Raw genomic sequence first — 144,179 nt, forward strand, 5'->3', positions numbered from 1 at the left:
AATGGAGCTTAATTGCAGGAGCCCCACAGTACTGGAGGAAAAAGAGGCCCTCCTTCAAGGGTAGATATGAAGGTATCTGTAAGGCCATTAACCTGGCAGACTTGAGTCCCTTCAGAGTTGAATGAATTCATAGAGGATTAGTAGACTGGATACTCAGGTAAAGGAGAATAGAGTAGTAGGAGTCATGTCCGTCTTAACAGTCTTGTTTTAGATACTTCTTGTGTCTTTAATGTTTCCTGGTCTTCTGCAATGAATCATCCAAAAGCCATTTTGGAATTCTGAGGCCTTTTGGAGGCTTCTACATGCCAGTTAAAATAGGTATCCCATTGTGTATGTTTGACTTGGGAACTCTTACTTTCAAGTACACTTCTTAAATGAATGACCTTGTCTAATTGAAGTGTACCCCACAATGACCACTGTGATTCTAGGTGGTCTTAGTAAGATTCTGCCATTTTTGTAGATAGTGATAGCTTCAGAAGGGAGCACTTTACTTAGACACAGAATTAGTAGGTGTGCCAGAAGGTGGTGTGCTTAATTCTTTGAAACTTGAGGATGCCATTTCTTTAGCTAAGTCTTAGGTCTCTCAGAGCCAAATTAATATCTAAGAGGAATGTGCTACTGGGTTGGGGATTTTGTGGTGTTTTACAGCATACCTCTTTGTATAGACCTTCACCTGCCTGCTAATGCAGGAGACATAAGAGATGCAGGTTCGATCCCTGGGTTGGCAAGATCCCCTGGAGGAGGGCATGGCAACTCACTACAGTATTCTTGCCTGGAGAATCCCATGGAGAGGGGAGCCTGGTGGGCTACAGTCCATGGGTAGCAAAAGTTGGACATGACTGAAGCAACTGAGCATGCACATGCTTCTTGAGGTTGGCAGGTAAGGTTAGAGTTAGGTAGCAAGCACTCTTAACAGCTTTTTAAGTGCTTCACCTGTAGTCACCAATTTTGTGGCTATGGTTTCCAAGATTCGCATTAGCAATAGATCTATTTTTCCTTTCACAAGATTTCTTTACCATGGCAGACATCCTAATGGTTTTAAATAGTCCAACATGTGCCTGCTTAGATTCCGATGTACCATTGGTCAAAGCAGTTAGAATTTCTTATCTTAATTTGTTTCCCCAAGTCCTCCTGGGGTTTATGCTGTGGACTTACCTTGAAGATTTGCAAAGCCCCTAACAGTGTCTATCTTGCTTTCTTAGATTGAAGAGTATCCATTATTTTCCCTTGTCGAAATAATCCTCCCTAGTTCAATGAGACTTATTGTTCTGGCTGCCTGTGAGACCTATCAAAACCTGCCTGCTCATGAGACCTATCAAAACCTCCTGAAGCTGGCTTACGTGGTAGGTGAAGTTGGCAACAAACTCAAATGTTGTGGCCCAGTAAGTCTCACCTAGAAAAGTCTGGAGTCTTTCACACCCCAATTTTCCACTCAGAAGGATTAGGACAAACTCCAAAAACTCAGAACACAAAATAAGCAGGGATAAACCTGAGACAAGCTTACCAGAGATCCCAGAGAATGGCTGAAGAGGCAGCAAATCAACAGGGTTTTCTGAGTATCTTCACCCGTGTTTTGGAGCGGTTCATGAAATCTTCATTAGCTCTTTTCAGGACTCAACTCATTGCCAAAACTGTCAGTTGATGAAATAAAACAACTTGGTTACGAGTTCGATGTCCATTATGTAGGGGAAAACCGTCCCTGGATGGGGAAGTACAATGCCTCACAAACAATGAAGCACTCTTCCTGAGGGATTTTGGGAAGAGCAAGTTTTATAGTGTTAGACGAGGCAGTGCCAAAAAATGATTTGCTAGGAGGTCGGGGATTTCCTTCTAAGGCTAGTAAGCCCTGTTTTCTAATGTAAATCACTAAAGCAGAGTTGGTGCATAGTTATCAGTGTGTGAGGATTCCTTGACAGGTGTTTCCTATAAGTGCCTGCTGATTTAGGTTTAGATTTGTGATGTGGGCCTAGCCACTGGGGTGGGCTTCACTTTGTGGGTCCTGATATATAACTCACCTTTATCAATAGGTATAGCAAGGAGTGTTTGCCATAGCGTAAATTCCACTTTGGCTGGTTAAGACATTATCAAGGCCTGCATGATTGTCCATAGCAATCCTGGTGGGTTTAGACTAGTTTGTCTTTCAAAGTTGAAATGGGATTACTTATGATTTATTAGGGTCTAAGGCAAGTTTCTGGCCATGCTTGTCAGTGATATTACCCCTAAGAGGAAATTGCCACTTATAAAGTATGCATTTAAACAGAACTTCTGGAGGGGTTGTTTTTTAATGAGCCTTGGTGCACTGCATTTTGCAGGTTTCTAGGTAGTATTTTTTTTCCACATGAACCACAGGAGCAATGGTACCTTTAAATACATAGAAGTGTCTCATAATTATCCTGCGTACACAGAATAAATCAGTGCGTGGCAGATTGGTGGAAGCCTATCCATGCAAAATGGAGTGCCCTAGTTGGAAGTAAACTATACTGGGAGTGTGAGTATCATTTATCACAAGGGAAGGCCAGCTTGGTATCCTTTTTTTTCTTTCCGGAGTGCATTTTTTATTTGTAGTTGTGGTAGAATATGCGTAACAAAATATACCATCTTAACAATTTTTAAGTGTATAGTGCAATGGTATTAAGTACGGAAGACATATCTTTTGAGTGGAATTAAATAGGTCAGCAAAGCAGGGTGTTTTCTGAAGAGGGTGAACTGACTGTCATGGTCAAGAGGCCTCTACTACTGGTCTTGCTGATGGTATTATAAAAACCTTAGCAGAAGTGTTCTGATAATGTAAGGTCAAGGTACAATTTTATAAGGCTGAAGAGTGGAATTAATGATATGAGGGAAGCTTAAGTGCCAAAAGGGCCTTATAAGAGCATCTTCCTTCCAAGATGTTTAAAGGAATTTATATTAAATTAGTGTTCCCAGGGTCTGGTGGAGGATATTAGATCTAGCAATCAGATAAATTCAGAGCAGCAGCTATGACTGGGAAAAATATATAGGAGAGTTTTGTTTTCCCTAAAGTAGCAGAAGAGGGCAATAAGGGGTTTAAAACTGACTGGATGGTGATAGAGTATCTAACAGGAGATAAAATATAATAGGATGAAATTTAAAAAAAGATTAAAAAAATTTTAAAGGATAAAAATAATTGGATGAAGATAAGCTTTAAAGAAGACTGAGTGCTAAAGAATTGATGCTTTTAAATTGTGATGCTGGAGAAGACTCTTGAGAGTCCTTTTGAGAGCAAGGAGATCAAACCAGTCAAACCTAAAGGAAATCAACGCTGAATACTCATTGGAAGGACTAATGCTGAAGCTGAAGCTCCAATACTCTGGCTACTTGATGCAAAGAGCTGACTCATTGGAAAAGACCCTGATGCTGGGAAAGATTGAGGGCAGGAGAAGAGAGTGACAGAGGATGAGATGGTTGGATGGCATCACCGACTCAGTGGACATGAGTTTGAGCAGTTTGAGCAATCTCCAGGAGATAGCAGAGGATGGGGAAGCCTGGTGTGCTGCAGTCCATGGGGTTGCAAAGAATTGTACTGGCCTCTTGAACAACAATAGAAGGGAGACCACAATAGTGTTCTGGAGGGTGTAAAAGTGTCATGGAGTTTTACTGATATATCAGTTGTTAACAGTACCAACTAGATACTTTTCACTAAGGCTCAATGAAGTTTTATCTCTGTTGCCTATTTCAGAAGACCAAACTTCCAGGTGGCAGATCTCATAGGGGATGTTTAGGTAAGTATTTTGAAGATGTGCCTTATATCCATTAGTCATAAAGTTGGAGATATTCTATAAGTCTCCTGGAGTACCCAGTCACATTAGTCTGTAAATAAAGTAGAATCTGGAATTGGAAGTGAAATTCCCAGATGCACGAGGCAGCTTTTTATGAACATACAAGGATGAAAATTGTGGAACCTTGAGTGGCCTGAGTTTATCATCATAGGGCTAATGGCAATAATTTAGGCCTGGGAAGTCTGAGGGTTTTTGAGAGTTTTAATAACTAAAATTCTAGAATTCTCTTAACTTTATTTTTTGAGATTGAATACGGTATGTAGAGAGGAATTTCTGAGTAAAGTGTTAATACTTTAAAGGATTTAAAAATAACGATATTAGTAAAATGTGTGTCCCTGTTACTAGATACACCTTGGGATTTCTGACATCAGGAGTGGGAAATCATTTCACTTGGCTCTCCAGCAGAGAGGCTTCAACCCACCCCAAGAATATACAGTAACCAGAACCCAGTCACTGCCCACTTGGAGATGTTTAAAAGGGACCTTGAAGCTTTGGTTCCTATTTCCTACATTTACAGACTTTCAGGATTTGTGAAATTGCAGGTAGGACATGCCCTGAAAACACCCTCAGCAATACTTCTGACCATTTCCCTGACTGTTAGTTCAATGTTGTGGTCAAACTAGCTCTGGTACTCAATGTGATACCATGAAGTATTTTTGCTAAAATCTGTTTTTATCAAGGTTATCTTGTCAGATAATGGCCAAGTATCTCAAGGTCTGTTAAGTCACTGTTAATTTTATAGGGGTTCCTGGAGAGGTCAGGAAATCTTTGTTTCTACACCATGTAGACATCATGTAATTAACCTAAAATCACCTGTTTACTATCAATATAAAATATCCTCTTAAACATTTTGTTGGTTAGTCTGAGCACAGACAATTAATTGAGCCATAAGAACTAATTTAATTTCTATGAGAAGTTTTCAACATTTCAAGAGGATATTTAAATCTGTAATAGCAAATAGGAAAAGGAGTATGTCAAGGCTGTATATTGTCACCCTACTTATTTAACTTATATACAGAGTACATCATGAGAAATGCTGGGCTTCACAAGCTGGAATCAAAATTGCCGGGAGAAATATCAATAACCTCAGATATGCAGATGACACCACCCTTATGGCAGAAAGTGAAGAAGAACTAAAGAGCCTCTTGATGAAAGTGAAAGAGGAGAGCGAAAAAGTTGGCTTAAAGCTCAACATTCAGAAAACTAAGATCATGGCATCTGGTCCCATCACTTCATGGGAAATAGATTAGGGAAACAGTGGCAACAGTGGCTGACTTTATTTTTCTGGGCTCCAAAATCACTGCAGATGGTGATTACAGCCATGAAATTAAAAGACGCTTACTCCTTGGAAGGAAAATTACGACAACCTAGATAGCATATTAAAAAGCAGAGACATTACTTTGCCAACAAAGGTCCGTCTAGTCAAGGCTATGGCTTTTCCAGTGGACATGTATGGATGTGAGAGTTGGACTTGTGAAGAAAGCTGAGCGCCGAAGAATTGATGCTTTTGAACTGCGGTGTTTAGAGTCCCTTGGACTGCAAGGAGATCCAACCAGTCCATTCTAAAGGAGATCAGTCCTGGGTGTTCATTGGAAGGACTGATGCTAAAGCTGGAACTCCAATACTTTGGCCACTTGATGTGAAGAGCTGATTCACTGGAAAAGACCCTGATGCTGGGAAGGATTGAGGACAGGAGGAGGAGGGGACGACAGAGGATGAGATGGTTGGATGGCATCACCAAGTCAATGGATATGGGTTTGGGTGGACTCCGGGAGTTGGTGATGGACAGGGAGGCCTGACATGCTGCAGTTCATGGGGTCACGAAGAGTAGGACACAACTGAGTGACTGAACTGAACTGAATAGCATATCTTATGTAGCGATTTTTTGGTTTTACTTTTTCTGTTGACCCATTAACAAATACAACTGCATCACAGTTCTTTGAGTCTCTATGAGGTCTGTCCAGGGCACATAGACAATCTCCTAAAAGCTATAAGCAACCATAGGGGTTTTCCGTTTCAGGTGAAGGAAGGCATGTGACTAGCTCTGAAATATTGCAATATTTCTTAGGTGACTAGCTGAAAGGTGGTGAATGCTTTTCTTTCATGGAAGAGTGTATACAGCACTAGAGCCATTACATTTAGTGAAGACTTTAGAACTAAGTTATTGAAGTTTTCACATATTTTGTTGTTGCTGTTACACCTTGCAAAGTGGGTATATCTTGGTTATTGAATCTAAAAAATAGACTTTTTACAAATCCTATGTAACTGAGTCAGTACCCCCAGTGCCTACCCACAAATATTTTGAACAAAAAAAGAAAAATAATCAGTGAATCCAGAATGCTGCAAAAATAATTGGCAGAGTCAGTGCATCATTCTTGTACTTAAATGTATGTTTCTTTTAACTTGAAATATATTCAATCATTGAAAGACATAACTACCATACTTTATACAAAATTAATATAGGAATATAAACTCTTAATTTGTCAAGTTTATCATCACTATTTTTTTTTTTACGGTTTGGACTTGATTAAATGGTAGAAAAATTTATTCTTATATAGAATTGAGACTCAAATCTTCATATTCTCTAGTGGCCACTTCAGGACAACCAAAGATTTTTTAGGCATAAAAGATGTGTTAGTAATTTTATGATTCTGAATTTGGAGCCTGGACTTGAGAAAGGCAAAATCAAGGCTAGTTGTCAGAGAAGACAAGGTGTAAGTCCTAAGTATCTAAAGACAAGAAAGATTTATAATCAACACCATAAAACCACACTAGATTTTACCAAGGCTAAAGCTGTATTAGAGAAAAGATAGCATCAGTACCTCCGATCAGCGAGGAGAGGATGTTTGTTCATTACTGAGACTTAGAGGACATTCATGTTTTGTCTGTGTTCAGACAAGATTACCCAGTGGTCTTATCTTGGTCTCACTTTGTCACCACCTCAGAGGGGCCTTGTCGGATGTTGGCACTTGAGTTTCTCCATGCTCACGAGAGAACAGACTGAGCCGTGAATGCTAGGCCAGCTCCCATAGGCCAGGGGCTATTTTCCTCTTTCTCATCGGTGACACAGACTCTGAGAGGACTGTCTTATCTGTATTTTAAGTCTCGGCTGTCAAGCCTTACAAGGAGCTCCTTCCATAAAATCCAGCGAGTTGTAGCAGTTTTCAGATTAAGATTTTGAAACCCAAGAATTAAATATAGGTCAAATCTGAACCTCAAGAAGCCTGTAGGATTTCGAAAAACCTATCTGGGACCCTTTATCTCCCATCAAATTTGCAAGAAATAAATCAGCAGCTAAATCAGCACTTTGCTTTGGGGATTTTGCCAAGTACCATGACTCCAAGCCACACACATTGTTTACCCCTGTCCAAATTTACCCTTTTTGACTTTGTGCTCTGGATACAAACTTCCACAGTCACACTTTAACTTAGTGGTAAGTGTTCATATCCCAGATCTGCAACTGTTAAGCTCAAGGAAAAGAACGGGTCTCATTCATCTTATTCAGGCCTTAGACAAAAGCCTGAAATTAAGCAGTTGCTCAGTATTGTTTAACTGACCGTTTATGAAAAATATTTTAACAGAAGACTCAAAGTAAAATGTAACTTGGAGAACTTCTCTAGGCATAGGAAGTATGTTGAATAAAAGGTGACAGAAGAGGAAGACTGAAGTCCTAAGTTCTTCCCTGAGGGACATTTCACAAAGTGGACAAAATCTGATAAATTTCTCATGAGTTGCTGCAAGTTCCTTTACCTAGTGTTTAATGGTTTTACTTAAAAACCTTTTACCAATATTATTTGCTTTCCAGTAAGTGACTGTCATCCCCATCTTGCTGATCCTTGAAATAAACCTTCCCATGCAGTGTTTCTGGGAAAGTATATGAAGGACAGAGGACTACTTCCCATTAATTTAGCAATGATTTGTTTTTATCTTTAGGAACACTTAACATGAGATCTACCATCTTAACAAATTTTTGCTGATGACATGATTTGTCTATGGAGAAAATCCCAAAGAACTTAGCCAAAAACTCCAAATAAAATGAAATACTTAAGTATAAACTTTAAAAAATGTACAGAATCTGTATACTAAAAAATTTTAAATGCTAATTAAATAAAGAATACCTAACTAAATGAAGAGATAAGCTACACTAAATGTCCATTGACAGAGGAATGGATAAAGAAGATATGGTATACGTATACAATGGAATACTACTCAGCCATAAAAAACAATGACTTAATGCCGTTTGTAGCAACATGGATGGACCTAGAGATTATCATACAAGCCAGACAGAGAAAAACAAATATCATATGATATCACTCATATGTGGAATCTAATTTTTAAAAAGATACAAATGAACTTGTTTACAAAATAGAAACAGACTTACAGATATTGAAAACAAACTTATGGTTACCAAAACAGAATCGTGGCAGGGAGGGATAAATCAGAAGCTTGGGATGAACACATACACACTACTATATATAAGATAGATAACCAAGAAGGACATACTTGATAGCAAAGGGAACTCTATTCTTCAATATTCTGTGATAACCTATATGAGCAAAGAATAGAAAAAGAATGAATATATGTATAACTGAATCACTTTGCTGTACACCTGAAACAAATACAACATTGAAAATTGACTATCCACCGAGAAAAACTTTTTAAAAGATACTTTTGGAATCACCTGGAAAGTTTTAATTTAGACTTTGTATTAGACATATCTATGTTATATTTTGGAGATATCATGACAATGTTGTTGTAGCATGTGGGAAAATGTCCTTATTCTCAGATTTATGATGAAATATTTGAGAGTAAAATGTCACAATATCTACAACTTACTTTCAAATGGCTCAGCAAAAAACCACACAGATATAAAACAACTATGTCAAAATGCTAACAACTGAGGAATATAGGTAAAGAATATATACATGTTCACTGTAACACTCTTAACTTCATTGTAAGTTAAAAAAGTTCTGTTACTTGACTGATTATGACAATAGTGTATTTTAATCTTAACCTTCTGATATTATAGAAATATGTAATATAAAAAGTAGAAACCCCTTGGTATCACACTCCATCTCTCCAAGTATAACTATACAAATATATTTATGAAATTTCTAACACTTTTATCTATCTATCTATGTATATATATACACTATCATTTATTTTTCTAAAATGGGATTAACACAGGGCATCTTTCCTTGTCATTATAGAGCCACAGCCATCTTTTTTTTATTTTTTAAATTTTTATTGGAGAATAGTTGACTTACAATATTGTGTTAGTTTCTGCTGTACAGCAAAGTGTATCAGTTATACATATATCCGTTCTTTTTTAGATTCTTTGCCCATACAAGTCAGCACAGAGTATTGAGGAGAGCTCCCTGTGCTACACTGTAGGTTGTCATTAGTTATCTATTTTATACATATAGCAGTGTGTAAATGCCAATTTTATATATAGTAGTATGTATATGTCAATCCCCTCCTTTCCTTCGGGAGTTGGTGATGGACAGGGAGGCCTGGCGTGCTGCGATTCATGGGGTCACAAAGAGTCGGACACGACTGAGTGACTGAACTGAACTAACTGAACTGAACTTCCTTGCAGTAACCAAAAATTTGTTTTCTATATTCATGACTCTACTTCTGGTTTGTAAATATTTGTACCCCGCCTTTTTTTCAGATTCCACATAAAGAACAGACTTTTGGACTAAGTGGGAGAAGGTGAGGCTGGGATGATTTGAGAGAATAGCATTGAATGTATATTACCATATGTAAAATAGATGACCAGTGCAAGTTCTGTGCATGAAGCAGGACACTCAAAGCCGGTTCTCTGAGCCACAGCCATCTTTTTAATAACTACATAAATATTGCGCTGTGTAGATGGACCACATTCATCTCACCAGCCCTTTATTGTATTACAAGATGTATCATGGCACACTGCTGTACTGATGGCTGCAGAGTTGAAGGATATGTTAGTTTTTGGTTTCTCTATAATTACCAAGTTGCCTTCAACAATCTATAAACTGATCACTCTTCCATCTGTGGTGTCAGAGGATGCTTGTATGCTCATACCTTCATCAGCATCAAATACTTTATCAATTACATTTCAAAAAAATCAATGGCAGGCAGTTCATAAAACAGGCAGTTCTATTAAATGCCTATTACTCAGTGAAAGAAAACAATCTCAAAAGGCTATAGTGTATGATTCTGACATTCTGGAAAATGCAAAACTATGGAGATCATAAAAAGATCAGTGGTTTCCAAGGGTTAGGGAATAGGGAGGGATGGCAAGGCAGAGAATAGAAGATTCTAGGGTAGTGAAAATCCTATATATTATACTATAAACGTAGATTTATGTCATTACACATTTGTAAAAATCCATAGAATATAAAAGGGAAGCTATGGACTTTAGGTGATTATGGATGTGTCTATGTAGGTTCATCAACTATAACAAATGTACCACTCTGGTGGGGGATGTTGTTAGTGAGGGAGGCTCATGCATGTGTGTGGGCTGGAGGTATATGGAAAATCTTTGTACATTTTACTCAATTTCACTGTGAACCTAAAATTGATCTAAAAATAAAGTCTACTAAAAAAGGCAGCTCTTTGTTGGTTGAAACTACATAATCTTTGTTACATTTTGAGAATCAGCATTCCCTTTTAATGTCCTTTGTTTAATTATAGGCTTTGAATTGGATATTGATCTCCTTTGCTCATTTTTCTAATGGAACTTTCTCTTTTATAGATTTGTTAGATTTCTTAATATATTAGTGATTTTAGCCCTTTATTTGGAGGAAAGAAGAAACGGTGTGTTCAGGCCAACTGTTTCATGTGAACACTTAAGTAACCAAAGGTGCATTCCTACAGATGGTGGGCTCTGTACAGTGAACTACCCAAGAAACTAGCTCCTGTTTTGAATAAAGGGCAAGATGGAATAAGTCTTTTTATTACTATCTTGATTCAAAGCACTTCAAGGCATTACTTACAGTGAATTTTTGTACCTGGAAGGAAACAAATGTAGATAAGCATAGGAAATACAAAGTAGGAGACAGGTCATAAGATACAACTGTCCTGTCTTATCAGTTACCCTGGTATATATTTGCAGATACTCATCTTTTAGCCTTATATTAAGAAAATCCATCATATGGGTACTATAGACTAAATGTTTCAGGCTCCTCCAAAATTTGTATGTTGAAACATAATCTCCCAGTGTGATGGTATTAGGACGTGGGACATTAAGTTATAAAGGTGAAGTCGTGAGTGGGGTTAGTGCCCTGATTAAAGAGACTCCAGAGCTTCCTTGTCCCTATCACAATGTGAGGTTACAGCTAAAAGACAGCCATCTATGAACTAGGAAGTGTGCTGTCACCAGACAGCAAACCTGCAAATGCCTTGATCTTGGACTTCCAGACTGCCTAAAATAAATAAATTTGGTATTTATAAATCACCCAGTCTATGATACCATGTTACAGAGGCCTGAATGGACTAAGACAATGGGACCAAACTTTTTTTCTTAGTCATCTATATTCTGACTTTGCTTACTCATTTATTGCAAAAGCAGAATTGTCACATTTGTCTTTCTTTTATGTCTCTGGGGTTCATATCATATTAATAAAGGTTTTTCTTATTCCTAGGCTATAAATAAAAAGTATTTTATAGTTATCACCATGTAGTTCCTTAAAGGACTGCATTTCATATTACTCATTCACACAAAATGTTAAAATGTTACCATAAACAACAGTTTGTCAACTAGAGATGATTTTGCCCCCATCTTGGAACATTTGGCTAGTTCTGGAGACATATTTGGTCTACACACTGGGGGTATGCTACTGAAATCTAGTGGATAGAGGCCAGGGACACAGCTAAATGCCCTGCAATAATACACAGGACAGCTCCCTCCCACCTGCAACAAAGAATTATCTAGCCCAAAATGTCAATAGTGATGAGGCTAGGAAAACCGGTCATAAACCACCTCTCCTCCCTGGTTGTTTGGATCTGCATTGTTTTGACCTTCTGTGTATCATAGAACAGGCTTCCCTGGTGGCTCAGCAGTAAAGAATCACCTGCAATGCAGGAGTTGCAGGAGATGCAGGTTCTACACCTGTGTCAGAAAGATCCCCTGGAGATACCCACTCCAGTATTCTTGCCTGGAGAATCCCACGGTCAGAGGAGCCTGGCAGGCTATAGCCTATAGGATCGCAAAGAGTTGGACAAGACTGAAGTGACTTAGCACACACGCAAACACATATCATGTCATTACTGAACACTGAAAAGATTGAGTGACATGAAAAAGAAAGAAAAAGGGAGAAACTGGATAAGGAAATTTTAGTAGGTTGGAGAAAACTATCTTACCTCATTGATGATTATAACCTTAATCTGTCCATCCGTGTAATTCAGCTCCAAAAGCATAAATTTAACAAACATCATTTTATAAAGTACATCAGAAAATGAGTTAGAATATTGGAGGGAAAAACCTGGCAAACATTATAGGCATACTATGAAGGGACAGAGGCGTGAAGAGACTAATTATGTAAATGCCTTTATTTGAACTAATACATTGCTACCAGATTACATCACTTTTCAGAGTTAGAGTAACATTATGATCTTAAAAACTATAGCAAACAGCTTGACAAAGCAGAGTACATTAGAGTACATTAAGTCCTACATACATGTTTATTTTTTAGTGACCGCATCTCCTTATCTTAGGTGTAAAATTAGAAAATTTAATATACACTTAGCATACTTGGCCTACCATATCCTTCCTAAATTCTGAGCCCACTCTCTCCTCAAAAGTGTCATATTCAACAGCATTTTAAATCTAAAGAGAGAGTTTGATGGTATATGTTTTAAAACAAAGAAGCATATATTGAACCAAGTGTTTCAGGACAAAATATGTCAAGTGTTTACAGCTTTAGTGTGGGAGGGAAGATGGAAATTTAAGGTACATTTCCCTCTACCTATAATGTATGTTTTTTACTTACTTGAAGACCCCTTAAAAAAAGTAGCAAAATCAGCAGTCTTATTTAATGTAATCAAAATATTCTTAAATGTACAAAAAAGGATCATGTAGAAAGAATACTGTAAAAAGATACTGATTTTAAGAATAAAAGAATATGAAAAGCTTCTATTACATTCTGCACAGCCAGTTACTTCTGTCAAGTTTCAGTACTAGAAAGATAAGCAAAGGATACTCATATACAAATACCCTCTGACCACAGTTCTTGAATAAGAACTAGCATACTGGATGGAAAGCAAATTATTGTCTAATACCAATAATATTCATATTCAATCATCTAAGCAAGTCCCAGGAGGTGGACATTCTAAGAAAAAAACAGATACATAGAAATAGGTACAGCAATGGGAAACGTCAAGGGCAGCGATCTAGGAGCGAGTAAATGATTTGACTATGGGCACATTTCAGGTGGGCCTGACAAATCCACCTTGACTATGGGAAAGAGGAACTGTTGTTACTAAAACTCTTTCACCTGAGGGCTCCCATGATGAGCTTAGTCTTGTTAAAACTAAAAAGTCCTTTCAATAACCAAAAGTTTCTTAAGCCATGAGCACTTCAGCCAGAAATTGCTGTACTGCTAATCATGCACCTGGGAGCAAGGTTGTTTTTTATTCAAATTGGTTATTTTACACTCTCTTCATACCCCTGCCCATCAAGCATGCAAACACAGTCATGACCATCTTGGGCTTTACTTCCACAAGGTCTTCTGGTAGAGCGTACACCCTGGCTCCAATTCTTCTAGCCATCGACACTGCGTACCTATTTTTCGGAGGAAACAAAAATTGAGGTTCAATTCCCATTAGTCAAGGGCACAACATGAGGCATCTATTTCCTCTCATATACTCAATTGTCTGGGATACAAAACTTCTACAGCAAGAGTTCAAATCAGAATGACTTCATTGTTCATTGTTTTCTCTTTTATTTTGTGAGGTCACTCATAAGTGATACCAGATTTTTAAACTCTACTATTTGGGGCTGATAATATTTATTCACTCCTTTTCTACAATGTAAAATGAGAACAATTTAGGAGCACTGATATGAAAAAAACATTTTTCCAGAATATGTGTGTGTGTGTGTGTGTGTGTATACACACCCAGATGTTGAAAATATGTATATATACTCAGATGTTGATATTCTCATTGAGCATGTAATAAGATAACACTGGCTATCACGAGATCTTAGAGACAGTGGAAAACTGTGCCATATGCAAAATACAATTTCATAGATACAGTGAATACTTCCAAATATTCAAGGGAAGAGACAGAGTCTATCTGGTACATGCCAGAGTGGCTGAAGCAAGGAAGGAAAAGGGTAGAGAAAGGAAAGGAGTTAAGAACTGACATGTCCAGCTGAGGAAATTTGTAGGAGCACTCTTCAATTAATATGCAAGGTATTTCTAGGTGTTCTGTAACAGGAATCTTTAAATATGATCAAGTTTCTGGAAAAATAAGTTTAAAGAGTTCTCTATAAATCTTTATCATCAGATCAGATCAGTTGCTCAGTCGTGTCTGACTCTTTGTGACCCCATGAATCACAGCACGCCAGGCCTCCCTGTCCATCACCAGCTCCTGGAGTTCACTCAAACTCACGTCCATCGAGTCAGCGATGCCATCCAGCCATCTCATCCTCTGTCATCCCCTTCTCCTCCTGCCCCCAATCCTTCCCAGCATCAAAGTCTTTTCCAATGAGTCAACTCTTCGCAAGAGGTGGCCAAAGTGCTGGAGTTTCAGCTTTAGCATCAGTCCTTCCAAAGAAATCCCAGGGCTGATCTCCTTTAGAATGGACTGGTTGGATCTCCTTGCAGTCCAAAGGACTCTCAAGAGTCTTCTCCAACACCACAGTTCAAAAGCATCAATTCTTTGGCACTCAGCTTTCTTCATAGTCCAACTCTCACATCCATACACGACCACTGGAAAAACTATAGCCTTGACTAGACGGACCTTTGTTGGCAAAGTAATGTCTCTGCTTTTGAATATGCTATCTAGGTTGGTCATAACTTTTCTTCCAAGGACTAAGCGTCTTTTAATTTCATGGCTGCAATCACCATCTGCAGTGATTTTGGAGCCCCCCAAAATAAAGTCTGACACTGTTTCCACTGTTTCCCTGTCCATTTCCCATGAAGTGATGGGACCAGATGCCATGATCTTAGTTTTCTGAAAGTTGAGCTTTAAGCGAACATTTTCACTCTCCACTTTTCACTCTCATCAAGAGGCTTTTTAGTTCCTCTTCACTTTCTGCCATAAGGGTGGTGTCATCTTCATATCTGAGGTTATTGATATTTCTCCTGGCAATCTTGATTCTAGCTTGTGCTTCTTCCAGTCCAGCGTTTCTCATGATGTACTCTGCATAGAAGTTAAATAAGCAGGGTGACAATATACAGCCTTGACGCACTCCTTTTCCTATTTGGAACCAGTCTGTTGTTCCATGTCCAGTTCTAACTGTTGCTTCCTGACCTGCATACAGGTTTCTCAAGAGGCAGGTCAGGTGGTCTGGTATTCCCATCTCTTTCAGAATTTTCCACAGTTTATTGTGATCCACACAGTCAAAGGCTTTGGCATAGTCAATAAAGCAGAAATAGATGTTTTTCTGGAACTCTCTTGCTTTTTCCATGATCCAGCAGATGTTGGCAATTTGATCTCTGGTTCCTCTGCCTTTTCTAAAACCAGAACATCTGGAAGTTCACGGTTCATGTACTGCTGAAGCCTGGCTTGGAGAATTTTGAGCATTACTTTACTAGTGTGTGAGATGAGGGCAATTGTACGGTAGTTTGAGCATTCTTTGGCATTGCCTTTCTTTGGGATTGGAATGAAAACTGACCTTTTCCAGTCCTGTGGCCACTGCTGAGTTTTCCAAATTTGCTGGCATATTGAGTGTAGCATTTTCACAGCATCATCTTTCAGGACTTGAAAGAGCTCAACTGGAATTCCATCACCTACACTAGCTTTGTTCATAGTGATGCTTTCTAAGGACCACCTACCTCACATATTATGATGCAAAAAATTTTTTTAAGGAGGGAAGAAATGATTTGACACGTATATGATGCCAAAATGAAGTTTTGCAGTAACGCTTCTTATCTATTTTCTGAAGCCCTGTTGGGAGCTGATTTTCAGTGTATACTAGGATAGCTTTCATGAGTTGCCCATGAAACCAGATCACAGCCTAGGTCTTTAGAGAAGAAGGGAAGAGGCAGGTGGAAAAGATCTTCTCAATATTGTCAAAATGCAGGAAACTTTCAAGGCATGGTTTCAGCTGAGGGTTTAGCATCCTGCCCACTTAAGGGACCAATATAATAAACTCAACATACGTAGTAAGGTGGGCTATGCACAGTAAGTTTTAAAAATGTTTAAAAAGAGTGCGACAAAAGAAAACCCTATCAAAGGCATGCTTATCCTTTGCCCATTTTCCCCTTGTTTTAAGTTTGCAGCTAAGTTGCTTTAACACATACAGTATTTCTATAACCTACAAACCAATGGCTGACTGAGCACCTACCTACTAGGTCAGGTGCAACAATGCTAGGCTCTTACGTATTTTACTCATTTCAAAATCTCCAAGGTAAGTATTATTGCTCCCATTTTGTGGATGAGGAATCTGAGGCTAGAAGACGTTTCCCCCACTGACACCATTCTTAAGTGGCAGAATATGACTGATAATGCAGATCTGCCTGCCTATAATGCCTATGCCCTTATCAGGATATTAGGCAGCATCGCTTACTTGGCATTATTGTGCTTGTCATCTTCTGTCAGAGTGCCACTCTTAACAAGGTCGTAGTTTATGCAGCCTGGCTGGATGGCGTCAATCAAATCCACAACTGCCAAACTGGAGCTGATTGTCTTATCCTAGAGTAAAAGGACCAATACATTTGAGAATTTCCATGTGTACAAATTAATGCATGATCACTTATATAAAGCTGTCAAAAACAAAGTCTAGGGAATTAAAAAAGAATCATGTCATTAACCCCACAACAATCTCATTCACAAAGAAACCAAATGCTAGCCTTCCAAACTATAGATACTTTCTATGGCAAACATAACATTTAATAGTCAAAAATGAAATTCTTACCTTAAAACTCTGAATGGAGGTTGACTTTCCAGCTTCATTCAATGTTCTGTTCACCCAGCTTACAATGATGTCATCATTAGCTTTCTGACCATCACCAAGATCTTCCAGGACATTGAGGGTATATCTAAATGAATCAGCAGAAGAAACAGGTAACTAATGAGAAGCTACTGTATAGCATAGGGAACTCTACTCAATGCTCTGTGGTGATCTAAATCGGAAGGAAATCTGAAAACGATGGGATATATTTAAACATATAGCTGATTCACTTTGCTGTATTGCAGAAACTAACATAACATTGTAAAGCAACTAAACACCAATAAAAATTAATTAAAAAAAAAGAACAGTTTCTGTTCTAGTTTATTAGAAAAAATACAAATATTAGAAAGATGCTTTATCTTTCATTTCTTTTCCTTAGGCTTGAGAGATTAAAGAAAAGATTTCATGATAAGACATTCACACTATATGGAAAAAAAATTTCAAGTAGTAGTGGAAGGAAGATTTTCAGTGCTCTAAAGAGTAAGTCCACCAGTCTACTGCAGGCTCACTGTGTACTAGGCCAACCAATGGTAACAACTTAAAGTAAGCTGTGCTTTGGCTGGTACCCAGTTATAATGAATTGCTTTTCAGCATTACAGTTAAGAGATCTTCTTTCTCAAATGTATACATGTTCATAATTTTTGCTGTTTTTATTCATGAACACTAAATCTGTCACGAACACTAAGTCTATGTCAGGCATATTATGAAAAAAGGGAAATATTCACAGTTCTGCTGCCTCACTTTCAAGAAGGCGTTTCCCATTGACCATCCAACATATATTCATTACTTAAGCTCACTTCATAGTCTGAACACAAAAATTTCAAAGGTAGTCATTGATACGTTTCCTTAGAAATAGTAAAGACTAGATCACAGATGTGTATGATAGTGAAGTTTAAGCAGTTAAAATTGTGTACCATACCTTCTCATCAGCTGCCAGACCAAAGCTAAAGTCAGGGTTTGATTTCCATCATTCAGGTCTTGCCCTCCAATGCCGACCAGGGAGAATTTGGCAGGATGCTTCCCTAATTCAACAGCATAGTTGCAGTTTTCTAGCTGCAAACAAACAAAAGCAAACGTTTAAAGATTTTCACTTGTTTAACCTGTACATGCAGGTGCGCACAAAGTAAGACACAGTTTCTGTCCTCAAGAAGCTCAGAGTCAGAGTTTCCTAAACAAAAACAAATTGAAAATAAAAACAGTCTGTAACAAATATGCGCAGCAACTTAATTTGCTACCTTTTTCATGTTGGCTCCAAGTTTCGGGTATGGAGGTTTATTCACCTTACTCCAGTCAACAGGAACTTTAATTCGTTCATATAGCTGTAAGATTACCAGGGCATCTTGCAGGTCACTGATGATTTAAAAAGAGTTTGATCAGTGTTTTCTGAGAGCAGGACCTGTTTCCTTAAAAACAAGGACACTACACTGTCAAAAGATGCATGCATTTTATTAATCTGTGCTAAAAATAGAGCTAACACCATCCAATTCACTTAAAAGTAGTTATTGAGAGCTTATTGTTTGCAAAGAACTGTTCTAAAGGCTGGGCTCGTAGGAAAAAAAATCCCAGTCCTTTAGAGTCAGAGAAAGAAAGAGAATAAACAAGTATATGGATAAATGGGTTGCTGCTGCTGCTGCTGCTAAGTCGCTTCAGTCGTGTCCGACTCTGTGCGACCCCATAGACAGCGGTCCACCAGGCTCCGCCATCCCTGGGATTCTCCAGGCAAGAACACTGGAGTGGGTTGCCATTTCCTTCTCCAATGCATGAAAGCGAAAAGTGAAAGTGAAGTCACTCAGTCATGTCCGACCCTCAGCGACCCCATGGACTGCAGCCTTCCAGGCTCCTCCGTCCATGGGATTTTCCAGGCAAGAGTACTGGAGTGTGGTGCCATTGCCTTCTCCATAAATGGGTTAGGGGAATGTATTTAATTGCTATGAAAAATAAAAAGAACAAGGTTAGGAGTTAGGGAGTGGTAAGTGGCGGCGGTTAGAATCTGAACCAGCGGCTTGAATGTAGCAAGGGAATAACGCATTTGATGTGGAAAAGAACATTCCAGGCTGAGAGAACAGTGAGCACAAAGACCTCAAGGAATCATGGATGGTCTACTTAATGTACTTTCCGGTCTCCATTTCAAAATATAAAGTCTCTGTTCCCTAGGGTGTTAGAAAGATATTTACACATTCTTTCACTTAATGACCATGTAAAGAAATAATCTGGGCTTTTGGGTATTTGGGAAATGATAATGGAAGTCACCACATTTTCCAATAAAGTAATGACTACAAACTAACATTTAGAAAAGGTTTAGAGCTATAATTATTTATGCAGCATCCATTCATGATGTTCAAAACTTTACAATAGCATTGGAAGGCTTACGCATAGAGATGGTTTACATGGGGATTAACACCAAGAGAGTTCATCCAGTTACGGAAGGTTCTTTCTTCACGAGTTTCTCCTATTAAAAATATTCACAGTGTTTATATAATCATTAAACATCTTGCATATGTGCATATAACATCAACCCACATTAGATTACTTTATTTTTTTCAGATCTAGAGGCTTTCTCAAATATGAATCTCCAAGCAGTCTCTCTGAATACTCTCTCTTGTTTTTTAAATTGGATGACTTTATTTTAAAAGTAAAAATATAACCTTATTATAATCAGCTAAGAGGTATATGAACTTTTTATAATTTCTTCTCCATCTCATCCTTCTCCAGTATCTCCCCAAATCCCCATACTTCTAAAGTAACTGATATTATCAGTTTAGTTTTTATTAGAAAAATCTGCCATGGTCATACAAACCTCTATACTCACATTAATTTACATCTTCTCTCTACCCATTTAAAAATATTGATTCTAAGTTACATATATGTACTTTTTTTACATGCCTATATTAAAGCAACAAATTATTTGAAACTTCAAAAGCATAAAATTTAAAGATTTTATAGTAATCCTAGTATATATACAATGAGCTGCTAATTGAGAGTTCAAAGTATTAGTTGCTAAGTTGTGTCCTGCTCTTTGCGACCCCATGGACTGTAGCCTGCCAGGCTCCTCTGTCCATGGATTTCTCAGGCAAGAATACTGGAGTGGGTAGCCATTTCCTTCTCCAGGGGATCTTCCCAACCCAGGGATTGAACCCAGGTCTCCTGCACTGCAGGCAGATTCTTTACCATCTGATTTCATAATAATGCTAGTGGATATGTAATGAGCTACTAATTACATTTGTTAATTTTTAAGTACTATACTTCATAAATATATAATCTGGCAAAGGTATACTCTGCTTTTCCCAATTTAAATGAATATTTACATGCATTATTATTTTTTTTTTGAGTAGGTTAAAGGTGAAAGGAACTGAGAGCAGTTTCAGTTAGTCTGACTATGGAAGAATGAAACAAATACTGCAGATTTATATAAGTCAAATTTTATGCATATGTGCATTTTTTTGGAGGGAGGTTTAAAAATAAGTGACCTAAATATAAAATATTAAAATAAAACATTGGTTTACTAAGTGGCCTTATACTAAGTGATCCTAGGCTAGCTTACTTTAAAAGTTCCCACACTTCCTTGGTGGTACAATGGATAAAAGTCCTCCTGCCAAAGCAGGGGACACAGGTTCGATTCCTGGTCTGGGAAGATCCCATATGCCATGGGGCAATGAAGCCCAACTCCTCAACAAGAGAAACCACCCCAATGAGAAGGCTGAGCACCACAACAAAGAGTAGCCCTTGGGTGCAGCAACTAGAGAAAGCTGGCATGCAGCAACAAAGACCCAGAGCAGCCAAAAATAAGTAAATTAAAATAAAAGTTCCCTTGTTATTATCCCTTTCTATCAGGTGTCACTTATTTCTCAGCCCTTGGGACTACTTCTAGTAGACAGTTGCTAAATGGATAAGGAAAGTTATTAAATCAAGATTATTAAATCATCGTGGCCTATGTATTTCCACTGTGTAGCCCCAAACATAATTTAAGAAACCTTCAGTTACCTTCTAATAGGGTCCAATCAATATCTTGGTTCTCTGGCTTAGTGAGTGCTGGGTATTTATTAAACAGGTTAGCCACAAAGGCTAAGTTCAGTTTAGGGTTCCCACTGACGACATCAGCTGGGGTAACAAACTGTCTGCAACCTAATTTGTCTGCTTGCTGAAGCATACTCTCAGCTCTCTTCAAATCATCTGTTTCCTGTTGAAGTAAAATAAGAAGAGTTTTTTTTTTAAAAGGTCATACTAAAAATATAGAAACTTTGCCCTACAATGATAGGCTGGGTATACAATTCTATTTTCTCTTAGCCAACACATGGCATTTATGTTACTGTTTTGAATACAAAAAAAAAAAAAAAAAGTTGGCTGTGCTTAATATGCAGTACCTTGAGAATACCCTAGATGGCACCAGATCACGTATCTAAGGACAGAATAGCTTTCACTCAACAGATTACTTCTCTCATGCCAAAATTCATTAAGAAAAAAGTGAAATCTGTTCAGATTTTAAATTTAAGCCCTAAAGAGGGAGTAAGGCTGAAAAAGATGAAGGAATTATGGGAAAATTTTTTTAAAAAATAATAATCAAGGATACCAGGCTCCAATAATTTTGAGGTTTAAATTGCATATTTCAAATTATCATCTTTCTCTTAAACTATTTTTTGTTTTTACTTTTCCATCCAGGAAGCAAAGTTGTCTATTTCAGTGTAAAATACTTACTTTCAACTAATTCCTAGGACTCCTAACTTCTTCGTTTTGTCTTCTCCCCACCCCAACTTCTTTCCTTTTGGAAAGATGCATGCTGATTTCTTGACTAACATACAGTTTGGTGAGGATTACAAATTATAGATCTTATAATTTCAGACAAAATTAAAAATAGTTTCTCAAGTGCTCACCATTCCCACCTCCCAACAATAGAAGTCAAAAACCTGAAGCTGCAGGAGGAACAATTGCTTTTGGATTATTTGTTTCTAGTGACCTGCCCCCTCCAGACTTCTCTCGGCAGCTGCTATAGACATGGCCACCCCAGTATGCCCCAGGGTAAATGTAGCTCTTCTGGAAAACAGTGTCAGGTAAGAAGGGATTTTTATAATAAGGGGGAAATAACAGATAAAGGAAATTTGGGAAATGTTACTTATAAACCAACATAGTTCGGATTCTATAATTTGAGAGTCTTAACTCTGTCTATCTTTACTTTTTTCATCTCCAGTGAGGTGCCTCGATCATCTAGGTCTCCAGAAGAATGGGTATTTACTGTGTTACCCTTCACTGTTACCATTGCAGAGCAATCAGTAACCACCAGCAGATTAGGCAATTGACTGGGATTCAGCCTTTGGGATTCTCCATGAGCCTAGTGAGTTCATCTAATAGAGCTTATTCTATTTCTTTCAATCTGTCACTTGTTACTTTAATGCTTCTGGTTCGTGCTTTTTATTATCTTTATTTTTAAATCCTGTATTTTTTAAATCATCTTGGCATTCTTAAACAAAAAGCACTGATAATATTGGAGTAGAAGGAAACACTGAAATCGCAACAATTTTTAAAAATTAAGATACAGAATAATGAAACAAAAAATAACCAAATGAAAATATATATATGCCCAAAACAACTTCAGCCCATACCTCACATCATATTCAAAATTAACCTTCAATACACACACACATGTAAATGTATGAACTCAAAACTATAAATATAAAGCTAAATATAAAACCCCAACTATAAAACCTCTAAGAGGAGACATAAGAAGAAATGTCTGTGACCTTGTGTTAGGCTAAAATTTCTTAGATACAACATCAAAAGCATGATTTGCCAAAGGAAAAAAAAAAAGACTAAATCTGACTTTGTCCAAATTAAACAATGTCTGTTCTGGGAAAAACACTGGGACTAAATGTCTGCAAATCATATATCTAATCAAGGACTTATATCCAAAATATATAAAACACTCAAAACTTGATAAGAAAGCAAACAATGCAATTAAAATGGGTAAAGTGTTTAAACAAAGATGTATAGACAGCAAATAACTACATGAAAAGATGTTCAACATCATTTGTCATTAGGGAAATGCAAATTAAAATCACAATGAGACACCTCTACCACTGTTAAAATTCTTAATGTTTAAACTAACCACATTAAAGTGTCAGTGAACATGTGGATGAACTGGAACCTTCATGTGCTACTGGTAGCAATGTGCAATGGTATAGCCATTTTGGAAAACAACTTGGCAGCTGCTTAGAAAAGTTAAATGCACAGATACCATTACCCAGCCATTCCACTCTTAGGTATTTACCAAAGATAAATGAATGCCTAAACTCACACAAAAACTTGTATATGAATGTTCAGAGCAGCTATATTTGTAATAGCCCCAAACTGGAAACAATCCAAATGTTCATCGTAGTGAATGGATAACAAATTACAGCATATCCATCCACTGGACTTTTATTCAGCAATAAAAAAGGAATGAATTTCTGATTTATGTAACAACACGGATGAGTTTCAAAATAATAATGCTGAAAGAAGCTTGATTAAAAAAAAAGAGCATCTGTTATACGATCCCATAAAATTCTCAAAAATTCAAACTAAATTGAAAGAAAGCAAATCAGTGGTTGCCTAGGATGGAGGAGTATGGGGGCAGAGAGGGATCACAAAGGATCATGAGGAAACTGGATGTTATGATGGAGATATATATCCCTAAATAAGGTATAAGACTGACAAAGATAAAGGACACTGAAAAACAGGGGAAAAGCATGATGAAAGACTCAACAGTAAAATGAGTGTGTGGACAGAGCAGTAGGAAATTGCCCTGGCTAGAAGAGATGGAGCAAGATGGTGTAGCAGGCCTTCACATGCTCAGCAGAACATTTCAGACTGAACTCTTGAGTCAATGGGGAATCCTTAAAGGATTCTGAGGAGGATAGAGACAATGAAGGGAGTGCTTTAAGATCAACCAGGGAGAAGTGACTGGAGAAGAGGTGTATCATAATCAGAATCAGTACACTGGTGTTATCTACCTAGGCATAAGATCACCTGACTAGCCATCCCAGAGACCTTCCTTCATGCACAGGAGGGTCCCTCATTTGTGCCAAGAGTGACCTGAACTGAAGAATTTCACATTTAAAAACAGACAGAAATATAAGTACTACAAGTCAGTGACAAATTCAGTTCTGGTAAGGGCAGCATAAAAGGTTTAGCAAGTGTAATCCACTCAATCTGAAGTGGATATGAAATATGCTAGAAATGTGCATTTTTTAAAAATCAGTAGAATCCGTTCCATATCTAATGAGTACAAAGAACAACAGGATCCTAGAAAGTTGAGACTCAGTAGTCTAGGCCAACTTGTTACTTCATGTATGAACAAAGGAATTTGTCCAAGGTCATTGAGCAAATAAGTGACATAACAAGGGAACATGGTCCGTGACAGTAATTCACCAAACTGGATTTCAGGGATCAGGAGTTTGTAAACACATTCACATTACTCTCAATATAAGAATATTACAGATGCATATATGAATATGTTTTCATTAAATTTATCATTGTGATTATAATCCAAAAACTCAGAAAAGGTTAGCCTTTCTAGTGCTTATTTCCCCACATTTAATCTGAATATTTTATGCCATCCATAAAAACCAACACCACCATAACTATAGAACTCACTAATAAACTATTAACATAAATCAAAGCTAGTCTTTCTGTCTACAAATTATATCTACAGTAATAAAATTTAAGATCATACTTAAAACTGCCAACATCATAACATGCAATTATAAGCATTCTTGTTATTTATAAGAAATTGACAATTTTGTAAGCTTGTAGAATTCACAAGAACATCTATACTTACATTGAAACCTGACATGTTAATATCTATCCGTGGTTCACCTTCCTTTTGTCCTTTTGGTGCAATTTGATTGAGAAGATGAAAATAGGCTTTGGAATCCTAAAAATGAATTGCAAATATCAGTGAGATCACATTTACAAAGAATGAATGTATCCTATTGTCCCATGTGTGGAAGGATATTTGAATTGGATTTTGTAAGAATGTGACACAAACCTCTATCTTCTAATTAACAGTTCCTTTTCCCAGAAAAGTCCACCTATCTGGCCTTATGTCTGCCTTGAATATGGATGAACTGGATTTTGTCAAGACTTTACAATTTATTGAAATCATCAATACAATAATGCTAGAAAACATATAACTAGTTCTGTACCTTCACTGAGTTACTGAAGTCAATAAGCTTGACAGATAAAACAAGCACGAGAAACAAGTAGGATAGGAGAAATCCAGGAAGCATAGGGAAAGAGAAAATAAACAGGTTATATCATGACAAAGCATAATATGTATATACCATAACCTATGGAGAAGAGATTAGTTAACAATGTATTAAATTATAAATTGAAATGACAAAAATTTTGAAATGAGTTCTACTTGAGGTGGTAAAATAACAGTAAACCCTTAATCATCTGAATATATTTACCCAAATGAGCTTCTCTTTAAGCCCTTGACCACTTTCAACACTTGAACACTTTTACTTGGAATCCCAATACCTAAAACAAATATGGCATTGCTCATATGGGATGTGGGCTGGGTGAATTCAGGCTATGTGGATGCTACACAGAACAAAACCTGAAAACCACTGTATTACTGTAAACATTTAATGAGGGTCTTCAACACACATGTCAAGTACAATTCTGCCTCTCTGGAATACCAGAGGACAGGAACTGGAGTGGAGTTTCTTTATCATGTTGAGGCAGGACATACATGGGCCCCAGGCTGAACAGTTTCTCCCCTGTGGACAGAAACTCCATAATATTAATAGCAGAAACTCCATAAAAGCTGGATGAAGGAGCAGGCTGGGCCCTGCCCAGATAAGAGATAGAAGAGGTAGCATCACGGTGATTTTGGGTAGCCTCAGTCCACAGTGCCTTGAAGCAGGGCTTTGGTTTCCAGCCAGAAATTGAGGCGACCTCCCTTTTGACCTCCATTGAGCCTTTCTGTGCCTGTGTAGTCGGGAACGTCTCCTTGACTTCAAGAATGCGGAATACATGTTCTTTTATCTCTTATCTGGGCAAGGTCCAGCCTCCTCCATCATCCAGCTTTTATGGAGCTTCTGCTATTATAGAATTTCTGTCCACAGGGGAGAAACTCTTCAGCCTGGACCCATGTATCTCCTGTCTCAAGCTCATAGTAAGTGATGTCAACCTACCCATAGGTCTCTTCACTAGAATCCATCCTGGCTAAGAGATATACATGCACACATAGGAGGATCCTGAGATAAACCAAATACGGACTCGGAACCAGACAAAGCAAGATGACTGGCCAAAGGAAACCCAGAAGAAATGCTCCATGAAAGTGATTTAAACCACCATGAGGGTGCAACTGTCTCTCTGAGCCCACCCATGTGAGTCTATTCACATATACATTTTCCTGCTAATAAACACTTGTTTTACTCATCTCAATCTCTATGTGGAAATTCACTTCTACACAGCTGATGGGCCAGGGCCTTGGTCCCACTCGTCCCTGGTGGCCTAGTGGCTAGGATCCAGTTCTCTCACTGCTGTAGCCTGACCTCAGTCTCTGGCTGGGAACAGAATCCCTGCTTCAAGCTGCTATAGGCCAAGGCCACCTGAGATCAATGTTATATCCAAAGATCACCTTCCCATCTTTGGAAGTTTTCTATTACTGGGCCTTGACAGTCCAAACAGATTATAAAGGAATGTTTCTCATGATAACTCCTATGGATTGTGTATATCCTAATCCCCCAGAAGTTGCTTAATATGGAGATGGCCAGATGTAAGCTCTGACCTGCCAAGTACAGATCTCTGGGAGAAGCCTAGAAAGCTGTATCTTCAATGAGCCAACTATGTACATTTGATACACTTGCCAGAAATTATTCTAAGAATGGGGAGAATCAGTTGAGAGTGAAAGCCACTGCAGAGCAATTCATGGAATGCAAACCCAGATCTTACCATTAGTGGCACAGGGGTTATCTCCTAAGGAGTAGTGCATTACAGTTGTGAAAGTGCTTTCACTTACAACTACCTACTAAAGGTACAAAAAGAATTTGTATGTGCCTTCTCCCTATGCACTTGAGAAGACAGGTAAAGAGTAGACCCCAAAGAGCCTGTAACTTACTACCCTGAAAAGGGGCTTTAGGTGAAAATTTGAACTCGAACATAAATTGGAAGTTCCTTTTCACATTACCCATCAATCCTCTGCTTTTTTAAAATATTAAAAGCAGAATATGTTTTAAAAAAAAATATCAAAGGAGAATTTTTAAAATATTCATTTAAAAATAAGATTCCCTTTCCAAAACAGCAGAATACACTTTTTTCTCAAGTGCACACGGAACACTCTCCAGGATCGATCACATCTTCAGTCACAATCATCAGGAAATTTAAGAAAATTGAAATTGTATCAAGCATTTTTTCTGAACTACAATGCTATGAGACTAGATATGAATTACAGGAAAAAAAACTAAAAAATAAAAACACATGGAGGCTAAATGACCTGCTTCTAAATAACCAACAGGTCACTGAAGGCATCAAAAAGGAAATTAACAAATGACAATGAAAACATGACGACCCAAAACCTATGGGACACAGCAAAAGAGGGAAGTTTATAGCAATACAAGCCTACCTCAAGAAATGAGAAAAACATCATAAACAACCAGACTTTACACCTAAAGCAAATAGAAAAAGAAGAACAAAACAAACAAAAACAAAAAACCCACAAAGTTAGTAGGACAAAAATAGTAAAGATATAAATGAAAAATACATGAAGGAAACAATAGCAAAGATCAATAAAACTAAAAGCTCGTTCTTTGAGAAGATAAAATTGACAACCCACTAGCCAGACTCATCAAGAAGAAAAGGGAGAAGACTCAAATCAATAAAATTAGAAACAAAAAAGGAGAAGTTACTACAGAATACAGAAATACAAAGGATCATAGAAGACTACTGTGAGCAACCATATGCCAATAAAATGAACAACCTGAAAGAAATGGATAAGTTCTTAGAAAAGTACAACCTTCCAAAACTGAACCAGGAAGAATTAGAAATCACAAACAGACCTATCACAAGCACCAACATTGAAACTGTGATTTAAAAATCTTTCAGCAAACAAAGGCCCATGGCCAGATGGCTTCACAGGTGAATTCTACCAAAAGTTTAGAGAAGAGCTAACACCTATTGTGCTCAAACTCTTCCAGAAAATTTCAGAGGAAGGAGAACTCCCAAACTCGTTCTACAAGGCCACCATCACCTTGAGAGCAAAACCAAACAAAGATACCACCAAAAAAGAAAATTACAGGCTAATATCATCAATGAATATAGATGCAAAAATCCTCAACAAAATTTTAGCAAACAGAATCCAACAACACATTAAAGGATCATACATCATAAACAAGTGTGATTTATCCCAGGGATGCAAAGATTTTTCAACATATGCAGATCAATCAGTGTGATTAACCATATCAATAAACTGAAAGATAAAAGTCATACGATCATATAAATAGATGCAGAGAAAGCTTTTGACAAAATACAACACCCATTCATGATAAAAAAAAGCTCCAAAAAGTAGGCACAGAAGGAACCTACCTCAACATAATAAAGGCCATATACGACAAACCCACAACAAACATTATTCTAAATAGTGAAAAACTGAAAGCATTTCTTCTAAAATTAGGAACAAGACAAGGGTGCCCACTCTTGCCACTATTATTCAATCTAGATTTGGAAGTCCTAGCCATGGCAATCAGAGAAGAAAGAAAAAGAAATAAAAGGAATCCGGATTGGAAAAGAAGAAGTAAAACTCTATTTGCAGATGACATGATAACATAGAAAATCCTAAAGATTCCACCAGAAAATTACTAGAATTAATCAATGAATATGGTATAGTTGTAGGATACAAAACTAATACACAGAAATCCCTTGCATTCCTATACACTAACAATGAAAAATTAGAAAGAGAAGTTAAGGGAACAATTCCATTCACCATTGCAAAAAAAGAGAATAAAATACCTAGGAATAAACTTACCTAAAGGGACAAAAGACCTGTATGCAGAAAATTATAAGACACTGATGAAACAAATCAAAGATGACACAGATGGAGAGATATACCATGTTCTTGGATTGGGAGAAATATTGTGAAAATGACTATACTACTCAAAGCAATCTACAGATTCATTGTAATCCCTATCAAACTACCAATGATATTTTTCACAGAAATAGAACCAAAAAAAGTTACAACTTTTATGGAAACGCAAAATACCCTGAAAAGCCAAAGCAATCTTGACAAAGAAAATCAGAGCTGAAGGAATCAACATTCCTGACTTCAGACTATACTACAAATTTACAGTCATCAAGACAGTATGGCACTGGCACAAACACAGAAATACAGACCAATGGAACAAGATAGAAAGTCCAGAGATAAACTTACACACACCTACAGGGACCTTATCTTTGACAAAAGAAGCAACAATATACAATGGAGAAAAGACAGCCTCTTCAAAGAGGTGGTGCTGGGAAAACAGGACAGCCACAAAAGAATGAAACTAGAACACTTCCTAACACCATAGACAAAAATAAACTCAAAATGGATTAAAGACTTAAATATCAGGTCAGAAACTATAAAGCTTAGAGGAAAATATAGGTAGCCTGCTCCTTGACATAAATCACAGCAAGATCCTCTGTGACCCACCTCCTAGAGTAATGGAAATAAAAATGAAAATAAACAAATGAGACCTAATTAAACTTAAAAGCTTTTGCACAGCAAAGGAAACAATAAACAAGATTAAAAGATAACCCTCAGAAAGGGAGAAAATAATTGCAAATGAAACAACTGACAAAGGATTAATCTCCAGATTATGTAAGTAGCTCATATAGCTCAATATTAGGAAAACAAACAGCCCAATCAAAAAATGGGCAAAAGACCTAAACAGACATTTCTCCAAAGAAGACATACAGATGGCCAAGCAACACATGAAAAGATGATCAACATCATTAATCCTTAGAGAAATGCAAATCAAAACTACAATGAGCTATCACCTCATACCATTCAGAATAGCCATCATCAAAAATTCTACAAACAATAAATGCTGGAAAGAATGTAAAGAAACGCAAACCCTCCTATACTGTTGATGGGAATGTAAACTGATACAGCCATTATGGAAAACAGTATGGAGATTGCTTTAAAAACCAGGAATAAATCTACCATATGACCCAGCAACTTCACTACTGGGCATATACCCTGAGAAAATAATAACTGAAAAAGACCCATGTACCCCAATATTCACATGTGTTTAGTCACTCAGCCGTGTCTGACTCTTTTGACCCCATAGAATGTAGCCAGCCAGGCTCCTCTGTCCATGGGATTCTCCAGACAAGAATATTGGAGTGGGTTGCCATTTCCTTCTCCAGGGGATCTTCCCAACCCAGGGATTGAACCCAAGTTTCCTGCACTGCAGTCAAGACTCTACTGACTGAGCTACGTGGGAAGCTGAATATTCATAGCAGCAATGTTTACAACAGCCATGACATGGGAGCAACCTACATGTTCATCAACAGATGAATGGAAAAAGAAGATGTGATACATATACACCATGGAATATTACTCAGCCATTAAAAAGAATGAATTTGAGTCAGTTCTAGTGAGGTGGATGATCCTAGAGCCTGTTATACAGACTGAAGTCAGTCAGAGAGAAACAAATATAGTAGATTAATACATATATATGGAATCTAGAAAAATGACACTGATGAACCTAGGAATGGAGACACAGATGTAAAGAATGGACTTATGGACACAGTGGGGGAGGGAAAGAGTGGGACGAATGGAGAGAGTAGCATCTACATATATACACTATCAAGTGTAAGATGGATAGCTGGTGAGAAGGTGCAGTATAGCACAGGGAGCCCAGTCTGGTGCTCTGTGACGATCTGGAGGGATGGGATGGGGAGAGGGGTAGGAGGCTAGAGAGGGAGGGGAATGCATGGCTGATTTGTGTTGTAGTATGGCAGAAACAAATACAACATTGTAAAATTATTTTAAATATATTTAAATTTTTAAAATAGGGGCAGGGCTGAGGTGGGAGATACAGACATACATAAGAGTATATAACCACCTCCAAGAACTGAATGCCTGAAGGAGGCAGCACATGACAGAAGCATTGCCAAATAAGAAAGGGGATGGGGAATCCTGAGGCCCTTTCTCTTCTAGGCCTTTACTAACACAGGTACACTGAGGCCTGGGAAAGGCGTTAGGAACAGAAGTCATGACTGCCTATCTTTTTGTACAGTATGTTGAATGGTAGGCAGAATAGAAAATGCTAGCACTATAATACTTAAACCCCTTTCCACAAAATGAAAGCTGGACTTAGTGCTGGTGCTCTTACTTGGCTCAGTCTCTCTACTGAAATCTTTCCATCAGGGGCTAGAGGCAACAAGGCTGGGTGATAAACTCTTAGGATATTCCTTCCTTTAAGCTGGCCTGAAGTCTCCATGTTACTATGTCCCCCTGAAGTAAGGCTGTATATTGTCACCCTGCTTATTTAACTTCTATGCAGAGTACACAATGAGAAATGCTGGGCTGGAGGAAGCACAAGCTGGAATCAAGATTGTGGGGATAAATATCAAGAATCTCAGATATGCATATTACATGACACTTATGGCAGAAAGTGAAGAGGAACTAAAAAGCCTCTTGATGAGAGTGAAAGTGGAGAGTGAAAATGTTGGCTTAAAACTCAACTTTCAGAAAACTAAGATCATGGCATCTGGTCCCATCACTTCATGGCAAATAGATGGGGAAACAGTGGAAACAGTAATTGACTTTATTTTGGGGGGCTCCAAAATCACCGCAGATGGTAATTGCAGCCATGAAATTAAAAGACACTTACTCCTTGGAAGGAAAGTTATGACCAACCTAGATAGCATATTGGAAAGCAGAGACATTACTTTGTCAACAAAGGTCCGTCTAGTCAAGGCTATGGTTTTTCCAGTGGTCATGTATGGATGTGAGTGTTGAACTATAAAGAAAGCTGAGCACTGAGGAATTGATGCTTTTGAACTGTGGTGTTGAAGAAGACTCTTAAGAGTCCCTTGGACTGCAAGGAGATCCAACTAGCCCATCCTAAAGGAAATCAGTCCTCGGTTATCTTTGGAAGGGCTGATGTTGAAGCTGAAACTCCAATACTTTGGCTACCTGATGCAAAGAGCTGACTCAGTTCAAAAGACCCTGATGCTGGGAAAGATTGAGGGCAGGAGGAGAAGGGGACAACAGAGGATGAGATGGTTGGATGGCATCACTGACTCAATGGACATGGGTTTGGGTAGACTCCGGGAGTTGGTGATAGACAGGGAGGCCTGGCATGCTGCGGTTCATGCGGTCACAAAGAGTCGGACATGACTGAGTGACTGAGCTGAACTGAACTGAATTGAACTGAAGTATTTAACTAAACAGTTACCTTGATGTCAGCACTAAAATTGTTGATTTTCTGCCAGCCTGAGTTTTCCAAATGAAAGTTTGCCCATCTAAGCAGAAGCTCCTCTGGAGATAATTTCATAAGCTCCTCCAAAGTCTCACCATCTCGAAGTAAAGCAGCCAAGGCTATAAAGGTTAAAAAGAAAAACCCAACCGATATATTACATGGTAACAGTCATTACATGTTTATTGAGTCTTTTGACACTCTGTTAAGTAAGTAACAGAGGTACAAAAAGTACTGTGACCTAGTTCTTGGTTTTCAGGTACTCATAGTCTAATAATAAAGATAAATAAAAGTATATAATTAGTTATAAGATTATACTGATAGAAACACTTAATTACGAGAATACACAGCATTACATATTTTAACATCCTGATTATTCTTCACATTCCAAATACCAAGTAAGTTCTAGCTTTTAAGTTGAACATTGTCACATTATGTCATATATTTACATAAACTGTTCTTAAATAATATTAAAATCAGAGGCTTGGGGGAGTATGTTTAAAACTTTGGAGCCTTTTGATTAAAAGGGTATTCAAACCCTCTGGTATTTATATTTAAGCATAACTAACTCTTGAAGTGTTAAACCTGTTTTTTTAAATTAATTAACTTATTTTAATTGGAGGTTAATTACTTTACAATATTGTAGTGGTTTTTGCCATACCTGTTTTTAAAGAAAAATAATTCAACATTACATTTCCTATAGCACCTAACATGTAAAGGCTCTTTTACAATTTTTTGTTGTTGAATTGAATATACAGAAGAATCCAAGGGTTTTTGGGTAAATACCTCCAGAGGTAAGAGGTAGAAGCTTGAGCATCTGTACAGAGAACTATATAAATTTAGGCACTGTTTTCATGGAGAAGTCGTATAGTCCTTATGCAATAATTACCTCCCATAAGATAAAAGGAGATTTACACTGAACAAGAAGACTAAAACTGCCTGACTTCCAAAGAGGTCTAAGTAATATCTCTAATGGGCAAGTTTCATCTTTCATAGACTCCACTTCACACCATGTCATGCTGGCACTGAGGGATTTAAGTTAGGGCAGAGGCAACATTGTCACTTGTACAGAAACCTTCACATGCTCTCCATCTCCAAGTCAAAAGGCTGGAAAGGATTAAACAGCCTGACCTCTCTGCACCTGAGACCTTGTCAGAGATAAATCATTTGACTTATTACATGAGCCAATGTAGTTTAATTTCGTTGTCTTCCTTTCCTTGTTCAATGGACTTTAACTCTAACAAGATAAATACTGCTCTGAAGAGACCAGCAACTAGAAAATTTTTATTTGTTCAAATACAGGCCACTTTGAGTGGACTTAAAATTGTAAGTGTCATAAAGTCTTGGATAAATGTGCAGAATAGAACTGCTGACAGGTATTGTGAGACCCAGAAATACTGAGAACTCCCAATTTATATTCTTCCCCCAAAGTAACTGAAGATTGATATGGTGATTTCTGGAAGAAAATGTGAATATTTGGAGTGATGCTTAATATTTTAAACTTCAAAAGGAGAGGACAATGTAGCACTTCCTAGGACCTTAGGACAATTGTATCACATATGCTTATACATTCTACAAGTCTATGATGTGATATCAAAACCTATGCTATAAAAACGGTGCTTCTGCTATTTCAGGAAATATGAGATCATCAAGGAGCAGGTTAGAATATTTTTGAAGAGCCCTAAATCTATAATAGAATAGAAAAGGTATTAAAATTAATAGGAGATGGTGTGCCTGAGGGTGGTAATGGGGTGGGGGCTATGTGAGTAGAGCAGAAAAGAACGTTGCACAAATTCCTTAAACTCTCTGGGTTTTCGTGTCTTTATTGTGAAATGAATTCTAAAGAGCCAGACAAATGTTAATTACTACTAAAGAAAGTTATGATTAGGCTGTTTTCCTGAATAACACTATAACATTACCTTCTGTTAATTCTAGTTATCATCTAATCACCTCAATTAGGTGAAAGCATGACAGTCTGCATGACTAGAAAAAAATAACCAATAAACAATTTTCAAGATCATGACTGTGTTTCATTACCTTCATTCCTGCTTAATTCAATGTCAGCAAACAAACCGATCTTAATGATCTGCCACAGCAGTCCCAAAACCAGGTGAGGTTTCCCAGCCCTCAAATCCTCTGCACCAATGTTCACAACATGACATCCAATGGCAGAAGCCGAGTTCAGTGCCAAGTTCAAGTTTTCCTGCAAGACAGCCAATTTATAATGCTTGCTTCTTGACCTTTCTGTTTTTTTAGTCTTTTTCTCCCTTCACTGAAATAACAGTAATGAAATTATGTATTAAGTTTACCCATACATGATCCACAGAAAGCAATATCCAAGCTTTGGTGTTAAAAGCATAGCTAAAACAAATCTAGGCTCATTTTTATAGTCTTTTTCAGATTCCCAAGGCAAGTTAAAAGCATTTTTAGTTAGTCCCTATTAAAAGATACCGACCCTAAAGGAAAAGGCTGAGTTACTAGAGTAAGTATATCCATGTGGGTTATGTGTTAAATTTCTTAAAATGCCTAAATGAGAGGTCTACTGAACACACATGAGAGTTCTATCAGTTCTGAATCTCCTCATCCCAAGAGATTGTCTTGCATAAGGAAATACTGCTATATAACACCCTAATACTAGATGGAAAATAAAAGCTGTCTATTCTTTAAGCATGATAATTAACTTAAGAGCTTAAACGTGCTTGCTTATTTCTGTATGTTTGAACGCAAAATGTAATGAAAAGAATATAGGGCTTTGCAGTTAGACCTGGATTTGGACTTTAGTTCCAGCATTATTAACCTTGGTATAGCTCTGAAATCTTTCTGCATCTCAGCTTCTATGAAATCTGGAAAATAATCCTCTACTCAGAGCTGTTGTAAGAATTAAATGAGAAGATGCAAACTGCAGAGCCTTCAGTCTGTAAAACAGGTCCTCAAATAATAGTTTCATGGAAGGAGAGGAGAAGAGTGCATACCTGAATGATGAATGGTGTAAGTTTCTTCTTGTTGATTGCTCTCTCATCAATTGTATCAGGAACTGAAAGGTTGATCATTTTACTGAAACAGAAATTTTAAAATATTGACTTATTTTTTAAATAATCCATAAATATTCACAAATATTTTAAGGCTTATTATAACACATATCTCATGTAATCTGAAAAAAAAAAAAGCAATGTATGACTTTAGTCAGGTTGGTCAAAAAAACACATGCATATAAAAATGCAAATAAAGGAAAGACCAAAGTGTTTATAGTAGTTGAATATTTCTGAGTTGGGGATTAGGGCATATTTTCTTATTTAATGTTTGTACTTTTCACATTCTTTTACAAGAACAAATTACTTAGATATTAAAAACTTTGTTGAGTAAGTGTTAAAAACTGCTAACATCCCACATTGAAGCTGAATATCTCTGTTAGATTATATAATGTATAATTAAAATGATTTCATCTACAAAGAGTGAAAATTAGTTAAGCATGAGATTCTTTCATTCACCAAATATTTATTGAGTAACTAGATGACACACAGGTACTATATTTGGTGCTAGAAATACAGAGATAATATCAATAGAAAGAAAAGTATTAATTAGGGCAGGATCTGACTTAGAACAACCTCATTTGATAAAATTTGGAGTTAGACTCTAACATTTTAGATGTTTATACTACTGCCCTAAAACAAGTTATTTTTAGAGAAAACCATACTTATTTCCATGCAAAATTTAAATATTAAATAAATAGTATCATATGAGTCTCTCTATTAAAATATGTGGGCAATTATTTCTTTACAGCCTATAAGTGGCAAGTAAAAGCATATCTCACATTTTTAGAAATCATCTTTTTAAACAACCAAAATGACCGTATTGGAAAAAAAATGAATTTTATATATTGTACACTGTCATCAGAAATATACCCACTGCACTGTTCTAAGTGTTCCAACATGTACTTACTTAATGCTCACAACAACTTTCTGAGCAAGCACAATAATATGGGGATCATAATGGATGGATCCTGAAATGCAAAGCAGTCAAGTACCTTTTTTTTTTTTTTAATAATTCTTCCCTGCTATGGTTTATTACTAGAGAAGGAAATGGCAACCCACTCCAGTATTCTTGCCTGGAGAATTTCATGGACAGAGGAACCTGGTAGGCTACAGTCCACGGGGTCACAGAGTCAGATGCAAATGAACACACACACATGGTTTATTACAGGATATTAAATATGGTTCCCTATGATATACAACCTAGATAGTATATTCAAAAGCAGAGACATTACTTTGCCAACTAAGGTCCGTCTAGTCAAGGCTATGGTTTTTCCAGTAGTCATGTATGGATGTGAGAGTTGGACTGTGAAGAAGGCTGAGCGCCGAAGAATTGATGCTTTTGAACTGTGGTGTTGGAGAAGACTCTTGAGAGTCCCTTGGACTGCAAGGAGATCCAACCAGTCCATTCTGAAGGAGATCAACCCTGGGATTTCTTTGGAAGGAATGATGCTAAAGCTGAAACTCCAGTACTTTGGCCACCTCATGCGAAGAGTTGACTCACTGGAAAAGACTCTGATGCTGGGAGGGATTGGGGGCAGGAGGAGAAGGGGATGACCGAGGATGAGATGGCTGGATGGCATCACGGACTTGATGAACGTGAGTCTGAGTGAACTCTGGGAGATGGTGATGGACAGGGAGGCCTGGTGTGCTGCGATTCATGGGGTCGCAAAGAGTCGGACACGACTAAGCGACTGAACTAAACTGAACTGGTGATATATACTAGGACCTTGTTTATTTTATATATAGTGTATGTCTATATACACTATAAAACACTATAGTGTTTTACATATAGTGTATAGTGTACTTTATATATAGTGTGTGTCTGCTAATGCAAAACTCCTAATTTACCATCCCCCTTTTCCCCTTTGGTAATCATAAGCTTGTTTTCTATGTCCTTGAGTCTGTTAGTTTTATGAAAAAGTTCATTTTTTAAAATTTCACATATAAATGATATCATGTAGTACTTGACTTTCTCTGACTTCACTTAGTATGATAATCTCTAGGTCCATTCATGTTGCTGCAAATGGCATAATTTCATTCTTTTTATGGCTGAGTAGTGCTCCATTCATCTTCTTTATCCATTCCCCGTAGACTGACATTTAGGTCATTTCTGTGTCTTGGCTATTGTAAAACAGTGCTGCTATGAACACTGGGGTGCATGTATCTCTTTTAGTTTTCTCCAGACATATGCCCGAGAGTGGGATTGCTGGATCATATGGTAACTCTATTTGTAGTTTTTTAAGGAACTTCCATACTTTTTCCTATAGTGGCTGCACCAATTTACATTCCCACCAATAGTGTAGGAGAGTTCAAAGGGGTCAGTGTCTTGATTACAGTTATACAGATACTGAGAGGCAGAGCCTGAAAAGGAACCAGGCAGACTGACTGTAGAGCATGCTGTTAACCACTGTGCTCCACTACCTCAAAAAAGAGGTAAATCTACTGACAAGCTGTTGATAATCTTTTACCTTTTTGGCTGAGACACTGTTGGGTCTAAGGCGGCAGCAGTGACAAACATATTTTTCAGAAATAAGTAATTGGAGATTGAAAAGTGACAAGTGGCCTGTTTTTCTCTTTTGGAATTTTTGGTACTTGAGAATAAAGAGATACTGACATAAAAGGCTTAACAAAGTTGAAATGCTTAGCTTGCTCAGTGATGAGAAGAAACTGGAAGCTGAAAGCTCCTCTAGAAAGAGGTGTCCAATCTGAATGACTGAGTTTTAGATTCACCTTTGGTGGCACTTTCACAGACCGACCTGAAGATGAAATGGACAGAACCTAGACAACTTTCAATTCTAGTTTTTCCCCAAGAAGAATCTGTCAGGCATCCAGAAACGACTGTATCAATTACATGGAAGACTACTCTTGGAAATCTTACCAAAGCACAATTCCATCACCAACAGCTTTGAACAGGTCATCGGTATTTGGGTTCATTGGTATGACATGCCGGCAATCTGGATCATTTTCCAAAGCTTTGTTTATCCAGTTAACAAAAGCATATTTTTCTTCCTCTAAAATTATGTGGAATAAGAAGACATTAGTTTATACTTTAGGTTAAATATTTGACTTCTAAAGCCTGAAATAGCTGTTCATGAGCACAGCAGTTAGTGTGTCATAAGCCTGTGTTATCCTCTTTGGAAACCCAAACAATTGAATGCAACACAATAGCTCTTAGGAGCTATAAAATTAACAAAGAACTAGAGCAAGGTTAACTGATCTTTACAGAAATTACAAAATTCTTAGAAGTTAGTTACAAAATTCTTTAAAAATTCTATTTATATTACCACAGGTGGTGCTAGTGATAAAGAACCCACCTGCTGATGCAGGAGACAAAAGAGACATGGGTTCCATCCCTGGGTCAGGAAGACCCCCTGGAGGAGGGCATGGCAACCCACTCCAGCATTCTTGCCTGGAGAATCCCATGGCTAGGGGAGCTACAGTCTATATGGTCATAAAAGAGTTGGACACGACTAAAGCGACTTAGCACACAGTGCTATAATAAAGCCTATTATTGTATCATGTGTTGTATCATATCAGTATTGTGCACATATTGTATCATGGCTCTTACAAGCTAACAAAGCTATATAATAAATACCTGTAATGCTTTTATGGCAAGTATTAGCCCCAGTCCAAATACAGACCACAACAACTTCAACTGTATTCTTACCTAGGAGGCAGGGTTTTTCTAGAGCCTCTCCTTGACAGTGTTGCAGGCACCTTATGTAGTTCACTGTGTTAACCATTACCTGAGTAAGAATGCTGCGTTCCTTCACTGGACAGCTCTGAAGTTCCTCCCAGAGCACAAATCCCTTCTTTCCTGTTGATGGCTTTGCGGAAGGTTTTGGCTATATCACTGCTTTTTACCTCTTGGAAAATCTATTAATGAAAACATGTTGCTGATTCATAATTTTCAATCTGGCACAACCATAAGCATATTGATCTTCTTTTATATGCTGGTAACTTACATTCCCCCCACAGGTGATGAGTGTTAAAAGATAAGGCAAAACTAAGCTTGAATTTTTAAAATGCTAAACAAATACTTCAATACTGCTACCAAAAATGAAGTACCAGAAATCAACTGTACACACTTGTCAAAAACATTAAATGCCACATGCATTGGAATCTGCTTTAAGCCAAAAACTAGCATAGGTCAAAGGCATAGGTAAAATCTATAAATTTCCTAGAACAAGAAAGACTCTGTTCTTTTCCTGCAAAGACTGAAGGATTTCCCCCTTCTTTAAGCACGATACACAGTGCAAAGAAATATGGAAATTTTATAGTTCAACCAAAAAAAACCTATTTCTTATCCTGGAGTAGCTTGGTAACAGCTAGAACAGAATAATAAGGGGGAAAATATGCTTAGTTGGCTGCAGGCGATGAATAAACCCAGAAAAGAGGCTTTTCAGTGATTTTCTCTTCACAAGAAGGCACAATACCAGGATGGAACAAAGCAAATTTCACACCCTACTCTAACCGATTGACTGAATGACTGGACATTTCAAAGGTCTGCCTATCTAAGTCTGAAATACTGGAATTACCTAACCTCCAGTGTGTTCCTGAGCTATCAATGTGCGTGGCTAAATTAGCCACCACCAGAAAAACAAGAGCAAGATGTAGTATTTTGATAAAAACTCTTTTAAAAGTTGTTTGGAACACACCAGGCTTATTGAAGGAAACTTAGAACCCTAATGGAAAAGTCACTAAGCAAATAGAAGATAACTCAAAGGCCTTTAGCATTATTGACAAGTACATACTCATACACACACCTCAGGAGGGGTAGCCTATATGTGAAGGTCACAAAACAGAGTCGTGGTATTTAGCAGTTCAGGCTCTGTCTGTGACAGCAGGCATGAGCAGGCATGAAATACAGCCCACACTTCCCTAAGCAGGCCTGGGGTCTTGTGCAAGACTGTGGCAGGCAGAAACACGAGTGCCTTTTCACATTTAGTCTTTCCAGGAGGACACCTTTTTGTAATTAATTGACCAAGAGAGTGACTTTTGTAACCAGTAGGAAAGTTGCTGTAACCCTGTCACAAAGTCATCTTTTCCTGTTACCATCCTTAAATCCTGGTCTTCCTTGGACTTATAAACACAATTATTTTATTTAGGAAAATGGTAAGCACGAAGTTTTACAAAATCAAGCTTATTTACTTTCTATAGCTGTGATTTTATGCTATGCCTATAATTTCAGAGGTGGACTTTAAGAATGGGTGTGTGTGTTTGTGTGTGTGCACGCCTCCATCTATTATGTATAATATATAGACACACATAAACTGACTACCAATGAAATCACTCTTCCTTCTTTCTGGCCATTATACTGACTGCTATTAAATATCAATAGTGTGGAGCTGATTCATGTACTCTGGGTAATTTTCAAATTATTAAAATCATTTTTACTCACACTCTGATTTCAACTGGAATTTCATTTATTTCCCTGTACCCATCCAAGCCAAGGTTATACAACAAAATGGTTGCTTGGGAATATAGCAGTTTTCATTGTGATACATTTTGTTCAAACAGGTCTCTTTTTGGTAACTATCCATATGCTCAGTGAAAAAGCAATATTCACTATCCCACCTCGTTCTGAACTTTACTTCATTTAGTAGAACAGTGTCTAGTAAACTAAAATCCAAAATCTAAGTCTTTTCCTCAAGACTGAGATACTATAAATCACTGGAATGACAAAAAAAAGCTCCCAATGTGACTGCCTTGGAGTTACTGCCTCAGAATAACATATGAAAAGTTAATTTTCTTATTACAATTATTTTTGTCTTAAGGATCATTACCTTCTAAAATTAGGTTGCTTCCGTGATCACAATTTCAGCTGAAAAAATCCAAATTTGCATATATCATGCAAAAGAGGAGTAACAAACAATAATCATTAAAAAAAAGAATCTCTACAATATTCTAATACAATTACATAGCTCTACATAAACCCCTGATGCTTGAGAATGACATGTTGAATGCAAAGATGCAATTAAATTAGTTACATTTTCAATTGTCTTACAAAATATACATGACCTTGCTTTGCTAAATATCTTTAAACAAATTCTTCCAGCCAAGTGCAAATTTGCAGTTTCATAGTATTTTCATCTGTTCTTTGTATTTTAAACAAATGTTAAAAGATAGGAGATGACTGAAGATTTATGTATTTGTTCAATGGATTCACCATGTGAGAATGAACACTTTATTTTCTACTTTAGTAAAGAAATCTCTCCAGTGGATGATAAGACAATTTCAGTATAAGCCTTGGCTTAACAAAAATCTCTGAAATCAGAGAAAACACCAGGCCAGCTACTGTGCTGGAGAGTTGTCAATGAATCTATTCAAAGCTGCCTGTTGTGATACTAATGAGCTCACTGTTCCACGCTGTTTTCCCTCCAGGAGGAGGGACTTGCTTTATCATGTATGAACAAACTCCTGGTGCACACTGCTCTCTCTGGTTCTATACATCTTTTCCAGTCTCTTTTATGAAACATATATGTCCTATACTCCTTTTGAAAGTGTCATCACCTTCCTAGATGAACACTAGTGGTCAAACCAAAGCAATGCAGAGACATAAGAGTTTAAGAAAGAAAGATTTCAGAAAAAATTGCAAAAAAATATGACTGGCTTCCAGTGTTTGAGGTTTGTTTCCAATATAGTAGGTTTGAAGTTTTACTTTTCGGAAATCTGTTGTAGGCCTAAACTTAGTAATAATAGGAAGAGGACATTGCCTGTTTAATAAATAGAAATAACTACCAACAACTAATACTTCTATAGTATTTGCTATATACCAGGCACAGTTCTAAGCACTTTGCTTATATGAAGTTATTATCTCTATGATATACTGGTCTTTTTATAGATGTAGGAAAATACCGTACTACAATCTAAGAAGTATAAAAATCTAGTAACTTAGTTTTGAAATACTCAAGAGAAACAAGATCAGCTAATATATATTTAATTTTAATGTGTGAAGTTTACATATAATTTGGGGACTCTTTTCTGCCATATATATATATATATATATATATATATATACATCCTTCTCCAAAATTAATATAGACATTTTGTTGGTAGCCTGGTTTGCAATTAATACCTTTTAAGCAGCAATTTAAATAAAAACCAAAAATCTAACATGCAAGAACATGTTTATTTCTATTTCCTTATGTTAATCCCTGATAGGAATAATGTGCTTCTGTTAGGGGAAGCACACTGACTGAAACCGCCCACCCTGGCCAGGCACCATAATAACCATTTGCATGAGTTGTTTTATGATAGGAGGTCCTGGTAAGGAACAGGGAACTAATAAGCCACCACCAACCGGAAGAGTTCAGAAAAGGTCGAAAGGAGATAGCACATGTCCGACCACCTCGCAGAATCCTTCTCTCTGGCATCCATCTTGGCTGAACAAGGTGTGCACCACCAGGAGGGACTCTGAGTCAGAATGATTGGCTAAAGACAACCTGGAAACTAATCCCATCACCATAAAACCCAAGACTTCGAGCCAGGTGGCAGAGCTGTCCTCCTGGGTTCCCTTACCCTACTGCTCTCCACCCAGGTGCCCTTTCCCAATAAAATCTCTTGCTTTGTCAGCACATGGGTCTCCTCGGACAATTCATTTCTGAGTATTAGACAAGAGCCCAGTTTCGGGGCCTGGAAGGGGTCCCCCTTCCTGCAACACTTCCTTTTTCTCAGATAACTAGGATCTACCATATTTTGCCTAATGATTTGTAAGAGGTTTCATTGATGACAAGGCAGATGGGAATGGGCAGATGTCTGCTTGGTTAATCATACACCCATCTTTCTTTCAGTACAGTCATGGTGGTGTCATTCTGAAACTTCAGGTGAGTTATTTTACTGTCTTCCTTTCCAAATTTTTGAACAAAGAGGGGTAACTGACAAAGCCATTAGTTCCCTGTGTAATGTTGGGCAATTCACTTCCTTTTTGAGAAACTCAGGCTTTTTTTTTTTAATTTGAGAAATGAAGTAGTATAAACATATTGATTTCTTCCAATTCTAAAACATCTATGTTTTAACCAACAAGGTTCTCATTAGTATTTTATTTTTTAAAAAGTCCCGGGTGATGCCAAAATTATGAAGCTTATTATTCACTTTTAAAGAAAATATGAGGTTAGTCACAGCCACAAACAGCTGTGTGGAATCAGCAACATTTCAAAATATACAAAATTAGATATTTCCCTAAGATGATTTTTTTCAAAGACAGTTTCATAACCGTCTCCTTAAAAATACGGGCACACTGCACATCTTAAAATTCTGAGCAGCAAACTATATCAAAAGTAAGCAATCGTAGTTCACCACCACTCTAAGCTGCTTTAAATTCACAATTAAACATGCAGTTACAAGAGGGGCAAGTTATACATCAGAGGACATGCAAGTGCTCACATTGCAAGTCAATTGCAACTTACTATTGAACACAGGATTTAAAACAAAAGGCTTTGGCAATAACTGGAGGCAAAAAAATGGTGGGGAGGAAATCAGTATTGCAAAAGAAGATAGCAAGAACTATAATAACATTATAATTCTGGCCCTTGTGCATTTTAAAACAGTAATGCTCCCTTCCTCCCTGCCCCACCCCCAGGCAAATGCTATCTATCAGAAGAGCAGACATCATTACTTAGTCAAATTTGCTTCTGGAACTCTCTAGGTGTTCTAAAGGGGCTAATTCTAATAGGAGAAAATATATCAGAATTTCACTTGCTATATTGAGCTGTGGTTACTGATGGGAGTATATGTTATCATTTCAGGTGTCTTGGGGCAAAAACAAACCTTAGAAAAGATAGGAGTGCTAGGAAGTTTGTGATAATATTAGGCACTAATTACTATCTCTAATACACATAAGGAATGCCAAATAAGATCTAGTCAAACTCAGTCTTAAATCAATAATAAAATGATGAAATCTTAAGAGTGTTCTTATTTGAGGAAACAGCTATTCTTTAATATCTATCTCAAATACTTTGTCAATGAATATGGATGGAAAATGTCCTATGTCCAGAAAAATTTTGACCCCACTAGCTAGCAGCTAAAAGCATTAAATTTCAATAATGAGTACCACACACACACTCTGCTAAGCGCGGAGTATGGAACACTAGGTGCTTGGGAGTAGAATTAAGAAATCAGCCCCTAACCTTGAAGAGTATTTGATGATACTAGAAAAGAAAACAAGAATTTTAACTGCTTCTTCCAATGGATTAAAAAGATATGTTTCTAACTTTTAATTATCAAAATCATCATCCTCGGGAAAATGGTACAGTTAACTACTACTGCCACAAGATTAGCAAACATGTTTTTAATCAGAAAGTTGAACTCAGGAAGCTTCCAAGACTGTGAGCCAGGGTGTATCATTAACGTTTGGGACCACGCTGTTCACCTATAGAAAGAGCACTTAAAGGATGTGATTTCACACCTTGAAAAATGTTCTTTAATTACGCCTCCCCCTAAGGAGACTGTTCACCTTACACAGCAAGCAGAGTGTTATATCTTTTATTCTGTCAGTGTTTTTTTATCAGTTTTTTTGTTAAGATATTCTAATGGCTAAAGGAATGAGCTAAATATAGTGGGTGAGATGAGAGAAATTTTATTAGTTATAACAATACTACTATGATATATTTAGGAACTTAATAGGACTTATTACTAAAAAAACCCACAAGACAAAGAAGCAATCACTACTTCTAATAAATGGTAGGTTTTCACATACTTACATAAACAAATTCGTCAAAACTTATCTTCCCATCTTTATTCCTGTCGCCATCCAGCATGAGTTTTTGAATAATTTCTCTCACTTTATATCCAGGTAATGGCATATTAGCTTCCTTGAAAAGCTCATGAAGTTCATAGTCACAAATGAATCCATTGCTGTTGAGGTCTTTTTGATAAGGGAAAACAAGCAAAAAAGGAAATAAATTAACCTACAGAATATTTTTCTTCATTTTAGACTCATTTCTTAAAGCTTAAAGTTTATTAGCTCGCCTAAATACAATATTATCCTTTCTTATTGTTTGCTACCTAAAGAGGTCTGAAAGGGAAATGCAAATTTTAACTGAAAGGGCATGGCTTGTATCATGTTTCTTGTATTTTGAACTGTATAAGTAGCTTTGCTTAAAAATAGCATCCCTCATATTAGGAAAGCACAGTTATCTAATAAAATTATCATTAAATCATAAAGCTGACAGACTTCAGAATAGATTATACACCAATAAAACACTGCCATGCTATAAAACAATTCTTACTGTAGCTATTTAGGAGTTTTATGCCCCTTATTCTCCCCTTTGTCAAAGATAACAGTTTGTGATTAATGCTAATTATATTATATAGAACACCTGAAATATGCTATCCTCTTGAGTGCCAATTGTTTCAAGAGTTAATGTAAATAAATGTTAATACAAAACAAATACAGAGTTCATAAAAATAAATGCAGTCATAAGTAATGCAAATGTTTAAATGAAGTCTACAAATAATTTTAAAATTTTTGTGCTTTCATAATTTTAACAGGGTATCTAAGTGCTGATAATGCTTATTCTGAAACAATTAAAAATGGAAAAAAAATGATCAATGACTAAAAGTTAATTTATTGGAAAAGAGGGCTAATTTCCTAAGGTGTAATTTTTTAGTAAAGACTGTTGGACTTTGACCAGCTATTTCATAAACTTAAATGTTCAGAAATGCTTTTGATTCCTTAGCTCCTACACTGATTTTCATATATAAATTTAATTATAATAGAGGGAAACAATCTGAATAGAGAAATGACTCAAGATGATGCCAACACCATTTAAGAAGATATACTATGAAGTTAATCTATTTGATATATTACTTAAAAACTGTACCAAAACAAAAAATAAAACAAAATTGCACCAAATACTGTTCCTAAGATTGGAGATACTGCAACCAATGAAATAAAGTCTTGCTAGACAAAAGCTCACCTTCTCATGACAATAAGCAAGTAACATATAGCATAAATGCTATGAAGAAAAATAAAAGAGGGGTAAGGGGTTAGAATGGGGGCTATTTTGCCCTCCAGGGAACATTCAGTGCATAAAGGCCAAGAATGCTACTAAAAATCCTCCAGTGCATATGACCCCCACTCCCACTCCTATCCTGCAACACAGAATTGTGCAGCTCAACATTTCAGTAACGCTGAAGTTGAAGAACCCTGGGTTATAGTGACAGGTGGGGATATGGGTGATGGTGGGAGTGCTATTTAGAGAGAATCATCAAGGATGGCCACTTTGACGAGGTAATATTTGAATGAAGACTTAACCTGAGGTAAGAAAGTGAATCATGTGGCTATTTGTGGGGGGCAGATTTTAGGTAAAGGAAAGAGCAAATGCAGTCTGTGATGTGGAAATGTGCCTGACGTGTTTTGGGGACAGCAAAGATCCAGTATGACTTGAGCAGAGTGAGCAAAGGACAAAATGAGAGATGAGGTCAGGGAACTGATCATGGAAGCTCTTATAGGGCATGGTACACACTCTGGATTTTCTTCTAAGTGTGATTGTGAAGCAAAATTGATATTAGCCAATGTAGGCCAAATATTAAAATATTAAATCCCCTGTGTGAAACCATTTCCCTAATAAACTGAAAGCTGATGAAATTGTTATGTTTAGTTTTAATGAAGTATATGATTCTAGAGTCAAATATTCTTAAGCATAGATTACCATATTTTAAATCTATCAATTAAAATATTCATACTTTTAAAGCATCATCACCAAAGTACCCAACACTTCTGAAAATAGTTCACTAATAGTTCCTTCAAGGTAAAGTACTTGATTCCTCTTAGGGCACATCTTCACTGTTTTTGCTTTGAACGTATAAAAGGCCATACATCAAACACTTTATTAGTGTTTATATGCAGAAATCAATCCAGCGACGACATCTGCATTTGCTAAAAAGAACAAAGTAATCCACATGGCACTGTGGTAGGATTTTAGCAACTTCTGATGAATGAAATTCTTGGGTTTAAATACACCTTTCCCCATGCATATACCAATCTGTTTCTCCCATTTTCTTTAAAAAGCAAAAAGACCACTCAGTTCTAGGGAGTGTGACAAAGCGAAAGATACACAGCATACACAAGAGGGAGTAATGTGACACAAGCTCTAACTACATTTAATTTGCCTAAGTCATCTCTCCAGATCCTAGTTTTCTCATCTGTAAAAGGGGGGCTTCATTTGATCTTAGGGAAGATCCCCTTTTAGCTCTAAAAAACTGGAGATAAAAAACCATCATACATATGAAAAACAAATATAGAGTAATAACATTCTGATCATTATTAAACCTCAGTATCCAACCACCATATTCCTTCATTTTATTATATCTATAGAGAAGGAGACGGCATATTCCTTTTGACTATTGAAACTTTGTCCACACAAGCAGTTTCTGATAGAAAGATATTTTAAAACATACTCTATTTTCCTCTGACTTCTGAAATGACATATCAGAACATAATTTAATTGTGTTACTTACTCCACCTTGGACCTAGCATGTTGTTCTTTTTGTATTCTCAGTGATATAATAGAAGTGGAAGGCAGAGATGTTTATTTTTTATCTATTATGCTGGAGAACTATAATGAATTCAAAACTACATGAAACTGACAGAGGAACTGAGTCTAGTCTATCCGGCAGTTTCTTTGCTTTAGGTAGAAGAGAGGTGCAGGCAATGGGGGAACTACCACTTGTGTGCACCCTCTCTGAAATAACCTCTCTTGAGCATTAATTAGAAGCTCACTGATGTGATTAAAAGATGCCAGGAAATAGCCACCCTAAAATATAACTAGCATAAAATAACCACATGTGGAAATACCATTTTGAAGTAAGAGAAGTAATAACAGATGCTTTTAGCAATGGACAGAAATGTTTTAAAGGGGGTCTGGAGGAATATGAATTTGTCATTACCTGACAATCTTATGAGATTGTAAAAATCTCTTGATAAAGATTCTCCTAAATCTTTCTCCAACCCCAGTATGTAGCACAGTTTCTTGCACAGAATAAGCCGAGGGAAAAATTATTTTTGTTGAACCAGTGATCCTGAAGTATTTTTAAATTAATTTTTATTGGAGTATACTTGATTTACAATGTTGTTGGTTTCTGCTGTACAGCAAAGTGAATCAATCAGTTATACATATACATATACCTACTCTTTTTTAGATTCTATTCCCATGTAAGTCATTACAGAATATTGAGCGTTCTCTGTGCTATACAGTAGGTTCTTATTAGGATCCTCAAGTATTAAACCAGGAAAATAATGCTCTAATCTAATGAGCATTTTAAAAACATAAATAAGCCAACAACAATGAGCAAAAAATGAAGAAATAGCACTGATAGACTGAATGGCACTCCATCAGGAAACCCTGAGGACAAAAATATCCCTTAAATAACATTCAATCTCATTCCCTTTGTTCTAATTCTGTCCCCACCCAGCAGCCTTCAGATCTGTAATTTGGTTTTCTAAGTGAACACACCCACCAAGGAGTATCCAAGTAGACTACCAGTGATGGCTGGCAGGTCAGGACCTCTCTCTCATTCTAAATGTAGAAACGTGCTTTGACTTTATTAAGAAAAACTGTGCACTTGCATAGCATGAATCAACCTCCAGAGCAAATCAAGTACCTATTCTGTGGCAGGCACAGGGCTAGACACCAAAGATACAGAATTAACCAGACAGAACGTCTGGTTCTTACTTGAAACTGTGGCTTCAAAATCCTTATAAAGTCTGGAGTTACTTGGAATCTCTCTCCTGTATCTTTCCTGGTATGGCAAAAGAATAGTTGACCATGTGTCATCTTCTTCTACATATTTGTAAAGTTTTACCTTTTACCTACTCTGTTTCTCCATATTTTAAAAGCAGAGCAAGCGTGTACTACCTCCTGAGATCAAAGGCATTTTAGTGTTAGTACTAGTAAATTACTGCAAGGCTTTCTGTCTCTAAATCATACCTTTTGAAGAAAACAATTTTAATTTCAATAAGAAGGCAGAGGGAGCCTTAAAAGGCAGCTTGAGATTAATTTTAGAAAATCTCCCAGCTGCTAAAGTACTTGAAAGACAAAATAGGGTGCAATTACTTTAAAAGAGTTTTAGGCTAATTTTATTCCCAATCTCCAGCCAAAACACACACAAAACAGTTTTAACAACTGGAAATCACAACCTCCTGGCATAATGGTAGTCCCTTATTTTCTCATTAAAGCTGTCAATATTCTGGAGGCCCTTTCTGGCTCATTTGCCCCTTCTTCATTAACTACTCATTGGCATGGGGTGGAACAAGTTTTGCATTTCGAACACTCTTCTGTTCCAGCATTGTATTTTTGACCACCTGATAACATAGACATTATCATACAGCCTATATTATCTAGAGCATTTTCAATGTTTCTGTAAGCATGGGTCTCAACTTTTTGGTTCAGAAAATATGGTCAGTGTGGGTAGACACTGACGGGCTAGAGAGAGGAGGGGAGAAGAAACTCCACCTACCTATTGAACAAAGTTCCCACATAGAGTCCAGAGCTAAATTTCAAGAAATGAATCAAGTGTTCTATTTTTAAAGAAAAATTGCTATACTTAAACACACACACACACACACACACACACACACACAGACAAAGATGCTCCCAAGGGTGTACCAGAGAGGCCTCTGTCTTTTATACTGGCTGCTAAATTCATCAGAAAGGAATCAAATGTTTTTATCAACAGATTCTGTCTGTCTGTCTGTCTATGATGACACGTGTAGATTCACATCTGCACTTAAAAAAACAAACAAAAAAAAAACACAAAACCTTACTATGCTCTTAAGAAGTATTATTTTAGATGTCAGTTAACTCGCCCCAAACCCTCCCCCCAAGTAACCTTAAAGTAAATAAACTTATTATACAGCCATGTTCCTGCAGAAGTTTGAATCACACCAAGAATGCATATCCTTAAAAGGAAATGTTTTCCCTCCCCTTGCATCCTGTTATTTAAGCTATTTTAAGTACTTGTCTGGAGAAAGCTGAGCCAGAATTCAAGTGGTTTTGATTTTAGCTGCTGTTTTACACTGCCCATGTCCAGGTGGAATGTGGTGCAATCTATCACTTCAAATGCATCTTTTGGGGTGCTACTTTGTCTTATAAATCTGACAGTGAGAAAAACCGGGATTTCCCTTGACTCTTAGGTTTTGTGTGTGTGTGTGTGTGTGTGTGTGTGTGTGTGTGTGTGTGTCTGTATGTCTGTGTGTTGCTTTATCCAGCCTTGATCCTGTCTAAATGTAGTGTCTTTCTTTATAAACAGGTCACATGTCTGTGTCCTCATCTGCGATACATATGCAACTTCTTTACTAACCCACTGTGGACAGTGCTCATTAGGACTTAAAGAAGAAAACCAATCAAGTGCAGATGCACATCCTTTACAAAATGCTGTGTTTAAAAGTTCCATTTAGTTTAACCAATAAACTCCACAATTTTTTGCACTAAAAAATGACAAAAGGAATCGATGTATCTAGCAATAATGGATTTACACACACACATGATCCTGACCTCCTGTGAAAGCACACAAAATATTAATTTAAGACTCAGCCAAGAAATTTGTGCAGAAGAATTTAGATTATATTCCATCCTCAGATCTAAGCAATAAAGTTGAGCTTTCATTTGCCATTAAAACTTTAGAAAAGGGAGATGCTAAACATCTCCAGATGCTTAGATAAACACGGGTTTTGTCTTTCCCAACTTATACCTTTTGAGGTAGCTCATTCCAGCAAATACATAAAAGAGGCCGTTTAATGAGTCCCAGCTAACAGTAGAATAGAGGTTGCTACCAAAGATTTCATCCTAATAATGGATCCCCAAAGGTGGAGGTCAAGTACAGCTGAAGGCTGGACAAGATTAGAGGGCTAGAGACCAGGCAATCAAGAATGTTGTCTATCAACTGTTTCCCAACTCAAAATTTCCAACTCAAAATTGGCCATGATTTCCCACCTGCTGCCACTGGGAACACTTTTAACATGTTTAAGTGGGAACACTTAAAATATATATACACACACACACACAAGAACACACACACACATATGTATGCTCCTGCTCTTACCCAACACACCTATAATCTGTACACCTATCTTCTACACAGTCAAAACATGGCTATCAGACTATCCTGAGAACTTAATTTCCAATCAGTTCAGTTTACTTCAGTCACTCAGTCATGTCTGACTCTTTGCGACCCCATGAATTGCAGCACACCAGGCCCCCCTGTCCATCACCAACTCCTGGAGTTGACTCAGACTCACGTCCATCAAATCAGTGATGCCATCCAGCCATCTCATCCTCTGTCGTCCCCTTCTCCTCCTGCCCACAATCCCTCCCAGCAGGAGTCTTTTCCAATGAGTCAACTCTTCGCATGAGGTGGCCAAAGTACTGGAGTTTCAGCTTCAGCATCATTCCCTCCAAAGAAATCCCAGGGCTGATCTCCTTCAGAATGGACTGGTTGGATCTCCTTGCAGTCCAAGGGACTCTCTAGAGTCTTCTCCAACACCACACTTCAAAAGCATCAATTCTTTGGCACTCAGCTTTCTTCACAGTCCAACTCTCACATCCATACATGACCACTGGAAAAACCATAGCCTTGACTAGATGGAACGTTGTTGGCAAAATAATGTCTCTGCTTTTAAATATGCTATCGAGGTTGGTCATAACTTTCCTTCCAAGGAGTAAGCGTCTTTTAATTTCATGGCTGCAGTCACCATCTGCAGTGATTTTGGATAATTAACCAGACAGCACAGTGAAAGAGCACTGGTCTGTTTATTTATTTATTTATTTGGTTGGGCTGTAGTTTTTAATTTTTCAATATAAATTTATTTATTTTAATTCGAGGCTAATTACTTTACAATATTGTAGTGGTTTTGCCATACACTGACATGGATCCATCACAGGTGTACGTGTGTTCCCCATCCTGAACACACCTCCCACCTCCCTCCTCATCCCATTCCTCTAGATCATCCCAGTGCACCAGCCCCGAGCACCTTGTCTCATTCATCGAACCTGGACTGGTGATCCATTTCACATATGATAATATACATGTTTCAGTGCCATTTTCCCAAATCATCCCACCCTAGCCCTCTCCACCAGAGTCCAAAAGACTGTTCTATACATCTGTGTCTCTTAGCTGTTACACATATAGGGTTATCATTACCATCTTTCTAGATTCCATATAAACGTATTAGTATACTGTATTGGTGTTTTTCTTTCTGGCTTACTTCACTCTATAATAGGCTCCAGTTTCATCCACCTCATTAGAACTGATTCAAATGTATTCTTTCTAATGGCTGAGTAATACTCCATTGTGTATATGTACCACTGCTTTCTAATCCATTCCTCTGCCAATGGACATCTAGGTTGCTTCCATGTCCTGGCTATTATAAACAGTGCTGTGATGTACATTGGGGTACACGTGTCTCTTTCAATTCTGGTTTCCTCGGTGTCTATGCCCAGCAGTGGGATTGCTGGGTCATATGGCAGTTCTATTTCCAGTTTGTTAAGGAATCTCCACACTGTTCTCCATAGTGGCTGTACTAGTTTGCATTCCCACCAACAGTATAAGAGGGTTCCCCTTGCTCCAAACCCTCTCCAGCATTTATTGCTTGTAAACTTTTAGATAGTAGCCATTCTGACTGGCGTGAAATGGTACCTCATTGTGGTTTTGATTTGCATTTCTCTGATAAAGAGTGATGTTGAACATCTTTTCATGTATTTATTAGCCATCTGTATGTGTTCTTTGGAGAAAAGTCTGTTTAGGTCTTTGGCCCATTTTTTGATTGGGTTGTTTATTTTTCTGAAATTGAGCTGCAAGAGTTGCTTGAATATCTTTGACATTAATTCTTTGTCAGTTGCTTCAGACATGACTGAGTGACTGAACTGAACACCTATCCTACTCAAACTCTTCCAGAAAATTGCAGAGGAAGGTAAACTTCCAAACTCATTTTATGAGGCCACCATCACCCTAATACCCAAAGCAGGCAAATATGCCAAAACAAAACAAAACTATAAGCCAGTATCACTGATGAACATAGATGCAAAAATCCTTAACAAAATTTTAGCAATCAGAATCCAACAACATATTAAAAAGATCATACATCATGACCAAGTGGGCTTTATCCCAGGGATGCAAGGATTCCTTAATATCCCCAAATCAATCAATGTAATTCACCACATTAACAAATTGACAGATTAAAAACCATATGATTATCTCAATAGATGCAGAGAAAGCCTTTGACAAAATTCAATATCCATTGATGATAAAAACCGTCTAAAGAGCAGGAATAGAAGGAACATACCTCAACATAATAAACGCTATATATGACAAACCCACAGCAAACATTATCCTCAATGGGGAGAAATTGAAAGCATTTCCCCTACAGTCAGGAACAAGACAAGGGTGCCCACTCTCACCACTACTATTCAACACAGTTTTGGAAGTTTGGGCCACAGTGATCAGAGCAGAAAAAGAAATAATAGGAATCCAGATTGGAAAAGAAGAAGTAAAGCTCTCACTGTTTGCAGATGACATGATTCTCTACATAGAAAACCCTAAAGACTCCACCAGAAAATTACTAGAGCTAATCAATGAATATAGTAAATTTGCAGGATATAAAATTAACACACAGAAATCCCTTGCATTCCTATATACTAACAATGAGGAAACAGAAAGAGAAATTAAGGAAACAATTCCATTCACCATTGCAACAGAAAGAATAAAATACTTAGGAATATATCTACCTAAAGAAACTAAAGACCTATATATAGAAAACTATAAAACACTGGTGAAAGAAATCAAAGAGGACACAAATAGATGGAGAAATATACCATGTTAATGGATTGAAAGAATCAATGTAGTGAAAATGAATATACTACCCAAAGCAATCTATAGATTCAGTGCAATCCCTATCAAGCTACCAAGGGTATTTTCCACAGAACTAGAACAAATAATTTGTATGGGAAATACAAAAAACCTTGAATAGCCAAAGAAATCTTGAGAAAGAGGAATGGAACTGGAGGAATCAACCTGCCTAACTTCAGGCTCTACTACAAAGCTACAGTCATCAAGACAGTATGGTACTGGCATAAAGACAGAAATATAGATCAATGAAACAAAGTAGAAAGCCCAGAGATAAATCCATGCATCTATGGACACCTTATCCTCAACAAAAGAGGCAAGAATATACAATGGAGAAAAGACAATCTCTTTAACAAGTGGTGCTGAGAAAACTGGTCAATCACTTGTAAAAGAATAAAACTAGAATGCTTTCTAACGCCATACAAAAAATAAACTCAAAATAGATTAAAGATCTAAATGTAAGACCAGAAACTATAAAACTCCTAGAGGAAAACATAGGCAAAACCCTCTCTGACATAAATCACAGCAGTATCCTCTATGACCCACCTCCAGAGTAATGGAAATAAAGGCAAAAATAAACAAATGGGGCCTAATTAAACTTAAAAGCTTTTGCACAACAAAGGACACTCTAAGCAAGGGGAAAAGACAGCCTTGAGTGTCTTTTATTAAAACCAATACAGTATTGTAAAGTAAAATAAAGTAAAAAAAAAAAAAGACAGCCTAAGTGTCTTTTAATTTCATAGCTCTTCTCTAAATTTTTGGTAGAATTCAACTGTGAAGCCATCTGGTACTGGACTTTTGTTTGCTGTAAGATTTCTGATTACAGATTCAATTTCCATGCTTGTGATGGGGTCTGTCCAGATGTCCATCAGCAGATGAATGGATAAGAAACCTGTGGTACATATACACAATGGAGTATTATTCAGCCATCAAAAAGAATACATTTGAATCAGTTCTAATGAGGTGGATGAAACTGGAGCCTATTACACAGAATGAAGTAAGCCAGAAAGAAAAACACCAATACAATATACTAACACATATATATGGAATTTAGAAAGATGGTAACGATAACCCTGTATGCGAGACAGCAAAAGAGATGCAGATGTACAGAACACACTTTTTGACTCTGTGGGAGAGAGAGAGGGTGGGATGATTTGGGAGAATGGCATTGAAACATGTATAATATCATATAAGAAACGAATCACCAGTCTAGGTTTGATGTAGGATACAGGATGCTTGGGGTTGGTGCACTGGGATAACCCAGAGGGCTGGTATGGGGAGGGAGGTGGGAGGGGGGTTCAGGAGTGGGAATTTATGTACACCCGTGGCGGATTCATGTTTATGTATGGGAAAACCAATACAGTATTGTAAAGTAAAAAAATAAAAATAAAAAAAATAAAGATCAAACAAATAACATGCAAAAAAAAAAAAAAAGATTTTCTGTTTCTTCCTGGCTTAGTTTCGGAAAGTTGTAGTTTTCTAAGAATTTGTCCATTTCTCCCAAGTTGTCCATTTTATTGGCATATAGTTGCTGATAGTAGTCTCTTATGATCCTTTGTATTTCTGTGTTGTCTGTTGTGATTTCTCCATTTTCCTTTCTAATTTTGTTGATATGATTCTCCTTCCTTTGTTTCTTGATGAGTCTGGCTAATGGCTTTTCATTTTTTTTTTTTTTATTTTCTCAAAGAACCAGCTTTTAGGTTTCTTGATTTTTGCTATGTTCTCTTTTGTTTCTTTTGCATTTATTTCTACCCTAATTTTTAAGATTTCTTTCCTTCTACTAACCCTGGGGTTCTTCATTTCTTCCTTCTAGTTGCTTTACGTGTAGAGTTAGGTTATTTAGTTGACTTTTTTCTTGTTTCTTGAGGTAAGCCTGTATTGCTATGAACCTTCCCCTTAGCACTGCTTTTACAGTGTCCCATAGGTTTGGGGTTGTTGTGTTTTCATTTTCATTCATTTCTATGCAGATTTTGATTTCTTTTCTGATTCATTCTGTGATTTTTTGGTTATTAAGCAGCATGTTATTCAGCCTCCATACTGTGGAATTTTTAATATTTTTTCTCATGTAATTGACATCTAATCTTACTGTATTGTGGTCAGAAAAGATGGTTGGAGTGATTTCAATTTTTTTGAATTTGCCAAGGCTATATTTATGGCCCAGAATGTGATCTATCCTGGAGAAGGTTCCATGTGCACTTGAGTAAAAGGTGAAATTCCTTGTTTTAGGGTGAAATGTCCTATAGATATCAATTAGGTCTAACTGGTCTGTTGTATCATTTAAAGTTTGTGTTTCCTAGTTAGTTTTCTGTTTAGTTGATCTATCCATAGGTGTGAGTGCAGTATTAAGGTCTCCCACTATTACTGTGTTATTGTTAAATTCCCCTTTCATACTTGTTATCATTTGCCTTACATATTACAGTGCTCCTATGTTGAGTGCATATATATATTTATAACTGTTATATCTTCTTCTTGGATTGATTCTTTGATTATTATGTAGTGTCCTTCTTTGTCTCTTTTCACAGCCTTTGTTTTAAAGTCTATTTTATGTAATATGAGTATTGTTATTCCTGCTTTCTTTTGGTCTCTTTGTGTTGAATATCTTTTTTCCAGCCCTTCACTTTTAGTCTATATGTGTCCCTTATTTTGAGGTGGGTCTCTTGTAGACAACATATATAGGGGTCTTGGTTTTGTATCCATTCAGCCAGTCTTTGTCTTTCGGTTGGGGCATTCAACCCATTTACATTTAAGGCAATTATTGATAAGTATGATTCCGTTTCCATTTAGTTTGTTGTTTTGGGTTCAAGTTTATACTCCCTTTCTGTGTTTCCTGTCGAGAGAAGATCCTTTAGAATTTGTTGAAGAGCTGGTTTGGTGGTGCTGAAATCTCTCAGCTTTTGCTTGTCTGTAAAGCTTTTGATTTCTCCTTCATATTTCAATGTGATCCTTGCTGGGTACAGTAATCTGAGTTGTAGGCTTTTCTCTTTCATCACTTTAAGTATGTCCTGCCATTCCCTTCTGGCCAGTTTTTATGTTTGAAGCCATAATTAAACAAATATGCACTGGTGTCATTTTATTGAATACTAAAAGTAAATGAAACCACTGTAGTTTTTGTCACATCATCTGGATGTGATTTTTATATACTAGAGAATATCAAGTAATTTGAAATCACTTAACTTCCTTAGATGAGAAAATCTGGTACAGCTACAATCACCATAAACAAAAAATTTTGGCTTAGTTTGGTGGGCAGCCTCAAAGGAATATACCCACAGTATTCCTAGTCACTTATGAAGCCCCATTATTCTTTAACTTCAAAAGTGTAGAATTCCTATTTTGTTTTGTTTTGTAAAGCAGAGTGGCTACTGCTTAGGAGAGAAAAAAGTCAGATGTAAGTGTTTGCAGGACTAAAGCCAATCTGAGAATTTCTACATTACATGAATTTACCTTTATGACAAGGAATCTTTCAAATGACCTCTAGCTTCCCTAACAAAATTAAAGTTTCATAATGTAAAAGACATTTTATACTTGGTAAAATATTTACTTCCTAAGTGTTCTGAAAATCTTGATATATTCTTCTTTAGAATGAATTTATGTAGCCTTACAGCATTTAAATTAAAACAGAAACATCATGATGTAAGACAAAAATGAGAGCCAAGGCTTCTGTTATCCCATTGAGAAATACTGGAAACAAATATTGAGAAAATGAAAATAATTAGATGAAAATATACTGCTTGGAACTTAACATTAAGCAGGTGCAGAAAGTGAGTGAAAGGAGAACTTTAAGTCTTAGTACTCGATTTTTATTGCTAATAAAGGGAATTTTAAAGCACTATTAATTGATTGAACAAAACCCATGATTAGTGGTAATTACAGAGATTTTCTCCATACACTATGATTTTGCTGAATTTCTAAAGAGATAATCAAGGCTATTATTGTTAATAGATGGGAAAAATCATATAATGATTTCCATATTTTGTCACAATTGAATGGAGATAAAGTAGTCTTCCCTTCCTTCCCCATAAAAAAGAATTGTCCTTGTCAGGAAAATAAGTTATGGAGCTTGTTTTTAAAAACAAGTTTCCCTGAAGGAAGAAAAAAAAGGGATTTCCATAATACCTTTGATAATTGCCTAAGGGCTCTGTAAATAAGAATAACTAAAAACTACAAAGATTTTAAAAGAAAATCTAGATTCAGTTGGGTCTTTAAACACTTTTCTGAAAGACTATACACAGCTTCTAATATGCTGAAAAATACAAATTTTATGTTTTACACTGTAATGGCCAAATCCTTCGGCAATAAATTCTACCATGATGAAAATCTTCATAACAAAGACCCTTTGTGATAAAGTCCTAGGACATGAAAAGACTATGTATAATTCCTTAGAATGCAATTATTTATGTATTGAAAACTAAACATGTACAACAGTGAGCTAGATACTGAGGGGAAATACAAAGAATACTATGTGGATCAGGTAGAAATTTTGGACTCCAGAATTCCTGTTTATAGAATACAGAGTGATAAGAGTCTACATATCACAGGAATATATGCCTGGTAGGGCTTCAGTAACACACATGGTCCAGTCTTTCAGCTTTGAGAAGGTCTTTGCCTACTCTAAACCCTCCAAAATATATGATTTAAAGTAAGACAGTAGTTCCACAATGACCCTTTCTTGCAGTCCAAGTTCTAGTTGATTTCTCATTAGCCCAATTTAGCCTCATTTCTTCCTTGGAGATAATTGGTCAACCCTTTTTTATATCATTAAGCTTTAAAAGAGCAATTAAGCTCTTTTACTGACAAAACTATTCCAGTTCCATCAGGTAAATAATATATGAATTAACTTTAATTTTTTAAAATATTTCACACAAATATTTCTAAGATGCTGCACGTAAGAACAAAACCTGTATTCAACAGTAAACATAGATTTGAGGAGGTGAGGCCTTGAAGATTAAGTAATAGCAATAATAAGGTATCCACACCAAAATTCTAACAATAAAAAAGCAAATTAGGCAGAAACCAATACAACATTGTAAAGCAATTATCCTCCAATTAAAAATAAATTCAAAAAATAAAATGGATAACCAAAAAAAAAAAAATTAGGCTGTCTCCAACACTAAGATGAATAAAAATAAAACAGAAAGTTCAAAGGAAACAATGATTAAAAAAAAACAATTTCTACAGAATAATGTGATTTAAACAGTCTTGCAGCCAAGAATCCACCTGCTGTTTTCCATAATCAATCTAATATTAAACTGAGTAGTACATTGAGTAGTCCAGTAAGTGGTATCTATGGCAAGTTAACTGTCTTTTTTTTCATACAGACACATAGTCATGTTAACAATTCAGGACTATTTTTTCCTAGTTAGAATTCTGATGGGATTATGAATAGTCACTCTGGCTGTTGGAGTAGGGGGCTGTCATCACCTTTCCCAAGGCATGTTGTTATTACCAAATGCCTTCATAAACATACTCACAAATATATTGGAATATAGCAAGGAGATCAAACCAGTCAGCCCTAAAGGAAATCAACCCTGAATAGTCATTGGAAGGACTGATGCTGAAGTTGAAGCTGCAATACTTTGGCCACCTGATGCAAAGAGCTGACTCATTGGAAAAGGCCATGATGCTGGGAAAGATTGAAGGCAAGAGGAGAAGGGGGTGACAGAGGACGAGATGGTTGGATGGCATCACCGATTCAATGGACGTGAGTTTGAGCACATTCCAGGAGATAGTGAAGGACAAGGAAGCCTGGCATGATGCAGTCCATGGGGTCAACAAAGAGTTGGACATGACTGAACAACAAGAGATGTGTATTTCCTCACTTTTCACTAATGGGGTTTCCAACACAGGTCAAAGAGTAGATTCTGGTTTAAATAACAAATTATTATGATTTAACTTCATATCAAGAAGATATCAAACAGTAATACTCTCCCTCTGAAAGCTCCTGTTGAGTATACACATCAATAGTCAGGTCTTACCCTGTTTTCTCATTATCTTTACTGACTTGACCTGAGCACTGAAATAATGGAAGGTAAATACTATAAATCACTTCCATAGCTGCTAAATTTGAAGACATGTTATATGATGTTAAAGGATAAGCCAAATGGTATGCTAATTCTTTCCATCTTATACATATGCTAATTCAAGAAGGTAGAACAGTGTGCATTATCCAAAAGCACAATACATCCATGAAAAAGGCAGCAAAGCCATGTTAATTACAAGTAAACTATCATCCCGGCTTCCCAGGTGGGTCAGGAAGATCACTTGGAGTAGGAAATGACAATCCACACCAGTATTATTGCCTGGAAAATTACATGGGCAGAGGAGCCTGGTGGGCCATAGTCCATGGGGTTGCAAAGAGTCACACATGACTGCATGACTGAGCATGCACATGCACACATTCGTGCATGCATACACACACACACACACAACATCATCTAATGGTTCTTAACATTTTGGGGGTCAGTTGGCTCTTTGAGAATATAGTGAAAGCTTCAAATCCTCTCCTCAGAAAAATATGGTAAAGCAAAATTTGTCTACAAATTTCAGGAGCCACAGCAGCCCCCAGTCAGACTGGGACCTTGGACTAAAAACCTTTCACCATATTAGATACTAGCTATAATTAGCAATGACACAGTTTAAAGTGTGGCTTCTAGAACTTCATTCCATAGATTTTAACTAGTTTCCTGATTAACCATTCACATAATTTTTCAGAGAAATAACTTTCATTAGTGCCAAATAAACACTGCTTTACCATAGTTACCCTACAAAAAAACAACTCACCAACTTTTGCAAAGGCCTCTTTGAGTTCATCAAGCTCATCTTTGGAAATCTGAGTGGTAGCCATCTCATCCATTTAAAGATCTAAAGAGAAACCAAAAAGGGTTAAGACTTGAAAACAGTCACAGATAAGGAGAACAAACAGGTAGATGCAGGACGGGAGGGGAGACGGGGAGGTAAGAAGTGAGGAAGGTGAAGAGGTACAAACTTCCAATTATAAATTGAGAAATAACTGAGTCACAGGTATGAAATGTACAGTATGGGAAATATAGTAAGTAACTAATATCTTTGTGTGGTGACATAATTAAAACTAGACTTATCCTGGTGATCAGTTTGGAATGTACAGAAATATCAAATCACTATGTTAAGTAACAAGAACTAACATGTTGTGGGTCAATTATACTTCAAAAACAAACTGACAGAAAAAGAGATGAGATTGATGGTTACAAGACACAGGGGGTTACCAGAGGATAGGGAATTGGATGAAGGCAGTTAAAAGGTATAAACTCCCAGTTATAAGTAAGTAATAGGGATGTAATGTACAACATGATAACTATAATGTGAAAGTTGTTAAGAGAGCAAATCCTAAGAGTTCTCATCAAAAGGAAAAACAAGTTTTTCTTTTATTTTGTATCTATATGAGATAATGCATGTTTAATAAACTTATTGTGATAATCCTTTCATGATGTATATAAATCATTTTGCTGTTCACCTTAAACTTCTACAATGCTGTATGTCAATTGTATCTATAAAACTGGAAGAAAAAAATTTTAAGACAAAAAATTTGTGATGAATATATTATAAGCAATTCTGTAAACTCTCATTTTAGGGATAACTTAGACAGAAATGCAAACTACTAGAACTATCTGAATAGGTTCCCATATTTCTAGCTACAGTCATAATGAAGAAAACAAATGAGAAATTATCATTGGTCAAAAGCTTCTCAGACAAAAATACTTCTCAATTTTCCTTTCAAGAACAAAGTCTTATGCTGCATTCAAAGAATGCAAAGAGGGGCAAGGTAGCAAGCAATGATAGATTCTTGGTTATATGAGCCAAAATGAAGTCAAAATTATGTGACTAAAGATTCAAGTAAAATATAACTTTTTTAGGACTTCCCTGGTGGTCCAGTGGTTAGGTCTCTGTGCTTCCACTGCAAAGGGCACAGGTTCAATCCCTGGAGGGGGAACTAAGATCCTGTATGCCACATGGCATGGCCAATAAATAAATAAATGTTTAAAAAATAACTTTTTCAATTAACATCTATCTATCTTACTGGCTAGTTCCATTTTTTCCCATCTTTACCGAGATATGTGACATAATATTGTGTAAGTTTAAGCTGTACACCATAACAACTTGATATATACGTATATTGTGAAATATATAGTTACTTAACCACAATAAGGTGAGTTAACACATCTATCACCACACATAGTAAACTATTTTTTCCCCTTAAGTCATTTAAGAGTCATTCACTGTGGAAAACCTTATGTTCAAATAGGAGCATACTAACAGCTACCAATCATCCCCATTAAAGAATGAATCAACTAAAACAAATTATTTTGGGGTTTGATACAGAAACACACATAAGAGCATGCTTATCAACACATCTTTGTGTACACAAGTTATTAATATTATTTGAGTTTATACTCTTCCTGCTTTGGCCCTATTTTACCTATTTAACCAACAAACAGGGCTTGGCAAACTATGCTCTGTAGGCCCAATCTGGACCACTGCTTATTTCTGTATGGCCCCAACCATCTGTATGGTTTTTTCAGATAAACATCTGCTGTCAAATGTTTGAACTTCAATAAAATGAAATGTTATCCCAGGGAAAAAAAAAAAAAAGAATTCCATTTTTTCTCATCAGTACAGTTGTAATACCAAAAAAAGTACTCAAATAGTTATTATTTTTTGAATTTTGTCAGTAAAAAATTGTGGAAACAATATTTAAATCCTTCACATTAATAATATAACATTCGTATTTGCCTCTTGGCATACAATATTTATGAGTGGACCTTTACAGAAAATCTTGATTGATTCCTGCAGTAGAGAAAGGAGGTCTGTACTACAATGGAAAATCCCCACATACAAACCTATTAACAACTTTTAGACAGAAAGAAATGCACATGATTATTTCTTGTCTTTTTTTTTCTCTCATTTAATCTTTTTAACTCCTGGAGAAGGAAATGGCAACCCACTCCAGTATTCTTGCCCAGAGAATTCCATGGACAGAGGAGCCTGGCAAGCTACAGTCTATGAGGTCGCAAAGAGTTGGAGATGACTGAGCGACTTTCACATACACAATCTTTTCAAAGAAATTTACTTTTTAGCAGAACTGAGCAAAAAGCAGAGAATTTAGTTTCCATATACCCCCTGCCATAACACTCTCACAGCCTCCCTCATTATGAACATCCTTCATCAGTGATACATCTGTTACAACTGATGAACCTTCTTTGACACATCATTGTCACCTAAGTCAACAGTTTACATTAGGCTCACTTTTGTGTTGTACATACTATGCACTTTGTATATACAAAATGGATACCATTATAGTACCATACAGGATAGTTTCACTACCCTAAATGTGTTGTTTGTTAAAGTTCAAAAACTATATGAAAAGCAAATTTGAGATCTTATATTTATCTCTTTTAAACATTTTTATTAAAAGTTAAAAAATTACTTGCCAACTCTTCTGTCTGCCATGATGCCTAATATTTAATACAGAAGAGCTCAAAAGAGAGTGAACCACATCTGTCTTTTGCACACCCATCATTGTCACTTCTAGAACTAACCACAGTCCCAGTCATGTAGTAAGGGACTCAACAAAATAGTACTTTCATAAATTCATCCATTCAACAACTTTGTACCAAGCCCTACATCAGATAAATTCATATTCCTACTAATTCTCTGAACCCTCATAACAGCCTTTTGAGGTAAATATTCTTACTCCTTTTAGAATTCAAACTCAGGTTTCTCAAATCCCTGCAAAGATTTAAAATGATCATATGATACTATTCGCTATGTTTCCACCCTAATACAACACACATTTATAATGACTCATATTTTTAAAAATTAAATAAAAGCAGACTTTTCAAAAACTTGTCTGTTCATAAAACTTTTCTTACCTCTAGTGTTAAAATGTCACTAAAGATGGACAACTTCTCAGTAGATAAGCTGTGTAAAAAACACCTTTCAGAGCAGTCTCAGGATCTATAGGGTAAAGAAAGATCTTCAGTTGTATACGAAGGCAGTCATTTTCAAGATTTGGAGAGTAAAAAATGATTTTGCCTAAGTTAGCCTGCAACCTGATGATGGTACTTTTAAAAATATTCTATACTTTACTAATATGATGTTCAACATTTCTGATTACCAAAATACTCTACAGGTTTCACTCTAATTTTCTTTACACATATTTTAAGTAATCATGTTTTCAATGTGAAATAATTGCCCCTCTTTAGTAATGACATCACACAGAACAATGGCACAGAAAGTTTGAAAGTGAGACTGTCTCAGAAAATTGAAAACACGTGGCCTCTCCTTCATTTCTAAATTTTCTATCTAGTTTGGGCAATTTGTGAGTCAATACTAATCTAAAATATATGTTTTTTTAAGAACATATTATTCTTTGTTGTGCAGAAGCTTTTAATTTTAATTAGGTCCCATTTGCATATTTTTGCTTTCATTTCCAATATTCTGGGAGGTGGGTCATAGAGGAAACTGCTGTGATTTATGCTGGAGAGTGTTTTGCCTACGTTCTCCTCTAAGAGTTTTATAGTTTCTGTTCTTACATTTAGATCTTTAATCCATTTTGAGTTTATTTTTGTGTATGGTGTTAGAAAGTGTTCTAGTTTCACTTTTACAAGTGGCTGACCAGTTTTCCCAGCACCACTTGTTAAAGAGATTGTCTTTAATCCATTTTATATTCTTGCCTCCTAAGGGGTCCATAGGTGTGTGGATTTATCTCTGGGCTTTCTATTTTGTTCCACTGATCTATATTTCTGTCTTTGTGCCAGTACCATACTGTCTTGATGACTGTGGCTTTGTAGTATAACCTGAAGTCAGGCAGGTTGATTCCTCCAGTTCCATTCTTCTTTCTCAAGACTGCTTTGGCTATTCGAGGTTTTTTGTATTTCCATACAAATTGTGAGATTATTTGTTCTAGCTCTGTGAAAAATACCATTGGTAGTTGATAGGGATTGCACTGAATGTATAGATTGCTTTGGGTAGTACACTCATTTTCACTATATTGATTCTTCCGATCCATGAACATGGTCTATTTCTCCATCTATTAGTGTCCTCTTTGATTTCTTTCACCAGTGTTTTACAGTTTTCTATATACAGGTCTTTAGTTTCTTTAGGTAGATACATTCCTAAGTATTTTATTCTTTTCGTTGCAATGGTGAATGGAATTGTTTCTTAATTTCTCTTTCTGTTTTCTCATTGTTAGTGTATAGGAATGCAAAGGATTTCTGTCTGTTGATTTTATATCCTGCAACTTTACTGTATTCATTGATTAGCTTTAGTAATTTTCTGGTGGAGATTTTAGGGTTTTCTATGTAGAGGAAAGAGTCAGACACGACTGAGTGACTGAACTGAACGGAACTGATGTAGAGGAAACTATAAGCAAGGTGAAAAGACAGCCTTCAGAATGGGAGAAAATAATAGCAAATGAAGCAACTGACAAAGAACTAATATCAAAAATAAACAAGCAACTCCTGCAGCTCAATTCCAGAAAAATAAATGATCCAATCAAAAAATGGGCCAAAGAACTAAACAGGCATTTTCTCCAAAGAAGACACACAGATGGCTAACAAACACATGAAAAGTGTTCAACATCACTCATTATCAGAGAAATGCAAATCAAAGGCACAAAACCACATTTCAAGCCAGTCAGAATGGCTGCAATCCAAAAGTCTACAAGCAATAAATGCTGGAGAGGGTGTGGAGAAAAGGGAACCCTCCTACACTGTTGGTGGGAATGCAAACTAGTATAGCCACTATGGAACAGTGTGGGGATTCCTTAAAAAACTGGAAATAGAACTGCCTTATGACCCAGCAGTGGGCATACACACCAAGGAAACCAGAATTGAAAGAGACACATGTACCCCAATGTTCATTGCAGCACTGTTTATAATAGCCAGGACATGGAAGCAACCTAGATGTCCATCAGCAGATGAATGGATAAGAAAGCTGTGGTACATGTACCCAATGGAGTATCACTCAGCCATTAAAAAGAACACATTTGAATCAGTTCTAATGAGGTGGATGAAACTGGAGCCTATTATACAGAGTGAAGTTAGCCAGAAAGAAAAACACCAAATACAGTATCCTAACGCATATATATGGAACTTAGAAAGATGGTAACAATAACCCTGCATGCGAGACAGTGAAAGAGACACAGATGTGTAGAACAGTCTTTTGGACTCTGTGGGAGAGGGAGAGGGTGGGATGATTTGGGGGAATGTCATGGAAACATGCATAATATCATATAAGGAATGAATCGCCAGTCCAGGTTCGATACAGGATGCTTGGGGCTGGTGCACTGGGATGACCCAGAGGGATGGTATGGGGAGGGAGGTGAGAAGGGGGTTCAGCATGGGGAACACGTGTACACCCATGGTGGATTCATGTTGATGTGTGGCAGAACCAGTACAATATTGTAAAATAATTAGCCTCCAATTAAAAAAAATTTAAATTAAAAAAAAAAGAAGAGAAGCAAAAGGCAAAGGAGAAATGGAAAGATATACCCATCTAAATGCAGAGTTCCAAAGAATTAAAAAAAAAGAATATATTATTCTTATACTGTTATATCACTTCTATAAAAGAGAAAATTAGGCAAAAGTGGTTCTGGACATATATACCTCCCACCCACCCCATATCCACCCCCAACCCCAACCTGCAGCACCTTTCATTCTGGCTAACCAGTGGGTTCTGAATCAGTCCTTCTCTCCCAGTTCTCCCCTTTGCAGGCAGCAGGGCTAACAGGGTAGAAATCTCTTCCCTCTTCTTTATACCCCTCCCTTAACACAAATGCACTTCTATCCTCACACAGTTTTACCCAGGTCACTGTTATATGTCTACTCCCTGCCCTCAAAGTATTTATAATCTGGGGAAGACAAATATGTAGATAATTATAATTTGACACAAAATGAATTAGTGGTTGCAGTAAAAGGTAGAAATGGGGGAAAGACTCTGAAGACTTTAAGGATTATTAAATTCATCTCAAGCAGGCCAAGAAAGTAGCACTTTTGTTCATCCTGCAAAATTAGGATATACACACATCTCATAGAAATGATTTCAAGGCACATGCTTACTTAAAAATATTAATAAAACACATCATTTAAAAAAACCCAAAATACACTTTCAAGTTTCCTAATTTCTTATTCTTGTCTAAATACCATCATGAAAGCCTAAAGTGACCCCTTTTACACTGATAGCTCAGATTTTTCAGCTACAGGAGACAAGAAGAGGCACAACTAAGAATTAAAAGAACTGTAACATGTATATATTACCCAAAGTATATTTGTTTAGTTCAGGATAACAACATAGTTTAATTTAGGAGTCTCCCACTTAAACTCCATTTTGTTTATTTATGATTATTTAAAAGTAAATAAATAAATGCTACCCTAAAGCACCTGAACTAAAACTAAGAAATCAATGTAAAGTTTAAAAGCCTCACAATATATACCTCAGTTGACAAAAGTCATAATATTTAAACTATTTAATGCAGATTTTTTCCCACTATGAATTAAAAAAGGTTTGTCCTTAAGATTACTTATGGGTACTTGGGTAATTGATCCAGCAATTAAGTACTATCCTAGAAGAAAATATCACATTTAAATAATTTAGGGAAGACTGCCAGGAACATCAGATTTTTAGAAACTGTACAAATTAAAATTACTGAAAGCTCTACCCTCTTTATAGGACATTCACTGTACTCTTTCAAAATAAGTAAAACATCCCAGATTGGGGTTTAGGAAGCAAAACAGATGATTATTGCCCAATAAATACCTTGATTGAATCCTGAATACTTACAGCAAACTGTTGTTCCACACCCAAGGATGTAGTATGTTAACACAGGAAGACTGAGAGATGTGGAATCAGAAGACATCAATCAGTGTCCCGGCTCCATGACCTCCTAGCAGTGTGTCTATGAGAGAGTTTATTTAATCTTTCTAAGCCTCAGTTTCCTCCTTTGAAAACAGCCATAATAACTACTTCCCTAGGGTCCTGATGAAGATTAAAGATGGCATGTGAAGGCACACTCTAAACCATTAAGCATTATACAGCAACTTCAAATCCTTAATGAAAGAAAAAGAGAAATCAATTCCTAAGTAATTAAGAGGCTATATATAAATATAAGGCATGAGGTCTACTAAGAACCTTTTAAATAAAATATATGAAAAGTTATGTCTTTTGCCCTATAATTATCAACTGCAGAGTATGACAGATCTCCTTCATATATAAAAACTATAAGCCTTTAAGTCAAAGTAATTTAAGAAGGCTGGGACTAATGAAAATTTGTCAGCCACTTTTTACCCATGAGTCAATTTGGCTCCTGCATAAGGTCAGTTTCTAAACACAGCTTGAAGAATGGCCAGGAGAGTTTTTTTTTTTTAATCCAATTTTTACTTTATTATTAGGACCACTTAAAAAATAGTTAACAGCTTGTCAATACTGTCACATTCTTCCTACTTTGCAGTTTTTTTTTTTCCTGTGAGCAATGAAAAATGAAATGTGAAGAGGTAAAAGGTAAATAAATATTATCGCTGAATAAAATTTCACAGTATATGACCGGTAGGCAAAAAGAAAGTCTGACTGTTGAAATATGTTGAAATGTGTCCTTTTCCCCAGTCTACCTTCCCACAAAAAAAAAAAAAATAGAACTTTATTTATATGGAGAAAGAGCAGGCACTGATATTTAAAAAAAAAAATAAAGAAATATATTTATATATTTTCCCTCCATTTCAATTTAGCCAAATGAAATACCAAACAAAAATAAAAGCTTCCAGGGTCTCTCCATTTTGCTGAATTCCGTCATCGGCAGAGCACTTTGTCCCAAATTCTGTTTTCCTCCCTAGCTCCAGTGCTGACCTTTTCTATAAAGGGAAAACAGCAGGAAAAAAAAGCAAACCTTCTCTCTCCTTAAACATCAAGAGACAGGAAAACAGATTTTTAAATAAGGGAATGAAATGAAAGCAAACAAAACTTTGTTTGTTTGTTTTTTCATAAAAGGATATGGTATACAACTGAATCTGAATTCAGGGCGTCACCCATAGAAGAATCTTATGCCTATGAAGTCATCCCTAATTACAGCGTTTGACTAACAATACAGCAATTACGAAACCACTCCACTGGCTCATTTAACTATACTTAAACCCTGAATACAAATCTTTGCTGAGAAAGGTGTACCTACAACTAACTACCTGAAACAATTACTCAAATTCTGAAAAGCATTTGATGGGGGGGGGGGGGGGTGGAGGCGGCAGGGGTTGGGGGTGGGAGACAGTGCCTGTTTTTATCCCCTAAAGCGATTCACTTTAGGAATGCAGAAGACTAAATTTACTAATCTGTGTCAATCACGACCAACCATGGCTCAGGCAGCAGGGCACACACAGTGGGAAAATCAACCATGGATAATCAAGAGTTGATTATGAATTTTGTATTTTTTTCTTGACATTGAAAGGAACTAAAGATAAAAGCAGGAGCTATTCATCAGCCACTAGCAGGTAAACAGAATTGGGCAAGTGAGGCTGATGACTTAAAAAATCAGCGATTTGGTCACACACACACAGTTAAGCTGATAAATTCAAATCATGAAGAAGAGAAGGTGGATAAAACATGGAAGAATACATTATTTGTATTTGTGTATTTGTCACCTTCCTCTGTCCAAAACAGGCAATGCTTCAGAACACCCACACTTCACATACCTAACTGTACCAACAGAAACTGCCACCCTGCCTCCTCCCTAACTGGTAAGTCAACAGCACTAGTCTCCAGGTCAGATGGGCATGCAACCCTATGAGTTAAAGCTCACCCACTCTCACTCTGATTACTCAAGCTCTAGTGACATGTTTCCAAACGACTTGAGAAGATTTCAGCTTGAATGTCTATCATACTCACCCAACTTATTCATTTCTATTCAACCTGAAGTGAATGTTTAGTATGTACCAGGCACCGTGTTGGGTACTGCATATATAGAGATTTAGGATCCAAAGTATCCTCTCAAAGACTTTACTGTCCAGAGGGGACAAAGATGGAAAACAAAGACATAGTATTAATGCCATCATGCTAGTCACTGAGTGGTAGGTTGACAGTGATGGGCTTCAGGAAGTTTTCCAGGGAAGGTGACTTTTGAACTTCATCTTAAAACATAAGGAGGACATCCTCAGACAGATATCACTGGTAAAAGCACTCTAGGCACAGAGAAGATGATATTCTGGCGCTAGAGAAAGATAGTGTGGTTGGAGCACTGTGCCTAGGGTTTGTGACAAACACAGTTGGAGCAGAAAGTCAGGGTCTAATTTAGAAGGCTGAGACTCAAAATCTGGACTTGACCTTCCGGCCAAGGGAGAAGGAAGGTCAGAGAAGAAAACCCCAGTCGGGAAAGTCTAAGTGTCTACATTTGAACTTTCCATGTTATTTCTCCCCTTTTTGAACACCCCTGCTGTCAAATTCAGTCTCTTTTTCAACTTTCCTCAATCTCCAGGTTTATAAATTCAAGAAGTTTGGTCACAAGAAACAAAGGGAGATTGAGGTAAATCACTAAACCCTTTGGATTATCATAGCCCTTTATCACTTCATGTCTAGCTTTTTCTAAAGACCTTTTAGTTTATCTACAGTCCTATCTCCCTCTTAAGTAATCTTTATGCTGCTAACTTCCTGAAGAGCAGATCTAAGGTATACTCCCTATGAAAGCAAGTCCTAACTTTTCGGCACAACATCCAAGAACCCTACACACTTTTATGTATTGATACCTATCTTTCCAATGTTTCTTCCCATTACATGCACTGCACACCCTGGAATCACACTCTATAAAGATAACCTCTGCCCCTATCAGGGCATCTACTCTCCCATCTACTCTTCAGAAGAATCTTTGAGAAAGCCTCTTTGGATGGTCTCCACATGAGGGAAAAATTCTCTTTTCCCAGGACTCTCATAGAACTGTATGTTTTCTTCTATTACAGCCAGCATGAATCCTTTCAGGTAGCTCTAATTTTAAATATCTTACTGTCAGATCATATGTACCAATTTTTGAAAGGGAAAATACAGTCACAAAAGGATAATATTTAATACTATTATACAAAAGCTTTTTGATGGAAGGGACTGCTTCTCCATCATCCTCATATTTCCAGCCCCTCTCACAGTGGCTACAGAGTAGGTAATAATCATAATTAAGATAATATAATAATATATCATTGTAAGCTTATAACAGTTAACATTAATGGAGGATTTATTATATAAATGAACTGTGCTATACATTATGTAAAGTTACTTCTCAGAAAAACTCTGTGAACCACGTAATATTGTTATTTCCATTTTACAGTAAAGCAAACAGGCTTACAGAAGTTGAATAACTTGCCCAGTCACATGGCTCAAGAGAGGGAGACCTAGGTCTCAACCCAACTCCACCTAACACCAAAGTCAGCATTCTCAATTGTTATACTATATTATAGCTTTCTCAATCACAGTTTAGTGAATGAATTTATTTCCCCAACAAGACTATAAACTTATTTAAATAGTAACACACCTTACTCATCTCTGTATTCACCACAGCACTTAGCACAACACAGGGACACAAGTGTATTCTCAATAAATCTTTTATTTTCTTTTTAAACTTTTTATTTTGTATTGATGTATCTTCCCTGGTGGCTCTGACGGTAAAGCGTCTGCCTAAAATGCAGGAGACCTGGGTTCAATCCCTGGGTCGGGAAGATTTCCTGGAGAAGGAAATGGCAACCCACTCCAATATTCTTACCTGGAAAATCCCATGGACGGAGGAACCTGGTTAGGCTACAGTCCATGGGGTCACAAAGAGTCGGACACAACTGAGCGACTTCACTCATTCATAGCCAATTTAACTAGTGTGATAGTTTCAGGTGGACAGCAAAGGGACCCAGACATACATTTACATGTATCCATTCTCCCCCAAACTCTTCTCCCACCCAGGCTGCCATGAAACACTGAGCAGAGTTCCTTTTGCTATATACAGTAGGACCCTCTCAGTAAAAAGGTCCACATCTAGGATTCACAGCCATTTTGATCATGTCAGTCTCATTTCAGGAAGCTATAATTATTATGTTGAAATGGCTTGTCTAAACTTTGCTGGGTATTCTGGGTCTTCTGGCATTCCTACTAGTCACATCTAACCAGTTTAACCTTTCAACAACACTCAAAATTAGCTTTTTGATCAGTACCACCCTCCTGTGGAGAAGGAAATGTCAACCCACTCCAGTATTCTTACCTGGAGAATCCCATGGACAGAGGAGCCTGGCAGGCTATGGTCCATAGGGTCGCAGAGGGTTGGACACAACTGAAGCGACTAAGCACACACAAGCATGCACTATCCTCCTGAACATGTCCTACTAACTCCTACATCAGTACCTTCTGTTTTATCCTGACACCACTACCTCTATGTCTCCCTCCTAGTAAGAACTCCCTCTCTCTGTTTCTATCTTTCAGACTTAAAATGCCCTCTGCTTTATTCCTCTTATCTCCTTATCCAAATTCTACTCATCCTTCAAGTTTCAGCAGAAGCCTCATCCTCTCTCAAACCATGTTTTCCAATGACTACACACCCCTGCTGATCTTTCTCTTCAACTCCCACAGGATTTAGAATGTCACCACAAAATTTGGCAATTTAATCACAGACATCCTCCTATAGTTATATAAGTGGGTGAGGACAGTCTGGCTGGGACATCCATTATCCTACTAGATTCAGTTCATCTGCCTCCTCCACACAGATCCTCAAACTTGGTCAAAGAGAATAATCTTCCCCCATCAAAGACAACCATTCTTTCACCATCAGCACACAAATACTTGTCTAATTACTTGTTCTGATGTCTTATTTCAAGATTGTTTGTTTCTCAAGAGCAGAATCTAAACTTCATCTTCCTCTCGGATATTCCCACAATGATAATCTTTTGCTGGACGCTGGGTACAGAAGTATGTCTCAAAACATGTTCCAACCGACTGCAAAGTTTTGACTGTGGTGTTAATTCCCAGTATTCCCAATATCCAATGATTACTGAAATTAGGGAAGAAACAAAAACTTAGGGTAGTTAAGTGACTTTGCCCAAAACAGAGCTGTGCAGTAAATGTAAAAAAAACAATAAAGTAAAGAGCATGTGAGAGAGAAGGTAATTAACTACTCTTACCATAAAAATGAAAACGTAGAGGCTACACAGTGCTTTATGGAAAGAAGGCACATGCCTATTATATCCTATAGAAGATAATTATAAAATTACTAACCAGGAATTCACTGGCTGTCCAGTGGTTGGGACCCTGTGCTTCCACTGCAGGGGGCATAGGTTTGATTCATGGTTAGGGAACTAAGATCCCACATGCTGCCAGGTGCAGCCAAAAAACACAACTTTTAACAAATGTGACCACGATATTGAAAAATATAAAAAGTTGCCAGGAAATGAACATAGGGACCCTTCTAGCTAATGCTAATTGATTTTCATTATTTAAAGAAGGGATTCAATTAAGCCTTGAACTGAAATCACCAAAACTGTAACTGTGTAAAATACAGATTATCAGCAACAGGTACAGTAAGGACTATATATGAAAGCGTTCTAAACGTTCTTTTTCCCAAACATTGGTGTTAAGTGGGTACTGACCAAAAAAACAGGTCAGACTTTTTAAAAATAAGGACAAGAATGCTGATCTTCTCTTGTGGCACATTCATTCCTATATATGACACGTTTCTGCTTCCCTGTATTTCAGTTCAGTTCAGTCGCTCAGTCGTATCCGACTCTTTGTGACCCCATGAATCACAGCACACCAGGCCTCCCTGTCCATCACCAACTCCCAGAGTTCACTCAGACTCACGTCCATCGAGTCCGTGATGCCATCCAGCCATCTCATCCTCTGTCCTCCCCTCCTCCTCCTGCCCACAATCCCTCCCAGCATCAGAGTCTTTTCCAATGAGTCAACTCTTCGCATGAGGTGGCCAAAGTACTGGAGTTTCAGCTTTAGCATCATTCCTTCCAAAGAACACCAAAGGCTGATCTCCTTCAGAATGGACTGGTTGGATCTCCTTGCAGTCCAAGGGACTCTCAAGAGTCTTCTCTAACACCACAGTTCAAAAGCATCAATTCTTCGGCACTCAGCCTTCTTCACAGTCCAACTCTCACATCCATACATGACTACTGGAAAAACCGTAGCCTTGACTAGACGGACCTTAGTTGGCAATGTAATGTCTCTGCTTTTGAATATGCTATCTAGGTTGGTCATAACTTTTCTTCCAAGGATTAAGCTTCTTTTAATTTCATGGCTGCAGTCACCATCTGCAGTGATTTTGGAGCCCAGAAAAAGAAAGTCTGACACTGTTTCCACTGTTTCCCCATCTATTTCCCATGAAGTGATGGGACCAGATGCCATGATCTTCATTTTCTGAATGTTGAGCTTTAAGCCAAATTTTTCACTCTCCTCTTTTACTTTCATCAAGAAGCTTTTTAGTTCCTCTTCACTTTCTGCCATAAGGGTGGTGTCATCTGCATATCTGAGGTTATTGATATTTCTCCATGCAATCTTGACTCCAGCTTGTGCTTCTTCCAGTCCAGCATTTCTCATGATGTACTCTGCATATAAGTTAAATAAGCAGGGTGACCATATACAGCCTTGACATACTCCTTCTCCTATTTGGAACCAGTCTGTTCTTCCATATCCAGTTCTAACTGTTGCTTCCTGACCTGCATACAGATTTCTCAAGAGGCAGGTTAGGTGGTCTGGTATTCCCATCTCTTTTAGAATTTTCCACAGTTTATTGTGATCCACACAGTCAAAGGCTTTGGCATAGTCAGTAAAGCAGAAATAGATGTTTTTCTGGAACTCTCTTGCTTTTTCCATGATCCAGCGGATGTTGGCAATTTGATCTCTGGTTCCTCTGCCTTGTCTAAAACCAGCTTGAACATCTGGAAGTTCACGGTTCACATATTGCTGAAGCCTGGCTTGTAGAATTTTGAGCATTACCTTACTAGCATGTGAGATGAGTGTAATTGTGAGGTAGTTTGAGCATTCTTTGGCATTGCCTTTCTTTGGGATTGGAATGAAAACTGAACTTTTCCAGTCCTGTGGCCACTGTTGAGTTTTGCAAACTTGCTGCCATATTGAGTGTAGCACTTTCACAGCATCATCTTTCAGGATTTGAAATAGCTCAATTGGAATTCCATCATCTCCACTAGCTTTGCTCATAGTGATGCTTTCTAAGGCCCACTTGACTTCACATTCCAGGATGTCTGGCTCTAGATGAGTGATCACACCATCGTTATTATCTTGGTTGTGGAGATATTTTTGGTACAGTTCTTCTGTGTATTCTTGCCACCTCTTCTTAATATCTTCTGCTTCTGTTAGGTCCAGACCATTTCTGTCCTTTATGGAGCCCATCTTTGCATGAAATGTTCCCTTGGTATCTCTAATTTTCTTGAAGAGATCTCTAGTCTTTCCCATTCTGTTATTTTCCTCTATTTCTTTGAATTGATCGCTGAAGAAGGCTTTCTTATCTCTTCTTGCTATTCTTTGGAACTCTGCATTCAGATGCTTATATCTTTCCTTTTCTCCTTTGCTTTTCACTTCTCTTCTTTTCACAGCTATTTGTAAGGCCTCCCCAGACAGCCATTGTGCTTTTTTGCATTTCTTTTCCATGGGGATGGTCTTGATCCCTGTCTCCTGTACAATGTCACGAACCTCCGTCCATAGTTCATCAGGCACTCTATCTATCAGATCTAGGCCCTTAAATCTATTTCTCACTTCCACTGTATAATCATCAGGGATTTGATTTAGGTCATACCTGAATGGTCTAGCGGTTTTCCCTACTTTCTTCAACTTAAGTCTGAATTTGGTAATATGGAGTTCATGATCTGAGCCACAGTCAGCTCCTGGTCTTGTTTTTGTTGACTGTATTGAGCTTCTCCATCTTTGACTGCAAAGAATATAATCAGTCTGATGTCAGTGTTGACCATCTAGTGATGTCCATGTGTAGCATCTTCTCTTGTGTTGTTGGAAGAGGGTGTTTGCTCTGACCAGTGCATTTTCTTGGCAAAACTCTATTAGTCTTTGCCCTGCTTCATTCTGCATTCCAAGGCCAAATTTGCCTGTTACTCCTGGTGTTTCTTGACTTCCCACTTTTGCATTCCAGTCCCCTATAATGAAAAGGACATCTTTTTGGGGTGTTAGTTCTACACGGTCTTGTAGGTCTTCATAGAACTGTTCAACTTCAGCTTCTTCAGCATTACTGGTTGGGGCATAGACTTGGATTACCCTGTATTTAATATAGCTTAATTTCAGCCTCTTATATGCTAACTATTATAAACAACTATTCTCATTGTATCAGTGCTAATAATTTAGTATAAATATAAGCACACACTCAAGTATCAGTGTGATTTGAGTATATGATTTTTTTTAAACACACAAGAGCCATCACTGTGGTACCCATAGTTTCTTTCTTTCTTTCTTTCTTTTTTTTTTTTTTAGTGATTAGTTTTTAACCTTATAGCTTATTTTCTCCAGGTGACTGCAGCTTGGAGTTTTCTTTGCTTCCTTTTAGAAAACTTTAGTGGAATCTTGGTAAGGGAATAGCTATAGCAGTTTCAGAGTTAATATGATCTTTCTCAATCATCTGTTGCTCTGAAAGTCACAAATGAGTTACTCTCTAAATGGTCTCACCTGTGTCACAGGTTCCCTGTTTTGAGTCACAGGTTCCTAGCCCTGAAAGTTTAGGAAAGGTGAAAGCAGACAGAATAAGTGGTGAAATATGTTACTGTTTATTATTCCAGCATTTATTCCAGCATTATTAAAAATTGCTCACTACAGTCAAGTAGAGAACAAGCTTCTAGGATGAAAGCAAAATTCAACAAGTAGAGCATATTTTGCCTAGCTAGGTTGCTTTTTTGCCTACATCCTCTGGTAATTCTACTTGACATTTCAGCCACAAATTGGTAAAAGTACACAAGAGGACATTGCTAGATAACTCCCAATAAAACAGATAGTATTTTCCCATGAAGCACTGTTATATATGGACTTTCCTAGTAACACAGTGCTAAAGAATCTGCCTGCCAATGCAGGAGATACAGGTTCAATCCCTGGGTCAGGAAGTTCCCTTGGAGAAGGAAATGACAACCCACTTCAGTATTCTTGCCTGGGAAATTCCATGGTGAGAGGAACCAGGTGGGCTACAGTCCTTTGTCTCCCAAAGCGTCAGACATGAATAAGCAACTGAGCGTGCACACACACGCACACATACACTTATATGCTGTTAGGCTGTATAAGAGTCGGAACTAGAGAATAAAGCACCTGGCTGATTTGGATACATTTAGCAACGATGTTTCTACAATTCCTTTAGATCCTAATATTACAAACCTGAAAACCTCATTTTGATGACATAGCATACCATTTCAGGGACATTTGTAAAGTGACCTTAAAAAAAATCTTACCTACTATTTACATGACAAATACATTTCAAATTCCAAATCAATTGAGCAATGAACTTTGGAAGGTTCTATCAGAGACTGAAGGCTAACTCTCCCTTGTATCCAGCGCCAAGTAACTGCCTGCATATAGCTGCAATTTTGTCTTGGTTGGATCCCAAAACATCAAGGACACTTAAACATTAACTTACTAGTTGATGTGAAGAAGAGATTGCTATCTTCTGCATGTATGCTGCTCCACCAAGGCCCGGGGATGCAGGAGAGAAGGGTGAAGGTTTATTAAGAGGGGCAGGGGAGCCAAGGAGGCTGTTATTTGCACAGTGACACATGGAGGCAGGGGCACACAGACTTAAACTGAGCCATCTTAGTCTTCTCCCTATTTCTCCAATACCTACAATCAATTAAACCACCTCAACTGTTGTGTCTGTGTTATTTTAAAGGAGACACAGCATAGGGTTCTGGTTGCTGACCACTGACTCCCCTTCCCCCATTCTGGTACCCTCCTCAGTGTGTGATAACCATCTGCTTCTCTATCTCCTCTGCTAGGCTGTGAGTTCCTTGAAAGCAGGGCTGGTATCTTATTTGACTTTGTATCTTGGCTCACAATAAGCCCTTACAAAATGTTTGTTGAATAAATTGATGTTGGCAAGTAGGGAAAGGGAACAAACATCATGCAGGCTAAATAGCTGTCTCGCGTGGTTTCAAAAATGCACTCTGTAAAGAAGGCCGGGAACAAAACACTTCAGACGTAATAGTGCGCCCACATTCTTCACATGCACTTGGCCTGTTAGCATGGTTTAACTGTCTACTCCTATTTAATACTTCAGGATACTACAAAACTCTTCAAGATGTTTGCAACCTGTCCTTTGAATTTAACTGAAAGTCAAACAGAAAGTTGTTTTTTTTTTTTTCTTTCAGAAACAGTTTTTGCTTGGCAACAATTTTGACAATCAAGCAGCACATTTCACCTTTACAATAATACACATCATGTTTTGACAAACCTGCAATTTACAGATAAAAGTATCGTTTAGAAATAGATGTAAATTGCTGCAAACTAAAGCTATACTTAGATTTTTTATTATGATATACAGAAGAGAAAATTGTACATCGCCCACAATCCTATTATCGACATTCTACATTTATCAGGATTTTCCCATTGATTCTCTTTACCTGTCCTCTCTTCAGCTGTGTGCTCTCCCTCTCCCTCTCTCTCACCCCCTCTCTTTTCCCTGAATTATTTTAAAGCAAACGCCAGACATCTAGTGAATGATTTCACCCTACGTAGCTATTAAATGAGTTCACTTTCTGGAAATAAACTTTCTTCTATTCTAGAATCTAGCATAAGCTAGATTCTAATTGATCTTTTTTTTTTTTTTTTCAAGTACCGATATCTATGAGTCACTTAAACCCCAAAGAGTGCCCAATCCTGTGTCATTTCCTGGAGGAATATCAAATACTTCCATTTTAAGTAAAAGTTTCCTTTCTAAGATGTTTAAGCAATGACTATTTAAAAATAAGTTAATAATTTTCCCAACAGAAACAGTCAAATCAATAGTCATATTGAAGACATTCTTTAAATTCTTGCCAGACAAGAGTGTTGTACTCATTTAATGTACATCTTAAACATAAACTCACATCATATTTATTCCATTTACAATGAATCTTTCTCCCATTTCATATTCTAAATGTGTTTTATTTCCTAGCTCTTCATAACAAAAAATAAAATATCTATGCCAAATTTTTAAAAAAGCCCCCATTTCTTGTTATGAAGAATACTGTATCAAACCCAAAGATACAACAAAGTTATACCTCTCCTCCATTTTTACAAAGCTAAGAATTATTAAATCCTTGGATTGAAATAGCATATTCTTTTTTAAAAAGGTCCAATCCTTTCCTCATTGCCTAAGTAAACTTTGACACTTTCCAAAAATATCTGAATGATTTATGAAAAAATCATATCTGCTTCTAATGAAATTAACTAACCTGCGTACCTGAGGAGTATTTCCATTCTCCTATGAAAATTAACACTGCAGCCAAGGGCAACCTTTAGATATATATCTCTCACAAGGCAAGATCAGACTAGTTAACTCAAAACAAAATATTGTGAGTACAGCTCAGAATCACTAGAGATAAAATTTAAGCTTAGACTTTGAGCTAAGCTGAAAGTTTATTCTATTAGTCATTGAAATTGCCTCCTGTAGTATAACATACTTTGCTTATATGTTCTCAAATAAGGTACCTATTAATCAAGAAAGCTAGATTCTTTTGTTTCTTCACTTTTTACTTCATTTGAGTTGTAGTAAGAACAACTAAGAGGTTACCCTTGATTCAGAGTCAAGATTTATAGAACCAACTATTCTGAAATAAGAGAAATAAAGCTTATATGACCACTATGTGATAGAAAACCCTGGTGGAGTCTGTGAGCATCAGAAATCAGTATCATTACCATGTTATTTAACACCACCAAAATCTTATCACCAATGGTTTTCAATGTATTTTGGAAAGTATGAATAAACACTAGATCAACTGCTGTCGTATTCTGTCATGATAGCTGCCCTCAACTTCTAGGTCACAGATATTTGAAAAACCATTTAACAGGGCTCAAAGGCATTTGTAATTCCATTCCCTGTTGCCCCACCTCCAAGATATACAGTAAGGATCTGTCATTTAAACCTTTGAGCATCTGACTAGATAGATACAGCTATATAATTAGGGTTACAAAACCAACTTTTAAAAACATTTTTAAAGCATGTATTGAATTTGTTACAATATTGCCTCTGTTTTATGTTTTGGTTTTTTGGCCATGAGACACGTGGGGTTTAGCTCCCCAGAAAAGGATCGAACCAGTACCTCCCTGGCATTAGAAGACAAAGTCCTAACCACTGGATTGCTAGTGAAGTGCCTACAAAATCAATTTTTAAAAAGTAAAAGTCCCTAAAATATTCCCCAAATAAAGAAAATACAGAATATACATATATATTTAGAAAATGTCAGATTCTAAACTTCAAAATTTTCTTTTAGAACAAATTTGCTTCTATTTGAATACATAAGATTTAGAAAGCATCTCCAAATGTATAACTACCCAAACACATAATATGGATTTTGAGATTGTTCAATTTCTGCTTAAATATTCCATACTATAAAAGTTAGAGCCTAATGAAATATTAAAATAGTTCCCGTTCTGGGACGAGAGCAAGCCTGTTTCTCACAGTACTAATAGAAGGAACCTCCCACGCCCAGAACTGCCAATCTGGAAACCCAACATTCTTCTTACAACTGCAACTTTACAGAGCAAGTCATAACACTTCCTGCTAGAGAAAGAATACCCTGACAAAGGAATGATACAATACTTATGAATCCCCTTCCTGTCAGCCTTACAGTATTTTGCCAAGTATTAATAAATTTGAACTTCACAACATTTAGAGAAAAGTGAATTAATTTTTTCAGCTCTGCTGAAATCATGCAAAAAACACAAAGGAATTTTAAGTTGGTTCAGGTCAAATAGCTGCAACCCACATACCTATTTAAAGTTTAAACATTAGCCAAGTAACCTGCTTATTTTAGAACACAAGGAACCAACTTCTCCCCCAGAGGCCAAGTCAGTCGTCCTTAGGAAAGTACATTAGAAAGGCAAATTCACTGTCCCAGACCATTTAACGTTCCATTATTCATCTCGAGCCATACTTATTCGTGTCTTCATACAAGGCTTACATGCCACATGCTAGATGTCAGAGCATTTACTGTGATTATCTACATCTTGTTTGCTGTTGAAAATGTAACCTATTAAGCATAAGAATTGTATTTTCTACCAGCCTAGCATATAGGAACGGAGAAGGCAATGGCACCCCACTCCAGTACTCTTGCCTGGAAAATCCCATGGACAGAGGAGCCTGGTGGGCTGCAGTCCATGGGGTCGCAAAGAGACATGACTGAGCGACTTCACTTTCACTTTTCACTTTCATGCGTTGGAGAAGGAATTGGCAACCCACTCCAGTGTTCTTGCCTGGAGAATCCCAGGGACGGGGGAGCCTGGTGGGCTGCCGTCTATGGGGTCACACAGAGTTGGACACAACTGAAGCAACTTAGCAGCAGCAGCATATAGGAAGTGATTTCCCTGGTGGCTCAGAGGGTAAAGAATACACCTGCAATGCAGGAGACATGGGTTCAATCCCTGGGTCTGGAAGATCCCCTGGAGAAGGGCATGGCAACCCACTCCAGTATTCTTGCCTGGAGAATCCATGGACAGAGGAGCCTGGTGGGCTACAGTCCATGGAGTCACAAAGAATCAGACCTGACTGAGTGACTAAGCACAGCACAGCATATAGGAACTAAGCTAGCACTTGCTGAACTGAATTTTCTATTGAGAGGCAGTACTGTTGAGTAGCTCAGCGTTTTTGAGCCAGACTGGCTCAAATCTTGTCTCCACAATTTTCTACATTGTCTTTGGGCAAACTGCTTAAGCTCTTGTGCCTGTTTTCTCATCCAGGGATGATAATAGTAACTATGTCACTTAATAATAACTTTTGTACATTGTTGTGATGCTTAAATGATTTAATCTGTGTTTAAATTTTAGATCATAGCCTGGCACATGGTAAGCATTAGGTATGTGGTGACTGCTATATGCTTATTATTGAAAATTTTTTAACTGGTCTAGCAATTCTAATCAGTTATTTGCTCAATGAAGAAACTGGTGAGTTGTGAGTTCTTGCCCTTTATGGGAGACAATAAATCAATACGAGTACTGATTTAGGTTCCGGTGACCATGTCTAAGACGGACATAGAGCAAGTCAGTCACTTGAAAGGAAATGGAGTGCAATGGGAGCATCTGGGTCTTAGGAATCAGACAGACTTGAAATCTGTGTGACCTTGATCACACAACTTAGCTTCTCCAAGCCCCAGGTTCATATTTATAAAAGTGGAGCTAATTCCACGTACTTCAAAGGGTGTTGATGATGATTAAATGAGATAAGTACATAACAGGGGCTGGTTCCAGCAAGGTGCTAAGCAAGTGGCAGCCACTGTTATCATCTATCTGGTATATTATATGCATAATACCATCTGCTCTATCTACTTAACAAGTATGAAATTGAGATAATAGATCCGCCAGTCCTTTGTAAATAATATAAAACAAGGTGAAGCATTTTAAGATAACATATTGAATTCTCAGAATAAGGAGACAATTCGTGTTACACTCGCTTATAAAAAGGATAGGGACACACCACATTAGGAGGCAAGAGTGTACTCCTATTCTCATCATTAACCACCGTTAGTAGATATTGGATTATACTGTCTCCTTAATGCAAGCACTTTATTTCACCAATCACAAAAACTGCATGAAATATCAAAAGACAACACAATCCAAAACAGAAGGCATAGTGCGTCAGAGCCAGAGGACGTGTTTTTCCATCTGTTTTCATTGCTGACTCATTAAAGGAAGCCTCTCCAGCTTTCCCGGTCTCAGTTTCACCGTCTGTGAAACAAGGATAGCTCTAGCTGCCTATGGCCAGTCAGGGATTATGTGGGGTAGTAAGCTACGCTCAAGTGCCTTGAGCTAACTAGAATAAAGGGCATACGTGTATATAATCAGGCTTTTCCAGGGAAAACTGGGGCACAGGTAATTGCCTCCACTAAAAAAACGGTATCAGTGTCAGGCCAGAAATGTTGGGTTTTCCCTGCCTTACCTTTTCTTTGGCTACACTTATCACTTTACAACACTGTCCCAAGTACTATGAACTTCAATGATCATGCTACCCAGAAACAGATCCCTTGCCTTTTGCTTTCATGGTCATGTGAAATGTATATGCTTTCTAGCTTTCTGAACTCTAAGGCTAATCTTTGATCACAGTGAAATCTGTCAACACTCAAGCACTGATTTTAAAGTCTATTCATCGGAGAAGGCAATGGCACCCCACTCCAGTACTTTTGCCTGGAAAATCCCATGGATGGAGAAGCCTGGTAGGCTGCAGTCCACGGGGTCTCAAAGAGTTGGACACAACTGAACGACTTCACTTTCATTTTTCACTTTCATGCACTGGAGAAGGAAATGGCACCCCACTCCGGTGTTCTTGCCTGGAGAATCCCAGGGACGGGGGAGCCTGGAGGGCTGCTGTCTATGGGGTCGCACAGAGTCGGACAAGACTGAAGTGACTTAGCAGCAGCAGCAGTATCATAACATAATAGAATTCATTTCGACAGCAAAATATTGCGACAAAAGTTCTAGGAATGGATACTCCTTTTCAAAAATGATTGTCTTCTACCTAGGGGCTTCCCAGATAGCGCAGCAGTAAAGAATCTGCCTGTCAATGCAGGAAAAGTGGGTTTGATCCCTGGGTCAGGAAGATCCCCTGGAGTAGGAAGAGTCGGACACAACTGAGCAAATCTGAGTACGCACTTCTTGGTAAAATACCAGGACATTTCCTAAGACTGTTGTATCCCATCAGTAGTTCAGCCAGTTTCAGTAATTTTCTAAATGTCTCATCATAAGAGTTATGCACAGGTGTGCAGGGCTGATGGAGGGATGGTATCAGTGTTTGTGTTTGTGCATGTGTGTGACTATACGTGTGAACAGCATTTATTTTTACTATGGGTAATGATAACTGGTTTGGAAATAGACGATGGTGGCAAGCGTTGTGTAATACATTTCACATTTTTATAGGCAGGCCACAGAATGAAACAACTTTTATACTTCATTCCAAATCCATCATGATGAATGCTGGGGAAAGCCAATGGAAACCAACCCGTGTTTTATCTGTACACATAAAGCTCACGCTCTCTCTCAGATGTTACCAACAAATCCATAAAGTTAAAAGTTCACACACATGCACCTGTGGACCTACACACCCTCCTGGGTGGAAAGGAAGGAAAGAGGCACACCCAAATTTTCATGAGTTTCATAGTTGGGTTGGTGTAATCCACAGTTAGGACACAAGACCTAGATGTAGTATTTTTAAAGTCCCTTCCTACTTTCATTCAAACGTCATCCTCTCTCCACCACACCCAGTACTGGGTATATTCTTTCCATGTCTGACACATACAATGGAGGCCTCTCCCACTGTACTTAATGCCACACCTCAATAACACTCATCTATTGTTCTTTAATGGAATAGGACTGTACCCATCTTCATGAGTTATAAAACAAACAAACAAATAATGCAAAGGGATCTAACATAAAACAGGTATCAAAGTAAGATGCAGGCTATTGCTACTGTAATTTTGGGCTATATCAGAATGTTTAGGAAATTTATACTAAGAACAGTCTTAGGTACACAAACTTCCTGTCGAGTGGATGTGTCAGTTTTAGCAATCAAGTAGATCTGGTTTACGTGATGATTTGAGGGAGAAATAAGCCATAAGAACTTCTTAATTTCAATATTCCAAGAGGTATCTCTCCAACAGAAAATATTTGTTGGCTCTGTATTTGCATAACAAAGTAATCAGCATTTAAAAACAGGATGTCTTACTACATATTAAATTATATACCTTATCTTAATGTCCTAAAACAAAAGGTTGAAATAAATAAAAGGATTTAAAGCACGGGTCCTCCAGATTATCAACTGAACTACACATGGGATAAGGAACTGATTTGGAAGACATCTGTGGTGACTATACACAGTTAACAATACTGAATTGTGTATTTCAAAGTTGCTAAGCAAGTATATCTTAAAAGTTCTCATCACAGGGGAAAAAAGTGAAACTGTGGGGTGGTGGATGTTAACTAGACCTGTAGGAAACATTTCACAATACATACATACATTAAATCATCTCACTGTACACCTTAAACTAATACAATTTTATATGTCAATTATATCTCAATGAAATGGGGGAAAGACATCTGTGTTCTGTTCATAGCTATTAAAATCATATAAAGAAATAAGTCAGGTGCTCCAGATCTTCCTGTTCTGAGGGTCTCTCATTCAAAAAAAGGGTAGGGAAGGAAAGGAAACAGGAAAGGACAGGGAACAAACCAAAAAAAACCATCTCCTAAACTTTTTGGCCTCAGGACCTGAGGATCTCAAAGAGCTTTTGAATATGTGGGTTAAATCAGTGTTTATTATCATGTTAGAAATTACAACTAGGAAATTTAAAAGATATTTATTTAAAAACAATGATAAACCTGCTGCATCTGAATATAAATAACATTGAAAAATGAAAACTACCTTAAAAAATCAGTGGGGGGAGGCAGTGCATGTGGCACTCCTATAGATGTTTCTTGCTTCAACAGTGTTTGGATGCAACAGATCCAGGGACGCCCCCTTTCCCAGACTCTGGTCACCCTCAACCTCTTTCCCAGTCATAATCTTAGGAACCAACCTCTCTGCCATCCTTGACCTCTGGAATCAATCAACACCTTTTTTTTTTTTTTTCTTTTTTTTGAGGTTTTGCTCCTTAGTGCTCATCAACCATGAGCTCCCAGTTTGGTCAGAATTATTTCACTGAGATGAAAGCTGCGGTCAACCACTAGGTCATCCTGCATCTGGGTCCCCCTACACCTACCTCCCTCTGGGCTTCTGTTTCCACCATGAAGATGTGGCTCTGGAGGGCGTGGACCACTTCTCCCATGAGTCCACTGTGCAAAGGGCAAGGGTGCACAGCGTCTCTTGAAAATGCAAAACCAGCACAGTATCCCATGCTCTCTTCTAGGACGTGCAGAAGCAGTCCTCAAGATGAATGGAATAAAACCCTGGACAATAAGGAAACTGCCACGGCCCTGGAGAAGAACCTGAGCCAGACCCTGTGGACCTGCATGCCCTGGGTTCTGGCTGCACAGACCACAATCCCTGTGACTTCCTAGAGAGCTGTTTCCTGGAGGAGTAAATGAAACTCGTCAAGTAGATTACAACCACCTGATCAGCCTCATCCCCAACCCCTATAGACTGGGGCAGGGTGGGGGGATGTGAAGCTGAACCAGTAGTTCTTCCAAGGACTCACCCTCAAATACAACTGGAGTCTCTAGAGCCCAGTGGTCTTTGAGGGGCGCCTCTGCATCCCCCTGAAGTCAGGGCTGCTGCCTGAACCACTCCCTGCAGCCACTAGGCAGTTTTTTTAACCATCCTGGGGACCTCACCCAAACCCTGAACCAAAAAGAAATAAAGATTTTGCAGGAAAAAAAAAAAAGTGAGAAGAGGATATTGTTTACATTTTTGTTTAATTTAGGCTGGATTTTCGTATCTGCTTCTGCATTCACCTGTTGCAATGTTGTTTTGATTCAAGTACAGGAAGAAAATGTGGCCTCCTACAGATATATTGTTTGGAAAAAGGAAGTGTTTTAGGAGTCTTCCCGGATAACTATAGATATTCTTCTTAATATCACGCCAAAACTGGGGCAGCTATAGTTTCTTAAATGTTAGTTGCAGTGTGGAATCTGATACCAAATCAATGACTTTTTCGTACTGTTACACTAAAACCCATTGGTTTGTCTTGTAGTTTAAATGGACCTTTTACTTGATTGATTGATTTTAAATGCTTGATTTCACATCATGCACGGATCATATGGAACTAATACAGATCATCCAAATGTTGTCACACTTCATTTTATAATATCTAACAAGTCACTTTCATTAAAAATACCCCCAACCTCATTAGAAAAGTCAAAGTATTGATGCATGATGGCTGATGCAAGTTTTCAAGAATTTGAATTTTTGTTTGAAATGTTTATCACTGGCAACAAATACCCTCAGTCATCTCCCTTTCAGTGACTAGCACACGATTCATTTTTGATAATATATCTGCCAAATATTCAGCTCTGAATAATCAGTTAATGCATCATCCACTCTTTTAAGAAAAATTCATTTTCTGTTTTTTGTAAAAAATGCGGCTAGTTTAGCTTGCAATTCAAACAACTGCACAAGTGCTTTTCCTCAGGGCAATCACTGTACATCCACATGCAGCAGAAATTTTTTTATGTATTCCCATTTCATCAAACACACTATTGAAAAGATGTATACCCAAGAGTTGAGATTTAATAAAATCAATTTTTCCTTCTTAATCAAGAACATTCATTAATGAACTACATGGTGTCTGTCTTTTTCTAACAGGATGGGTATGGTGTTGAATACAAAGACTACTAATACAGTGTGGGGCCACTGCCTTGAATGCTAAGGCACCAGCAGTTTTACCCACTATTGCTTTTGTCAGTACACTGAAAAAGCAAAGAACATCTTAGTGTTACTAAACAAGTAAGTTAGATCTCCTAGGGACTCTGTGGCATACTTCTTTATTGATAACTAGTGCTTTATTTACTAATATTTATGATGGAGTCATCCAATTTTAGAGAAACAATAAAACATAAAATCCATAGGTTTTTAACAAGACTTTTCAAAACTGAGAATGCAATAACCAGAATAAGTTTTAACATGTGTTCTGTGCTGTTTAATTGTTAAAAGAAAAACTAATTCATTAATATCAATTCTGAACATTTTGCAGAATCAGGTTCATGTCCCTGAGACAGGGGCTTATCACGATAATGTAGTTTTAACAAACTTTTAATATGTTTTTTAAAAGATTAAGAAAGGCAATATATTTGTTACAAAACTACTTAAAAATATCCAGCTTGTATGTAGCAAATGGATTTTTCTTCTTATAATCAATAGGAATCTCCTTCTCTGGCACATACACTAGAAAAGAAAGGGTTTGAAAGTTAAACTCTGTATGAAATGCAGAAATTATTACTACTTTAAAATATTAAAAAATGAAGAACACTATAGTATTTATGTGTGAAGTAATAAGTAGGTTATTTTAAAGCAAATCCCAAACAACAATAAAGACGAAGGGGAGGGACTTCCCTGGAGGTCCAGTGGCTAGGAGTCCAGGCTCCCAAAGGAGGGGACCTGGGCTCGATCCCTGGTCAGGTAATTAGATCCCTCATGTGACATCTAAGTGTACTCATGTCTCAACTAAAGATTCCAAATGCCGCAACTAGATTCTGCATGCTGCAACTAAATGTTCCCACATGCCACAATGAAGATCTAAGATACCACATGCCACAGCTAAGACCCGATGCAGTCAAATAAAGAAAATATTTTTTAAAATCACTAAATAAAAGAAGGGGAGAGAAAGGATGAAATATAAGACATCAGATATTGATAAACTATTAAAACTGAGGGGGTTCCTTATGCTATTTTATTTTGTATGTTTAAAATTTTCCATAATAATAAGTAGTTTAAAAATTCCTTGAGCTAATAAAGTATTTGGTATTTTGGAAAACAAAACTAAAATTCCTGGCTCATATTCATTCATTGCACAAACACTGAATGAACATCCACTCCATAAAAGGCACTGTACTATTTGGCATCAGGAAATAGAAAGATTTATGAAACCTGCATTTTACACCCAAGGAGCTCAGGATGTCTATGTCCATATATGTAATCGATTGCCTAAAGTGGGTATAATGTTTCTACTGTGACCATTCTAAGGGGTGCTTACAGTATTTCAAAGCACAACTTGACCCAATGAATTGCAAATTATGATAATGCAGTTTTAAGGGGAAAAAAGGAAAATGGCATGAAAAGAAAATACAAAAAGGAAACTTAAAAAAAAATAAGAAATGAGACTCTCTTTGGTTTTCCTCTATAAAAGGAAATGAACAAGAGATGTGAGCAAATATGGGCATGACCACATCATTTTTCCACCACAACCCCATCATCTTATTTCACTTCAGGACAGGAACCATCATGTCATCTCCTTTGAGTCAGCTCTTGTACTACTCACATAGGCAAAAATAACTGAGTAATACATCCACTTTCCATGGTGAACATTAAATATATTAAGTATTCTATAATTCTTCCAATGAGTGAAGATGGTGTTTATAAATGCCGTATTTTAATTTTCAAGATTACTATGTTTATTCACATCCCCTTGTATAAATTAAGACCATCCTAAAGAAGAAATTCACAAGTTAAATCAGTAACATTCCTCAGTTACTCAAGGAGTCTAATTGTAACAATGATAAATAAAAAATAAAAGCAAGAATCAAAAAAAAATTTGCTTTAATTATCATCTTCCAGCTTATTGCCATATATTCCAGCAAATTTTCCCTGTTCAAACTTCAGGCAAAATGTGCAAGAGTTCTCAAAACTCATTCAATGTATGTGTTCAAAATCTGAGTGACAGATTAAAGGATTTAAAAATTCTCTATTTCATCTTTAATATTTATTAAGCTCTATGAGGGCAGTGATTTGTCTTTTCACCAATCTATCTCTGGTATTGAGTAGTGCCTAACACACAGTAGGCACTCAATAAGTGTCTGTTAAGGAGGGTGGGGGAGGAAAGATTGGATGAAAGTAATCAAAAGGTACAAACTTCCAGCTCTAAAATAAATAAGTACTAGGGATGTAATGTACAATATGAGAAATTAACACTGCTGTGTGTTATATACGAAAGTTGTTAAGAGAACAAATCATAACAGTCCTCTTCACAACGAAAAAATTTTTTCCTTTCTCTTTTATATTTATCTATATGAGATAATAGATGTTCACTAAACATACTGTGATCATCATTTCATGAGGTATGTAAGCCAAATCATTATGCTATACACCTTCAACTTAAACAATGCTGTATGTTAATTATGTCTCAACAAAATGGAAGAAAAAATTCAGGAATAAATATTTACTTTCAAATGAAAAAAAATTATGTTAAATTATATGTGATAGTAACATTGCATCCTAAAGGAATTAAATTCACTGTCATTGGCTGTGTGGTTTTGCATAATCAAGAACAAACGTGTAGCACTTTTAATGCAAATCATATAAATAAACATAAAAGACATCTACTCCCATTGGGTAAACTACAAAACAGAATGATTCTTTAGAGCTAATCCAGCCAAAGAAATGGTACGTTACATCTTTCTAGTGGCACTGAATCCATTATCATATTTGGCAGCTGAAATGATTTTTTAATTCTCCACTTTAGAAAATAAAGGCATTTCAGATAAAAGTGGAATAGAATGTATAAAGAACTCTGAATTTTATCAAGTTTTTCTTCAAAGTTGCCATACAAAGAAAAAAAAGTCTCATTTTGCTGTCATGATCTCAATGCTTTAGCTTTAACTTTAAAACAACTACTTTTTGACCTCACAAGCAATCACAAAACCTTCAAAGGGAAGAGCTGCTTCAGCATTTCCTGCCTGCCTGCCCTAGCCCAAGATTAACCTTGCCAGTTCTTAGGAAGACTTATAAAACCCCCTTAAATGACTAATTCAGATAAGTGGTAATGTGAAGCCAGAGTTTATAAGATGCTGGTTTATACTTGTTACCCGATGAAGCTATCACTTCAAAGTGTTAAATACATTCACAAAGAGGTTCAGACATAAATATGGAATGTGGAGCATGTGGAATACTTTCTGACTTCTGCTATTATTGTGGAGACCTGTTTCCAGAGGAAAATTGTTGCCTTGTTGTCTAACAAAAGTCTTTAAAGTAGCTAATGGTCACTTCAACGACCACTAGGCACTCTGTCAGTCTAATTCTTTCCTTAATTCTTGCAAACACATACATATACACTTTCAAAACACACCACAGATAAATTCCATTTCTTTGGGAGCTTGTCACGAAACAGCCACCTTACAGATCTATCAGAAAAATCCAAACGTGTGTGTGTGTTTATAGTTTTGAAATTGCCTTTTTAGATAAGGAAACAGTCACTGGCTTCACATACTTTGGGGTCCTTTGCCAGGATAACTCAACAATTGCATTAGGTTTTCTGCTTCTATCCACTCTTCTCTGGTTATGTTAATTTCTTTGGTTATGTTGCTATTAGGGTTTTGTTCAGTTCAGTTCAGTTCAGTCACTCAGTTGTGTCCGACCCTGCGACCCCATGAAATGCAGCATGCCAGGCCTTCCTGTCCATCACCAACTCCCGGAGTTCACCCAAACTCATATCCATCGAGTCAGTGATGCCATCCAGCCATCTCATCCTCTGTCGTCCCCTTCTCCTCCTGCTCCCAACCTTCCTGGCATCAGAGTCTTTTCCAATGAGTCAACTCTTCGCATGAGGTGGCCAAAGTATTGGAGTTTCAGCTTTAGCCTCATTCCTTCCAATGAACACCCAGGACTGATCTCCTTTAGGATGGACTGGTTGGATCTCCTTGCAGTCCAAGGGACTCTCAAGAGTCTACTCCAACTCCACAGTTCAAAAGCATCAATTCTTCGGCGCTCAGCCTTCTTCACAGTCCAACTCTCACATCCATACATGACCACAGGAAAAACCATAGCCTTCACTGGACAGACCTTTGTTGGCAAAATAATGTCTCTGCTTTTCAATATGCTATCTAGGTTGGTCACAACTTTTCTTCCAAGGAGTAAACGTCTTTTAATTTCATGGCTGCAATCACCATCTACAGTGATTTTGGAGCCCCCAAAAAATAAAGTCTGACACTGTTTCCACTGTTTCCCCATCTATTTCCCATGAAGTGATGGGACCAGATGCCATGATCTTCGTTTTCTGAATGTTGAGCTTTAAGCCAGCTTTTTCACTCTCCTCTTTCACTTTCATCAAGAGGCTTTTTAGCTCCTCTTCACTTTCTGCCATAAGGGTGGTGTCATCTGCATATCTGAGGTTATTGATATTTCTCCTGGCAATCTTGATTCCAGCTTGTGCTTCTTCCAGTCCAGCGTTTCTCAAGATGCACTCTGCATGTAAGTTAAATAAGCAGGGTGACAATATACAGCCTTGACATACTCCTTTTCCTATTTGGAACCAGTCTGTTGTTCCATAGGGTTTTATTAGGTTAATTAAAAATGTTTTTTAATCTCCAGAGAAAGCTTAGGACAACAACAATGGTTGCTATTTTCTACACATAATAGCTATTGTTAAGTTTGGCTCAACACAGTATCCTGAATACAATGTAGATTTATCCTTAAGATTGGCTGCAAAAATAACCACAGTCTTACACAGTGTTATATGCCCTTGCTATTCAAATGTCTGGGAGATAGCCCGTAACTTTTTTTTTTGCTGAGATACCCCAACTGTATTTCAAAGATGAAGCTGAATCCATAAACATAACACTACTGCTGGCTCAGATTTCTAGAGACTGAATTGTAACTGACCAGTCTTGCTTGCTCAGTATTTTATTTGGCAGTCTGGTAACCCTGGTCCAGCTAAAAAGTCTCATTCTAATTAATTCTGCCATAAATCAAATGGCTTTTGTGGTCCTTGCCTGTTAAAACTCATTGTTAGCAAAAAGTCGTCCATACAAAGTAACTTCTTACTTCTCCCAGTTTATCCCCCTCCTAGGTACTGTTACCTCAGAAATTGGCTAAAGCCATTAGCAGGGTTCTTTTGATGGGGTAGACTATAGTAGGCTCACTGGCTCTGAGAGTTCTTGGCTTTAGAGAACGAGCATTAAAGAGTCTCTTATTAGACAAAATTTTAAAAATGTTGATAAGCTATATGGGAAGAAAGAAGTTGGAGTATCTGTTTATGGTGAGTAGTACCATTATACTGCATTTTTCCTTAAATTACACTTTCTTTCCATCAGAGAATAGTTTTTGCTATAGTGTGACTATTACCTAAACAAAGGAGCAGGTGCGAAAGAAAAAATCACTGATATTAGTAGTACTAACTTTTTTCAGTATTAATTCTGTATTTAAATAGTTTGAATGATCATCACACATCCTTTTACCAAGACTTCTCAATTCTTAAAATCTTAATATTGCCCTATTTTTCAATTGGCTGAATTTCACTTTCAAGTATTTCTCTTTTGTATTAGTTCTTTTATATTTTCAGGAACTGCCTAATACCTTTATGTTTAAATGATGTCTTGGCTTACTACTCTTGGATCACACTTTTATCCTTTCAGAACTCTGAAGACAATACTTAGTAGTAGTAAATTTCACTGCAATAATTATATTAAAACTATGAGCTACATTTCTATGATATAGATAAGTTTTCCTTATTGAGAAGTAATCATGTTAATTGTGTTTAAGGTAGTATAACTGGACTGTGATTTTCAAATTCCTACTTTCTGAGTGTAACCACTTATGTTTATAGGCTGCCAGTGATATATTTATTAAAACAATAAAAGCCAATTTAGAATATAAACAGGATGGGAAAGAGAGCCAGGTTGCATTTTTTTTTTTTTTGGTGCTTCCACCCTGAAACATGAAGCAGAAAGAAGGGTGGAAAAGCTTATCTTGAGAAAGCAAGACAGAAATGAAAGCATGATCTCATTCCCTTTTCCCACACCCAAAAGCAACAAGGTGACATTTTCTCTTCGTCTCATCAGTTTAACAGTCCTCTTCTCTTTTTTTAAATCCCTAATAGTAAGTTTTCAAGTGCTTTTTTTAAAATTAAGAGGTTTACCAGATTCTTTTTGTAATTTTTAAGATTTTAGTTTTCAGAATCAAAGATCAAAGCATGAGAATGCACAAAAGTTCTCATTTAAAAACTTTTCCTTTGCTATTTATGACTAACAAACACATCCTGAGCTCCAATAACCTAAACCCCAAAGATTTGGAGGCATGTTCTATTTTGCTCTTTGGGAAAAGGTATTTGTTTAAAACGACAGAAGAGGTAAACCATACTTTCCTTAAGGCAGTAAGTTTAGGAGTCTTGTAAAGAGAAATCTAATGGGGGAGGGTCTTTTAAAATTCTACAAAGAACTCTTCAAATAATTTTAAAATTCAAAACCATAACAATGATTTAGAACTTGAAAGTTATACACCAAAATCAAGAATGTGTTATTCCTATGGAAAAGAAGTTTCAATTTTGGCAATGAAAAAAAAGATGTCCAAGTTATATCTGAAGAAAAATGACCAATTAATATTTGTTCAGTGATTTAAAAATCATAAACATGGCCATCACTTTAGAAAATAAGACCTAGAATGAGGCTACAAAAGAAATTAAATTGTCTTCTTTAAGAATGTCATTACCAGTTTTAACTAAATTAATATTACATATGCAATCTCAAAATTCTAATTTATTCATTATTAATGCAATTTCTATCAACAGCAGAGTTTTTTTGTGGTCACAGTCCAGCTTATTCTAAAAATGTTTTGTGGAAAGGAAGAGGTGTTAGAACAGGTAAAAGATATTTAAAAATTAAAATGGGTGGGCTCTCTCTGCCTGGTGTTAAATCATTTCTTACAGCTACAGCAGTCGGGATAATGTGGTTACAGAGCAACACATGCAGATCAATGCAACAGATCAGAGGACTCAGAAATAGGCCTACACAAATAATGCTCAACTGATTTTTGACAAGGGTGCAAAAGCACATCAGTGGAGGAATGGTGCTACAGGAACTGGACACCCATAAGAGAGAAAAAAATAAGAACTTTGACCTAGACCTCATTTTTTATAATTTTGTGTAAAGATTTACATAAAAAATGAACTCAAAATGAGCCATAGATTTAAATGTGAGACATAATGCCAAAAAACTTTAGAAAAAAATTGAAAAATTCATCAGGAAGCATGTTTGGTGAAGGGACCTTAGATGTGACTCCAAAAAGACAGTCTATAAAAGGAAACATAGATCAATTTGGGCCTTGTCAAAATAAAGACTTTTGTTCTGTGAAAGACCTTGTTCAGAGAACAGAAAGACTAGCTACAGACTAGGAGAAAAGATTTGTACACCACTTATCTGATAAAGGATTGTTATCTAGAATATATAGTTCAGTTCAGTCACTCAGTAGTGTCCGACTCTTTGCGACCCCATAAACTGCAGAATGCCAGGCCTCCCTGTCCATCACCAACTCCCAGAGTTCACCCAAATTCATGTCCATCGAGTCAGTGATGCCACCCAGCCATCTCATCCTCTGTCTTCCCCTTCTCCTCCTGCTCCCAATCCCTCCCAGCATCAGAGTCTTTTCCAATGAGTCAACTCTTCGCATGAGGTGGCCAAAGTACTGAAGCTTCAGCTTTAGCCTCATTCCTTCCAAAGAACACCCAGGGCTGATCTTTAGAATGGACTGGTTGGATCTCCTTGCAGTCCAAGGGACTCTCAACACCACAGTTCAAAAGCATCAATTCTTCAGCACTCAGCTTTCTTCACAATCCAACTCTCACATCCATACATGACCACTGGAAAAACCATAGCCTTCACTAAATGGACCTTTGTTGGTAAAGTAATGTCTCTGCTTTTCAATATGCTATCTAGTTTGGTCATAACTTTCCTTCCAAGGAGTAAGCGTCTTTTAATTTCATGACCTCTCAAAACTCAGTATTAAAAAAACAACCCAATTAGAAAATAGGCAAAAGATATGAAAAGATACTTCACCAAGGAGGATAAACAGATGGGAAATGAATACATAAAAAGATGCTCAGCATCATTAACCACAGGGAAATGCAAAATGAAACAAAATTGAGTTATCTCTACACTAAATAAAAAAGTGACAAAACCAAATGATATCAAGGATGTGGAAAAACTGGACCATTCATATATTGATGGTAAGAGATTAAATGGTACATTTACTATGGAAAAACATTTTAGGATTTATAAATTTAAATAGGTACTCTTATATGACCCAGAGATTTGTATTCTTTGGGCATTAATCTCAGAGAAATGAAAATTTACAGTCACAGAAAAACCTGTACACAAATATCAATATTTGTAGCAGTCCAAACTAGAAATGGCTAAAATGTTGTTCAATGTGTGATTGATTAAATAAACTATGGTACATTTATACCATGGAATACTACTCAGCAATAAAAAGAAAGAAAGAATCATTACACACTACTTGAATGAACTCTAGACAATTATGCTGAATGAAAAAAAGCCAAAAGATTGCATATAATTCTGATTCTGTTTATATATTTTTGAAATGACAAAATTATAGAATAGGGGAACAGATTAGCGGTTTCCAGAGGTAGAAAGAAATGGGGCAGGTGCAGGGGAGGGAGGAAGTGTGTGCTATTACAAAAGAGTAACAAAAGGGCTTCTAGCAGTGAAAGAACTGTTATGCATCTTGTCTATATCAATGTCAACATTGGCTTTAGTACTGTACCAAGGTCCTGCAAAAGGTTATTATTCGGGGAAACTGGGTAGACGGTACAGATCTCTCTGTGTTATTTCTTACAAGTACATGTCTACAATTTCTGCTAAGTGAAAAGTTCAGCTAAAAAAACTATCAGAATTAAACAGAATATAGTATCATTAAATTGATGGGGATAAAAGAAGAACGTTCCATATCTTATTTTAAACATTTTTTCCACAAAGTTTTCCAAAACACTATAGACATAACTACAACTATTTTGGAAGAAATATGAGTGATAAATCCTTCAATGTATATCCAATATATTTGCATTAGAGTTTTCAAAATTCTCTGGATTCAATACTATGTAGGAAACTCTTTAAGATCAGTGATTAGGACTGCAGCTTTGTAAGTATAAGAATGCCTTGGTTGAAGATATAACCTAGAAAATAATTTACCACTTTAAAGTTATAACCAATGAATTCTCATCAGCTATGGAAGAGTTGGTCAAGTTAAATAATGCTGCTTAAGTCATAGGTGAAGTGAGTTTCAGAGAATTATGTCAATTTTTAATGACACGGCATTCCTCATTTTGTTAACATCTGAAAGAAAACTCCAGTTAGTATAAATTGATTCATGGAGGAAGAGGAAGAGGCATTCCTAGTAAACAAAGTTGGACTCTGGATGTGATGTCTAAATTTATGATGAGAAGCGTGACGGATTAGGTATCAGGAGACTCTGTCCCCCACCACTGCTCTACCACTTCATGATGTGGCAAGTCAAAATCAATTTCTCTGTTGCCTCATTTGCAAAAATCAGTGGCTGGATTAGACTCTGAGCTCTTCAAATAATGGCACATTATTTTATTTATCTTAGTGATAACAGTGCCTAGCACACTGCTGATCATTAATAAAGCCCTGTTAAATGAATTAAGTAGGAGTAGGAAATGTCAACCCACTCCAATATTCTTGCCTGAAGAACCCCCATGGATGAAGGAGTCTGGTGGGCTGCAGTCCACAGGATCGCAAAGAATGGGACACAATTGAGCAGCTAAACACAAAACAAATGAATTAAGTAATGAAATGCATATGTGCATGCTAAGTCCCTTCAGTCATGTCTGACTCTTTGCGAGTCTATGAACTGCAGCCTGCCAGGCTCCTCTGTCCATGGGATTATTCAGGCAAGAATACTGGAATGGGTTGCCGTTTCCTTCTCCAGGGGATCTTCCCGACTCAGGGAGCGACCCACATCTCTTCACATCTCCTGCATTGGCAGGCAGGTTCTTTACAGGAAGTTCAACAGGAAGTTCTAAATGGGTCTCCTGGAAATTATATCTTTTCTTGACTGAACTACAGCCCTTCTCTCTCAGGGAGGCCTATCCTTTCCTAGTGGGTTTGCAAGGTGCTAGCTGCCCAGAAGAAGAAGGAAACTAGGCCCAGGAAATTCTCTGTGGGTTGAATATAGAAGATAATGGCTGAGATTGGTTCTAGGCATCATTAGCTATTTTGACCAGAAGGGTTCTTACAAGAAAAACTCTGTAACTGAAGGTGATTCTTTTCCATCATCCTTGGATGATAATCCCTCATTCTCATGTTCATCCCTAAAGAGTCAAAAGGTAAAGCCTCCTTCAAATGTAATGCTGCACTTTCTAAATGTAAAACACCAAGCTCTTCTGAAAATGTCAAGTGTCAAATGTATTCAGTATTATTTCTGGGTAGATACACAAGAGACTAGTACTAATGGTCACCTGTGAAGGGAAATGGGGATCAGGTCAGAGGCACATTTCTTTTCTTTATGTCCCTTTATAGCATTTGAATTTTGTTCTGTGTTTATATTTCATATTTAAAGAATAATTTTAAAAAATAAATATATATGCTCAATAATGCTTTAGGCTGACTGAAAACCACTGTATTTCAAAGCATTTTCCATTTACTTCTGCAATACTTAATACTGCTTACTTTTGATCCTTATACTAGGTGTTTAATAAATGTGATTAAACAAGGCATATTGGACAAATCTATTATATAAAAAGTTTTTAAAAATGTGACTATACAACTTTCACAGACTTTCCATTATTCAAGTAAAAATATTAAGGAAAAAGTTAGTACTGGGAACAAGTTGATAATAAGCTACTAAGCTTCAGGAAACAGGAAAAAATAGCTTCACTTAAATATAGAAATCAGTACTGCTCAGAGTGAAAGCAAGGATGTGCATTAACAACAGAGTAGTGATACATGAAATATTATCTTGTCAGTACCACTTCTAATCCATCAGCTGACCTGTAGTTAGACATTTAATATTAATATGTCCCATTATTCATAACAGCCAAACAGTGGAAACAACCCAAATGTCTTATCAATGGATGAATAGATAAACAAGATGTCATATATCCATACAATGGACTATTATTCAGTCATAAAAAGGAATGAAGTGTTGATACATGCTACAACTTCAATGAACCTTGAAACAATATTCTAGGTGAAAGAAGTCAGTCAAAAAAGACTACATGTTCCATTTACATATGAAAGTCCAGAACTGGGAAACCTGTAGAGACAGAAAGTAGATTAATGACTGCTTGGGGTTGGAGAGATAGGTGGCTGGGGAGAGGGATAGCTTAAAAGTATGGGGTTTCTTTCTGAGGTGACGAGAAGATTCAATTACTGGTGATGGTCGTACACATCTGTGTATATACTAAAATCCACTCAACTATACAGTTTACATGAGTGGTAGAGAATGTGAATTCTATCTCAGTAAAACTGCTTTAAAAATGAAAAATATTAATATGTCACAATTTCCTTTTTGATCCTAAAGTTAAGCAGTTCTCATAATGAAAGCGCTATCTGTAACATTCATTCCTGACCAATTAAAACAAGTGAGAGGAAGAAAACCAAAGAAGCCCTTTGCTTAGTCTTCAGATAGGTTCACATCATGATGTATTTTATTCAATTATGATTCATAAGCTATCGATTTGCTGATTAGATTTTCACAATTTAATCTTTATTAGCAAAGTCCTCTTTCAAATGTATTTATGGAGACCTGCTATGTGCCAGGTGTACTGTGAAAGATTCAGGAGAATGGGTTTATTTTCCTTTCTCCCTAGAACAGTGTTTTCCATTGTATATGGCAGGAATTTAGTGCTATCTTTGAAGCAAACCATATACACAGGACACAGTACATCCAGATACACTGCATCCATTTGATTCTCTCCCATCAAACAGAACAATGACCAAATTTGGAATCCTGGGTCATTTCAAAGTCTGGGACAATCAAGAAGTTCAAGGCAGAAAATGAAGGTGTCGGTTATACCTGTGTATAGGGCTTCCATGGTGGCTCAGATGATAAAGAATCTGCCTGCAAATGCAGGAGACCCAGGTTCAATCCCTGGGCCGGGAAGATTCCCTAGAGAAGGAAATGGCTACCCATTCCAGTATTCTTGCCTGAAGAATTCCATGGACAGAGGAGCCTGGCAGGCTACAGTCCATGGTGTCGCAAAAAGTCAGACATGACTGAGTCACTAACAATTTTATACCTGTGCACATGTGCTCTGCTCAGTTGCATTGACTCTTTCCGACCCCATGCACTGTAGCCCATTCAATTCAGTTCAGTCGCTCAGTCGTGTCCGACTCTCTGTGACCCCATGAATTGCAGCACGCCAGGCCTCCCTGTCCATCACCAACTCCCGGAGTTCACTCAAACTCACATCCATCGAGTCAGTGATGCCATCCAGCCATCTCATCCTCTGTCGTCCCCTTTTCTTCCTGCCCCCAATCCCTCCCAGCATCAGAGTCTTTTCCAATGAGTCAACTCTTCACATGAGGTGGCCAAAGTACTGGAGTTTCAGCTTTAGCATCATTCCTTCCAAAGAACACCCAGGGCTGATCTTTAGAATGGACTGGTTGGATCTCCTTGCAGTCCAAGGGACTCTCAAGAGTCTTCTCCAGCACCACAGTTCAAAAGCATCAATTCTTCGGCCCTCAGCCTTCTTCATAGTCCAACTCTCACATGCATACATGACTACTGGAAAAACCATAGCCTTGACTAGATACACCTTTGTTGGCAAAGTAATGTCTCTGCTTTGGGAGTAAGCGTCTGCTACACCTTTTCCCGACCCAGGATCAAACCCAGGTCTCCAGCATTGTGGGTGGATTCTTTATCGGCTAGGACACCAAGGAAGCCCCATTCTACTTGTAGTTACTGGCTATTATCCTTGACTCACATAAAACTTAACAGAATGCTGTACCATAGAAAGTATGAGAGCTGCATGTGGAAGTAATGGTGAATCAATGTTTTTTAAGGCTTCTGCATACATGGATATTTCCACAGCTGCAGAACCAACTACTGCAGAAGTACATGCTGTGCACAACATCTACAATTTAGTAAAGCTGGAAAGAATTTTATTTTTGTAAAAACTAAATGGGGAGTGGCTCACTTTCTTGCCAAAGGGCTATTTTATTCCAAGACACTGGTGTCTGCTGACCTTCATTTATAGGCTGAGCAATGTTCTATTTAAGTAAAATTAACTCATGGTGGGCACTTTTTCTAGGATGCAATAATTATTGCAAAGAAATAACAATGTTTAAACTTGATTTGTTCTTAGTTTAGATTTGATTATATTGGGTTATACATGAATGTCTTTGTTCACACAAGGTTTAAATTTAGAAATTATTTTATGTTGAGAAAAAAGGCCATATTTAAGTTCCTTTTCTACATGTAAGAATATTTTTAGGTTTTATGAAATCCAGTATTATGTCTTTTCTTCTAGACTGCAGGAGTATCTTACCATCTTTGTAGCCCTAGCACTTAGCAGCTTTCATTAAACTTATTTCAGTTGAATGATGAAAGAATTCCACAAATAGACTAATTAAGGCATTGTCCATATTACTATATTTGGCTAACTCTTACTCCATCTGTAGTTTGTACTATCAGCAATATATACCTTAGAACTCTGGGCATATTTTAAAGTTTCCCTGAGTTTTACATCTCTTTGCAAATGCCTTATAGGCCTGCTTTTATATAATCCTTACACATTTTGAAGTACTTGACATAGCAATATTCCCTTCATCTTTACACAAACCCTCTCTAGAGAGGGAAGTTTGCCATGATCTGCTTGCTCCTATAAATATATTCTAGTTTGTTTTCATTTCAGGAGGGGGGGCAACTAATGCCAGAAAACTTTGATTTAGGAAAAGATACCAAATGTATGGATTGGGTTATATCTTTATACATGTTATTCTATCAGTATTACTTTTTGGCTATCTATACTTAATATTAATTTGGCTATATTGGTTTTTAATTATTATAAGACAAAATATAAAATTTTAATTATTCATAACCACTTACAAAAGCTATTCAACTGTAGCTTTAAACTGGAGAGCCACAAACTGCTCAAAATATTTGTTGAATGTGTCAATGTCCTTCATCATTTCCTGGTTTTAGCTTTTGAAAACTTCCACTAGAGGAAATAATAGGCATCGTAAATTTAAAATGAATATGTTTTGGATTCACCCATGACTAAGATTCTGATTTAATTTATAACTCTCTGCCTTCCCCAGCATTTTAAGTTTTGACTAATTTAATTTCTCTTTTCTCCTATTTTTCAAAGGCAAACTTTTAAACACTCATGTTTATACTATTTCTACTATTGTAGAAACAAACATTTAAGAACTTGAAGCTTTTTTTTCCTATCCTCCCAAATAAGCATCAACATTACCTATATTACCTTCCATCCTGATCTAAGCTAAATTTGTTAGTAGCAATGAGTTTATAGTGGTGTCTGTAATATATTAAAAGAGTATCATTTCCAATTTTCATTTGAGGGTGAATTTAGGCTGCTGGATGGCATATCCTCATAAAAAGGCAAATGGTAAAAGGGTTTCTAAGCTAAGTCAAGAGGCTTCTTCAACCTGGAACATTGTTAAAATCCTCCACATGTGTAATGCAAAGCATTAGGAAGTCATATTTTCACAATACCATTAAATAAAACAAACAAAAAAACCACCTATCTTATTTATCTTCAGTGGTGATACTTAAGGGAAAAAAGAGTAAATCAGGGGAAAATGAAGAGGTAGCTACAGACACCTGATAAAGATCACCTAAGGCAACATTAATTGACCTATAAATTGGCATGCCACATGGCTTGTGGGATCTTAATTCCCTGACCAGGAATCCAACCCCTGCTCTCAGCAGTGAAAGCATGGATTCCTATCCATTGCACCGCCAGGGAAGTCCCCACTATTTTCTTTACAAATGTTCTCCTTTAATTTTAAGGACAACACTAAAACAAGTCATATCATCCCCATTTTATAGATAGTAAAATTGAGGTTTGGAGGAGTTACAGAACTTCCCCAATATCACAGATATAAAACAGCAAAACCATGGGAACCCACATTTTATACTAAACTCCAGTCTGACTATGAAATATAGCATGTACATTATACCTCTGAGAACAAAAAAGAGAGGTCATGAGAACGAGTTGTCTGGTCAGACATTTTCCACATCACTTCTGGGTCATCAGATGATGTCCAGAACAACATGGTCCTTAGTGCCACCAATGAACTGGGGGAAGGAAACAAACATCCGGGAAGGGTCTATGAAGCAGCATGGGATAAGTTTAGAGAGAGAGATGCAGTGTGCAATGAGACATTTAAATATACAAAATATTTATTACGTGTTGTAATTGGGGGATTCACTATACATGGAATCTAGGCACAAATTAACTGATGGCACCAGAAATTTTACCACTATTTGATCTCAGTTTAGCTATTTAAGCAAGTTGAATGAAATATATAACTGAGTTTATTGAGTAGTGTCAAAGTACAGGCACACCTCATTTTATTGCACGTTCCAGATATTTCACTTTTTACAAATTGAAGGTTTGTGGCAAGTCTGCATCAAGTGAGGAATCTATTGGCATCTTTTTCCCAATAGCATTTTCTCATTTTGTGTCACATTTTGGGAACTCTCACCATATTTCACAATTTGTCATTATCATTATACTTGTTATAGTGATTGGTGATCAGTGATCTTCAATGTTACTAGGATACACTGAAGCCTCAGATGATTAACTGGTATTTTTTAAACAATAAAATATTTTTAATTATGTACTTTTTAAAGACGTAATGCTATTGCACACTTAATAGACTACATTATTGTATACATGACTTTTATATGTGCTAGGAAGTCAAAAAAATTGGTGTGACTCACATTATGGTGGTAGTCTGGATGTAACTGATGTTATCACTGAGCTGCAATTGCACAACCTGAGATAAAAAAAAGCCTTTTGACAAACAGAGACATTTGTATGTCTGTGAGTCTATTTCTGTTTTGTAAATAAGCTCATTTATATCATATTTTAGATTCCATGTATAAGTGATATCACATATTTGATGATATTCGTTTTTCTCTGTCTGACTACTTCACTTAGTATGATCGTCTCTAGGTCCATCGATGTTGTGGCAAATGACATTATTTCATTCCTTTTATGGTTGAGTAATATTCCATCACATATATACACACATACACAGCACATATTCATTCATCTGTCAATGGACATCTAGGTTGTTTCCATTTCTTAGCTATTGTAATGGAGAAGGCAATGGCACCCCACTCCAGTGCTCTTGCCTGGAAAATCCCATGGACAGAGGAGCCTGGTAGGCTGCAGTCCCTGGGGTCGCTGAGGGTCGGACACGACTGAGCGACTTTACTTTCACTTTTCACTTTCATGCATTGGAGAAGGAAATGGCAACCCACTCCACTGTTCTTGCCTGGAGAATCCCAGGGATGGCGGAGCCTGGTGGGCTGCCGTCTATGGGGTCACACAGAGTCGGAAATGACTGAAGCGGCTTAGCAGCAGCAGCAGCAGCTATTGTAAACAGTGCTACTATGAACATCAGAGTATGTGTATATTTCCAAATTAGAGTTTTCATCTTTTCCAGATATATGCCCAGGAGCGGGATTGCTGGATCATATGGTAGTTTATGGTTACTAAAGGGGAAGGGGGAATAAGTTTGAGATTAACATATGCATATTGCTATATATAAAATATAAAACAAGGACTACTATATAGCACAGGGAACTACACTCACTATCTTGTAATAACCTATAATGGAAAAGAAACTGAAAAAGAATACATATGTATAAAATTGTATCACTTTGCTACACACCAGAAACTAACAACATTGTAAATCAACTATACTTCAGTAAGAATAAATTAATAAAACAAAAGAACCTCCAAACACAGCCATTTAATCAACTTCATGATGAAAAGTTTCTTTAGGATACTGAAAGTTTCTGGTCACAAATAAGGTTTCCATACTTGAACAGAGTTTTACAGCAATCTGAAATCTAAAGGCTAATTAAATACAAACCTGTCTCCCTTCCCCCATTAACAGTTCCATTTCAAAAAATAGAACTTCCTAGGATTGTGCACCCCACAGGATTCTACTTCATCCTGCTTTGCACCTGCTAACTAGATCAGAGGAAACCACAATATTTCTAAGACATATTATTTACCTAAACCAGCTCCAGTTTAGTCACATACAAAACACTATATAAAGAATGCCTTGTTGTTTTCCTGAGTGCTGTTCTTTGAAATCAAGGCTCTTTTTGGGTAAGCCAGTGTTTAAACTTCAAAGATTGTCAAAGGAATTCATCTTTAAAAACAAAAATCTTTGCAATTTTTCTTCTAAATACCTATCCCAAAGAAATACTCAGAGTTACAAAATGCTTTTTGCCCCAGGATGTTCACTGAAGTATTATCTATAACATATGGAAAGAAAAAAAATTTCCAACAACCTGGAATTAATGAAGTGAATTATGAAATCTCATGCAGTAATTTTAAATATTTTCAAAAATATCTTATTATGTGAAAACATTTTCACAGTATAATAAGTGAAAAAAAAAAAGAGATACAAACTGCATATACAACATGATCCCAATTTTAAAAATATTTAACTTTCTATACAGGAAACAGATTAAAAAATATGAACAAGTGGCATGATTACGAGTAATCTTTACTTTTATTCTTTATAAAAATTTTTGCTTTAATACTTTTACAATGGCCTTGTATTTTTTAATCCAACGCAAAGTGATTAAAAACATCTGAAGTACACACTACTTAAGACACTTTTCCAGCAGATTAGCTAAATATACCTATTGACTATTATAGCAATAAGATATACTGAAGGAATCATCTCTTGTCACTTTTACCTCTGAGAAAGCAGTCTGAAAGGGAAATTCTCCCTCACTGAAATACAAGCTCCAAAATGTCAAAAAGACATAAAGAAATGGCAAAAACAGGGACATATAAGCAAGTAAATAAATACAGAAAAAATGCTTAAAAATTACATTAATCTATAAAGGACAATGTATTAGTATTATAATTCAGTGTCAATAGCAGAATGTCAATCTGAGCACAACACTATGTAATTAGAGCATATAAGGTAGAATGCAATAATATGAATATTCAAAGCTATTTTACTGTCCTCACAAATTCTATTTTATAGAAAGTATTTATATTTTATATAAATATATATACACATATAAAGTAAAAACAGCTTAAGAGAATCAAAATTTTATTTTCAATGACTAGGTTACAAGGTTACAAAAAATGACTTGCTATTTTTTAAACCAGAGATGGTAGAAATGAGATCAGATTTTACAAAAGAAAACGATTTATTTTAGCAAAAAGAACCTTTTCTTCAGAACTAGCCACACGATACCAGGTAATTTCAAAAAGTTCTTTAACTCAGGGCTTTCTGCTTATTTCATTTTCATTAGGTACTGTTACTTCACAAATGATATTTTAACAAATGTTATCAAACATAATTTTAATAAAATAAAACATATGATAATGCAAAGAATGACAGAGTTAAAGAACCATTATGTAATTGGCAAGATGACAACAGACATTGAAAATTAATTCCAAGTTAACAATTTTGAGGGTGGGGGTTGAAAATGACCCCTCAGAAGTTTACCTAGCACAAGGTTTGTTTTTTCAAAAGAAAATCTACATTCACTTCTCACTTTTCTGTGTTAATGATGGCATGACACTTAAACATACAGATTATCTCCTTCATTATACACTTTTCCATACTTCACATATGCAATTTAGAGTGCAATTACACAGAGAAACATTTGATTTTTCATGCGCAACTTTACACAAAACCTCCTATAACAGGCAATCACAAAACTAAGAATGAAGTATGATAAGCCAAAGTACTTTGTAAGCTTTAGCAATGAACACCAAAATACTGCTCGATAGTTGCTTGGGAAAAGTAAGAAAAAAAACCCACACCACATTAATGGCTTTAACGGCTACTTGGCAAAATATTTGAGGGGAAAAAATATAACAAAGTATTACATGTATAGGGCTTAATGCTCTTGTTATCAACCATTTCTCTTATTTTTCATTATATTATGTCTGGCTTTACTTCTCCTTAGCTTGTAAAAGTGGATGGTTGGAGACTATTACAGACAAGTAAAAATGTGGCAAGACTTAAGTGATGAGAACTCTATTTCTGTAAACTCTTGTTAAAACTTTGGTGCTTCTATGATATACTACTACAGTGCTTTGAATTTATATACCACCTGTCTGCTGAAGAGCCAAGGCTTACATAGCTCATTTATCCTTTCAGCATCCCTGTGAAATACGTAGATCAGAAACAGATGGTTTACAAATAAAGTAAAATCCAGATACGAACACAGAGAACTTCCATAATTTACTTAAGATGGCCTATCTGTGCAAACTGTAGAGGATTAAAAGACCCTGGATTTTTTTCCAGTAAACAATACTACCTCCTTATCATCAAACCAATTTCTAGACTGCTAAGAAAAATTAAGCTTTCTTATAATATAAAATCAGAAAGTTTAATGTGCCAAAAATCTCTGATAAGGAATGACAGAAATGGTCTATATTTTAAAGAAATAACATTAGTCACTGCGTAAGCCACCAGTGATCATCTTCCTGTATAGTTACCAATTTTCCAACAAGGTATTTAGCTTAAATACAGTTGTGTCTCAGGTGGTGCTAGTGGTAAAGAACCCACCTGCCAATGCAGGAGACATAAGAAACTAGGGTTCAATCCCTGCGTCGGGAAGATCCCCTGGAGGAGTACATGGCAACCACTCCAGTATTCTTCCCTGGACAATCTCATGGACAGAAGAACCTGGCACCCTATAGTCCATAGGGTAGCAAAGGGTTGGACATGACTGAAGCGACTTAGCATGCAATATAGTCGCATTACAATTGGTAAACAAATCAACCGATAAATAAAATTGAAATAAGCAATACTATTTCTATATAAAAGACACAACAAAGTCCTTGAGCCATGCCCTCTGTTTATAAATGAGAAAATGTGTGGTGTCTGGCACATGTATGTACTCAATGTTATATAATAATGTAATAATCTTTAGTGACTTTCTCAAGGTCAAATTATGAGTCAGTGGCAGAACCATGTCTAGAATCTAGTTCTTCTGAAGGAAGTCCAACATACTTCCCCCTTACCATTATAATTTTCATTTAACAGCAATGCTTTTTCAGCCCTAAAAGAGTTTATACTCAGCAATATTTGTCTTTCAAGTGCTAAGAATAAGGCAAATTCAATGTTATTAAACTTATTAAAATTTTGGAAACTGTCACCTCCATAACTACCAGTTGGCCCAAGTATTATCAGATCTTTTCCTGAGACTGACATTTCATGATTAGACTGTTTTGAATATTTCTAGACCATAATTTTAACCAAAGCTCTCTCATAACTAAAAACAGCGAGTCGTGACCACTGGTATCTAAAAGACCTTCCAACAGTATAATGTATCCAAAAAACTTTTGAAACCTTCAACACATTGAACATACATTATATGGTATGTCATTCCCTAGAATAATTATACAGACTCAAAATGTGATCTAGCTGTTTTCTTCTAAACTGAGTTTTATTATTTTCACACATCAAACTTTCTCCCCAGATTACTTTTCACCAAAACAGCACGAGCAATTACAAAGTGATTCCAAAAACAGAGAGCCAAGTCGTCATGTATTGATAGATGTTAGATGTTTGTTTTCAATTTTATATCTGCTACTTCTGGAATCTGTACTAAACAGCAAAAACAAACAGTTTGGCATATACATTCCACCTAGATTATGATAAATTCTGATAAGGAATGACAGAAATGGTCCATATTTTAAAGAAATAACATTAGTCACACAGTACCAAATTCACAAATTTATCATATGTGCCAAGAATATTATTATGTCAGTATATTTTTTGGATAGGCAAGCAGAAATGCCTAAAACAGAATATGGAAAAATTGCAAGTGGATTTCCTTCCTTTTCTCTGTCAGTTTCACCAAAAAGAATCTCCTTAGTCCTCAAACACCGTGGTGAAGCTACTACCCACTTCTTTTCAGTAACAGTCACACTGTTTACCTTGGAGAGACATCGACTCAGTGGACATGAATTTGAGCAAACTCCAGGAGACAGTGAAGGGCAGGGAAGCCTGACTTGCCACCGTCCATGGGGTCGCAAAGAGTCGGACATGACTTAAGAACAACAAAAATGTCCATGTAGTTCCTGATAGTGCCCTGGATACTGACATTCTGCCAGTAGAAATAGTCACAGTTAAGTCTAATGTACTTGTAACCATTTGTAGAAGAAACTTAATCTCAACCCAAATATTACTCACTAGTTGTAATAATCCTTTTACCCAAAATGTATTAAGCCTAGACATTTTTAGCAATTGACCCTAAATGATGCCATCAGATTGGATTCCTTCGACCTGAGTGTTAATTATCTGTGTAAAATCAAGTTGTTGTTTAGTCGCTTAGTGAGTGTCCCACTCTTTTGCGACCCCATGGAGGCAAAGCATAATTTATTTGGCTCTCCCACCCCAGACAAAGAGTTTGATCACTTTCTAGATCTAACAATAGAAATTAAGTATTAGACTCGTAATCCTCTAATTTTGATTAAAGCCTGGGTTCATTAGATCATACCACTGAAAAATGAAGTCAGTAGTTTTAAACAAGTGGACACCTCTGAGACAAAAGACTGTGGACAGAGAGCCTAGTGAGGATCCTGTTTTGACATGAGTTAATATTATTTTAAAAAGAACTTAACTCCCTATCACTTTAACCTAGTTGGATAGTTGTACTCTTTCCTTTTTTAAGGTTAAATATTTATTAGTTCAATCTAAAATTATATTATCACCTCACTTCCACTAGGGGGGTCTATCTAGCAGTGTGTCCTTAACTCCCAATTAACTCAGGTGCAGCTTGAGTCCGCTTCCAGCTAATCTGCACTGCCAGGTTAAGCCTGGCAGTCAGAGCTATGTGCTTTAAAGTTGTTCTAGTTTTTAGGCTCAGAAACCCATGCACAGCATAAAAATGGAGTGCTCAAGTCATTCAGAGGTTGCTGCAGTACGTAGACAAAGGGTTTCTGGCTAAAGCATACAAAGCCAAAATCTCTTAACTGTTCCCAGTTTCATTTTTAGCTGCCCTAGTTGTTTTCAAGACTGAATATGTGTCAACTGGATCCATTTTTGTAAATAAGTAAAGCTTTTAAACTCTTGACCTCAGACGTTCTGCTGCCCATTTCTGTACTCTGCAATACATAATCTAAATCACAAAAACCGTAAAGTTTTTCCAACAGTAGTCTTAACTTGGGTCACTTGGGTGGGTATTGGTCATTACAGAAGTTGTTTCTGTGGCATCTCATTATTCTGCTAAAGTATTGAGAGGCACAAACCCAATCAGCTCTATTTCTCAAATTTAGTGTCCACTGTTTTTGTGCCTTATTTCTGATCCAATTTCAAACCACAGTAACTGATGGTTAATTTTAGCCAAAAGATTATCCACCACTTTCAAGCAGATGCCTAATATAGAGAACAGTTCAACTGGAATATAGGCCAGACCTAGGTACATGGACAAAGCCTAATTTTTTAAAACACTATCTTATGGGATATGGCTTCAAATCAATCACTTCAGAATGAAACAGGGCATGAATAAAAGGACAATTTTCCCAGGAAATAATTAGTAAGATATTTTTAAAATTTAGAAAAGCCATAACTAGATTGAAGAGCCACAGGGGAGACATATATCCCAGCACAAACATATTTCAAGCCCTTATTTTAAAAACAGCTTCTGTTTTTATTCTGGATAAAATCTGAGCACCAAATTCCCTTTCTGTTCCCCTCATCCACATCCAAGTAGAATTCCCTTGAGTAGAGGCTAGTTCACACCCTCTCCCCTTTTTGGTCGAGTATTTTTGGGAAAATGGACTTCAGCCATTACATTCCAGTTTTAAAGTCAAAAGAAGTCATGTGACCATGACCCCAGGGGCATCAGAGACTTGGGGCACGTGATGCCAATTGGCATGTGTGGGGCTTCCGCCAGTATGTTGGAATTCGCTCTAAATTGCATCCTCAGGATCAAGTTTAGGTGCCCAAATACACTGTGACATCTAATAAAGCAGACTATCTGCTTATTTCTCAGTAGTTTTTCACTTCACCTAAGTACCTACTGTGCGGCCTGCCAGGCTCTCTTCCCAGTCCCCACCCTCATCCCCGGTAACAAGTCGGGCACCCCCAGCATCCTGTCTATCTGATCCTAAACGGCGAATTAATTCTAAACTCAACCTTGAGCACCAACCGGGATGTCGTGCAGATCGGGTGTGGAGCAAGAAGCGTCTCGTACGGGAAGTGTCATAAAGCCTTAAGTCCACTCCACCTCCCAGGCTGGGATCTTCTGCCCAGAAGCCTGGCGGTCGGAGCCGCCAGCACATTAAAGCCAGGAGCAGCAGCGGCGACGGCGGCGGCGGCAACTTTGGGACTGGCGAGAAGCCAGGGCGCGGGTGGTCGGCGTTCCCCGCCGCCCCCCCCCCCGCCTCTCATTAGGGCGCTAAGTACTGCGGGTGCGGAAAAGTAAACACTGGCAAGTGCAGCTGTGTGGGAGAAGGGGGATGTTGCCCCTCTCCCACCGTCCCTTTCGACTGTCTCCCGAGCCGCCGGGACCGTGTGCGCTCGAGGGTGCGGAGCCAGAGGAGCTGAGAAAGGAGCAGACCGGGCGGCAAGGAATCGGGAGCGTGAAGAACGGAAAGGTACTGTCCTAACGGCATGGGGATGTCCTGCTACTGAAAGGAAAAAAGTGCTTACTCATAGGGAGACGCGGTGCGATCGCTAAGCGATCGCTACTGGCCAGGGAAGCAAGCGGAAGGCAGGCAACCAGAGCCTCGTTCTCTCCCTGGGCCACCGCACCCCGAGGAGCCGGGGGCCGAGGTGAGCCTGAGAGGTCACCGGAGGCGGGCGAGCCGGGGCTGGAGGCGTAGCAGGCGGCGGGCTCCGGGATTTCCTGAGTCCAGAGCCGGCGGAGGCGGGGGGAGGAGGGTGGCAGTAGCTGGAGAAGGACGATCGAGGGAAGTTTAGACGCTGGGTTTCTACTTCGGGGCCGCCGCCGGTAAAGGGGAGAAGGGCAAGGGTTGGCGTCAAGGACTCCAGCCCAAGGTTGGCAACAAGTTAAGAGCAACGATTGAGAAAACACCATCTCCCCCAGTGAACGTCAGAAAACGTGTCTGAAGCGGGTAGCGGTCATGGGGAACACTCGGTCACTCCCACCCATCCCTGCTGCGAACGGTCGCTTTGGCGCCCAAGGCTGGGACAGAAATCTCTCCAGCCTCCCTCTCAGGCCCCCGCCCCCCGTGCCAGGCATGTTCCCGCCGAGGTTCCTGGAGATGCTCTCCTCTGGACCCACTCCTGCCCACGCTCAGGGACCCTGCTCCCCTCGTGCCCTCCTGTACCTGCAGAGCACTTACAGAAAGTCGCAGAGTACCGGATCTGGCCCAACTGCCTCCGCCCGACGCACTCAGACAACTTCTGCCGCTCGGAATCTTTGCGGCTGTGGTTCTAAAGCCAGCGCTCCCGCCCCTTCTGCCAGGCCCTCCGCCCCTCGGCCGCCGCCATTGGCTCGGGTGGTGCTAGCAGTCGGCCTGGGAACCAGGAAAGGGATTGGGCCACGAGCCTGTCACATCATCTGGGTGGGGTTTTGGGACAAAAGGCACAGGGATGGGCGCCCTGGAGGGATGGGGACTGTAACTGCGGCTGGGAGCGGAGATTGGTCCTCTGCTCCCTTTCTCCCCTTCCCTAGCTCCGAAGAGACTAGAAGAAGTCCTCAGAACCTGGCTGGGGTACCACTTTCTCAAAAACCGTGTAGAATAAATGAAAAGATGAGAATGTGGGAGCGAGAGTTTGAATGTTACCAAGACCCTATTTAAGTCTGGAGAGTACAGTTTCAACCTAGAATCATAAAAAGAATCTGGACGTGGGAGGGGACGTTAGTAGTACGCATCAGTAGTCTCTTCGGCTCCAATCAGCTCAGGTGCGGAGCAACGCTGAGGGAAAACCTCAGCAATCTTCCCTTTCTAACTAGTTATCTGGAACAGATATATGGACAGGACGAGGCTCTCATGTTTTGGGTTTCATGCCAAGTAAATTGTTGGCCAAAGTCACTTGCGTGGTCTGTTTGTCCATACGGAAAGGAGTGAGAGGTGGAGGTGGGGAGGGACGTGAAAGTTACGTGGTTCCCGTTGGTTGACTGTAAACGGATAATTCTCATCAATCTCCTTTCACCAGAGAAAACTTGGAGACATACTCCTGCTTCCTAGAGTACCTTTCCTTCTTCTCGGCCTCTGTGTCATAGCTGACCTCTTTCATTAACATGCGCTGAGGTTTCCCCTGCTTATCTGCATTCCAATCTTTGGAATCAAGAGACTGGCTTGTGGCACAAGAAGCGGAAAGGCTAAACCCTTTCCCGTTTCAGTCGCAACCATTTTGTTCAGGCAATGTGTGCTTGGAAAATTTTTTGAAGAATTTTAAGTTGGTTCAACTCAATCTCATTTTATATGCACTAGGAAAATCTACTAAATTCAGAGTGGCCTGAAACATTTCTTGTCAAGGAAACCTCCCTTTATCTGCTGTTCTAGATTTCTTGAGAGAAATTAATCTGTAGTGAGTGTCCTGACTTCTTAAATGGGCAGAGAAGGAGAGTTCACATACTGCCTAAAGGCTCTACTAGCAGAGAAAGAACTGGCATTGTGAAAAAGCCTTGTTAAATATTAATTAATGATTAACCAGCTGGAAGAACATATGAAAGGCACAGAAAGGTGAAAAATAAATGAGAGGGCAATCATCAGGCTTTCAGAAACATTAAATTTCTGGTGTGAGAGATTTTGCACTGGGTCAGGCTAGGGTCAGCATAAAAGTACCGATTTTAACATGTTCACGTTGTATGAACTGTACACTATATCGCCACACACATTTACAAGAGGCTCCAAAATGAGATTTCTGATTTTCAGTAATTAGCCCAAGGTTTGGTATGGTTTCTGGAATTCTTTACACAAAATTTCTAGATACACTGATACAGTACTTTAGTTTTCTACATTTTATGTTGTCTGTAAATCACTCCTGAAGAGCTTCCAGTCTCGATTAATTTTTTAGAGCTTGGTTGCTTTACAATGTTGTGTTAATTTCTACTGTATAGCAAAGTGAATCAGCTATACGTATATGTATATCCCCTCTTTTTTGGGTTTCCTTCCCATTTAGGTCACCACAGGGCACTGAGTAGAGTTCCCTAGCTTTACAGTCCACCTGCTATAAAACTTGGGAGAAGGCACTGGCACCCCACTCCAGTACTCTTGCCTGGAAAATCCCATGGATGGAGAAGCCTGGTAGGCTGCAGTCCATGGGGTGGCTAAGAGTTGGACACGACTGAGCAACTTCACTTTCACTTTTCACTTTCATGCATTGGAGAAGGAAATGGCAACCCACTTCAGTGTTCTTGCCTGGAGAATCCCAGGGATGGGGGAGCCTGGTGGGCTGCCATCTATGGGGTCACACAGAGTCGGACACGACTAAAGCTACTTAGCAGCAGCAGCAGCAGCTTTAAAACTTAAATTTACAGACTTAGAATATCTTATGAAGGGACTCAAGCTAAATTTTCAAGAATAGGTATATTTGTCTCAATTACTTACCTTAGTATTCTATTTTAGTATATTTTTCAAGTGTTAGAGTTTAGAATAAGTCAAAATATTAAGAATCCTAAGGATATGCTATTTAGGCTTTCCTGTTTTGTTTTGTTTTGTTAAAAAAAAACTTACATAGGCGCTTTAAGTGAAGTGAAGTCGCTCAGTCGTGTCCAACTCTTTGCGACCCCATGGACTGTAGCCTACTGGGCTCCTCCATCCATGGGATTTTCCAGGCAAGAGTACTGGAGTGGGTTGCCATTTCCTTCCATAGGAGCTTTACATAAGCTTTAATTTACTTACTAATACTAAAGATGTCAGAATTCAACAAGAGATTGTAGTCAAGAAATGTCACTTTAATAGAAGTCCAGTGGCCATAATTTCAAAGCCATGGGGTGCCCAGACAGTAGCACTGCATCTTACTGCCTCAGTAGTTTCCAACAGATAAAACATGCCCTATTTGGATGGTGGTTGAGATTCCTGTTTAACAAGCTCAACAATAAAATCCAAGTAGAACTCCATTTTAATGAAAATTCCTAAAATAGCCATTTTGCTGTAACTAAGCTACTTTTGTGTTACCCAAAATCTAAAAGTCCTTTTCAGAGGTTAGTGTTTTGCTCTAGGAAAGGGGCCTTGGACTCAGAGCTCTAATAAAACTGCATTTCATTCTGATCTTTCAAACCGTCAGTTTAAGACATAGAGAATCATTCACAAAGTAACCCAAAGTTGGTAGTTTTTTCTATCTATATAAAAGAATCTTGCACAGATGATCTTCAGGGTCTCTTTCAGAAGCTCAAAGGCAGGTTTTTGACTCTAATTCATATTTTAAAATTGATTTATAATTAACAAACAAATTATAGTAGTTTCAGGGGTACAACATGTTGACTTGATGCTTTTATACATTACGAGATGATCACAAGTCCAGTTACCATCAAAAGTTGTTATAATATTGACTATATTCCATACATGTACATAATATCCCCATGAAATTTATTTTATAGCTGGAAGCTTGTACTTCTTATTCCTCTTCACCTGTTTCACTCATTCCCCCATGCCCCTCCATTCTAGCAACCACTAGTTCTCTGTATTTCTAAGCCTATTTCTGTTTCGTTTATTTGTTCTGTTATTTTAGATTTCACATATAAGTGAAATTATATGGTATTTGTTTTTCTCTATCTGTCTTATTTCTCTTAGCATAATACCCTCCAGGTTGATCCATGTTGCCACAAATGGTAAGATTTCATTCTTTTTCATGGATGAGTAATATTCCATTGTGGGCTTCCCTGGTGGCTCAGCGATAAAGAATCTGCTTGCAGTGCAGGAGATGTAGGAGACATGGGTTTGATCCCTGGTTTGAGAAGATTCCCCTGGAGAAGGGAACGGTTTCCCTCACCAGTACTCTGGCCTGGAGAGTTCCATGGACAGAAGAGCCTGGCAGGCTACAGTCCATGGGGTCATAATGAGTCGGACATGACTGACCGACTTTGGCTTTCACTGGGTTCCTTCCCATATCGTGGCTATTGGAAATAATGCTGCAATAAACATACAAATGCATGTATCTTTCAAATTAGTGTTTTTGTTTTCTTTGGATAAATACCCAGAAGTAGAATTGCTGGATTGGATGATAGTTCTATTTTTAGTGTTTTGAGGCACCTCTATATTATTTTCCATAGTGGCTGTACCAATTTACATTCCCACCAACAATGCACGGAGTGCCCTTTTTTCCACACCCTCTCCAACACTTGTTGTTTCTTAATATTATGAGTTCTAACTCACCTTTAACAGTACCATGCATAGCACCTAGCACACAGGAGTTCAGTAAGTGGTTTTGAACTAATGGATATTTTATGTTTCTATTCTTATAAAAACAAAAGGCTCTATACCTAGATCTCCCACAGATCCTTTGAATTAATAGCGTAAATGTTTTCCCTTTGCTTCCATCTCCAATTGTCAGCCCCTCATGTCTTTGTAATAACTTAAAAGCAACATCACAAAATTTTAAAAATTATTTCTTCTTCCTGTATTCCTTGGATACCATAGGAGGATCCAAGTTTCCCCATAGGTTTTATCTTTATCCAGTCTACCTTTCTTTCCTCATTTCCACCAGCACATCCTTTCTTTGCTCTTTTTCCTATAGCTCCGATGAACACTCTGCCCAGTAAACAACTTATTATGTGCACATAGTCTGAGTTTTTTCCAGAAATTTTCCTATGGTAAATTATATTTTTTCCTTTTTATCCACTTCTTTTATATAAAAAAACCTCCTTTTATGGTCTACTAAAATGTGGCTTTACTATACAACCATTGTATAAGTAAGAAATAAGGATTCTTGTTCAGTTCAATACTAAATAATTTCTTTGAATTCATCTGTTTTCTCAGTGTCTAAATGTATGATTGTGTACCAATCTATTTTTAAATTAATTACTTCTTAACGTATCATTTCATTTCCAGGAACCAATCTATTTTTCTTTCATCTTATGGTTTATATGAAATTGTTTTCCATGTTGTCAGGTTGGTTTATTTATCTCCTTCAGTTCTTGTCTCGTCATAACAGATTTGGAATAACGGACTAATTACAGCTCAAGTAGGCAGGATTTCTCAGCTCCTGTCTTGTCATAACAAGGATTCAAAACAACAGGCTGGTTACAGCTCAGTTACAGCTCAAGCAGATAGATCTTTTATTAAACAGACAGCAGATATTACACCTCCAAGACATGGGAGTGGGCTGACCCCAAAGGAGTGGCCATGATTCCTCTTGGCTTCTCTTTTTATACTCCCCATCTCTTCCTCTTGGATCTGCCCTGTGCAAAATAGGGCTTGTACCCACCACCAGTCAGGAAAGGGAATGCAAATATGCTAGGCTCAAGGTTGATTGACAAGTGCAAGTTACATAAAAACAGGCTCTATTGCACATGTCATCAATGTATCAGTCCTATTGCACTGATACATTAAGAAGTTAGTTTGTATCTACTGTGTGCCTAGAGCATGTGCAGGAGTTGGAAAACTCTCTGTGGTTATTTTTGTACCATATCTGTGAGGATTTCTAGATGTGTCTGGGATGGGGTTTAGAGATTGGCTTACATCCTTTTCTGCTAAGCCACCCCTCATTGCTCATACCTAACTTCCTACCTAACAGTGTTATGATATTTAGGTTCTTGGATGGATCATCAGTTATTCCTTTTATTCAACATGTCATGTCTTATTAAAAATGCAGTTTAATGCCCACAGCATAGAGTGAAATGGAATTTTTTAAAAATTAAGTGGCATTTTAAAAGGGTTTTTACCGTTAAAATATTAGACATGGAGGAAATCTTGGTAGACCTGGAAAATTCTTGATATAGAATATAAAAATTTGAGCAGTTGTCTTCATTGTTTACTAAGTGAGGGGTGTTTTCATGTTTCCAACTCAAAATGTACACATATATAAGCATACGTTAATTCCTTAAATATGTACTTTCAAATATTTTTCAAACCTCAAAGGTTACTATGAATCTGAATGTCTCCTAAAACGTGCCAATCATATTACAAGCAGGTTTTCATAAATAATTGTTACATGTCCAAGGGTATTTTCAGATTTCCACTTGTTTAAAAAAAAAAAGAAAGACAAAAAAAAATCAGAATAAACAGCAAGGTCCTAATATATAGCACAGGGAACCATATTCAATGTCCCAAGCATAATGGAAAAGAATATGAAAATGAATATATATATGTGTAACTGAATCACTTTGCTGTACAGCAGTAATTAACACAACATTGTGATTCAACTATCAGTTTGGTTCAGTCGCTTAGTCATGTCTGACTCTTTGCAACCCCAGAGACTGCAGCACACCAGGTTTCCCTGTCCATCACCAACTCCCAGAGCTTGCTCAAACTCATGTCCATTGAGGCAGTAATGCCATCCAACCATCTCATCCTCTGTCATCCCCTTCTCCTCCTGCCTTCAATCTTTCCCAGCATCAGGGTTTTTTCAAATGAGTCAACTCTTCACATCAGGTGGCCATAGTATTGGAGTTTCAGCTTCAACATCAGTCCTTCTAATGAATATTCAGGACTGATTTCCTTTAGGATGGACTGGTTGGATCTCCCTGCAGTCCAAGGGACTCTCAAGAGTCTTCTCCAACACCACAGTTAAAAGCATCAATTCTTCGGTGCTCAGCTTTCTTTACAGTCCAACTCTCAACATCCCTACATGACTACTGGAAAAACCATAACTTTGACTAGACGGACCTTTGTTGGTAAAGTAATATCTCTGCTTTTTAATATGCTGTCTAGGTTGGTCATAGCTTTTCTTCCAAGGAGTAAGTGTGGGTGCAGTCACCATCTGCAGTGATTTTAGAGCCCAAGAAAATAAACAGTTTGTCATTGTTCCTATTGCTTGCCCATCTACTTGCCATGAAGTGATGGGACCAGATGCCATGATCTTGGTTTTTTAAATGTTGAGTTTTAAGCCAACTTTTTCACTCTCCTCTTCACTTTCATGAAGAGGCTCTTTAGTTCTTCACTTTCTGCCATAAGGGTTAAAAATAAATTTTAAAAAGAAACTAACTCATACACAAAAAAGACAAAAATCTAATGACATCTTTACTAGGATTAAGACATATTTGATCAACATTAACCTTCTATTATATAGGTCCAATGAAGATCACTATCATCACTGGAAATCCTCAAAATTAAAATGCCCCCCCAACTTTGACTGTCTGCTAAATATATAATTAGTCAACAGTATTCTTTTAAGTGCCTATCATGTTCTCAACATTGTATTAAATATTGGGTTGACCAAAAAGTTTATTCGTGTGGGGAATATATTGTTCAATAAAGTTCTTGGTAAAGATGAAAAATATCTTTAATTTTTACTTAAAACCAAATGAACTTTTCACCCACCCAATATTACAAGCCACATAGAAAAAGTATGGTCTCAACACAAATGGAATTAATAGCCTAATAATGATTCAATAGCAAAGGCAACATGTGAAATAATAAGAAAATAATTCAAGATAGAATATATAAAGGATGCTGTAGGAGTGCTGAAAAGAATCAAAATGATTGGGCTAAACTAATCAGAGAAGAATTATATCAAATAAGAAGAATTATATCTTATAATCAAAGAATTATATCTTATAATCAAAGAATTATATCTTATAATCAAAGAATTATATCTTTTGTATAATAGGACTTGAGTTAGTGTTTAAAAGATGCATAAGACTTGGTAAGGTTAAGTGGAAAGGACAGGCATTCCATTCCTGGAGAGAAACAAAAGGGATGGCTTCTGGGGCATTTCTGGGATTGCGCTTCTGCTTCCTCATATGCAAAGAGCTTCAAATTTGCTTATCTTAAAGGTACAGTGATAACCTCAACGGAAAGAATATTGCTTGAGATCTCACCTATTTAAACTATTTAAGAGAGAAAATATTTGTTATACTTAGAGGTTGAACAGACTTCCAAATCTTGTTTTATAATGATTAAACTGCGAATTACAGAAGGTCTTGGTTTTAGTTATAGCAGTTCTCAGTTACTTTAGACATAGCCATATTAATCTCATCCCCCATGAGGTTTACATAACTAATTGGAATATATCACATTTTGATTTTAGAGGGAAAATGAACATGCCTGAAATTATAGGGCAAGAGAGGTGAATGCACTGGCTCACGTATATATCTTGATTTCACCATTTTGTATGTCTGGGTTATAAAGGCATTCTTTTGAATGAAATACCCAACCTAAACCTTCACCAGAGTATCTTTCAAATATTGGAGGTTCCTATGAGAAGGGCCTGGCAAAAGTATACTAGAGACTCCTTGGAATAAATTGTAAATCTCCCAATTCATAGGGATTATGCATAATTTTCCATGACACTAATCAGGCTCCTAAAGAGGCAGTAATGTCTAGCCTATTCTTTTTTTTTTTTTTGCCATGCCACAGGGCATGCAGGATCTTTGCTAGAACCCTCACCACCTGCAGTGGAAGCGTGGAATCTTAATTATTGGACCATTAGGGAAGCCCCTAGCCTATTATTCTTGTTTGTTTGATTTTCCAATAGGTTTGCCAGATTTTGGTGAATTTAAAAGTTTCTGCGTGCATTAGAGTGTGTGTATCTGTGTGTGTGTATGAGAGAGAGAATATAATAGTATTTTTAAATGCTATAAATATTTGCAGGCAGATGGGTGGATGAAGAGACTGAAAAAAGAGCTTTCACCACATAGGTTATTGGTTAAATGCTATAAATATTTGAGTCTATGTCTACTAAACATGCAAAATGTGACTTTAAAAAGAGATTGACAGAGTTACAGCATAGGTGAACTTTGAAAATAGTAATATGATGCTAAATGAAAGAAGCTAGTTATAAAAAACCACATGTTATATGATTTTATTTATCTGAAATGTACAAAAAGGGAAAATCCATAGAGGCCAAGAGTAGATTAGCTGTTGCCCGGGGCTGGGGTGGGGATCAGTGGATTTGAAGGAAAATGGGGAGTTACTGTTAATGGGGTTCCCTTTTGGGGCCTTGAAAGTGTTCTAAAATAAATTGATGGTTGCACAATTCTGTACACTAAAAACCACTGAATTGTACCATTTAAGCAGGTGAATTGTATGGTATTGTGAGTTATAGCTGAATAAAGCTGGTATTAAAAAAGAGAGATTGACACAATTAGGCTACTTAATAAGCACATGAAAACCACACTAGTGAGGATATAACATGTATACAAGTATAGGAAAGATCTATGTTGCAAGAGACAAAACTAAACTCAGAAATCAAAAGGACCTTGAAATCTTATTTAGAATGATCCCTTGTCTGCCACTGTCATTGCAAGAAGGACAAAGGACAAAGTGCTTTAATTTACTACAAAAGATAGTTAAACATTGCAGAAACATTTCAACAAATCAAATAATCCAGAAACAGAACCTGGATAGCAAAAAAGAAAAAATGATGTATTTCTCCTCTGATACTTTTAGAAAGGTTAAAGTAATCCTGTGACTATATTTGATTTAGGGATTAAATCATGCAAATGTTTTTGTAACTAATTGCCATCAGAAAGATAATTTGACATTTGGTCTAAATAGCCAAGAGTTTCCTTATAAAATGTCACAGAAACTTCTTGAAGACAAGTTTCATTTGAACCAACAAACATCTTTTTGATAATTCAGGACCAAGAATATATCCACTGGTTTGTTTGTCAGTGTCATAGGGTCACCTAACAAAGGTGTAAGTAGAGTGTAAACCTGTCCATTCAGAGAGGGTTCCCTTTTACACACTGGCACTGTTACAAGATACATCTCATCTAGTGCTATAATGGAGTAGGTCTAGAACTAAACTAGGCTTTAAATTTTTTTAAAAAATATTTGGGAGTCTTCAGGAAAGGATATCATGTGAAATGCGATCAGACTCCTAGGAATTTTCTAGGTTAGGAGTCAGAAACATTTTCTATAAAGGGCCAGATAGTAAATATTTTTGGAATACAGGCCATATAGTCTTTATTAACTACTCGAAGCAGCCATAGAGAATGGCCATGAACAAATGGCTTTGGTGATATGCCAATAAATCTTTATTTATAAAAACAAGGCTGGGCCTGAAACAACTTAGTTTGCTGACTGTCTGGGTTCCTGTGCCTGCCCCAATGTGGACTTGGTATCCAGACGGAGTTGTATTCTTAAAGGGGTGTATGTATTTACATTAGAATTGGTTCGTGACTGAAGATATGAAACAGATTAAGACAGAAATTAGCACCCTTTGCACATTAAAATCTTAGGTGTTCACAATCTCTAATACCAAGCAGTTGATGGATAGCTGTATTCTACTCTCATTTCTTTGTCACCTTTCAAATTTGAATGTCATCACAATGGCAGAATTCCATCAAGGGGAAAAAATGACAACTAACAGAGAGTCAGACTTGACTGGGCAACTGAGCACCCATGCACAACTATCCCTTAGTGAGCTCCTTCTATGTGGCAGAACTTGTACTAAGAACTTTATATGTATTATCTCATCTAAGGCTAATGATTATTCCATGAATGGAAGTGTTATTATCCCCATTTTAGAATGAGAAAACTAAGGCTTATGGAATTTAGTAATGTTTGCCCAAGATCATTTGGATGGTAACGCAGAAGGTGGGAGGTGTAGGGGTGGGGATGAGATAGATACTCCATCTTACACTGTGTGAAAACATTCACATTTACAGCCTGTAAATAGAACCATAGGATCTTACAGGAAATGTTCACTATACTTTGTCCCAAGAAATAAAGCATAGGAGCACAACCGATTAAAATCATCAATTTCATGGAAAATTGATTAGTCCACTAATGGTAAATCTCATTGATAAAAAGGCATGTTTATTATACTTATGCAGAATCTAATGTTAGCTGTGTATAGTAGCATGTATTTATTTTTATAATTTTACACATGGTGCTTTCTTTCCACTAAATGACACTGTCAACTTTGAAGAGTAAGTCAGTGGATCCATGAAATAGAAATATATGCCAATGGAAACAGAAAGAGTGTAACTCTGTCTTCCTCTTTAATAATATTTTAGGTGATGTCCAGGATTAGTAACATAGATATTTCAGGACTGTGAAGACTATAAGCAAAGAATGTTTTCAGGCTATATTCTAAGGGATATTAAAATATAGGATAATTTCAGTGAAAAGCTTAGTCAAACCAGTTGTTATTACAAATACAAAATAACAGATTTTCAGTTTACCCTCTAGGCAGGATATAGACAGAGGCCTAATTTATCAAATTTTCCAGAAAATGCACTATTATAGCCCAAGTTGTCTTACCTAATGAACTCTGAATTGTGGGTTATATAAATCAATATGTGTTCGAGGGAGGTAGTTTTAAACAAATGAAATATATTCTAAAATAAATGTGTTAATAACAAAACTCATAGCATATGGCTGACATTTTCTTTAATTTTGTCTAATACAGGGTCTCCTGAAGTATCAAATTTACAAACTAAAATAGCTAGGTAATGAAAATCATAGAATTTTTGTGTTGGAAGGAACAGTAAAGACCATCCCCTTCACTCACTAAAAACAGAGGCTCACAGGCGCAAAACAACTTGCCATAATATTTTGGTTTGTTCAAAGTCCTTTTAAAGTTACCTTACCAAGTGACATTTTGAGGATTATAGTCTTCTTTCTATGTAATTCAATTTTAAGTGTGGCTTTGCAAATATGCTACACATTGATGCATTCCAGTGACTGTGCCTTAACTCAAGCTATTTAGCAGGGTAGAGTCCCTTCCAACTGTCAGTTTCCTGGTGAAGAGAAGACAACAACAATACTGTACTGGCTAATGTCAGATAGCAGGTAGGGTGTAAGTGGGTCTCCAAAGCCTTTCACTTACAGAGCAAAAGTAGGACTGGGACTGACCTAGATCAGGAACCCTTGTCAATCAAAAGAAACGCAAATCCAAGTTTTAAGGACCCAATCCAAGATGAGGGCTTGACAAGGAAGCAAGGGAAGGCAAGGAAAAACCGAAAGCAGCTTAGTGTAGAGGTGATTTGCTGTTTTTTGAGACAATGCCTTGCACAGGTCCTATAAAGCAGAGATCTCTTGTTTGGACTCCTCTTTCAAGTCTGCTCTCTCCGTGGTGGCCCAGATGGTAAAGAATCTGCCTGCAATGCAGGAGACCCAGGTTTGATCCCTGGGAAAGGGAAGATCCCCTGGAGAAGGGAATGGCTGCCCACTCCAGTATTCTTGCCTGGAGAATCCCATGGACAGAGGAGCCTGGGGGGGCTACAGTCCATGGGGTTGCAGAGTTGGACAGTTCTGTGACTAACACTTTTACCTTCGCTAATTAATTACTCTGATTCTAAAAGGCATGAAAGTCACTATATTATTCCTGGGGAAGCTGGAGTAAATTATTCACAACAAGAATGAATTCAATGTCTGCAAAGAGGTCACTTGACAGGTCATTCTGCCCCACAGTGGAAAGTCTTCACCTAGTTTGCCTTCTTATTCTCATTTCTTCCTTTCCTTATTTTTGAGTATACAAATGTCCTTCTCTTTTGTTAAAGGAGAGTAAGCCCTTTCTCTTCACCAAATCTGAGAAGCAGATTCTAGGTTCCAATTTCTTTGTTACCTTGATTGAAGCAGGAACTGCTTAATCAAGTGCATGACATAGTCGTTCTAGAGCAGTGTAAGTTTCAACTTTTAAGAGTCAAACAACCACCAAGAAGAGAGGCATAGGTAATAGACTGCAAAGTCTTGGTAGTACTTCCTTTATATCCAGATATGAATACCAGCCTCTCCTACGACTCAATGACATATGATTATGTGTTGGAGTTCCCAATATGCCCAAAATGAATGGATATGCCAGACTAGAGCCAGTTATCCAGGAGTCTATCTTCTTTAAAATTTATCTTGGAATATTTAAAATAGTAATATGCATCATTCATTTTACTGGAAATGATTTAGAACATTAAGGTCTTTCCTCAATCTTACTTTCCATTTTGAGTTAAATATAAATTTTTCAAAAATGAATCAATACTTCCATTAGTATTTGTATCAACCCATTATTTGTGTATCTGTTAAGTTGTGTCCAACTCTTTGGGGCCCCATGGACTGTAGCCTGCCAGGCTCCTTTGTCCATGGAATTTCCCAGGCAAGAATACTGGAGTGGATTGCCATTTTCTCCTCCAGGGAATCTTCCTGACCCAGAGATCAAACCCACCTCTCGCATCTCCTACATTGGCAGGTGGATTCTTTACCACTAGCACCACCTGTGTGGAGGAAAGAAAATCCTCTGAAGGTTTGAAAAACATTATTAACATCTACAAACTTAAAACCAACATCTTAATTCTCAGTAAAGGAGACAATTCTTTTCCATTGTAACTAAAATTGGTCATTTCAATTATTGCCTTGAAGGCTTAATAGATAACCCATGAAACTGGTGATTTGCACTACTCAACAACTTAAACATCGCAAAACACTTTCTTCTATAACACTGTTAAATATAGTTGTAGATGATTTAGTGAAATTTATTTTTCTAAGAAATGAATTTTCAAGATATATGCAGAATTTGACAATGGTTTTTGGAAAATGAAAACATGAAATTACATAAATGCAATATAGCTATGATGCAACATGAAAGTTGTCATCTTTATTTGATATCCTCATATTTGCTTTAGACAACTGCTCCCTTTGTGGTTGGGTTCAGGCATATTGTCTGGAAAGTTGGGTGATAAATATTCATGCTGTTTTAATTGCAAGTAAAAAATGGGTGCATTGAGAATAAATTTTAATTCTTTCTTCATTTATTTTCCTCCTCAATATTGTGGGGTCATAAGTTTCTAAAACCTTTCAGTTCAGTTCAGTCGCTCAGTTGTGTCCGACTCTTTGCGACCCCATGAATCGCAGCACGCCAGGCCTCCCTCTCTATCACCATCGCCCAGAGTTCACTCAAACTCACGTCTATCGAGTCGGTGATGCCATCCAGCCATCTCATCCTCTGTCATGCCCGTTTCCTCCTGCCCTCAATCCCTCCCAGCATCAGAGTCTTTTTTCCAATGAGTCAACTCTTCTCATGAGGTGGCCAAAGTACTGGAGTTTCAGCTTTAGCATCATTCCTTCCAAAGAACACCCAGGGGTGATCTCCGTCAGAATTGACTGGTTGGATCTCCTTGCAGTCCAAGGGACTCTCAAGAGTCTTCTCCAACAACACAGTTCCAAAACATCAATTCTTCTGTGCTCAGCTTTCTTCACAGTCCAACTCTCACATCCATACATGACCACTGGAAAAACCATAGCCTTGACTAGACGGACCTTTGTTGGCAAAGTAATGTCTTTGCTTTTGAATATACTATCTAGGTTGGTCATAACTTTCCTTCCAAGGAGTAAGCGTCTTTTAATTTCATGGCTGTAATCACCATCTTCAGTGATTTTGGAGCCCCCCCCAAAAATAAAGTCTGACACTGTTTCCACTGTTTCCCCATCTATTTCCCATGAAGTGATGGGACCAGATGCCATGATCTTAGTTTTCTGAATGTTGAGCTTTAAAAAGCCAACTTTTTCACTCTCCTCTTTCAGTTTCATCAAGAGGCTTTTTAGTTCCTCTTCATTTTCTGCCATAAGGGTGGTGTCATCTGCATATCTGAGGTTATTGATATTTCTCCTGGCAATCTTGATTCCAGCTTGTGCTTCTTCCAACCCAGCATTTCTCATAATGTACTCTGCATATAAGTTAAATAAGCAGGGTGACAATATACAGCCTTGATGTACTCCTTTTCTTACTTGGAACCAGTCTGTTGATTATACCTTTTCCAGAATTTTCTTGAAAAGGCCCAAAAAGGAATTATTTCCTCTTTTCTAAAATTGAATGCAAATGATCAGATATATAAACTTTAACATGCAAATTAGTGAAACATTCCACAAATTGTCTGCTGCCACTTCTCCCCCCACCCACACATTACCTTATATTTGAACCAAACCGGCTATTTCATCATTTCCCAAATATGCCTGTTCCTATACAATCCAGTTTTGGCAGTGGAATAGAAAGCATGTGTATTTAAGGATAGTCAAAACTTGGTTTGAATCTGTCTCTTGCTCGCTGTATAGTTTTGGGAAAGTTATTTAGTCTTCATATGCCTTGTATCTTCATAAGAAAATTCAGAGAATTGGCGCCTGAGCATAGTGCCAGGTATATATTATATAGCATGTGCTCAGTTAGTTGTTATTGAATGAAAATAAAGGATCAAGTATATATAAAGTATCAGTAAATAGTGCCCTCTGTCCCTCTCTGAGATAACCCTAGTTTTGGTCACACCTCTGGACATGAGGGATCTTAGTCCTCCAACCAGGGATGGAACCCACACTCCCTGCAATGGAAGCACAGAGTCATAACCACTGGACTGCCAGGGAAGTCCCTTGTGTTCTTTTTTAAACTAGCAAATCCCTAACCATCCTTCAAGTCCCACATCAAATGATATATCTTTGAAGGGCACTTCTCCAGCTTCCACAAGGCAGAGCTAATAGTTCTATCTCTGTACTCTCATAGCATCTCATGCTTGGCTCCTGGAGCATGGTGCTGTCATTGTTGATTGTCTATGTTTCCAAACTAGGTATAGGAAGCTCCTTGAGGACAGTGATGCCACCTTATTGGGCTCCCTGTCCCTAGTTTCTAAGTCCCAGGTACATAATAGAGCAAATAAATGTGTGATAAAAGATGAAGAAGAGGCTGAATTGTCTGCCAGAGCTTTTACTAGATTGTGAGAATCAACTAACTTTCAAATTTGCATATTCCCCAGTTCCCACTATACCACGAAATCTAAGGGAAGGCCACTTCCTTTGTATTTGCAGTGCTGACACAGTACCTGGTTCAACAAATGTCAGTTGAGTTCATGAAGGCAAAATTGTCTTTAGGGTTCTTTCATGCATTCTTTTCTGTTATTTGAGTAACTCTTCCCCCACTTCATAAGATCCCTACAATATCTGCCTTTCCTTGTGTGCTCTCAGTCTCTGCTTTCTTCCCTAAGTACTAAAGGATAAGTTTGTGTTAGATAAACTCATCTCTGCTAATGTGTTATTAGGTAACTCCTTGCCATCCTTCCCAAGCAGTAAATGCCTTGGTGAATGGCGGTATATCCAGCCTCAAGACAACCTGTTTTGAGGAGATAGGGGAGGGGAGATTTGGATGCATAATCCTTAAAATATCTTTCAAATTACATTGTATACAATGACTACACATTGTGTTAATTGGCATGTCTAGCCATGGGCAGAGCAGTGATAAATTAGATATAGTGCATCAACCTCTAAAATCTCTCAGGTTTTTTTTTTTTTTTTAATTAAAGTTTTTTTTTTTTTTTTTTTTTTTTAGTGTAGACCATTTTTAAAGTCTTTAATTGAATTTGTTACAGTAGTTTCTGTTTTATGCTTCAGTTTTTTTGGCCATGAGGCATAAATGATCTTAGCTCCCCTACCAGGGATCAAACCTGCACCTCCTACATTGGACATAGAAGTCCCCAAATCTCTCAGTTTTGAACCTATTCTTTTAAACATGGAGAATTAAACTCACCAAATCTAATTCCCTACTATGAGTTGGGAATGTTCAAGTAGTGACTTCTTATGGGGCTGGGATAAAAAGTTTGGTTCTAACTCCCTTCCAGGTTACCTGAAGTGACCCCTGCTTTGTTTTCATTCGCCCAGCAACCAATTAAGACCATTTTCCATGCTGATTTTCATATGAAGAATTTTGGCCTCTAGGTGGGTATTCAGCTAGCAAGTAGTTTACCAAAATTATCACTGTCCCATCAGTCTATCAAGTGTGATACATACAAAATTCATATGGATGCCTAAGATTCTTTGGTATTTTCTCCTGAGAAGTTGATCTTTGATGGGTTGGGTCAAGTACCCAGCCTGTGTCATCTTCCTTTTCAGTCTTTTAATTACCAAAATTAACCCCTGCCCAACCATCCAACTGTTAAGGATGGAATATGACATTTCTCTTATAATTACAACTTAAATATCTTGAAGGAGTCTTTTCTGTTAAAAAAAATCTTATAAGTATTTATGATGTTATGTTGGTCAATTTGGGTAGTGGATTATACAAGAAATGTTTTGGTCTACGAGTTCTAAATTAGAATATAGTTAAACAAGGAATGTTAGTAAAAATTTTCTTTTTCTTTATCCTGATAATCGTTTTATCTTCCTTCAGACATCTGTTCCCAGAGACTGTTGCCTTGAGTCCATATCCCTCTCTTTCAATTAGGGAGACAGATAAGCAGTTGTCTTGAGAATATAAGGTCATTGGCATTCCATAAATGGATTCCAGTGCCTGCTACAGAAACAAGTGGTGAATGTTCTCTGTCACTTGCAAACTATAAATTAATTAAGTTGACAACTTTTCCTTCTTTATGTTATGCTTTCAGAAGGACTTTTGAAATACCATTTGTTGCGTTTTCTGATTTAAAAAGTAACATATGGTCATTGTAGAGAATTGATAGTACAAAGTACTAAGAAGAGAGCAAAAATCTCAATACCCAGATATAACGGCTGTTAGCATTTTGATGTAGTTACTTACATATTTTTAAAATGCATATAAACTATTTTTTAAAAAAAATTCGGATTATATTATACATACAATGCTATGTCTTGGCTCTTCAAAGTATCCTTATATTTGAAATATTTTCAAGTGCTGTTAAGTATTTGAAAACACCCATCTAAATAGTTATATTACATTCTGTCATATGAATATACCATGGGTTGTTTATTAAAAATCACATACTTTTATTGTTGGCATTCAGTTTGATTCCAATTTTTCCATCTTAAAAATAATTCTGTAATCTTTGTTTGAATTTCCGATCATCTCATTAGGCTAGAGTCCTATGAAGGAACTTAGTGGGTCTAAGTATGTAATTTTTTTTTCCAAAAAACATACATGATAAGAACTTTAAAAATATCTTAAAGAAAGGTTGTATCAATTTACCCAGCCACCAACAGTTTAAATGTGCCTGTCCTTTACACTGAACTGTCTCCCAAATAATCATTTAAAAGTTCCTAATTTGATTGACAAAAAAAAAAAATTTTAAATATTGAACACCTGTAAAAGAAATCTAGCCATTAGGTTCTTGAACTTGTCTCATGTGTTTTTATCTCTTTTCTTGTGTTTTACACATTTTCCTTTTTGATTTTTGTGGGCTATTTAGTATTTCAAATCTGTCATCCTTTTTTAATGTTTGTTGCAAATATTTTTCCAAGTTTGTGGCTTGTGTTTTAGGTTTTCTTATTTAATAATGGCTTTTGAGCTTTAAGTTTTTCCATTTTTGTGTAGTCCAAATCTATTGATTTTTCCATTTGTGATTTGTTCCATTGCTTATATGCTTAAAAATTGCATTCTTATTCAGTAAAGTTTTCTGTTAGTTTTAATTAATCAGACATAATTTTGAAGGCAATGGATCTGTTCTACATTACTGCAGATTTAGCTGTAGCTATACTTTGTTCATTTTAAATATTTTATAGACAGATTTGGAAGTGTTAGTTACAAAAGTTGGAGCAGCTGTAATTCCTTTTAAACAGGACCATGTATAGATGGAGTGATTCTGTAGAAGGCTTTTGAAAAAACAACTTGAAATGTTGACATTTTATTGCAGTGAACAACTATGTTGATTGAATGTTCCACATTATTCACGTCACATTGTGTAAGAGCTCTGTAACTCAAGGCAACACAACACTCAAACTCAAGCATCCCCAGCAGTTTTCACTTTGAGGATTGTCTGCCTGTAGCCTTATTTCAGAATAGTTAAAACAGCATTTCTCAAAGGGTGGTCTCTGACTCCCTTCCATCACAATCACTTAGACTAATTGTTAAAATGGTGATTCCTCCATTCTCCCTCCACACATACTAAATCACATCCCCTGGGTTTGGGGCCTCAGAAGCCACATTTTAACAGGCATCCCAGAAAATTTGAGAATCTCTGGGCTAGAGAGGAAAATGACTTTAAGAAGTGGACCCACAGACACAAAATAAAAAAGCAAATGTTTGAGAACTTGAGGTCAAAGATAGATCTGAAACAAGTGTATCAGCCAGTGGACAGAAAGGATAGTCAGAATGCAACAGGGCAGAGATTGAAGAGCACTGGTCAGAAAATCAGAAAATGGAGCTCTGCTACTTTATATTCTTGTGACCCACGGTAAGTGAAAATTCTTTGGGCTTCGTATCGTTAAAATGGGGGTAAGAAAATGCTTGTACCCAAGCATACAAGACTGTGAGGACTGGGAGAAATAAACAAATGTAACAATGCTTTGTAAAGTTCACAGATTTCATTGTTAATAATAGAATCACAGAAAGTGCTGGTGGTGGTCAGCATCTGTAAGATATGGCACTGGGTACCAGTGAGTCATTGGAGTTACTAGAGTTCAAAGTCCACAAACCCAGTCCTTGGAAGGATTTGAAGCTGGAGGCAAGGATGTCAGGGGAGACAGAAGGTAGGACAACATTAGAAGGACTAAAGTAGAAGAAGGAGCACAAGTTATTTGCAGGCCTACGTGGGAGAAGGAACAAAGTCTCCAGTGGCTTTTTCAGTGGTCACGGTCTCACTGAGCAATGTGAGGCCAGCAAGGTGAGACCGGCCTCACACTGGCCCCACAACCCCATTTAGAATCAGGATTGGGCCAGGGTATGAGGTGAGGCTCACCTATAAGAGGTGACTAAGTTAAACTGCTCCTTGAATTAGAGGATTGAGGGCTATAGGGGATGAGGGGAAGTGGCAGGAGTCCAAGTACGTACTTCTCTTGTTGTCACAACCTCATGAAATGGGACATAGGCCTTTAGAGAGTCTAATTTCTCTTTTGATTTCTCTCCTCTGAACGATTTCATTCACCTTTATTTATTGTGAAATTAAATACATTCCAGTGTTATTAATATTGAAACCTCAGGGTAACAAATAGAATGTATATGTGTGCGCTCAGTCGCTTCAGTCGTGTCTGACTCTTTATGACCCCATGGACCGTAGCCCACCACGCTTATCTGTCTGTGGGATTCTCCAGGCAAGAATACTGGAGAGGGTAGCCATTTCCTTCTCCAGGGGATCTTCCTAACTCAGGGACTGAACTCGAGTTTCCTGTATCTCCTGCATTGGCAGGAAGATTCTTTACCTCCTGAGCCATCGGGAAGCACAACAAATAGAATATATAGCAGTAAATACAGATATAGTTATTTAAACCAGGCCCATGCAAACTCTGTTCATTAAGTGTAGTGGAAAGAGCATGGGCTCCCATGTGTCAGGAACCATCTGAATTACCCCTGAGCTGGAATTCTCTCTCAATTTCTTCCTATCTGTGTGATCTTGAATATGACTGTATATGAGCCACTATCTATAGAATCTGGCAAATGGAGATAAAAAATGTCTACCTGAATAGTTAGTGAAGGATTAAATCAGATCACCTAGCAAAAGAAACTGGTACAATGACTGGTATCCTTGCTTAACTGATTAATCAAATTTCAATAATTATCTGATTTTCTAATAGAGGGCCTAGCCATATTCCTTTACCCCAATCCTATGGGGTCCACAATTCTCCTCCTCAACTTTAGCCATTTTTGCTTGATCCATCTCTTTCTCTTTTATGTTTTCTCCCTCCAACCTTTATTTCTAAGGAATCAAGATTCATGTGCTCTGGAATCTAGGACCACTTCTCTCTAGATGAAAAATTCTCTCCTTAGCTTCCTGAATATTGAATATATTCCCTTGGTTTTTGACTCAGAGAAGTTTTTCTAAATTAGCTTTCTACTTTTTTCATGGCCACTTTCTTATTTTGCATGATTTATCCTGTTATTATATCAAAGATTAAAAAAAAAATTCTTCTCCCTACTTGTTCCAGAGTAACTTTTCTAGCCCTTCAGTGTTTGTCATCCTTTTCTAACCACATTCAAGCCTTCCTACAAAGATGCAAAACACACTGACCTAAAACCCACTTAATTATGGATGAGATCCCAACCAGTCTGGAGCTTTCACCACTTGGCTTAGAGGATGATAAGAGGCCTGTATTAAGACTCTAGGCTACCCTGTACTCACAGTCAATACTAACTTCAGCTAAACCTCTCCACTTATCCACAAGGGCCCAGGAATCTAGTTACTGAGAATTACTTATATTTTAGACTTTGTCAGTGAGGAAAATGCCGAAATCTTTCTCCTCTTCCTTTCTGCATCCAAGTACTTTTGGATAACAGAACTGCAAAGTCTTTTATTGTGAGTGAAGAAAAGGGAAGAAAGTCCTTTATATTTGCTTGGAAGTCCCACACATCTGGGTATGATCATTATATAGCTGTAGTTAGTACAAAATAGAAACAGTCCACACATTCATTCATTCAGCAAATATTTATCAAGAATTTACAATATGCAATGTAAAGTTCTGGACAAGGGGATTAGGATAAGTAGACATGGGCCCTGCTGAAATCTCACAGAGTTTTTATTATTGAATAGGGAAGATAAGCCACAAACAACTATAATACACAGCATAAAGGGATAAATGCCATACAAATGAAAGAGAATGTATCTTCAGAGAGGGGAGAGATTCCTCCAGGCTGAAAACCTCATGTGATTAGATTCCCTCAGCGACTGACCAAATGGTAAGACAGTCTCATGAAACCAGCTTCAGCAACAAGATTTAATATATTTCAATTTAATATAAGGAAAAAATGAAATTCAATTATCTCAACAATGAGCATAGTGTCATTGTATGAGGGCAGCCTGTGGGCACCAGAAGACCCTGACAATTGCAGTGCTCTGTTTGTAAAGCTTTCTTTCTTTTCCTCAGGTTGTGGAAATAAAATAGAACAGTCTTCAAAAAGAGCAAAGTGGAGAATTTCCAATTTTGTCCTTTAATAAATGGCTTCTTGGCACTGCATAGAATGAAAATAATGATAGCTCTTTTGCCACCAAAGCATAATGACCTTTGTGGCCTTTCTCCTCACTCTGTACCCTGTACTTTACATGGTAAACAGCAATTTGAGTGGTGATATTGTAAAAGATTTTAACCCTCTGTTGCTCAGCAAGTATGAAGCAGACACAGAGCCCATATTGTGCACACTGAGTCAGGACTAATAGCAAGGGGTGTTTCTGGGTTTTCCCCTTCCCCCAGTTCACTGAAACAGAAAGGGTAGTATTAATAGAGAGCCGTTACTGAGAAGGCAGAGGATCCATGGATGGTCAGAAAACTTATAAATCTAAAACATTGAAGTTGACACTGCATGGGAACTTAGAATCTGAATTCTATATATGAAATTATTACCATCCTAAATTATTAGAAAAGTAATGGAACAGTTAGATTTCAAATTTTTTGTTTTTACAGTCGTGGAAAAAAAAAACTTATTTTTTCCCCACATAGCAGTGTAAGAACTCTTTGACTATTCTCTTTTTTCCCAAGTCATTTCTGTGAGTGCTAAGTTGCTTCAGTTGTGTCCGACTCTTTGCAACCCCATGAACTGTAGCCAGCCAGGCTCCTCTGTCCATGGGATTTTCCAGGCAAGAATACTGGAAGGGATAAATACCATATAATGAAAGGGATCCCAGAACATTTGGGTTGCTGTGCCCTCTTCCAGGGGATCTTCCCGACCCAAGGATCAAACCCATATCTCTTATGTCTCCTGCACTGGCAGACAGTTTTCTACCACTAGCGCCACCTGGGAAGCCCCTTTCAGTCATTTCAGTTCAGTTCAGTCGCTCATTCGTGTCCGACTCTTTGTGACCCCAGGGACTGCAGCACACCAGGCCTCCCTGTCCATCACCAACTCCCAGAGTTTACTCAAACTCATGTCCATTGAGTCTGTGATGCCATCCAGCAATCTCATCCTCTGTCATCCCCTTCTCCTCCCGCCTTCAATCTTTACCAGCATCAGGGTCTTTTCAAATGAGTCACCTCTTCGCATCAGGTAGCCAAAGTATTGGAGCTTGAGCTTCAGCATCAGTCCTTCCAATGAGTATTCAGGACTGATTTCCTTTAGGATGGACTGGTTGAATCTCCTTGCAGTCCAAGGGACTCTCAAGAGTCTTCGCCAACACCACAGTTCAAAAGTATCAATTGTTTGGCACTCAGCTTTCTTTATGGTCCAACTCTCACATCCATACATGACTACTGGAAAAACCATAGCTTTGACTAGATAGACCTTTGTTGGCAAAGTAATGCCTCTATTTTTTAATATGCTGTCTAGGTTGGTCATACCTTTTCTTTTTTTATAGTTTATTTTTTAAATTTAAGTTTATTTATTTTAATTGGAGACTAATTACTTTACAATATTGTATTGGTTTTGCCATACATCAATGCTTGGGGCTGGTCATACCTTTTCTTCCAAGGAGCAAGCGTCTTCTAATTTCATGGCTGCAGTCACCATCTGCAGTGATTTTGGAGCCCCCCCAAAATAAAGTCTCTCACTGTTTACATTGTTTCCCCATCTATTTGCCATGAAGTGATGGGACCAGATAACATGATCTTAGTTTTCTGAATGTTGAGTTTTAAGCCAACTTTTTCCCTATCCTATTTTACTTTCATCAAGAGGCTCTTTAGTTCTTCTAAATATTAAGCCAAGCTTCTCCAAAACTACAAGTTCCTAGGAAAGTGTAGAGAATTATCAAAAGCACTGAATGAATAGTTGATATTCTGTACAGACATTATCAACTCAAGTATGCTATTGAATAACTTTTTTGGATGACATTTTTATTGAGATAGAATTGACTAGAATACCATATTTGTTTCAGGTGTACAATGTAATGATTTAACACTTTATTGTTCACCAAAGAATTGTTGTTTAGTCACTAAGTCGTGTCTGACTCTTGCAACCCCATGGACTGTAGCCCACCAGGCTCCTCTATCCATGGGATCTCCCAGGCAAGAATACTGAAGTGCACTGCTATTTCATTCTCTAAGGGATCTCCCCACCCCCACAGATTAACCCCCCATCTCCTGCATTGCCCTCTTGAAAGAATGCTTAATTATAAAACCTGACTTTGAATTTTAAATGCCATAGATGTGATAAAATAGCACCTTAATAGGGTTGCCAGATTTAGTAAATAAAATTAAAGGATGCCCAGTTAAACTTGAATTTGAGATACCAAAATAACTTTTTAGTATTATTATGACCCACACCATACTTGGCAACTCTAACGTTATTTAGAGGGTGTTGCTTGATTATATAATATTCCAGTGGGCTGGTTAATTTTTAGGAGGCCTGTTTGCTTTTAGTCTCTGGGTTTTCATCTTTCCCTGTTTCTGCATGTCTGCTCAGCATACAAGATTTATTTGAATGAATGGAAAGATCGTCAGTGAAAAAGACTATTCATTTCATAAATGAATTATTTTAAAGCCCTGAATCCCTCTGGAAAAAAAAAATGAACCAAAAGCCCTTTTTTGTGTCATGCCAGTTGCTCTTCACTTGTTGATCTGGGTTGAATCATCTAGATAAGTGTCTTAACTATAAGTGCCTCATTCTACACTTCTTAGTATAAAGGATCAACCAGAATGAGGGGGGGTGAGGCAGGGGAGGGAGGAGGCTAGGGGCTGGGTCAAAAAAAGTAGAAATATATTAAATTGAGAATTTGGAATGTACCCAAAATGCATATGTAGTGAGCCAAAATGTACACCTCATTTGGAGTTTTCCTTTATTTTAAAGCATCTCACCTTCTCAACTAAAACTCAGCTAGTTTACCTGTGCTAATCATTTCAATGAGCATTTAATTCACACTTCCATCAGAAGGTTTAAAAATGTCTGAAAAGTTGATGGTTCTGCATTTAGTTCTGAATAATTTTACAAGGAAAAATACACTCTTCACATTTTAATACCTTGATGTCGGCATCTGGCATTACTTCTTATCCCCTCCCCCCCAAAAAAAGATTAGTTCCCTCTCCACATCAGGCTAGCTCCGAAGACAGATTCTAAGTATGATAAAATAGTATAAAGGAATCTCAGTAACATGGGCTGTTAACTAAGTTTATAACAATTTTCAGAGGGGCATCAAATTATGCAAATCAAAACTTATAAGAAAAGAAATATTAGAGATTTTCAGTTGTTTCTTTATTGTTTCATAAGAAAACCTGTTAATGAAACCTGAGACAGCTTATCAATGTTTCAACTCTGTTATGACAGATAATCTTCATAATGAAATAACCTTAAATATAATATTCAAGGTTTAAATTGTTGCTTTTCAAACATTTCTTATAAATCTTTATTCTTTTAATTTTAAAATGAGTTACATACTCCTGTCTTTTGTTTATATAATTTGTTAAAACACACAATTTTGTATATTATACTTGAAACCCCATGAGTTATTGAGCTATGTAGGTAATATTATTTTATTTTACTGATGAAAAATATTGAGGTTTAGAGAGAGTAGGTGATATTCAAAAGCACACACAGTGATAAGTACCTCAGTTGCCTCTAGAAATGAGTTAGGACTCTATTTAGGCAGTTTTGCATATACTATCTGCCCTCTCAGGAATTTTTTAATCAAAAAATATTGGTGTGCTTTTGTTTATGATGATTATTAAATCTTTTGCTCAGCCCCCAAAACACTATACGGGCTTGAAAAGATATCATGTCCTCAAGATGCTGACATAAGCAAAAGCATACTTTCAGATAGAGCTTCAGTGTTGACTAAAATACATTTTTCTGTATGTGACTTTGTACCATATACATTATACAGTATGTCTTTTGTCCAAGGGAGCTTCACTTATAATAACTAAATTTAAATATATGCCTATATGCAGATAAAAAGATATTTTAAGGGTAATTAAAAATTTCCCACACTATGAAATATATATATCTGACAAAAATATCGGCATTTAAATAAGTATGTACTATAAAACCACAGTAACTAAGATTCTAATAACACAAAATACATGATAAGTTAGTTATAGGTTAGCCATAAGTATATCTTTTCACTATTATTTTTAAAAAAATTTACCAAGCAAATTAAATCAGGTCCATAATCTTTAACACATGTATTCTGAGAATCTTTTGAGCATGTACACATATATGCACACACACATATACATAAATTATATATTAATATACTGACCATAAAATATTCTTTTTAATAAAAAATGTCTTGACAGAGCTTTGTAATGAAAACTTGATTAGCTTAGTTTAACTTAATGTACATTCTCAAACATAAGAACCTCATATTTTAACACACTGGAAGCTCTAACCAGAACAATTAAGCAATAAAAAGAAACAAAAGGCTTCCAGATCAGAAAGAAAGAAGTAAAGGTATCTTTATTTGCAGGTGAAGTGATCATATATATAGAAAATCCCCAAGAAGTTATAGCTAATACATGAATTCAGCAAATTTACAGGATATAAGATCAACATGCCAAAGATAGTTGTACTTCTATATACTAGCAATAAACAATTCAAAAAGAGAATTGAGAAAACAATTCCACTTATAACAGCATCAAAATGAGTAAAATACTTAGGAATAAATTTAACCAAGGAAGTGAAAGACTTATACAACTACTAAATACTTTTGAAAGAAAACAAAGAGCTATAAATAAGTGAAAAGAGAGACTATGTTCATAGTTTGGAACACAATATTGTTAAGATGGCAGTTATCCGCAAACTGATTTACAGATTCCATGCAATCCCTACCAAAATGTCAATGGCATTTTCCCAGAAATGTAAAACCAGTTTTCAGATTCATATGAACTTGCAAGGGGTCCTAAATAGTCAAAGCAATCTTGAAAAAGAACAATGTTGAAAGACTTACACTTCCAGATTTTAAAACTTACTGCAAAGATACATGACCAGTGCGTTTTCTTGGCAAAACTTTATTAGTCTTTGCCCTGCTTCATTCCATATTCCAAGGCCAAATTTGCATGTTACTCCAGCTGTTTCTTGATTTCCTACTTTTGCATTCCAGTCCGCTATAATGAAAAGGACATCTCTTTTGGGTGTTAGTTCTAAAAGGTCTTGTAGGTCTTCATAGAACCATTCAACTTCAGCTTCTTCAGCATTACTGGTTGGGACATAGACTTGGATTACTGTGATATTGAATGGTTTGCCTTGGAAATGAACAGAGATCATTCTGTCATTTTTGAGATTGCATCCAAGTACTGCATTTCGGACTCTTTTGTTGACCATGATGGCTACTCCATTTCTTCTAAGGGATTCCTGCCCAGATTAGTAGATATAATGGTCATCTGAGTTAAATTCACCCATTCCAATCCATTTTAGTTCACTGATTCCTAGAATGTCAACGTTCACTCTTGCCATCTCTTGTTTGACCACTTCCAATTTGCCTTGATTCATGGACCTGACATTCCAGGTTCCTATGAAATATTGCTGCTTACAGCATTGGACTTTGCTTCCATCACTAGTCACATCCACAGCTGGGTATTGTTTTTGCTTTGGCTTCATCCCTTTATTCTTTCTGGAGTTATTTCTTCACTGATCTCCAGTAGGATATTGGACACCTACCAGGCTGGGGAGTTCCTCTTTCAGTATCCTATCATTTTGCCTTTTCATACTGTTCATGGGGTTCTCAAGGCAAGAATACTGAAATGGTTTGCTATTCTCTTCTCTAGTGGACAACATTCTGTCAGAATTCCCTCTTCCAACAACACAAGAGAAGACTCTACACGTGGACATCACCAGATGGTCAACACCGAAATCAGATTGATTATATTCTTTGCAGCCAAAGATGGAGAAGCTCTATACAGTCAGCAAAAACAAGACCAGGAGCTGACTGTGGCTCAGATCATGAACTCCTTATTGCCAAATTCAGACTTAAATTGAAGAAAGTAGGGAAAACCACTAGACCATTCAGGTATGACCTAAACAAATCCATTATGATTATACAGTGGAAGTGAGAAATAGATTTAAGAAACTAGATCTGATAGATAGAGTGCCTGATGAACTACGGACTGAGGTTAGTGACATTGTACAGGAGACAGGGATCAAGACCATCCCCATGGAGAAGAAATGCAAAAAAGCACAATGGCTGTCTGGGGAGGCCTTACAAATAGCTGTGAAGAGAAGCAAAAGCAAAGGAGAAAAGGAAAGATATAAGCATCTGAATGCAGAGTTCCAAAGAATAGCAAGAAGAGATAAGAAAGCCTTCCTCAGCGATCAATGCAAAGAAATAGAGGAAAACAACAGAATGGGAAAGACTAGAGATCTCTTCAAGAAAATTAGAGATACAAAGGGAACATTTCATGCAAAGATGGGCTCCATAAAGGACAGAAATGGTCTGGACCTAACTGAAGCAGAAGATATTAAGAAGAGGTGGCAAGAATACACAGAAGAACTGTACCAAAAAGATCTCCACAACCAAGATAATAATGATGGTGTGATCACTCACCTAGAGCCAGACATGCTGGAATGTAAAGTCAAGTGGGCCTTAGAAAGCATCACTATGAGCAAAGCTAGTGGAGGTGATGGAATTCCAGTTGAGTTATTTCAAATCCTGAAAGATAATGCTGTGAAAGTACTGCACTAAATATGCCAGCAAATTTGGAAAACTCAGCAGTGGCCACAGGACTGGAAAAGGTCAGTGTTCATTCCAATCCCAGAGAAAGGCAATGCAAAATAATGCTCAAACTACCGCACAATTGCACTCATATCACACGCTAGCAAAGTAATACTCAAAATTCTCCAAGCCAGGCTTCAGCAATATGTGAACCGTGAACTTCCAGATGCTCAAGCTGGTTTTAGAAAATGCAGAGGAACCAGAGATCAAATTGCCAACATCCGCTGGATCATGGAAAAAGCAAGAGAGTTCCAGAAAAACATCTATTTCTTCTTTATTGACTATGCCAAAGCCTTTGACTGTGTGGATCACAATAAACTGTGGAAAATTCTGAAAGAGATGGGAATACCAGACCACCTGACCTGCTTCTTTAGAAACCTATATACAGGTCAGGAAGCAACAGTTAGAACTGGACATGGAACAACAGACTGGTTCCAAATAGGAAAAGGAGTGTTTCAAGGCTGTATATTGTCACCCTGCTTATTTAACTTATATGCAGAGTACATCATGAGAAATACTGGGCTGGATGAAGCACAAGCTGGAATCAAGATTGCTGGGAGAAGTCTCAATAACCTCAAATAGGCAGATGATACCACCCTTATGGCAGAAAGTGAAGAAGAACTAAAGAGCCTCTTGATGAAAGTGACAGAGGAGAGTGAAAAAGTTGGCTTAAAGCTCAACATTCAGAAAATGAAGATCATGGCATCTCGTCCCATCTCTTCATGTGAAATAGATGGGGAATGAGTGGAAACAGTGTCATACTTTATTTTTCTGGGCTCCAAAATCACTGCAGATGGTGACTGCAGCCATGAAATTAAAAGATGCTTACTCCTTTGAAGTAAAGCTATGACCAACCTAGATAGCATATTGAAAAGCAGAGACATTACTTTGCCAACAAAGGTCCGTCTAGTCAAGGCTATGGTTTCTCCAGTAGCCATGTATGGATGTGAGAGTTGGACTGTGAAAAAAGCTGAGCACCGAAGAATTGATGCTTTTGAACTGTGGTGTTGGAGAAGACTCTTGAGAATCCCTTGGACTGCAAGGAGATCCAACCAGTCCATTCTGACGGAGATCAGCCCTTGGTGTTCTTTGGAAGGAATGATGCTAAAGCTGAAACTCCAGTACTTTGGCCACCCCATGCGAAGAGTTGACTCATTGGAAAAGACTCTAATGCTGGGAGGGATTGAAGGCAAGAGGAAAGGGGGACAACAGAGGATGAGATGGCTGGACGGCATCACCAACTCAATGGACGTGAGTCTGAGTGAACTCTGGGAGTTGGTGATGGACAGGGAGGCCTGGTGTTCTGCAATTCATGAAGTTGCAAAGAGTCGGACATGACTGAGCAACTGAACTGAACTGAACTGACAAAGCTACATTAGTTGAAAGACATAAGAGTAGACATATTGACATATAGATAGTAGAATAGAAAACAGAGTTCAGAAATAAAACCTCACATTTATGATCAACTGATTTTCCCCCAAGAACATTCAATAAGGAAAGAATAGTCATTTGAACATATGGTTCTGGGGCAACTAGATATCCACAGGTAAAGGAATGAAACTGGACCCTTACTTCACCTAAAGTGGATCAGAGATGTATACGTAAAAGATAGGACTATAGAACTTTTAGAAGAAAACAAATAAGCCAAGTCTTTGTGAGTTTGGATTTGGCAATGGCTTCTTAAATATGACACCAAAGGCACAAAAAATAAAAAAGAAAAAAGAAAACATTTGTAAATTGGGCTTCATCAAAACTAAAATCATTTTTCCATCCAAGAACATTATTAAGAGAGTAAAAAGACAAGCCATAGAATGGGAGGCAATACTTGCAATCACATTCCTGATAAGGGTCCAGTATTCAGAAATTTTTGAGATCTCTTATAATTCTACAACAAAAAGTTTTTTTCTTATAAAACTCAGAACACTAGAAATAGAAACTTTCTCAATTTGAAAGCATTCTCATCCATGAAAACTCTGCAGATATAATCACACTTAATTGTTCAGGAACAAGAGGATGTTTGCTCTTCCCACTTCTATTCAACATTATACTGGATGTTCTAATAAGTATAACAAGCTGAGACATAAAGGGCATTTGAATTGGGAGGAAAGAAGTAAGACTGTCTTTGTTCACACATAACATGATCATTTATATAGAAGATATTAAATCTACAAAAAAAGCTACTAGATATAAAAAATGCATTAACAACATTGCAGGATACAAGGTAATAGAAACATCAACGTTTTTTCTATACACTGCTGCTGCTGCTAAGTCACTTCAGTCGTGTCCAAATCTGTGCGACCCCATAGACGGCAGCCCACCAGGCTCCCCTGTCCCTGGGATTCTCCAGGCAAGAACACTGGAGTGGGTTGCCATTTCCTTCTCCAACGCATGAAAGTGAAAGGTGAAAGTGAAGTCTCTCAGTCGTGTCCGACTCTTAGCGACCCCATGGACTGCAGCCTACCAGGCTCCTCCACCCATGGGATTTTCCAGGCAAGAGTACTGGAGTGGGGTGCCATTGCCTTCTCCTTTCTAGTAACTAAGAATTGGAAATTGTATTTAAATAAAACAATACCATTGACAAGAGCATAAAAAGACATGAAATACATAGGTGTAAATCTAACAAAAGATGCTAAAGACTAGTATACTGAAAACTACAAAACAAAATTAAAGCAATTATAAATAAATAGATATATGGTGTTTATTGACCAGAAGACTCATTTTATCATTTGTCAATTTTCTCCAAATTGATGCTTAAGATCCATATGTTATATTCAAGTTCATCTGGAAAGACAAAGGACTAGCTAAAACAACTTTGAAAAAAAGTGCAAAGTTTGAGGAGTAAGAGTATCTGTTTTCAAGACTTATTATAAATTTATAATAATCAAAACCTTATGGTACTAGTATCTTTGCACTAGTTTATCTTTATAAACATGTAGGTCAATGGAATAGAATAGAGAGTTAAGAAATAAGCCCATACATATATATACTGTGGACTTTCAACAATAGATTAAATGCAGTTCAGTGGAGAAAGAATAGTTTTTTTCCCCCAGTTGTGCTGAAACAATTAAACATATATATGAAAAAGGATTAATGCGGGTCCACACCTTTGTCATAAATGAAATTTTACCCCAAATGGTTCATAGACCTAAATGTAGAACCTCAATATATAAAACTTCTAGAAGAAATCATAGGAGAAAAGTTTTGTATCCTTGGATTCAGAAAATATTTTTTAGATATGACACCAAAAGTATTTATAATCCGTAAAGGCCAAAAGTTGATAAAATGGGTTTCATCAAAAATTTTAAATTCTGCTCTTTGAAAGATACTGTTAAAAGAATGTAAAGACAAGCCACTGACTGGGTGAACATTTTGTACTTAGGTGATGAAGACCTGCATGCAGAGTAACAAACAACCAAATTTAAATGTGGGTAAGATTTGAAAATATGTGAATGGCAAATAGACAAATAGACTCATTATTAGTCATCAAAGAAATGAAAATTAAAACCACAAAATAAGGTACCACCACACATCCATGGACATACCTCACTTTATAGTGTTTCATTTTATTACATTTTTTAGATCCTGCTCTTTTTCAAATTGAAGTTTTGTGGTAACCCTGTGTCTAGCAAGTCTAAGGGTGCCACTTTTCCAGTTCATGTCTGTGTCATTTTGGTAAGTCTCAAAATA

The 144,179-nt window shown here is 37.4% G+C and overlaps 1 protein-coding gene across 2 annotated transcripts; it reads right to left on the reverse strand.

Annotated features, from left to right (window-relative positions):
• Nucleotides 1-12,317: 12,317 nt before the first annotated feature.
• PLS3 (plastin 3) lies at nt 12,318-112,508 on the reverse strand. Of its 2 annotated transcripts, XM_070290873.1 has the most exons (17): nt 112,342-112,508; nt 64,120-64,204; nt 60,995-61,075; nt 45,076-45,239; nt 39,121-39,250; nt 38,253-38,385; nt 35,315-35,396; nt 34,380-34,545; nt 32,322-32,464; nt 24,707-24,802; nt 20,881-21,076; nt 19,270-19,348; nt 18,135-18,249; nt 17,819-17,952; nt 16,864-16,987; nt 16,516-16,640; nt 12,318-13,563 (listed from the first exon to the last, which is right to left on the reverse strand). In XM_070290873.1, exons 3-17 carry the CDS (start codon nt 61,065-61,067, stop codon nt 13,431-13,433), a joined length of 1,893 nt encoding a protein of 630 aa, XP_070146974.1. In that variant the 5' UTR covers nt 61,068-61,075; nt 64,120-64,204; nt 112,342-112,508; the 3' UTR covers nt 12,318-13,430. The 2 variants fall into 2 exon arrangements, with proteins under 2 accessions (XP_070146974.1, XP_070146975.1); XM_070290874.1 differs by lacking the exon at nt 64,120-64,204 and having other exon boundaries at nt 112,342-112,499.
• Nucleotides 112,509-144,179: the final 31,671 nt, after the last annotated feature.

Source organism: Ovis canadensis, chromosome X (assembly GCF_042477335.2).
Source record: "Ovis canadensis isolate MfBH-ARS-UI-01 breed Bighorn chromosome X, ARS-UI_OviCan_v2, whole genome shotgun sequence".
Classification (NCBI taxonomy): domain Eukaryota; kingdom Metazoa; phylum Chordata; class Mammalia; order Artiodactyla; family Bovidae; genus Ovis; species Ovis canadensis.

Bases quoted from the DNA above. Each gene is read 5' to 3' on its own strand.
- PLS3 (XM_070290873.1), bottom strand. From the start codon at position 61,067: ATGGATGAGATGGCTACCACTCAGATTTCCAAAGATGAGCTTGATGAA. The intron at 32,465-34,379 runs GTAATGAAACAC...TAACCTTTATAG, and splicing joins TGAATTAAGCAGGAATGAAG to CCTTGGCTGCTTTACTTCGA. The intron at 18,250-19,269 runs GTAAGCCTTCCA...TTAAATCATCAG, and splicing joins CATGTAAACCATCTCTATGC to TGACCTGCAAGATGCCCTGG.